This window comes from Cervus canadensis, chromosome 5, assembly GCF_019320065.1.
Source record: "Cervus canadensis isolate Bull #8, Minnesota chromosome 5, ASM1932006v1, whole genome shotgun sequence".
Lineage (NCBI taxonomy): Eukaryota > Metazoa > Chordata > Mammalia > Artiodactyla > Cervidae > Cervus > Cervus canadensis.
In genome coordinates, this window is record NC_057390.1 from 18,120,797 (window position 1) to 18,264,975 (window position 144,179).

A 144,179-nucleotide genomic window follows, 5' to 3' on the forward strand; every position below is an offset into this window, starting at 1 on the left:
CAGGCTGCATGTAAACCAGAGAGTCCATTGGGGTCTGAAGTTAAAAGGTCATATTGTGTGGAATGGTCCTCATAGTCATCTGGGAACAATAACTGAAACATATAAATTACAAAACTGGGATGGCTGGCTGCTGTATCCATGGAAACAGATGTTGGCTTGGCCAAAGTGTTTTATAATGATTATGATTAATCATCCTTGAAATCACTGTTATTTATTGGTGTATAACTGATGGAACCATGTTGGAAGGGCTATATCGTACAGTTTTACAAATTTCCTGTTGCCAGAGTTAGCACTCTGGCCATAAAATAGTAAAAAATGTTCTTTAAAATATTCTTATTAAATATCAGAACAGGAAAATATAATGGCCATAGCTCAGAATAATAGTCAATAAAAACATTGTGCCAACTCAAGTCACTAATGTTCAAATTATGTTTTCTTCCACACTTCATATACTTAGTGTTAAAAAGCACTTCAGTAAGTGACAACATTTCTTTTGTATGTCTTTCCTAAACATTGTTCACAACTCTGCTTTATCTGTGTTTAAGTCAGAACTATTTGTTGTTGTTGTTCAGTTACTGAGTCATGTCTGACTCTTTGCCATCCCAAGGACTGCAGCACGCCAGGCTTCCCTGTCCATCAGCAAATCCCGGAGCTTGCTCAAACTCATGTCCATTGAGTTGGTGATGCCATCCAACCATCTCGTCCTCTGTCATCCCCTTCTCCTTCTGCAATCTTTTCCAGCATTAGGGTCTTTTCTAATTAGTCAGATCTTCACATAAGGTGGTCAAAGTGTTGGAGGTTCAACTTCAACATCAGTTTCTGCAAAGAATATTCAGGATGGCAACCCACTCCAGTATTCTTGCCTGGAAAATCTCATGGGCAGAGGAGCCTTGCCGGCTACTGTCCATGGGAGCTCAAAAAAGTCAAACACGACTTAGCGACTAAACAAGAACAACATAGAGCTAAATGTTTATTTTAGTGGATTTTGATTATAATCCTGAGGATTCATTCAACAAATACCAATCAAACACTCACTATGTGTCACTAGATTATAAGCTCCTTTGGGCAAAGATTATGTTTAGTTCACTACTATATGCTCAGCATCTGGAACAGTGCTTGCCACATAGCAGATGCTCATAAATATTTTGGAGTGACATTTGCTTGCCACTCTTCTCAGCCCAAGGACACAGCAGTGAACAATGTAGATGACATCTCTGCATTTGGGGTGCTTACATGTTAGTGGAGAAGAGACAATAAATACACAAATAAATATATTACATCATGAAAAAAAAAAAAAGAATATTCAGGATGGATTTCCTTTAGGATTGACTGGTTTGATCTCCTTGCAGTCCAAGGGACTCTCAAGAGTCTTCTCCAACACCACAGTTCAAAAGCATCAGTTCTTTGGCACTCAGCCTTCTTCTCACATAAGTCTGGAAAAAGTTATGGTTCATTTATTGTTGCCCCTTCCATTAGCCAATCTTCCTTGTCACTAATATTTTTCCACCTTTATTTTGTGTTCAGATAAACTGAAGTTTGTACCTCCACCACTTAAGAGTGATTTATTGTAATCTGGTCACATGTATGATTGAAGCATGACTAGAGTATGGAAATGGTCTTCATGCAAACTCTTTTTCATGGCTCTTTTTCTTTCAGAGCCATCTTAGCTTCCTTCTGTCCTCCCATCACTGCCCATCCCCACCCTGATCTATAAGTCAACAGGCACCTAACAAAACATGCACAACCTTACTCTCCCTCATGTGAGACAGAGAAATACCAAGGGATGTGGCAACAACCCACCATGGGCTTGGGTGTATTCCTAATGCATGTTTTCCCAGAACAAATCCAACTCCTCAGATACATATGGCATTGTTTTCAGTGGAAACAGAAACAGAGGGCTGAGAGAGAGGCCAGAGCCTCAGGTGCTGTTGATACAAGTCTTTCCTAAGCACATCCACAAAGCTACTACCGTATCATTCTTGATCTAGTGCCACAAATGAACAGCAACCCCTGGGCCCCGGGCTATGTTCTCTGAACAGCACTGGGATTGTTCTGCACAATGCTCTGATTGTCCGTGGGGCAGGGCAGCTGGAGAGCGATGGCGTGGGTGCCGCGAGTCTGCTCCAGCTCATGCTAGGAGATGTCCCAAGCACCAGGTGTGTTAGCCACTGATGTGCAGAGAGGTTCTGAGATGTGAGTCAGTCACCTCCAACCTCCTGTCCTACTCTGTCCTATAGACCTAGACAATGACCCAGAATGCTTTGTGCACCTGGAAAAGACAAGGCAAATGTGGTAAACAGGAAATTAATGAAGAAACAATGCAAAGAATATTTGAAAGGAAGCAATATTTATAACTATTCTCCAGCAATTTTGACTGGAGAGTCTTTATATGATACATCACAGAAGGGCAAACATGAAGCTCATATACTTTTTAAATGGGCACAAGAACAGTGCTGTCCCAGAGGCTTGTGGAACTTCTGTATCTTCAATCCAGAGAACCAAGAGCTACATCAAAAGTTCCAACTCTCTGCACATTCCAGAATGGAGAATTACCATTCTTTATTTTTAAATTGCCTCTGGAATACTCCATGATCTTATTTTAAAATCTATTCCATAGATTATTATAAAATGTAATAAAGAGAAGCAATTATTTGTTATGACCTATCCCACTGTTCTTTACCTGGGGATTATTTTGCTCACTGGGACACTTGTTGCAATGTCCAGAAATAGGTTTTATTGTCATAACTGGTGAGGAAGGACTGATGTATAGTGGGGTAGAGGTCAGGGATGCTACTAAACCCCTCTACAATGCACAGGACACTGCCACATAACAAAAAACTATCCAGCCCAAAATGTCAATAGTGCAAAGTTTGAAAAACCCTTATCTAGACAAATAGCCAGTATGACTAAATTATTCCTCTCTGAAAGATTCATCATTTGAATAATTGGACTAATCATTAAAGACGTCTCTGTATACAATGCCTTGGTTTCAGACCACAGAATTAATTTCATTGAAGGATAATATTGGTAAGTATTCAAGTAAAATTAACAATTTCAAATTGCCTACCATGCAGGCACACTCTGCCTTTACAAGGGGGTACTATTTGAGAGATGAGTAGTGACAGGCCTGTAAAACAGTAAATAGGTGTTATAGAGAAAGAAGTAATCCATTCGACTTGGGCATCAGGGAAAATTTAATATAAGATGACTTTGAACTCTCAAGCAAATTGTGCCTTACTTTCTAATGCTATAACTTGGCCATAGTTTTGAATTCTTGATTTAAATTATACCAGGCACTCTTCTAAATACATTCATTATTTCATCATATTCTCAAAAAAAATCCTATGAAGTAGGAACTATTATTCTCATCTAACAGACGAGACAGCATTCTAGTAGGGACTTGGCCATCTCCAGAGTGAGTGTGCGTCACTGCAGAGCCCTGTAGTCTCTTAGGAATGGGGCTGAGTGATCTGGACCAGAGGTATCGCCTCCCAATCACAGTCCCTTGCCTCTACAGGGAGGGGTTCCTGGTCTTCAAGGTCCTCACAGCACCAGCATTCATTATTCTATCACTAACAGGACGATTATTTCACAGAACAATCATTTTGGGGTAGGCTCCAAACTGCGGAGGGAAAACAGGTCTTCAAGTAATCATAGAACGGTAACATTTGAATAGCTATCAGTATATTAACTCTAAAAGGAATTTTACCTTAGTCTATGTTCCCCAAATGGGTCAAAAGTTAAGTCCCTGTCATTGCCTCCCCAAGTTCAAATCAATTTTATCCTGATTGAGGCTCAAATCCACTGCTCTGTGACAACCTAGAGGAGTAGGATGGGGTGGGAGGGAGGATCAAGAGGGAGGGGACATGTTGGCCAATGGCCAATTCACGTTGATGTATAGCAGGAACCAACGCAATACTGTAAAGCAATTTTCTATCAATTATAAGTAAATACGTTTTTTTAAAAATCACCTATTAAAAATAATTTCATCCTGATTATACAAATATAGTCTAAACCTTGCATTTCATTTACTCACTCATTCAACAAATATGTACTGATCATCTATCACATTCTGGTAAATGGGCTGAATACCTGGGATATAGCAGTTATCAACTAGACACAAATTCCTTAACCTTGTGGAACTAATCAATGAAAATGAAGCTTTGATATTAGAAGATTCCTAGATAAAGAAAGTAGACATAAAGTTTCTTGTCTGTATTAAAATTATTGCCATCATTATTCAACTGAATTTCCAATTTACACTTAATCTTACCATAAAATGTTTAGTGTTTACCTACATTGTTTCTCAAATAGATGTAGGCAGGATTTCTGGAAGGGATAATTAATGAAGAATGTCATGACCTAACTCTTTCTGAAATATTTAAATAACAAAGGAAGATGTATTAAGCTAAAAGACACCAATACAATTTTCTTATCTCAATGTGCTTTATTTTCTGAATGCTTCTAGGTTTCTTTCCAGTGTATAGCAACTGAAATATTTCCACAACTTTATTCCTGAAATAAAACATATCAGGCTAAGAGATTTTAAAAGCAATTTCATTTTCATATCATGCATCTCTTTTCCATATTCTAGTTTAGAGAGCTCAGTTGAGCAGCTTTGCTACATCATTTTTACTGTAATAGTGAAGATTTTTATCAGATCCCTTGACAAGACCATTCACTTTACCTTTGTATGTCTGTTCATGTTGCTCCCTGCATCTGAAAACCCCCATTTTGTCTCCACTAACCAATCTGCAACCATCCTTCATAATCTTGTTTGAGATTATCTTGCTTATGTATATGTGTTTATTTTCATATTTTTCTCTATTCTTGAAAAGGTTTACAACAGCCTATAAAATGACACACAGGAGATGTAATAGCAATAGTTAAAAGTAAGGCAAGAGAAGAAAGTAAAACCAGAGAGGAGATGAAGCACAGCAAGAAATGAGTTTAAAAATGCATATCACCACAACTTGCACATGTGCAACAGGTGGACAAAAATCTAGCCCTAAATTTTCTGGCAGCCAACATGAAAAGAGAAACCTTATCAGTCACTCAATTCAGTGTCCATGCCAAATTTCCCAACAAAGTTTAATTGTTCTTGGTACTCAGAACAGTCAGAAATTTTCCCTGGGATCTTCAAAACAGGTAGTATAGTTGTCATTATAACTTTGTTACCATTCATACAACAAGATACACAGGACTGCTTATTAAAATGAGTCTTGACACAGGCTAGTGGTACATGCACAGACATAATACAGAGAAAAGGTGCCCTTCTGAGAGGTAGACAGAGAAGGCAGGGATGACTGACACAACAAAAGAGTGTCCCAGACTCACTGATCAGTTTTGACTCAGGAATTCAATTTAGAGTTTCAGGAGGTGGATGAACTTGGCAATCCTCTCTAAATATTGTTCCTCCCAGCTTTTGATTAATATTGTATGGTGGCAGCAAATGCATTGAGAGAAGCATTCTGTGTGCCATTGAGTTCATCCTCTGTATCCAAGCACAGCCCAGAGCTGGGGCTAGAGTTTGTATCCTTTACAGAAGGTGAGGACTCTGCAGACTTGCCATCAAGACAAATGTCTGACTTACAGCCAGGCCACCTGCCCCCCCGCCACCCCCACAAAAAGGTGAGCAGAGAAAGCATTAGCAAGACAGGCCAGGATGATTCCCAGAAAATTCTTCTGAACCCATTGTAGATCCAAATGAACAGGCAGATGAGGTCCCAGTTCTATTCCATTTAGCATGGACAAAACAGCATTAGTCTGAATTAGCTGAAGATAACCAGACTCCCATTTCAAGCAAAATAAAACATCCACAAAGCCCTGAAAGCATTTTTAGCTTTGAGTAGACTACTTCTCACTGTGTGTTCCATGACAAACCATTATAAAATGTACATCTAGGAAATAACAACAAGTTGTAGGGGATTGTTATTTATTTATAAGCCAGCTAAAATATAAGAATATCCAGCAAACACAATAACTTGTTTGGAAAGAGGAAAAAGAAGAAAAGGCCAAGTGGCCTTTCTTTTGGACAATAATTGGCCAGCAGGGTCAGAGGCCTGTTCAGGCCACTCCTTATTTGAAATAATAAAGCTTTAATATTCATGTAAGAGTGTTTGCTTGTTTTCTCTATAGCCAGGAGAGAGAGGGGTTGAAGTCAGCCTAACCAGATCATTAACAGCCAAGTTTTAAAGAAGGAAGAGCTATATACAATCCTTTATAATCCCAGAAGCTATCGTCTGCATGTTGAAAGACTGTTCTCATTGGCTCTGATCTGAGCAGAACCATAATAGGGGAAGTTTTATAAAATTGTTCTTGGTACTCAGAGCAGTCAGAAACTTTCCCTGGGATCTTCAAAACAGGTGGTGTAATTAGCAATCATTATAACTTTGTTACCATTCATACAACAAGATACACAAGACTGCTTATTAAAATGAGTCTTGACACAGGCTAGTGGTACATGCACAGACATAATACAGAGGGGCTCTGTCTACACTGAGCTATTCAAACAGCCAAATCTTATATACAAGGATAAAGATCAAGGAATTTTCAATAAGCACACCAACAATTCAATATGTCTAACATATCTATTTATCTAGGAGAGAATGAAGAGTTTAGCGGTGGTCTTCAAAGGAATAAACTTTGCTTAATGTTTACTGTCCCACATATAAAGCATTAGTCTATGAAAACTAAACTCTTAATTTGATAATAAAATACCTGGCATACAGTTTAGGGCTATTGTCCAATAAAGGATAGCTATAACTTATTAAGCAGTGACAGATTTTATTTTCTTGGGCTCCAAAATCACTGTAGATGGTGACAGCAGCCATGAAATTAAAAGATGCATGCTCCTGGGAAAGAAAGCTATGTCAAATCTAGAAAGCATATTAAAAAGCAGAGACATCACTTTGCCAGCAAAGGTCTATATACTCAAAACTATGGTTTTTCCAGTGGTCACATACGGATGTGAGAGTTGGACCATAAAGAAGGCTGAACACTGAAGAATTGACACTTTCGAATTGTTGTGCTAGAGAAGACCTTGAGAGTTCTTGAATTGCAAGATCAAACCAGTCAATCCTAAAGGAAATCAGCCCTGAATATTCATTTGAAGGATTGTTGCTGCAGCAGAAGCTCTAATACTTTGGCCACCTGATGTGAAGAGCCAACTCACTGGAAAATCCCCTGATGCTGGGAAAGATTAAAGGCCAAAGGAGGAGGAGACGGCAGAGGATGAAAAGGTTAGATACCATCACTGACTCAATGGACATGCATTTGAGCAAACTCTGGGAGATAGTGGAGGACAGAGGAGCCGTGTGTGCTCCAGTCCACGGGGTTGCAGAGAATCAGATACGACTTAGTAACCGAACAATAACAAAACGTAATTTAGGACAGGCAATACAATCCTCTTAGAATACAAAATAAATTATACTATTCATCCAATCAAGTGAAGCTGTACCTATAGCATAAATAATGGTGGAAAAGTTGAGGAGAAAGGTCCTTGAATAGCTTTGGAGGAAAAAAAATACTTCCCTAGAATCTAACTATACATTATTTAATACAGTAGCCTAACTCAGATTCTGATGTGAACTGTTTTTAAAGTAGTGATAAAATTTGAAATAAGTTTTCAACTGTATGAAGTTCTCAGCTGTCACGTGAGATTTTTAGTGCATGTGATATCTCATTTACCTCCCTGTGGAGGTTTTAGGTTGTTCTACTCTCTATATGCAGAAAGTGGATCCCCTCTTGAGAGTTTAAATAGTTCTCAACTAACAGGATGCCACATTAAATATCTGAAAACCACTTTCACCCTGTGTTTCCTAGACCGGCCATAACAAAGTAAATTCGTTACCTCTGCAATGTCCCTATCTACAAATAAGGTCATATTCTGAGATACTGGGGGTTACAACTTCAATACATCTTTTCAAAGGGACACAATTCAACCCACTATACAGTCCTAACTGAACTTATTCTACAGAAATGAAGGCTCTTGAGAACTGGTAGCTTTAAGCAGTAATGAGGATACCTTGCCCATCCAACTGTAAGTGACCTTGTACCTAAAGAAGTGACCTTTCTATTCCTCATCATGAGAAAGGGACAGCTCTTTTATTGTTTGAGGAGCCACAACTAGGCCATGGCGCATGTCTTTCTGTTCTCCACTGATGAGAGGCTGTACGGGTTGGTGGTTGATTGCACAGAACCCGGGGCCCCACTGCCTGGGTTCAAACTCCAGCACCACCACCTCTAGCTGTGGGACCTTAGACAAGTCTTTTACTGTCTCTGGTCTGCAGTTAACTAGCCATTTAACTGCAGTTAACTCCATTTTACAAAATGGAGATAATAATAGAACTTCCTCATGGAGATGTTTGGAGATTCAAATGAGCCAATATGTATGAAGCACTTAGAACAGGGCTGAGCACCCAGGAGCACTATTTTAATGTTAGATATTTTAAGCTGTTTCAAAGTTAAATATTTAAAATAAGTGTATTATTTCTCAATATGAGGAATAAAATGTTCACATCTCAATAGAAAACTATCAAGGAAGCTAGGTTTCCCACAAGAACCCCCTTTATGACCCTCATTCCATATTCTCTCTACTTAGTTGTAATTTCTTTTATTTTTAATGTCTTTCCTCCATTAATAATCATGTACCAAGAAGCCTCTCAGTCTAGTTTGGGCTTCACTTTGATCACTGTGTCATGTTGCTCAATTTCACCAACGTATCAATAATAGAAGGCAATTGCTTCTTGGATCACGTCTTCATCTCTGGACAACTGACCTCCTCCAGGTAACTATAGACAAGTTCCATGTTTTCCATTTCTTCTACATCCTATAAAACTCAGAACAATATAAAAAACATAAGCAGGTGCTGGATAAACCCCAAATGGTTGAAAGGTAAATACAAAGTAAACCAAGACACTAAGAAGATCCTTTATTGCAGACGAGTTTGCATATCTAAGGATCATTGCTGTGAACCATTTTTGTTCACAAATGCTCAGAAAACTCCAGCAAAGGCATAGAGTACAAAACCTAAGAAGAGATTACAGCTGGGAAGAATTGGCTTCAGGCCTAACATTGCTTTATCATGCTTCTGGCAGGTAATCAATAGGAAATTCTGTTGCATAGACATAAATCATAATTGAGTTTTCATCAGTCTTGTGCCAAGTCTGTGCCTGTATGAAATCCAAGATCTCAGTGCCAAGGTGCCTTATCAGTCCATATGCAAATATGCCTTTTGATGAAATCAAAGAATAGCAGAATTCAGAGGAGACTGCAGCCTTGTGCTGCCAAAGTCAGGTAGACATTTAACTCTTCATATTGGCCAGTGACTAAAAACTGCCTGCAAAGGGGGAGGCATTTAGATGCAAGGCTGCTCTTTAGATGCTCAAGGGTATTCAGAAATGAGAAAAAAAATCACCTCACAATGTTTACTCCCCCAAGACAGTAATCAAAAAAATCTCTTACCAAAATCCCTGAAAACGTTATCAAAATGTATTAAAAGACCATTAACTAAAACTAAAAATAAGTTTTATATACAGTTTTCTCAAGGCAAAATGGAAAAAAACAGTATTAGTGACTATCTCCTCTAAATGTCAAAAAGAGGACAAAATTTCCAGACTTTCATCCCTCTCTCAAAGATAACACACCTAAAACTCAAGATGGTTTAAATTGAAAAGGTTTAAATCTATGTTCATTTATTTTTAGAGTTGATGGCTAGATTAAATCAAGCTTATAGATTTATAACGATCTGAACTTTTAAAATTCTTTCGAACACCTTCAAAAATACCCTTTTTTTGTTAAGATCAACCACCGGAACTTTTTTTTAAAGACACTAAGGACTAACTATCTGAGAGATTATTTTACCTAGATATTTGCTCAACAATTCAAACTGCTTCCCATTGCTTACAACATACACACAGAGAAAGAGATTTTCTAGACCAGCACTTCAGTGCAGTAGCCACTATCCATATGTAGCTATAGAAATTTAAATCATTCAAACATAATTAAAATTAAAAATTCAGTTCTGCGCTCATACTGGCTACATTTCAAGAGCTGAATACACATGTGCCTAGCAGCTACAGTATCCTATAACATAGGTACAGAACATTTCTATCATCACAGAAAGTTCTATTGGACAGTGCTGCAAGTCTATACCATACTTCTTACATCCAGAAAGATCTATGCTTTGTTTCATGACAGAGAGAGAGAGGCCCCTTTTCTCTCTGCATTCTGCAGAGAATCCAGATCTCACTACAGCCACATCTGTTACAAAAGAGTATCCAAAGAAAGGGCCACTGTTTCCCACCCTGAGCCCACATGCATATGGGAAGAACTAAGAGGCCTCTCCTCCCAGCTTGTGAGAGGAGAAGCCTATCAAATTTGCTCTGGGGAAATACAGATGCAGGATGTCAGCAAGATGGCAGAGTAGGAGATTCAAGCCCTCATACTCCCAAAGAAACATCAATTTTAACAACCGTTCATGGACAGGAATACCCCTGTGGGAACCTGGAAGTCCAGTGGAGAATTTAGAGCACTTCCTTTGAGGATAAAATAAACAGACAAACAAGGAGAGACACACTGAGGAAGAGAAAAGTTTCACTTTCCCTAAGTCACCCTTCCTCCACAGTTGCACAGCTCAGTGCCAGGAGAGACCCCTCAACCCACGATTTTACCCACAAGGAAAAGTAAGAGCAGAATGAGCATCCAGCTTCCCCAGCCTAGGGGGACATGGGTCCCAAAGCCCACTTCTGCCTTACCCTTTCCTGAGCATTGAGGGGGTCAGCCTGGCCAAATGATCTTGGCGGGAGTAAGAGCAGGGCAAAAGGGCCTGGGTCACAGAAACCACTGTGCAAATCTCAAAAACTGACCACAGGCCCTAGAGGCCGGCCCCCAAATCCCATCAGATACCTCACTGGTAGCCACCCCCCCACCTGAATGGCATGTGGCCCAGCACTCTACTTGTATACCCCCAAGATGGCACATGTGAGCCTCCACAGACAGTGTATGGAAGTCTCCGCAGAGGGCATTACAAACCCCTGCAGATAGCACACGGATATCCCAGGCTGGCTTGATGTTACAGAACTGGGAGAAGGCGTACAACCCTGGATACTCTTCAGAGCACAGACCTGAGGTAAATAACAAACTAACCCACAGCATGAGAAAAAAATATTTGTTATATCATATGCAGTGTATGTGCTGGAGAAGACTCCTGGGATCAAAGAGATCAAACCAGTCAATCCTAAAGGAAGTCAAACCAGAATATTCACTGGAAGGACTGATGATGAGGCTGAAAATCCAATACCTTGGCCACCTGATATGAGGAGTCAACTCATTGGAGAAAATCCTGATGCTAGGAAAGATTGAGGACAAGAGAAGAAGAGGGTGACAGAGAATGAGATGGTTGGTGGCATCACCAAATCAATGGACATGAGTTTGAGCAAACTCTGGGAGAGGGTGAAGGACAGGGAAGCCTGGTGTGCTGTGGCCCATGAGACTGCAGAGTCTGACACAACTTAGCGACTGAACAACAACAATACAGTACATGATAAGGGATATATTCAGCATCTATAAAGAATTCTTAGAGCTCAACAATAAAGCGACTTATAACCTGAATGAAAATGGAGAGAATATTTGAACAGTCATTGCTCAAAAAAAAAAAGGTAACCAATAGCACATGAAAACATGCTCAATATCGTTATCCATAATGACATTCAATTGAAAAACCATGAGAAGCCACTTAACACTCACTAAAATGGCTTCATAAAAAAGACAGATCATCAGAAGTGTTGACAAGTTTTCCCCAAGAAGCAGGGTGTGTTGACCCATGGCAGAGCAACTTGCTTCTGAGTGAGAGGCATTCCCAGTACAGACCAAGGGGAAAGTGCAAGTCTGTACGAGGTTGCATTGTGGATGCCCACCTGAGTGTTCTCAACTTTGTCAACATAAAAAAGGGAAGAAAGGTGTTTCTGGACTCTTTGATAATTTTGTGCCTTGTCACCTGGGGCCCCAAAGAGTTACAGAATCCACAAACTTCTCAATCTCTCTAAAGAGGATGATGTCCACCAGTATGTTGTGAGAAAGCCCCTACACAAAGGAGAAACTTACAAAGACCCAACATTCACCATCTTGTTACATGTGTTCTGCAACACAAACATTGGCATATTGCTCTGAAGAAACAGCACACTAAGAAAAATAAGAAAGAGGCTGCAGAACATGCTAAACTTTTGGCCAAGAGAATGAAGGTGGCCAAAGAGAAACATGGGGAACGGATTGCCAAGAGATGGAGAATGTCTTCTCTGAGAACTTCTGAGTCCAGTCAAAAATGAGATGTTCTAAGAGTAATAAATTGTTGTTGTTTCTTCACTAAGTTGTGTCTGACTCTTTGCAACTCCATGGACTATAGCCCACCAGGCTCCTCTGTCCATGGCGTTTTCCAGGCAAGAAGATTGGAGTGGGTTGCCATGCCCTCCTCCAGGGGCTCTTCCCAACCCAGGGATTGAACATGGGTATCCTGCATTGGCAGGTGGATTCTTTACCAATGAACCACTCATTACAAGTAAGTAAAAAGGGAAGCCCATAACAAACAAACGAAATCAGATAAAAACCAAAAAAAGAGTGCATAATGAAAAAAAAACTCTAGATCATTTTCTGCTTCTTTAATTTACAGTGTAATATGGAGTGATTAATAAACTTGCTATATTCATGGAACATGGGAGTTATTAAATTAATGTCACATTAACAAACCAGATAAGAGGTAGCATACTTATTAACTTGGAAAGCCATTTCACTGTTACATAAATAACTACCTTATAGACACTTACAAATATGTTTTCCATGCAATGAAAAAAGGTGAAAGTATTAGTCACTCAGTCATTTCTGACTCTTTACGACCCCATTTACTGTAGCCCCACAGGCTCCTCTGTCCATGGAATTCTCCAGGCAAGAATACTGGAGTGGGTAGTCATTCCTTTTTCCAGAAGATCTTCCCTACCCAGAGGTTGAATCCAGGTCTCTTACATCGCAGGCAGATTCTTTACCATCTAAGCCTGTAATGTAGGAGACCAGGTTTGATCTCCTGGCAGGCTACAGTCCATGGGGTTGTGACATGACTGAGCAACTAACACTTTTCATGTAATTTCACCAAAGAAATCCTGTCTCACAGAGAAAAATCAGAATGTTTAAAATTGCCAAAAGCTTTGAAGTCCAGTGCCAGGTATAGCATAAATGTCTAATTAATATTTGTAGACTGATTAGGGGAAAAATATTTATGTATAAATAAGAATATTGACTATAGGAATACACAAATAATTCTTTCACTTGGTATTTCAATACCATGTTCAGTTTGGAGCCTGAAACTTAAGTGAATAGAGAACTTGGAATAGTTCCAGAGAAAAGCAATGAAAATGATTAAAGACTTGGAAAATGGGGCCTATAAATCATGAGTACAGGAACTGGGGCTTATTTAACCTGAAAGAAAAAGCTACATGACTGCACCAGATTCTTATATCTGAAAGTGAAAGATGGGTGAGATTTGCCATCACCCGTCCATACAGTGCTGCAAGCAGAAATCCAGAAGTGGCAAAGACATTTTCCAAGTATTAGTATTATTTCTGTTAACCTCTCTTTTTCTTGTGGTTTTTAAAACAACCAACAGTGGCCCTGGGACCAGCTGGGTGTGCACTGATTCAACCCACAAACATGTATCTGGTGCCACCACAGGCCAGGTGCCTTGCTGGGCATTATGGAGGGACAAGAGTAGGGTAATGTGTGACTCCTAACCTCGAGAGTGTGGAGGGTTAGTCCAGGAGACAACTGTGAAAAGATAGTCGCTGAATGTCAGGGAATCTCCTCTACAGATTGTATGCAGTGTCTCTAAGAAAGGCACAGGAAAGTTCACTTGGGAGGCTAGGGTCAAAAAAAAAAGAGTTTCTCAGACCACCAGCCCAGGTTGGATGCATGAGACAAGTGCTCGGGGCTGGTGCACTGGGAAGACCCAGAGGGATGGGGTGGGGAGGGAGGCAGGAGGGGGGATCGGGATGGGGAACACATGTAAATCCATGGCTGATTCATGTCAGTGTATGGCAAAAACCACTATAATATTGTAAAGTAATTAGCCTCCAACTAATAAAAATAAATGGTAAAAAAAAAAAAAAAAAAGTTTCTTTACCAGGGTCTTAATGCTGCAAATAAGTTTGTTGAGCAGAAGCAGGCAGAAGAGCACTTAGGACATTCTATGTGAACAGAGAGCAAGCACAGGAAAATCCAGGCATGATGGGACACATGAGGGCTTGAACCAGTCAGGAGGGCCGGAGCAGCTAAGAGAACTGTTATCACATCCAATTTGCAAATGAAGAAACTGAGGTTCAATGTCTTCCGTGATTTGGGCAAGGTTATCAGCAATCAAGATCAGAGTCGGGACTTGAACCCACAAATCCTGATCTCCAGTCTGTTTTAGGGCCCTTTACAAATCTTTGTTACTCCTTTAGCAATCCTAAGGTGCCATGGTGTGTCAGATAAATATTTCTTTCTGTTAGAGCTGAAATTGTCATCAACAAAAAATTCATCTTGTTGAGTAATTTGAGAGGGAGATGATGTCATCACGGTCACATGGTGCAAAGTCACTGGATTCCGTGTACCCACACACACACACACCCATGAGTTATTTATAAATAGAAAGTTTATTTTAGTCAAAATGTCATTTGCTAATGAATAAAGCATCTCATCTTTATTTGTTTAGTTATACTCCACATAGTAAAGATGAGCGATGTGAACTAGAATTAAATTATTTTCAATTTTTTATTTCAAATTGAAACAAAATGTACCGCATATCTGAGCTGCAGGAAGAGAGCTTTCTATTATCCCTCCTGCTGTTACATCACTCTATTATCACATCTTTTCTTTTCCTCGTGTTTTTAATGAAAATCTTCAGTCAATCTAACAATAATCAAAAATGATTCTGGATCAACATACACAAAATGTGGGGAAAGTAGCAGCTTGCTCGAGTCCAGGCAAATCACAAAATAAAACAGAAGTCATTGGCGAGTTAGCGATTTAGTTTATTTGATTTGTTTTCTCTATAACTGGAAGCTAGCAAAATTACTTCTGCAGTTTTGGATATTAAGAATCTAGAATTCCTGAATCTGAATGTTTCTGTCTCCATAATTGACTGATAATGAAGGAAAAGTCATTTCCTATTCTTTTTAGTTTTACTTTCTGCTCATGGCATCTCAAAAGCTTTTGGCTGGAACTGGATACAAAGACCTAACTGCAGAAGAAGGTTGCAGAAGAAGACCTGATAGTCCAAAAAAAAATTATCAAGACTCTTAAACATACAAAACATCATTACTTCATTCATTCTAATGTTCCTTTTTTTCACATAACCCCAAATTAATGACTTATTGTATTCATTTTCTATGTGCAAGGCAGAAATCCATCTTAAACCTATCCCTCTTCTAAAAATCTGCCGTTTCTTAGAAGGTTCCTAGGTAAACTCCCAGTTAAATAAGTTGCCCTAGAAAATCTCATACCAATATTCCTATGTGATCACAGTTTCAGAATGACCTTTTTCCTGCCCCATGACTGGAAATTACCTTAAAGTTCAATATCAGAGGATGAACTTTCCTGGTTCCATTTCCCAAGTGTCCTAATCGAAATTATATCCAGTGTGTTGGTAGTTATTCTCAAGAAGTGCTCAAGGACACGGAAGCTTGCCTCTCTATCTTGGTCTTCTAGTCCCCCTCTCCTTTCATGGAAATGCTGTATTAAGCGAGGAAGACGCAACTATGCTGGGTGGTCACAACGGCTGTGATTACCTCTATGCACTTGCCTTACAAAGGCACTGGAAAGTCACTGAGAAGCGCGGCAATTTCTTACATTAGTTTGCAAGAATCCTGGCTGCCCTAATATGGTGTAAAACATGAATATCATGACCTCAGTGTTCTCAGAAGGTGTTAGTCTTCTTCCTGCCTCTCTTTCAGGGAAGTCCTGAGTTATTTTCCTTAGAAAGAGTGGATGCATTTAAAAGCAAATTGTCCTGAGTATAGCTTGAGTACATGTCTGAACTCACGGCTTCAGGTCAAGCTAACCTACAAAAATGAGAAATGTAAGCTTGTCCTATCAGTGAGCCCTGATCGGCTCTGACACCACTGAGGAGAGTGACTTCAGAGACTGGCTCTAGCTAGTCCGCATGCACTGGCTGGGCGTCACGCACGCTGGTCGCCCAGGGTGATGGTTGGAGGCGGAAGCCCCTCTCACCTAAACCTGCTGGTGCAAAAGGCAGAGGAGTCATCTGAGTTCCTGTCCTAAATAATATGACTTGGGTTAAAACTAGAGAGATGCACCGGCATAGGTCTTTATATTGATGCAAAGAGACCCTGATGTAGGAGGGTATTTGAGGAAACTGCATAATGTATTGGGTGGATGGTGGGATTTATTTAAAAGTCCATAGATGGAGCTGACCTCACCACAGGAGACCCCTCCCCTAGCCAGGCTGGGTCTGCATTTGCCCAGGCTGGTTGGTACACTCCTAAATCAGAGGTACATTCTCAGGTGTGTTCTGCAGGCTCGACCCTTTACTGCTGATGCATAATATGAAGCCAATGGAGCTGAGGAAATCTTTCAAGCACATGTTGGCTGTCTTGGGAAAATCAGCACTAGTTATTAGGTTCTAGTGTAGTTGACAGAATTTCAGCAGAGAGCCCAGGACTGGTTTGCAGGCATGTGAGGAAGACTGATGGAGTTGATCGCCACAAGTGCATCCCGTTGTTCTCCATGGGTCAGAAGAAAGAGATTACAGGGTGAGCTGAAATTCTACCAACCATTAGAATAATAGTGGTACCAGGAGATACAGAAAGAACTGGACATGGTATTTCAGGTGGAGGAAAGCAGTGGAATTTTACATGTTTTATATCCACATTGGCTGCTGTGTGGATCAGTTGTGTAGTCTTTAAAAGATCCAGTTAAGAGTATTCTTCTTTCAGAACAGACTGATATGCTTGCTCTATTAGTCTATAAATTTTCGAAAGGTAAATGGAACTATAGATAAACAGCATCCTCCAAACTGGGATTTAAGTGGTTGTGCTATATCAGATCCTACCAGATTCCTTGATAAATAGGGAGGGTATCAGAGAATGGTGCCCTGGTGGGAAGGATCAGGACAGGGAGAAAGCCCTAATCTGTCTTCTTATGGAGGATGCCCATATCAGTCAGGGCAGGCTAACATCTGCAAACCCTCTTTCACTCCCTTAAGATCCTTGCCCAAATGTCACCTTATTGAAGAGACCTTTTATGGCCAGCCTACACAAGATAGAAGTCCCGTACCTACCCTAGTACTTCTTGTCCCTCTTATTTTTCTTCTACATCATGATCATTGTCTACAGCACTATATATTTTACTGAGTTATTTATTTTCTGTATCCCCTCACTAGCACTTAAGTTCCATGAGGCCAGGAACTTGACCTGTTTCATTCACTGTTGTACCCCTAGCACTAAGTCAGCACCTTTGCACTAGCCATTTAATAGTTATTTTTGCCATGACTAGTACATGGTGGGAGAGGTAAGTTAGGAAATTGGGACTGACAGACACATACTACAATATATAAAATAGATAACTAATAATAATGTACTGTACAGCATGGGGAACTCTACTCAATACTCTGTAATAACCCATATAGGAAAAGAATCTAAAAAGAGGGGATATATGTGTATTTATAGACTTCCCAGGTGACTCAGTGGTAAAGACTCTGCCTGCCAAAACAAGAGATGCAGGAGACGCAGGTTCGATCCCTGGGTCAGGAAGATCCCCTGGGATAGGAAATAGCAACTCACTCCAGTATTCTTGCCCGGGAAATCCCATGGACAGAGGAGCCTAGTGGGCTACAGTCCATAGGGTTACAAAGAGCCAGACATGACTGAGCAACTGAGCATACACACACACACACACATCTGCCAAATGTAGCAATTTAATAATGTACTTGAGGTGTCATCATTCTTTTGGGGGTTCCTGAAACCCAGCAAAACAAATTCATTTTTTAAGAAATTTTAAATTTAAATAAAATTATTTTCTATTTCTTGTATATATAATTACACAACCAGGAAACTTAACAATATTAAAAATATAGTCTAAACTAAAAATAAAAATAGTACATGGTAACAACTTCATTCATAATAACATATGCTCAGTAGCATTCCCTTTCCTATTTATCTAAGTCAAAATTCAATCATTCACTTCCCCTCTTCCCTATCCATAATTTGAGTTGTACTGCTCAAATGAAGAAAAGATCAGATGGTCAGCAAGTTCTATCTTAGAGCATTATATCACATTGATGTCTCTTGTATGAGGGGACAAATGCCAAGTAATTATCAGATGAGAGGTTGAGTGTGTTCACTAAGTTGATTTAACGTAAGTATGCTCTCCATATAGGTCTAGAAAACAAAGATAAAGACAGAAATTGGGCATGGCATGACACAAGGCACTTGACATGCATTATCACATTTAATCTGTACAGACATCTTGCAAAATAGAGAAAACTAAAGCTATTTCACCTAAGAGAAAACTACGTCTCAGTGATATTAAGTTAGTATCACAGTAGAATTCAAAACACTGTCTGACTCTAAAAGTCTATGGTCATTTTACCACATCACTGGAGTGAGACAATGAAATATGCTTAAAACAAGTGCAACTTTCTCAGAATTTAAGCATCATTTTAATGGTCACAGTTTATAAGAAAAACTCCTAGATTCATTTCCAAGAATATTTATTTCATACTCAGTTATGAAAATACTTGACAAATGGAGTCAACTTTTGCTATTTTTAGACAAACTGCAAGATTTTGGCTCACCCAAGGCAAATCTTTGTTTAAAGCCCGTTTATTAACCAATAGCACCTACTCTGCTTAATGAATTGTCTTGTTGATATTATTGGCAGTCTGTACCCTGCCTACTTAATTACTGTGCTCTAAAATAATCAATGTTTTTTGCCTCACCAAAGCCAAAGCCAAGGCAAATTATGAGACAGAAAGATGCTTCTGGCTCCTCCCATCCCTTCCTTGTTAGAACCTCGCTAGAGGAGAACAGAGAAGCAAAGGGAATATAGGCTGCAAGAATTGCTCACTTAACAGTAGGTCTGACATGTAAAGGTCAATAACCAGAATCCTAGTAGGCCATCCCAATAGCCAATGTTCAGCTGGCTTGGATGGTGTTCCTAATCTTAGAAGTCAACGAGGTAGTAATCACTTCTGTGTGCACGGTACTGTCTTCTAGATTATTATATAGGGCTCACAATATGAGAATTTACTGTTGGCTCTAATTCACAAATGAGATGTTGAGAACCTTCACTAAACTTAGATATAAAGGAACTAGAATCCACGCAGGTTTATCTGACTCCAGGGCCCATGTCCTTCTCCACCAAACTATGGTATAGAACAGGAGCATTCTAGGTCAGAGAAGGCATGGGCATCTCAAACCCCAGTGCCCATCCGTGGAAGCAGGACCTTTAGCTCATGGCTAGATAGAAAAGGGTCATGGGACCAGGCCTAGCTAAGCACACCAGGGCCTGATGCACATACTATTAATATATGTGACATAAGTCAATGAGTCTCACTTCAGTTAAGGCACTGCTCACGGCATCTCAAAAGGTTTTGGATGGAAGCATACACAAGGACCTAACTGCAGATAAAAGGTTTCGGAAGAAGACCTGATAGTCCAACAAAAATTATCAAGACTCTTAAATATACAAAACATCATCTACTTCATTCATTCTACTCATATTTTTTCATATAACCCCAAAATATGATGGCTACTGTATTCATTTTCTATATGCGATACAGATAATCACCTTAAACATATCCTTCTTCTAAAGCTATAACTCTGAACTACAGATGAATTAATCAAGGTACTTCCCAGTTATAATCAGCTTTCATCATCACCAGGTTTACTCCTGAACAGGGTACTTCTCTGGTTACTCTGCTTGGGTCCTCCCATTCCGGCCCTTGCCTCACAGGTACAGGTGAAACCAAGTGGATTTCAAGGAAAGCAAAGAAACACTGTGATCCAGATAGCCCTAAGAAGCAACCAAGTAGTTCTCCCATGGGGCGACCCGACCCTCAGTCTGAACACTGGATAACACAGCCCAGTCAGGCCACAGGTTTTTAAAAAATATTTTATTAAGGGTATTTACAGAGCAACATCCAAACTCCAGATCCAGCTGCCAAGGACACCCCGTTATGCTTGAGTACTGGCTGGGGCATGGTAGGGGGCTCCAACTTCCCACCCTTCTGTTCAGAGAAGGGGGTGGAAGGGGCTTCTTAGGCCAGTCTTACCACTTGGGTCCTCAAGCAGCAGGACTTCACCTTGATGCCCAGCACGTCCTGTCTGAGTAGCACATGGCACACAGCAGTGTCACCGTGGTATTTAACAGAGTCCTGGATTATCAGGCCATCCACCAACTTTGTACACTTAGCCCTATGTCCTCAGAATTTCCTAGTACTGTGACCTCACAGGCTTTGATGCCACCCTTCACAATATGCAGCACATCATAGCAGACCCTCCTCTTCACAGAGAGTCCTTCTAGAAGGCTGTAAGGGAGAGACTCTGCCTGAGCAATGGCACAAAGAACTCTTGTGGCCACATTTTCAGTTTAGAGCTCAACGCTGCCCCCAGGGAAGCCGAATCTCTTCTGAACCACAGCAGTCAATTTGCAGATCCGCTGGCCCTTCTCACCAAGAACATTCTGCATCCTGGTGGCCAGAATAATGATTTCTGCCCTGGTTGGTGTAACTCAGACCTTCCCATTCCACAGTAGGCATCTTCAGTCAGTTGCTGAATGTGAAACCCATGCGGTTCCGTTTGAAGATGCTATCAGCGACAAACCTCTCCGCCTTGGAAATCTGCACCGCCGTCTTGCTGCCGTGTGTCACCATAAGGAAAAGCTACTAACATTTCTTGAGCTCATACTATGCACCAGGTACTTTTTTGAGTTGAGACTTCTGAGGTCCAAATTTGAGTAGTCGAAATATGTAGTTTTGTTTTTCTCTCCATATTTGCACTTATTTTTAACTACTCTATCTCTGAGCTGTGTTTCCTAAAACTTGACTGCAGTAGAAGTTTTCCAAGTAAAGGAAGGAAATTCAGGCCAGGAAATAAGTGGCATGAATAAATGACTGGCAATGTGAAAGGTCTCTACCTGCTTTCAGAAAAGATGAGAAGTATAAGATGGGTGAAATACAAGGCGGTGGACATGGTGGGTGATGATGACAGTCACCATCTTTATTTTACTCTGTGGGGGAAATTTCAGGAGGGAGATTATAGAGAAATAATTGGAGGTGGATAAGAACCTTATAACATCCGGTCCTTTATAACACCTTTTATAACCTTATAACATCACACTCCTTTCATCTCAGTCACTTCAGCTCTCAGTCCATCTCATTCTCAGGAGGAATGTGTTTTAAAATCTAATCATTTTAACTTAGCATCTGTTCCAGGGAAAGCTTAATTTCTGCAAGAAAACTCAGGATGGATTCCCAGTTTCTCCTCAATCCAACCTTCTTTCACAGTGCTTTCCTCATTCTCTTTGATGTGAAATTTCAGAACATCATTGTGTATAATCAGTATTCAAACATAAGTTCAATAAGCCCATCAAAAATCAAGTTCAAATGTTTCCATGATACTTCTTACCAAAAAAAGAGTCCTTTCTTTCTGGCCATCAGAGTCACCACCACAAAGTATATGGGCTGGTCCTACAAAGAGTACCAGACTGAGTGGACAGTTAGAGGCAGAAATGTAGCACCAATATGCTTCCAAAGTTGAGGAGCTCAGTAGGAGGTGACATCACCCTCAAAATAAAGCACTTCGTTTTTCCCATACAAATAAATTACTAAGGCTATGAGCAGCCTTTTGTCCCAACAGAAAAAAACAGGCCTATATAACACATTACTATTTCAGTGAGAAAGAATAATGACAAAAGATAGATAATTTTGTCTAGAAGAAAATGAGTTGAACCCTAGAAGAAAAACGAAATGTGACTTTATATAAAATAATACAATACATGTAAATAAGTGCCTGTCATAGAGGAAGTAGAGCGATGATGTCTATTTGTTACTAATATCAGTAATAATATTTCATATTTATTATTTTTAGGGCATTGAGAGTGTTTATGTAATCAATTTTTAAAGAGTTACCAAAAAATTCATGGCTAATGTGCTATCATTTCAGTGTAAATTAAATGTAGTGGTTCTGATCCATAATAGAAGACAAACTATATTATGATATGTATTTTAAAAGCTGATGCAAATATGGCAATATTTTAAGTTTTGACAACTGCATGAGAAAGTACTCAAGAGTTATATTATTCTTGTTCATTTTCAAGATGTTTAAAATGTTTTAAAATTTTATATATTATACAATATATAATTATTCTAATCTCCCCAAATAGAAAACACAGCCTTGATACTGGAAGTGGAGGCAAAGAACCTCTAACACTAGATCAAGTGGCTGATATCTGGCTCTATTTACTTCTTATACAACCTTGAGCTGATCAATTTACTACCTCTCTAAGCAAGCATTTTCTCACATGTAAAATACAAGAACTAAACTAGATCTCTCAGGGTCTTTACTCAAATTTTATGACCAAGTCTACTCTTTGGCAGCTAAAAAAGATGGGGCTAATTTTAATGCATATTGTCTGTTCCCATATCTTGCAAATAACTGATTGCCTAGAAGGGTCAAAGAAGTACCATCTGCTTCTATTACCAATTACATTGTAAAGCTGCCTCAAGTTTGAATAAAAAAATTTAGTGAAAAACAGAAGTTGGTAGGAAATGTGTTATAAACAATATCACCCCCACATATTTGCTGAATAATTCATAACCACTACCTAGTAGAAGCATAATTTTAAAATGACATTTCCCCCAAATACCTGAATGTTCTGACATCAGTAACAAATGATTTAGTTGACATTACTTTTAAAATTACAGTGTTAAAGACTGACATCTCAGATTTAAATTTATTTTATTCTTATCAATTTCCTTTAAATCAACTTTGCTGTATTATATTGGAATGAAATATTTGCCATAGTTGACTATCCCTCCTTATTACTGTTCACATATCCTTTTTTAATATTCTTTAGCCAATGTTTTTTCTTTTGAAATATCCCATTTTTCCTCACCAATGAGACCTTTGTTTCATTCAAACTGCAAAAAATAATTTTGCAATCTGATAAATTAATATAAGAACATTCTATTTAATTCTGTAAGGACCAATATGTTGTGATTTCCAATCTGATACAATGAAAACATATTTGTTCCATCTTATTTGACTCACCATTATCTTTTATCCTCTCTCCCATTTTGCATTGGCCTCCTCAAACTGCAATTTGCTCCAATTTTTAACAAAACTGTATTTCTGTCCAAATTCTTTCTCAAGTAGGATAAAAAATACTTATGTCTTCTACTGCATCCAAATTACATCACAATACAGTAACATAAAGTGAGATTATATGAGAAATTTTGCATAGCAGTACTCTTCACCAGTTATAATTTACAAGGGACATTAGTAACAGCTGTGTCTCCGAACTTTAATCCCATGTCAGCCAAGCCTTCCAAGTGAGCCAATCACAGCCCTTCCAGACTTTAATCACAGTCTCATAACTGCCTCCCCTTGAGAATGCAAGGTGCTTCCCTGATAGTTCTCAAATCTCCCAGCACAACCTCCAACCCATTCAGGTAATATATACTTCTTAGAAGAATGCAAGGGCCCTCCAGATTTTCTGAATAGGAAGGGCTTCTGGGCAGCTCTCTGATTTGAAAAGGTAGTTGTACAACTTGAGGCCAGCATACACAGAAAGCTTGCTATTTTTCTTAGATTATATGAACATTCAGATTGTTTGGGGGTTCCCCTCCTCTTAAGCCATCCTTTGGTTCCTCAGCTGCAACAGTGACTTGACTTTTCATTTAACCAGGAAGTCCTATTACAATGAAAGTCCCAGAGGGTGGGAATTGACTCTACTTCTTTATACAGACTTTCAGACGTTAACTATGCTGTGGGATACCGTCTGACTATGACAAGTGACTGTGTGTGAAAACAAAGTCTGCCTTTTATTCAGCCTGAAAATTTTCTACCTACTGGACAACTGTCATGATTAGCCATCCTGGATAACTCTTTTTACTGAGTCAAAAGTATAATGTGTTGAATTTTTAAAAATTTTATTCATTCTTTCATTTATTCAACAAATATTTATTGAGAACTCACTACTATAGATAAAAAATAAAACCAAAATTAGTATTTTGGGTAGGGTTTTCTGTGCTTATTTCAACCTATGAATTACAATATTCTTCAAAACTATAGCTTAAGAGAAAATAAAGAAGGGCTAAGTGACAGACCTATGGATAATTAGAAAAGATATCTACCTAAAAGTCTTCATTTGAGCTCACCACCCACATGTGTTTATTCCCTCTCTCTCTCTCTTTCCCCATCACCTTCTAATGCTTCCGTTCATATTTCCCACTCTGTGCTTAACGACAGAAACCTCCTGTCAGTGAGTAATGTGTTACCACAGATGGGAAGCACACCAGTCTCCTTAAACTCATCTCTGCCTTGGATAGATCAGTTAGTTGTAGTGCCAGTGGGTCCCCTAGAAAGTGGGCACTGAAATGAAGTTAGGAGTGTAAGAGGTTTATTGAGTTGTGATTAGAGAAGGAGTAGAGTCATGTTTATGAGAAATAAAAAATGAGAGGGAGCAGGATGGGACAGGAAGAAAATCAGATCACCACACAGATCTGACAAAGTCTTGCCAACCCAGTGAGGAGCAGTGGAACATAACTTATCGGGTAGAAAAGGATGGGTTCTAGTACCTCTATGCTCAGTAGCTGGCTAGTCATTGCCCAGGAAGAGCATAGCTTCATCTAGAAAACTGAGGTGGATCCTAAAGTCATTAGCAGCTGGAGGCTATCACTGACCACAGTCCCTATAGCTGAACATCAAGTCCTACCTTGAAGGAAAATCCAAGCCCAGGCAACTGAAGTGTTTTCAAGCACAAAGCCCTAAGGAAATGGGGTAAGACTCTCCTCAAACTCAGTCTATGAACAGGAGCAGAGAAAGAGCTGCCTAAAAGGAATGTAGGAGGACTGGGAAGAGTAATCAAAGGAGATATCCAGGACATCTCTTAGGCACCTGAGTCACGGAGGACCCAAAAGACTGTGAGAACCCCAGGGTGTAAAGACACGAACCTAGTGCTTTAATCATCTGAATCCAGACCAGGAATCACTCCTAACTCTACCACTTAAGAGCCTGGTGATATTGGTTATTACCCAGTCTCTCCACATTGTAGCCTCCTAATCAGAACAAAGTATGAACATAAGAGGAGTATTGAAAGTTAAAGGTAATGATAAAATCACTATAACATATTAATGCTCAGTATTAATGAAGGTCTGACCTAAATAAAATCCTTTATGATTACACTGTAGAAGTGACAAACAGACTCAAAGGATTAGATCTGATAGAGTGCCTGAAGAGCTACGGAAGGAGGTTCATAACATTGTACAGGAAGCCAAGATCAAAACCATCCCTAAGAAAAAGAAATGAAAAAAGGCAAAATGGTTGTCTGAGGAGGCCTTACAAATAGCTGAGAAAATAAGAGAAGCAAAAGGCAAAGGAGAAAAGGAAAGAAATTATCCATCCAAATGCAGAGTTCCAAAGAGTAACAAGGAGAAATAAGAAAGCCTCCCTCAGTGATCAATGCAAAGAAATAGAGGAAAACAATAGAATGAGAAAGACTAAAGGTCTCTTCAAGAAAATTAGAGATACCAAGGAAACATTTCATGCAAATATGGACACAATAAAGGACAGAAACTGTACAAACCTAACAGAAGTAGAAGATATTAAGAAGAGGTGGCAAGAATACACAGAACAACTATACAAAAAAAGATCTTAATGACCCAGATAACCATGATGGTGTGATCACTCACCCAGAGCCAGATATCCTGGAATGTGAAGTCGTGGGCCTTAGGAAGCATCACTATGAACAAAGCTAGTGGAGGTGATGGTATTCCAGCTGAACTAGTACAAATCCTAAAATATGATACTGTGAAAGTGCTGCACTCAATATGCCAGCAAATCTGGAAAACTCAGCAGTGGCCACAGGACTGGGAAATTTCAGTTTTCATTCCAATCCAAAGAAAGGCAATGCCAAAGAAGGTTCAAACTACTGCAAATTGCACTCATCTCACCTTACATGCTAGCAAGTAATGCTCAAAATTCTACAAGCCAGGCTTCAATAGTATGTGAACCATGAACTTCCAGATGTTCAAGCTGGATTTAAAAAGGCAGATGAACCATAGATCAAATTGCCAACATCCATTGGATCACCAGGACTTCCCTGGTGGCTCTGGCAGTAAAGAGCCTGCCTACAGTGCGGGAGACCCAGGTTCAATCCCTGGGTCAGGAAGATCCCCTGGAGAAGGAAACGGTAATCCACTTCAGTATTCTTGCCTGGAAAATCCCATGGACAGAGGAGCCTGGCAGGCTACACTCCATGGGGTCGCAAAGAGTCAGACACAATTGAGAGACTTCACTTTCTTTCTTTCTTTCCTTCTTTCTTTCTTTCTTTCACTGGATCATAGAAAAAGCAAGATAATTCCAGAAAAACATCTACTTCTGCTTTATTGACGACGCTAAAGCCTTTGTCTGTGTGGATCACAACATACTATGGAAAATTCTTCAAGAGATGGGAATACCAGACCACCTGCCCTGCCTCCTGAGAAGTCTGTATGCAGGTTAAGAAGCAACAGCTAGAACTGGACATGGAACCACAGACTGGTTCCAAATTAGGAAACGAGTACCTCAAGGTTGTATATTGTAACCCTGGTTATTTAACTTATATGCAGAGCACCTCATGAGAAATGCTGGACTGGATGAAGCACAAGCTGGAATCAAGATTGCTGGGAGAAATATCAATAACCTCAGATATGCAGATAACACCACCTTTATGGCAGAAGGTAAAGAGGAACTAAAGAGCCTCTTGATAAAAGTGAAAGATGAGAGTGAAAAAGCTGGCTTAAAACTCAACATTCAAAAAACGAACATCATAGCATCCATCCCCATCACTTCATGGCAAATAGATGGGGAAACAATGGAAACAGTGACAGACTTTATTTTCTTAGGCTCCCATATCACTGCAGATGGTGACTGCAGCCATGAAATTAAACAACACTTGCTCCTTGGAAGAAAATCTATGACCAACCTAGACAGCATATTAAAAAGCAGAGACATTACTTTGCTGTCTAGTCAAGGCTCTGGTTTTTCCAGTGGTCATGTATGGATGTGAGAGCTGGACTGTGAAGAAGGCTGAGCACCAAAGAATTGATGCTTTTGAACTGTGGTGTTGGAGAAGACTCTTGAGAGTCCCTTGGACTGCAAAGAGATCAAACCAGTCAATCCTAAAGGAAATCAGTCCTGAATATTCATTGGAGGACAGATGCTGAAGCTGAAACTCCAATACTTTGGCCACCTGACCCAAAAAACGGACTCATTAGAAAACACCCTGATGCTGGGAAAGATTGAAGGAAGGAGGAAAAGGGGACAACAGAGGATGAGATGGCTGGATGGCATCACCAACTTCATGGACTTGAGTTTGAGTAAGCTCCGGGAGTTGGTGACAGAGAAGCCTGGCGTGCTGCAGACCATGGTGTCGCAAAGGTTTGGACACGACTGAGCGACTGAACTGAACTGATTAATTAAGCATTATTACTGTTGCTGTCAGTTGCTGTTCTATTGAAGACCTGTTAACTTACTTCATATTTGCCCCAGGACAGGGCTGCTAGAATAGAGAGCATCTGGTTGAGTGGATAAGGTTCTGCAAATGAACTGCCTGACTTCAAATCCCAACTCTACTATCTATAGGCTGTGAACACTTGAGTAATTATTGAACTTCTCAGTGCCTCAGCATTCTAATCTACAAAAGGAGGATAATAACAATACTTATTTCCTGGGTTTATTTCAGGAAAGGTATTTAGTGCAGAGCCAACCACTTAGCAAGTGCTCAATAAATCATACCTATTATCACTAAAAGTATTTTTGCTTTATTATAACATTACTAATTTTATTTTAAAACATTTCAAAAATAGGTATTTTTAAAAGTAGAATAAAACCAAAAAAAAATCCGTTTGTTTTATGTAAAAAGACAGTTTACACAATCCCAAATAATCTATACTACAGAGTCCCAAAATTCTCTATAGCTTTCCACTAGCACCTAGTATGTTTTCAACATATATCTAAATATTCCATACTCATTCTTCAATGATTATCTTGCAGGATACTGTCAGGAAAAACCTCCATCATCTCCACAAATTCTGAACTTCTTGTTTCAATTCAAGAAGCAAAAATACATGCAATGGACTCAAATGGAAAACTGTTGATGCACATTACTCCTTGGTCTACATTTTCAATTTTAATTCTAGATACATCCGTAGACTATATAACATCTGGTTGGAAATATTTTCAGTAATCTAGGCCTTTGGCATTATGTTGACAAAATTGGATGACTGATTGTTCCTGACATATTTTTTAATCCAGATGTTTGGATTTCCTGAAGGCCTGGCCCAAGTGTTGGTTTGTTCTTGGAAAGATATTACAGTGCAAGCATCTTAAAATTCAGAACTCTACTTTATAAACCTATTCAGCAATGTGCCCTATACACTTAATCCCATAAATGCTACTTGATTTGTTATTCAACCAAACTGTTAATTGAAAAGGCATTTTGGGGGGAGAATGGATACATGTGTTTGTACCGCTGAGTCCCTTTGCTATTCACCAAAAACTATCACAATGTTTTTAATCAGCTATACCTCAATACAAAATAAGTTTTTTTAAGGAAGAAAAAAGCATTGAGAGGATACTAGAGATGCAGTATTCAGGAAATATGTTAACAGCAGGGAACAAAAATGAAATAATGATCACTAAATGGTACTAACGCATTTTAGGTACAAACTCCAGACTTCCATAGACTGATCTCTTGGCCTGAAAATATGTGGTTAAGTTACTCTAACTTATGGGTGAATTTTCTGAATGCCCTGTTGGTAATCAGAATGAATTTACCCATTAACAAGAGGAAACTGAAAAGGCTGGCTTAAAACTCAACATTCCAAAAACTAAGATCATGGCATCTGGTCCCATCACTTCACAGCAAATAGATGGGGAAAAAATGGAACAGTGGCAGATTTTATTTTCTTGGGCTCCAAAATCATTGCAGATGGTGACTACAGCCATGAAATTAGAAGATGTTTGCTCCTTGGAAGAAAAGCTATGAGAAACCTAGACAGCATATTAAAAAGCAGAGACATCACTTTGCCAACAAAAGTCCATATAATCAAAGCTATGGTTTTTCCAGTAGTCATGTATGGATGTGAGAGTTGGACTATAAAGAAAGCTGATTACCAAAGAATTGATGCTTTCAAACTGTGGTGCTGGAAAAGACTCTTGAGAGTCACTGGGACTGCAAGGAGATCAAACCAGTCCATCCTAAAGGAAATCAACCCTGGATATTCATTGGAAGGACTGATGCTGAAGGTGAAGCTCCAGTACTTTGACCATCTGATGCAAAGAGCCAACTCATTGGAAAAGACCCTGATGCTGGGAAAGACTGAAGGCAGAAGAAGAAAGCGGCAGCACAGGATGAAATGGTTAGATAGCATCATCGATGGACATGCGTTTGAGCAAACTCCAGGAAACAGGGAAGGACAGGGAAACCTGGCACGCTGCAGTTCACGGGGTACGATACAACTTGGTGAATGAACAACAACCCATTAACAAAAATTACAAAGGATGGTAAAGCTCCAAGTTTAGTCCACAAAAGTCTATTTAACTGCATGTTATTAACTGACTCCCAGAGTTCTACCTTGAGTCTTCTGGGCTCTGCGTGTTCCAGGCCTTCAAAGCCATCAGTTATAAGTAATTCCTAACCTACTCTAAGCCAGGGTCCTCCTAAGCTGTAAACCCTGATCTCAACAAATCCAGTCTTAAAAGAAAAGATTAACCAGCTGTAGAGAGTGGGCCTAGTGGTGCCTCTGTTTCTAGACAGCTTCCACCTCAGGAAAGCAAGATTGAAAACATGTGGACACACGAGTAATATTTTCCCTCCACTTTATACTTCCCAGAGTCTCATTTCATAACACTTGGTATTTCCCACTTTTAATTCTTCCTAGTCTTATTTTTTCCTTCTTAGTCTTTCAGAGACCAATCTGAAGAATTACCACAATGGTCCATAAATTTGGTTCCTCCTTTCCTAACACCAACAAACTGGGCCCTGGAACCACCAATAATTGACCAAAAAATGAAAAATGATGGTGATTCAATGTGAATTTTAAAAATTAAAAAGTAAAGAAGACATATATATGAATGTGATATCATCTTGAAAATGTATGTGTCATATCTTTATTCATTATCTTCTGGCTCATTCTCAGCTCAGGCATTTATTCCCAGGGCCTTCCCTGATCATGTCTCCATCTCAAGCCTTGTTACATGTCTCTCCTCTGTGCTACTAACTTCCTTATGTCTCTCTCTGTGAGTGCCCTCACCACACTGCACTAAAAATGTCCACTTATATACCTGTCTCTCTGATTAGATTGTAACCTTCTTGAAACTTTGACTTACCTGTCCTCTCATCCCCAGCACTAACAAAATATCTGTATGTAATGTATGTGCTCAGGAAGTTTTTATGAATAAATTATCAGGCACCAAGCAATATGCAAGATATTTTATAATTATTTGGGTATATAATGTAACAGTATAAATATTTTTAAATTATAGGTATTATCACATGTAATTCTAGCAAAAACCTTATGAGATAGGGATAACTGTTGCCAGTTTAGAGGGGTTGAGTCATGCAATCAGACAGGATCAAACCTGGAACTGAAAGTCAGGGGAAAGGATTTCCAAAGCCCCGTATCCAGCACTCGTTCTCACTGCTCGTATGAGCTGTTGGCACTACAGAATGATGCATTATTCACTTTTTTCCCCAAAATAAACCATCTGCTTGTTCTCTCCCATTAATATGTAATCAAGAATTAGTAAGATTTGTTTGCAATAATTTTGTCTTAGACATTAGAGTCTAATCAAATACACATTTTTCTACTGATGTCCAAGTGACAGCATTAACATGCAGTGTCAATGTAATAACTGAAAGATAATGCCAGCGGAAATCTCACAGACCCTGGGTATGAGCTGCATGGATTGTATATGGAAAATACTATCTTCTTTGTTACTTAGAAGATCTGATCTTTGTCAGCTCTTAAAAGGGCTTGTAGATGATGTGGAGATTCCTCTGGCTTTGTAGGCACCATCATCATGAATCAATAGATGAAATACAGGCTGCACACACACTTGGAAAACACTGCTGGCTTTTATTTTGCAAAGTCTTACATTTTCCACTGACAGGTTCCAGGATCAGAGAGGAAGTCTGGAATCATTATAATCAACAGCTTAAAAAAAAAAAAAGGCAGAAAGACAGAGCTCACTCATTTCCTAATGGCAACAAAATGATTGAGAGAACAAGTTCAGGACCCCGTGCCTTGCTTCAAAAAGTGACAAGATTAAAAAGGATATGACTTTGCTGCCAAGACGCTGAGGAGCCATCTCAAAGAACTTGGAAGGTGACTCAAGACATATGGTCAGAGCATGGATTTCCAGTCAATCCATGAAATCAGATGTAAGATGAGGCCTGCCCTCGGGGATCAACATGAAGGCTCCAGATTGGCATATGAGTGTGGGACACCTGGAAAAAGTAGGGCAAAAATCAAAGCTCATCTCTTAAGTGAAGAGGAAATCTTGCATGATATCAGCTAGGGAAGGAAAGATACGCTGGATTACTGCCCAGGACAAACGATGCTCTCATGGTATCTGAGATCAAACTAAGCACTTATATCCCCAGAGACCTCGATTTATTCAGTATATTTGGATCATTGTTAAGAAGGGACTCACCCATTCTACCAATTTTAATCCCTATGAATTTTTGCCTCCAGCATTCTCTGTGGAATATTATGGCCTGTTCTCGGACTATATGGAAAATCCTACATTCCCAGGTGACCTGGAGACCTCATCCAAATAAAAGATTACCACCCTCCAACCCTGTAAAAAAAAAAAAAAATACCACCCTCCTTCTCAGATAATATAAACTCCATTGACAATTTCTCTGCTGGTCTTAGGTACATATTCAGAGCTCAGTTACGGAAGCTGTGCCTGTCTAGTTCCGACTGTAAACATAAAACCTTACCCTACCAAAGAATAACTGGGAAATGAACTCTCCAGACAAACAAAAATTCTTTGTCTAAAATCTGATTCTTTAATGAAAAGAAAATGTTTCCTTTAGACCAATAGTAAAACTCACTCTTTCCTTCTGCCCCATCCCTGTTAGTATTTTTGCTAAGTAATATAAGTGACAACAGGTTACAGGATACCATGCTTAGCATTATCAAATATCTACAGCTTCAGTCTGCATATATTCAAACAGTAAAAGAGGTTTTGTGACCACTAAGAAGAAATAGTTAAAAGACCTAAAAAATGCAACAAGATGTAGATTTTACTCAAATTTTTTGAATGCTTAGTATATTATTCAAAGTGCTGACATGCTCTGATAGTCTGAGTTTCAAATCATGGCAACTAATTTGAACTAATACATGCAATGCTAGGACTTCCCTGGTAGCTCAGATGGTAAAGAATCTGCTTGCAATGCAAGAGACTTCAGTTCAACCCCTGGGTCAGGAAGATCCTCTAGAGAAGGGAATGGCAACTCACTCCAGTATTCTTGCTTGGAGAATTCCATGGACAGAGGAGCCTGGCAGGCTAAAGTCCATGAGGTTCCAGAGAGTTAGACACAACTAAGCAATTAACACTTTCACTTTCATGCAACTCTAAGGGAATTCATTAGAAGATTTCTGGAGGGTTGCACCAAACCCAGAGTGAAGATCAACCTAGATTCAGGAATGGAGCTGGGACTGGGTGTCCTACCCTAGACTGAGACAAAGGCTGAACCAAAGAGTCCTTTGGTCCTGTATGGAATGACAACAGATGCCATCTAATTTAACTGATTTCAGGAAGATACACGACCAAATTTCCATGAGGTCATTAAGCACAATATAGTGAAAGAAAACAAATATTACAATAAAACCACAGGGCTTGTATCATTGAAAAGCACAAAGATTTGCAAACCCATGACTGGAGTAATAAAGAATTATGAAAAATAAGGACAGTGCAAAAACAAATAAAATGTTATTAAATATATATGCCATGCATGAGTGAGCTGAGCACTCTGGGATGCAGACAGACAAAATGAGGAGCTCAACACGTTTTGAGGATGAATGCAGATAAAAGATTAAAGAAGGAAGCAGCATGATTGGGCAAAGTAAAGCTCAGATCACCATGTAGATTTGACCAAGTCTGAGACAAACAAAAAGCAGCTGCAAAGTAAAGATACCCTATGAGAGGAGGTCAGTGTTGGACAGAAATGGCCACACCCTAGGACCCCCTGCCACATCACTCATTGGCGAGAAGCTGCCCAGAAAGAATAGAGCCATAGTTTGAAAGCTGAACTGAATCCTGAAGCCAACAACAGCAGGAAATGGTCTGCTAACTGCACTCCTTGCAGCTGAATAGCAAATTTTTTCTTGAAGAGAGATTTAAGTGGCACAACTCCACTTCAGCAGCGTATAAAAGCAGAATGATAGCCAGGTGGATAAAAGCCTGCATTCCCACCAGCAGAGAGAACATGCTCATTTTCTTGTACCTTTACCAACACTGAATATTACATGTGGTTGATTCCTTTTTTAGATTTTCAAGTCTTCTGTACATAGTATTTTCTTGTAATTAAAAAAAAATTAACTTCCATAACTACGGTTACCAAAAAAAAAGTAGAAAGACATTTATCATTTTTTGCTGCCTTGAATCCTCTTTGTAGAATGCCCCATTTTTATTCTGGGAGAGTCACTTCTGCATGCTGGACTGTCAGTAGCAGGGCAATGCCAGTGTTACAGGCTACATTGTGCCTCCCCCACCACACACACACACACACAAATCATACATTGATCTCTTAAACTCCTAGTACTTTAGAAGGTAACTATATTTGGAGATAGGGTCTTTAAAGATATGAATTAAAATACAGTCATTAGAGTCAGCTCTAATCCAATATGATGTTGGCTTTTTTAAGAAGAGGACATTCAGACACAGACATGTACAGAGCAGAGACTATGTGAAGACATGGGGAGAAACTTTGTTGTTCAGTCACTCAGTCATTTCCGACACACTGCAATCCCATAGACTGCAGCACGCCAGGCTTCCCTGTCCCTCCCTATCTCCCAGAGTTTGCTCAAACCCATGTCCATTGAGTCAATGATGCCATCCAACCATCTCATCTTCTGCCGTCCTCTTCCCCTCTTGCCCTCAATCTTTCCCAGCATCAGAGTCTTTTCCAGCGAGTCGGCTCTTCGCATCAAGTGGCTTAAGTACTGGAGCTTCAGCTTCAACATCAGGCCTTCCAATAGATATTCAAGGTTGATTTCCTTCAGGATTGACTGGTTTGCTCTCCTTGCTGTCCAGGGGACTCTCAAGAGTCTTCTCCAGCATCACAGTCTGAAAGCATCAATTCTTAAGCACTCAGTTACCTGGTCATCTACAAACCAAGGAAAGTGGCCTGGAAAAGATTCTTCTATCACAGCCATCAGAAGGAAATCAACTCTGCTGAAACCTTGATGTTGGATTTCTAGCCTCAAAAACTTCAAGAAAAATTAATTTCTGTTGCTTAAGCCCCTACCCGAGGCTATAATATTTTATTACTACAGCCCTGGAAAATTCATATAATCAGGTTTCTACTTCCTACTATGAAAGAAAAGAAGACCGAATCCTTCTTCGGGATATAGCTGGGAGAAAGCTCATGATATAAGCTGCAGGGCTGGCAGGAGAAGCAGTGCTCTGGCCACTCTGCTGTGGACAGTATTCTATGCTCCTTGACTCTTTAGAGAGCTCCCCTACCTAACACTCGCCCCTTTTTCTCATGAGTATTTCCCTCCCCCCCAGTAGCCTTCCAATAATTTCACAGTCAGGTCTGATCGCTCAACCAGGATTTCTAACTGACAGAGAAAGTTTTTCTATCACTACTAAATAAATCAGTTTGGCAGCAAAACCCAGTGTGGAGAAACCGTTCATTGTTCAGGAAACAAACATGTAAATATATCATTTACATCCATCCAGAAGGTAGGTATAAAATCATCTTCCTCAATGGTTCAAGAAGCAAATTTTGAGGCATCACTGTTAAGAGAGATATTTTTCCCACAGCTGTCATGATAGAGAGAATATGCCTGCTTTTTCAAATTTTTGAGCATTTCTTATAAACTAAAATTTTACTACATTTGCCCTTGCCTTCTCCCTACTTTGACTTTGGCAAGTCACAGGTAAAGATTTGTGAAACTAAACTACACTTTTCACAACTTGCTGTGGCATTTAAGTGGTTGAGTTTTGGGGGTCCAGGTCTTCTAGTCCTATTTTGAGAAAGAATGACACAAACAGATCTCTTTCTGCACTAGCTCACAGGGCAAGGGCCAGAAATGGAAAACTACATTATCTCAAAACCTTGAACTCATATAACTACCTGCATAGTACCTAGATTTGATACTATTTAAATAACTGTGTGTTAATAATATTGATTAAGGATGGAGTTATACCTGAAGTAAATCTCTAACAGTGGAACTACCCTTAATCTAATTCTGGTCAATATTTCTCTTCAGTGACCTCTGCAAAGGGTAGGAAGTATGCTTTTCAAATTTAACAAGTACAAAACTGAAGGAGATAATCAATACGTTAGACACAGAAGTTAACATTTTAAATGATACTGATTGCCCCAACCAATGCTGTCATTTCATCTTCACTGACAAAATGAAAACATAAAAAGATAGCATTTTACAATGTCTTGAATTTAGTATCAAAATTTTTACTCTAGTACCAAAATTTCAATAGCAATATATGTGACTTTAAAGTGTTCCAGCAAACCATTTAGCTCAGAAAAGTATAAGGGAATTAATTGAGATGTAGAAAAAAACACCCAAAGCAATATCCTATTTTTATAAGACTACAGATGTGTATATATTAATACATACATACACAAACAAGTACGTGTGTGTGCATACTTAAATACATAAAATAAGGATCTAAATTGTTGAATGTTTACCTCTTGGGAAGAGTATTTAGGAGGGGGGAGTGGGAAGAAGGGTCTCTCTTATTTTATTCTACATATTTATCTATGGTATGGAACTTTTACCAAAATAAGTTACTCATGTATTAATTGTATAATAAAAGATTAATTAACCAAGTATATAAGGCACAGGTTTAAAACTTTGAATTTCACCTTAAGCTTCAAGATAAAACTTTTATGCCTAAATTATAGGAAGAATTAGTTCTAGACCTCACTAGTCCAGTCAAACAGCATCACAAAAAATACATTTGATCCGCAAAAGCATGTGTAACATGAACACAGCGGAGGAAAAACATAATAGCTAGTAGTTTAGATTCCATTTCATATACTGGAAGAGACTGAACTGATTAACCAAAAAAATAAAAGCAAAGTAAGAGGCAATTGAAGACTTTTTAAAATATTTCAAAAGACATCAAAAAAAGAGGTCAGGACATATTAAAAGTGAAAGAAAGTGAAAGTGTTAGTCACTTTCAACTTCAGCTGTGTCCAACTCTTTGTGACCCCATGGACTGTAGCCCACAAGCCTCCTCTGTCCACGGAATTCTCCAGGCAGGAACATTGGAGTGGATGGTCATTCTCTTCTCCAGGGGAACTTCCTGACCCAGGAATCAAATCCAGGTCTCCCGCACTGCGGGCAGATTCTTTACCTTCTGAGCCACCTGGGGAGCCCAGACGTGTTTTTGTTGTTGTTCACTCACTCGGTCATGTCCACCTCTTTGCAACCCCATGGACTGCAGCACGCCACTTTTCCCTGTCCTTCACCATCTCCAGGAGCTTGCTCAAAGTCATGTCTATTGAGTCAGTGATGCCATCCAACCATCTCATCCCCTGTTGTCCCTTTCTCCTCCTGCCTTTAATCTTTCCCAGCATCAGGGTCTTTTCTAATAAGTCGGCTCTTCGCATCAGGTGGCCATAGTATTGGAGCTTCAGCTTCAGTGTTAGTCCTTCCAGTACAGAGTTGATTCCCTTTAGGATTGACTGGTTTGATCTCCATGCAGCCCAAGGGACTCTCAAGCACCACAGTGCAAAGGCATCAACTCTTCAGTGCTCAGTTTTCTTTATGGTCCAACTCTCACATCCATACATGACCACTGGAAAAACTGTAACTTTGACTATACAGATCCTTGTCGGCAAGGAGATCTCTGCTTTTTAATATGCTTTTTTAAGGTAACCTTAAAAATGCATTCCAATAAATATTAGTGTGCTAGTGTTAGTCACTTAGTTGTGTCCGACTCTTTGCGACTCCACAGGCTGTGGCCCATCAGACCCCTCTGTCCATGGAATTCTCCAGGCAAGAACACTGGAGTGGGCTGACATTCCCTTCTCCAGGCCAATAAACATTAGGTACAGACTTACTGATTCCGCTTATACAAGGTACCTAGAATATTCAAATTCAAAGAGTCAGAAAGTACACTGGTAGATGCCAAGGGTCGGAGGGGTGAGGGTGTGGGGAGAAGGATGAGGAGCTAGTGTTTAACAGGGACAGAGTTTCAGTTTAAGAAGGTTGTTGTTTGAGTTTACCTTATTTTGGTTAACATTCTTTTGAAGATCAAATACATTTTCTGTGATGCAGTTTGACTAGACCAGTGAAGTCTGGAGCTAATTCTTCCCATAACTTGGGCATAAAATTTTTTTTTTCTTGAAGCCTAAGGTGAGATTTAAAGTTTTTAACCCTGCACCTTGTAATCTTGGTTAACTAATCTTTTGTTATACACCCATCAGGAGATAGATGATGGTGAGGATTGCACAACAATATGAATATACACTGAATTATATACACTGAAGGACAGGGAAGCGTGGCGTGCTGCAGTCCATGGGGTCACAAAGAGTTGGACATGACTTAGTGACTAAATAACAACAACAAAAACACTGAACTATACACTGATCTGTATAGTTAGGTATGGTTAAAATAGTACATTTTATGTTATGTGAATTATACCACACACGAAATTTTTTTTAAAAAGGGGGTCAAGAGTTTTAACTAGAGGGAACAACTAGAATCAGTAGAAGTATAGGAAAGCAGATATTAGGTCACTAATTCTAACAATTAGAATTTCACCCAAATGTAATCCTTCACTCCTGGGTGGGACTAGGTGACCATGTATTTAAAAGTTGTAAAAAGAATGCTTCTACTTCAGTTTGATACTAATTATATTTTGTTTATGCTCATCTCTCTAATAAATTTTATCTTTATTAAGAAAGTACTTTCTTAATAAGTTCAAATTATCATGCTCATGTATTCGTTTCCTAGGTGTCCCATATGAAACTACCACAAACTGAGTGGCTTAAAACAGAAATTTATTGTCACAGTTCTAGAGGCTGGAATTCTGAAATCAAGGCATCACCAGGACCATCTCCCTCCAAAGGCTTGAGGGAAGATTGTTTCTTGTAGTTGCTATCCATCCTTTATATTCCTTGCCTTGTTGATCCACCATTAAGATCTCTGCCTCAGTCTTCACATTGCCATCTCTCCAGGGTGGCTCTGTCTCTTTTTACTCTCCTTACAAAGACCCCAGTCACTGAACTTACCCTAATCCAGTATGATTGCATCTTAATTTAACCAATTACAGCTGTAACAACTTTATTTCCAAATAAGGTTACAATCTGAGGTTCCAGGTAGACAGTTGGAGGTTGGGGACACTATTCAACCCTGTACATGTTTAAATTATCATGAATTCTGAAACACACTAAATAGGTTTGCTCTATACTTGCAGCCCAAGTCTGTGCTCATAATTCTGAAGGTAATGGACGAACCATACAGATTAGAAATGAAAGGGAAAGTGGAACTGCATATAGGCAAAACAGAAGAGCCTGAGGTCTGGATAGGAATAAATTAATATAAAGGAAGCAAAGTACAAAAACAATGATCTTCTATAAAATTAGAATGATTTTTTTATATTTGTGTTTATGTTCTTAGATGTCCTGGCAGCATGTACATGGTATGTGCATGATATATCTCTGCAAATATACATAATAGCAGTAGTTCACTTTCTTTATATCAAAGATAGCGCTACCAAGAAAGCAGCCAACTTGTGTGTATAGACATGGACTTTGGGCCATCTTTCTGTGAACAGCCACTTCCTAGCCTCCCACTGTAACAGATTATTGAGAGCTGGAATGACTCCCAAGAAAGTATATTGAAATTTACTTTATTTTCTCATTAAAGTCAGGCAATTGCAGTGTATAGTATAAATTACACCTCAGCTTAAATTACATGTTTTCCTTTAGCCAAGGGAGAATTCTTTTCAATTGCAATCTTCACAAATATATCTATAAGTCCATAAATGAAAGGGGAAACTTTTCTTTATATTCCCAAATAAATATCAGCATGAGGTTTTGCAATATGCTAACATTTAATCTTGCCTCACTGAGAAATGTAAGTGATTTTTCTAGTTAATTGTCAGAAACTCCTGATAGAGATGTTTTTCTCTGAAATTTTAACTATATTAATGAGACTACCTCATAAATGTATTACACTTGCCTGCACTGGTGAATAGAGCATAGCAGATTATATTTAGCTTTCCCTTATGATTTCTATTGAAAGTTACACATTTGTAATGGACTGAATGGTGGACCCAAAAATATATGTTCATGTATAGTATGGGCCGAATTGGGCCCCCACATTCACATGTTGAAGCCCAAATTCCCAGTATGTCAGAATGTGACTATATGTGGGGATAAGGTCTTTAAGGAGTAAAAGAAGTTAAAATGAGGCCTTTAGGGTAAGCCAATCAGACTAGCATCCTTACAAGAAAAGGAAATTTAGACACACAAAGAGACACCAGGGGCACATCTGCAAAGAGGAAAGAACACAGGAGGATACGATGAGAAGGGGGCTGTCTGAAGGCCAAAGAGGGAGGCCTTGGAAGGCACTGAATCTGCCAACAGCAACTTCCCTGGTGGTCCAATGGTTATATTCAGACCTCCCAGTGCAAGGGTTGTGGATTCCATCCCTGGTCAGGGAACTAAGATGCCACATGCTGCAACTAAAAGATACTGAGTGCCGAACCTAATACCTGGCAAAGCCAAAATAAAAACAAACAAACAAACAAAAGAAAAAATCTGCCAACACCTTAACCTTAGGCTGCTAGCCTCCAGGACTATAAAACAATAAAATTCTGTTGGTTATGTTGTGTCATCTGCAGTATTTTTGATATGGCAACCCTAGATGTAAACCAATACAATATCCTAACCCCTAGAATCTGTGAATAGCACCTTACATGGCAAAAGAATGAATATTACTTAATATGGCAAAAGATGTGATCACATTAAGACTCTTGAGGGATGAGAAAAGGAGTTTATCGTGGATTATCTGAGTAAACACCAAGTGCCATCACCAAGATCCTTACGAGAGAGGCAGATGGAGTTTAGAGACACACAGAAAAAATGATGTGAAATGACGCAGCCACAAGCCAAGGAATGCCAACACCACTAGAAGCTGAGAGAGACAAGGAACGTCTCTCCTAGAGGCGCCAGAGGAACTTCAGCCCTGCCAACTTCTGGCCTCCAGACCATTATGGCAGTCTCAGAAAACAAATATGCTAACATACTTGGTTTTAATAGAGTGATGTTCTCATGGCTCTTGGTATATGGAGTTTCTAATTGACTACTCTGTGATTATACTGGAAGTACTTGCTCTTTTTCTGATAGTAACAAAATAAACATGCTATTTGCATTGATTCATTCATTTAACATAACCTCATGCAACACAAATTATTTTTGAGAGTCAAAGGGTATTATGAACTTCCCTATGCCCCACTACCTTTGTTTCCTCAATTCTTTTAATTTATTTTTTCTAAAATTTATTAAATAACCGTCCATATGTTCAACGTTAAAATTAAATTTGCCTTAAAATAATATTAGATCATTAAGAGCAACTCTATGTACAAGGGCTTCCCTGGTGGCTCAGTGGTAAAGAATCTGCCTGCCAGTGAAGGAGATGCCAGAGATGTGGGTTCAAACCCTGGCAGGAAGATCCCCTGGAGAAGGGCATGGCAACCCACTCAAGTACTCTTGCTGGGGAAATCCCACGGACAGAGAAGCCTGGTGGGCCACAGTCCATGGGGTTGCAAAGAGTCAGACACAACTGAGCAACTATGTGCAAAGTTCACGGCTTCACAATTATCATTTTCTTTTTCTGACATTAGTTCCTTTAACTTTCAGATAAATATTACATTGTTTACCATATTTTTGAGGTTTTCAGAACATTTCCACAAGTTTGGTCACCAACTGTGAATACGTTAGTGTAAAATTATCAAATGACTTCCTTAAAAATATATTTTTATTTTATGTTTTCCCAAAAGGAAAGTTTTATCCTATAACTCTGCTATTTTGTATTAATATCTTTATTGAATCTTTCAGACCTTGTTTAAGATCTTGAAATTCTCATATAATCCTTTTGATTCATTTGAAGCTAAAGAATGAAGTTTGGATTACCAATATAAAAGTACATGTTCATGCAAATAAATTTGCTTCAGTATAATTTTAACTAAACACAGTATTACAGTGCTTAACAAAGAAAAACTCATTTGGAAAAACATTATATTAGCTGAAAATTTTACTATGATGTTAGTAACCAAGTTCATAACATAGTCAATCAACCTCAATATTATAAGTATTTAATATATGGCTGATGCCATACATTCTGCTAGAAGCTAAGTGCTAGAGATTCATATATATATATATATATATGCAAATTCATATATATATATGCAAATTTTTATATATTATATAAATATTGGGTTGACCAAAAAGTTCATTCAGGTTCTTCCCTAAGATCTTACAGAAAAACCCAAATTAACTTTTCAGCCAACCCAATATATAATATATGAAAGAATTTCTGTTGCTTCGGAGTTCAGGAGTAGAAGTTAGCAGAAGTAGCCCAATGTCTTCAATTCTAGTAAAAGAGCAGAAGTGTCTCATGAATGATAGACCAAACTAAGTCTCACTGCTTAAAGCTGAGACTGGAATGAAGGTCCAATAAATATGAGAGGGGGTCTGGAAAAAACCTATGAGTGAAACAGCCTGGGGCTATAATTTAAGTAAACTTGTGATCTAAAGGAGACAGACTGACCTCAAAGTCATGAGCAGGAGCAAACTATACTCTAAAATAAACTCACAGATATAAAGAATAAACTAGTGATTATCAGTGGGGAAAGGGTAGGAAAGAGGGCAAGATAGGGCTAGGGAACAAAGAGGTACAAACTACAATGCATAAAATATATAAGCTATGAGTGTATATTGTACCACACAGGGAATATACTGAAATATTTTATAATAACTTTAAATGGAGTAAATCTATAAAAATTTGAATCACTATGTTGATTCAAACCTAAAACTAATCTAATATTGTAAATCAACTATGCTTCAATAAAAATAAACAAAGAATACATTAACTTAAAAATAAATTCATTTGATATTTTTATAACCTTTATATAGACATTTCCTACATTTTAGCATCTATGATATGGCTTAAACAAGTAAAAATTCAAATATGTCCTTCCCATTCTTTATTCCATTCCTCAACATTATCCATATGTTGGTATTTCATTAATTAAAATAGAAACTGGATATTTAAAGCCTGCTGCCAAGTCTGATATCAATTCCATTAGACCAATCATTTTCTAATCTCATGAAATCTTTTTCAAATTTATGCCTTAAAAATAGGTAATTATCCAAATTCTAGATGGTACCCAGAGACAAAAGCATTGACCAAAATGAAATAAGCCCACCATATAAAGTTCTTTTGTACTCTTATGAAAATTTTGAGTTAACATAACACTTTTGAAAAGCACAGATAACATGGTAAAATTAGACTAAGAGGGTATCATCACAGAAGTTGTAATTTCATCCTTAGTTCTGCTATTTTGACTTCCCGCCCTCTTATGAGTAAGTTTTATGACTTAAAAGCTCATCATAAGATTTCAATCCCAATTTTCTTGACTTTAACATGCCCCAGAAGCATGAAGTTCTTTCTTTTTTATTCCTACTGGTTGAGTGTAATAACTCACTAGTTATTCCTAGTGAGTTTTCCCAATATTAGCATTCAATCTGAGTCAATTCAGATAAATCTTTGTGCTACATTTACACTCAAACTAGACATTTAATTTTCAGGATACCATATTTTAATCAGTCATCGGGGACTCTTATCTGTTTTCAGTCTGGCTGTTTCAGAGGTAATTGGCATTACCAGAGTACTGAGGTTATTCCTGCTCTAATCTCAAAGGTAGAAAATTAATGTATCTGAAATTGCAGATATAAAATGACCCTGAATGTCTAACCTGAGAGGTGGTAGAGCCAAGATCCAGCTTGCATAACTTATGAAGGGAACCCTTCATAAGGACAGAAAGAAACACAATGCTTCTACTTTTCATAGGAAAAATAACAAAAAGCCATTCATATCCTCTAGATAATCGCTAATTCCAAAATTCCACCTGTGATGAAAATACTTATATCATGGTAAATTTCAAGCTTCTAACACAGAGTTGGGAAGAGATGCTAACAAACATCTCTTAGGCCTATGAGAGCTGACCTGGTTGCAGTACTCAAACTGTGACCAGAACACACAAAAAAGAAGATAGTCAAAATACATAAGTGCCCCGTGAGGTGCCAGACTATAGCTTGGCCAAACTAATACAGGGACAAAGACATGTCTCATTCACTTCCATATTTTCCCAGAATGTCAACCCTAGTGTGGCTTACACAGTAGATGCTCAAAACACACGTGTGAACAGCACTAGCAAATTCACTCAGAGTTTGTGCTCAGCGTCTACTGGGCATGATTATTTCAAGATTCACCCCAGAGTTCACCTAAACCTCAGCCTACATTTTTCAACATACTAATGTTGATGCCCAACCAAAATTTCTGTCTTCTTCTGGTCCTGCCAGACTATTACTAAATTCATTTCCTCTTGTTTTTCAATCTGGAGTCCTTTTCTGGCTACTTTTTTACCTCTCTCCCAGGTTCCTGGCCCTGTGTGGCTTCCGGGTCCTTCTGTCCTCTCTGCTACCCTAGGTAGCTCCCTAGGTCATTAACACACGCAGGAACCAGAGCCTTAGAACATTCTTTTAATATTTATACTTATTTATTTGGCTGTGCCGGGTCTTAGTTGCAGCATGCCAGATCTTCAATCTTCATTATAGCCACGTAGAATCTTTTAGCTACAGCACTTAGGATCTGTAGTTCTAGCTGAGTTGTGGTATGTGGGATCTAGTTCCCAGGTATTGAACCTGGGGCCCCTGCATTGGGAGCCTGGAATCTTAGCCACTGGACCACCAGGGAAGTCCATGGAATACTCAATATATCTTTTTCTGATTCTTCTTGATATTTGATTCTATCTTCTTTGAGTATTATCCTTTGGACTGGTAAAATTCATCCAACTTTTCTTGATTCTAATCTCTGACCTTGAGTCTCGTTCCCCAAGGCTCTTGCTGGTACTAACCACAACCTCTCCCTGAATTCCCTTAGCGCTCCTAGCTCCTCCAGTGCATTTGCCCTTTAACTTGGCATTATGCTGAGTTACTCTTGGAAATTCCTTTTAATTAGTTATATTTGAATCTGACTTTATGTGAATATTCCCTTAGGTATCATACTGACTGACTCTTTTTTATGAGCCAAATTAATGAAAAAGTCCATTGATTTGATTTGCCTCTATTACTTAGTGAGCCACCCAGTATCAAATGAGGTCCCAGTCAAAGCCACATAGTTTCAAATCACTGGGCTTCTTCCCAAAGATTCTTTTTTTTCCTTCATTCAACCACTATATTCCATTCTTTCCCCCAAATTTAAAGAGTACGGATGTCACTCTATCCTGTCAGTTAAAACCTTAAAAGAAAATTAGGAAAGAAGCTGCAATTTAAGTAAACCCAGTAACAAATATTTAAACTAAAGACTAAGAAAATGTGTAGGTGTTATTGACTATACCAAAATTTTCACTCTCAGAGTTCTCTGGATCCTCCCTCCTCTACTTTCCATAGCTTACTTTTTTAATTGCTGGATTGTGACCATAAAGGGTTTAGAGTTCTGTGTTCATGGGGTTTTAGTGAAACTAGGACACAAAGCATAGCCAACTCCAAGCCTAGTCAAGTCAAGCAGTGAAAAAAAAAAAAAAACAGAATTCAGGTCCAGCCACATGTTGACCTGGGAAATCTTGTCTTTGGGATCTGAGGCAGAGCTGATGTAGCAGCTTCAAGATGAGTATAGGAATCCTATCCTAGAAGTCTGGCTCATTCACCAAGTCTAAGTCACAAGTACAGGATGAAATCAAGGAATTAAGGGAAAACTCCAGGTCCAGCATCAGAAAGAAATTAAAATTGGGGAATCAAACCGACTACAGACAGGGCACCTGAGGGTCTCAAAATTTATTGTGCTTCTGGTGGGTGTCTTTTCAGCCATATACTTGGAATCAGGCTAAAACCTATTACCCTTGGAGTCCTTGCAAAAACAAGAATTTCCTGAGGCTGACTGATTAATATTTAGCTTTACAAATAAGGGTTTATATTTTTGTATGTGAATTTACATGAAACATTTATGAATCAGTTCCCTATTTTTGTGTGGGGGAGGCTTACATGAAATGATAAAGATCTGATGGAAACTGGCACTCAAAATAAATTTTCACAAGAAATAGTGGGAAATAATGTCAGTAAAATGATAAGAGATTAGAGATCTCCTAAATAGGGTTTTTAGGTAGGCATTTTTGTTAAACAGTTTAAGTTTTAGAAAAAGCCATAACATTTCAGATAATGTTTTAAATCAAATAATTTTTAAAACACTGTATTTTTTACTGAATGATATTTTATAATCAAAATTTGGAACTTATAATCACATTCCAAAGTCAGGAGTACCCAGTTTTTCTAAATTTACATTAATATTTAAGCTAAAGAGCCAAGCTTTGTCAAATGCCTAAAATGTCCCACACAGATGTACCAGCAAACCAAAGCACCCAAGAGGGCCTGATGTTATAGGGTTCCTAAACCATCATGTATATCCCCATTTATGAAGTCACAAAGTTCTTGGTTACTTCATTGTTCCTTCAAGTTACTATAATGATAGGGTCTTTAAGACTCTAGTTAGAAAATATATGAATTCTGGTTTTTACATGTCTGTTGGCATTAAAATAATACTTTCCAAGAAACCTGTATGCAGGTCAGGAAGCATCAGTTAGAACTGGACATGGAACAACAGACTGGTTCCAAATAGGAAAAGGAGTATGTCAAGGCTGTATATTGTCACCCTGCTTATTTAACTTGTATGCAGAGTACGTCATGAGAAACGCTGGGCTGGATGAAGCACAAGCTGGAATCCAGATTGCCGGGAGAAATATCAATAACCTCAGATATGCAGATGACACCACCCTTATGGCAGAAAGTGAAGAAGAACAAAAGAGCCTCTTGATGAAAGTGAAAGAGGAGAGTGAAAAAGTTGGTTTAAAGCTCAACAGTCAGAAAACTATGATCATGGCATCCGGTCCCATCACTTCATGGCAAATAGATGGGGAAACAATGGTTGACTTTATTTTTCTGGGCTCCAAAATCACTGCAGATGGTGACTGCAGCCAAGAAATTAAAAGATGCTTACTCCTTGGAAGGAAAGTTATGACCAACCTAGATAACATATTAAAAAGCAGAGACATTGCTTTACCAACAAGTTCCATCTAGTCAAGGCTATGGTTTTTCCAGTAATGTATGGATGTGAGAGTTGGACTGTAAAGAAAGCTGAGCACAGAAGAACTGATGCTTTGAACTGTGGTGTTGGAGAAGACTCTTGAGAGTCCCTTGGACTGCAAGGAGATCCAACCAGTCCATCCTAAGGGAGATCAGTCTTGGGTGTTCATTGGAAGGACTGATGTTGAAGGTGAGACTCCAATACTTTGGCCACCTGATACAAAGAGCTGACTCATTTGAAAAGACCCTGATGTTGGGAAAGATTGAGGTCAGGAGGAGAAGGGGACGACAGAGGATGAGATGGTTGGATGGCATCACCGACTCAATGGACATGGGTTTGGGTAAACTTAGGGAGTTGGTGATAGACAGGGAGGCCTGGCGTGCTGTGGTTCATGGGGTCGCAAGGAGTCGGACACAACTGAGTGACTGAACTGAACTGAAAGGGTATTTTATAAGCAGATACAGAACATCAATGAATTAAAACTTAGAGGAAAAATACACCAAATCTTTCAAGTTATGGAAATTACAAAAAAAAACTTTCCCACTCTAGAGATGACATTGCCAGCCTGTATTTTTAGCCATAAACAAGTCTTATTTTAGCTTTTCACACAAATCTCCATTGTTGTTGTTCAGTCACCCAGCTGTGTCCAACTCTTTGTGACCCCATGGATTGCAGCACACCAGGCCTCCCTGTCCCTCAAAATCTCCCAAAATTTGCCCAAGTTCATGTCCATTGCATTGGTGATGCCATCCTGCCATTTCATCCTCTGACGCCCTCTTCTCCTTCTGCCCTCAATCTTTCCCAGCATCAGGGACTTTTCCAATGAGTCAGCTGTTTGTATCAGATGACCAAAATACTGGCACTTCAGCTTCAGCATCAGTCCTTCCAATGAGAATTCAGGGTTGATTTCCCTTAAGATAGACTGGTTTGATCTCCTGGCTGTCCAAGGGACTTTCAGGAGTCTTCTCCAGCACTGCAGTTTGAAGGCATCTATTCTTTAGTATTCTGCCTTCTTTACGGTCCAACTCTCACAACTGTACCTGATCACTGGGAAGACTATAATCACCCTTTTTTTCATAGAAGGACAGAATTGGTCTGCCTTCCCTTTCACGGGAATGTCCCTAAGAGGTCTACCGTGGTTAGGTACTTGTCAGGAAAACAAGTACCCCATGTGTCAGTCATGAGCAAAGCATCAGAAGAGGTGGAACCAAGGATCACATGTCAAAGACACTGCCATTTTCTACCAAGCCCACCGAAACACACAAGTCAGCACATCCCTTGTTCACTCCATGACTAAGACCACAACTGCTTCAAGGAAATTCTACCAGGTGATCAGGTTTGTCCCAGACTACCTTAGAGAAACTGAAGAAGAGCAAAATAAATAGACCACGTGGACAAGAGAAATTACCATTTCCATGACCATTCCTGGCCCAAAGGGTTGAATTTTTCTTGGTAAGTAGGGATATAATATATTTAGTAATGAGATACTGTGTTCATTTAAAAATACTTGGTCTACCTCTTTTCCCACAGCCTCTTGCTTATCAACACTCTTTAGCCACCAAGTGATAACATTAACAGTGGTAGGACTGCAGAAATATTCTCAGATCTCAGTATCAAAGTATGTTTCTTGGGCATGTACATGGCAGACTGTCAGTTTTACTTATCTGCACCTCCAGCTTTGGTTAGGAAGTTGTTCATTCTTAAAACAGACCCTGAATGGCCCCACGCTACCTTGCAGCAGACATCAGCTCTGTCTCAGGAATTTTTCTTGTTTTCAGTGTAACTTCAATGAGACATTATTTTTAAGTAATTCACATATTTTGAAGCATTTTTCACTTCACCACTGTGTGAAAATTTAATGGGCTTCTATTACTAAAAGTAACTTGAAGTCATGAGGTATCAAAAAAGGGTATGGCCCATTTATCCTAACCTGACTCTGTCTGTTTCTCACTGGCCTTTCTTCTTATACACATTTGCTTTACTATCTATGGAGCAGACATAATGAACAAGTTCCCATGAGCCAGTTTCAGGCAACCTGATGTTATGCAGGCAATGAGAAACAGAAAGTCTCTCTAAATTCCATTCAGCAAGAATTCACTGAGAACTTAATTTCCCTACTCTATGCTAAGTATCTTGAGGCAAATAAATTCCTTAAAAAAAAGATTCTTCGACTTCAAGTTGCTTATAATCTTGTTTCCGTAATTCATACATCAATCGGCAAACAACAGAGGTAGAATATGATTGATATAACTAAGACGTCCCCCTACACACACATGCTCCAGCTTCTGGAATGTGAAAGAATGCCAACACTGTGAATTCCATCTTCCCTCTCTTCTTCCAAAAATGGCCCTATGCTTTCAAAATATACTGGTCCTTCAAAGTCTTAAGGAAAAAATGCTTAACATTCCAAAGAATTACCCCCACTTTTCCCTCACATCATTGGGCAGTTGGCATTCTTCTTCATATATGGAGGAATCAGGAGGAGACTAGAAATGGGGTCAGTGTCATGGAGTTCAAGTGAAAGGACTTTGAGAAGCATGAATTCTATGAAAGTACTGTAAGAAACTGTTGGAGAACTGACTGAGGCAAAAACATGAGAAAACCAGAAGGCTCATTTTCCTGCTCAGAAAAAAATCAAAAGAGCCCGTATCTGATGAGACCGCACTGGAGAATTGGCCCATGGAGCTATAAGGTTGGTAAAACAACAATTATGAAAAAAAATCTCACCTCACCTATCAACCATTCTACTTGAGCTGTACCCAGCATAGCTAATTGTGTAAAAGGATTAAACATAATTATCATTTAATCTGTAATAGTGCTTTTCATTTTACTTAGTGGATAACCATAGTACACACGAACACATTATCAACTTAAATTATTACATACATAAATGCAGTAGAGAACATATCTAACGTCATGATTTTTAATTAAAAAAAATAGTATCCATACGGAACCCTCTCCATAAGCTACATCACACAGTAACTGCAACCATTACGAACTTTCATTGAGGGGAATTAATCAACATCTAGCATCTTTAAATCGCCAGAACCAGAATTTGGTTAATTGAGATGTTATGTTCAGGCTAACCTTCCAAATAACATGTACTATGAATCTATCACATAGATAATAGCTATGTGGGTAACTTAAGTATTTCATGGCAGCCTTAAAACCTGATTCAGTAGAGAAGGGATATAGACGGGACAGTGGAAGAGAGGACTACTAACCTATAGGTTTATATATAGTAAGAGGTTTCTAAAACTTAACTTCCTTGTACTCATCCAGGGCCCGGAATCCATCCACACACATCACAAGACATGCAGCGTCCACACAGAGAGCAGTAGATTCCTGGGCTTCCCCAGTGGCTCAGACAGTAAGGAATCTGCCCTCAATGCAGGAGATCCAATTTAATCCCTGGGTCGGGAAGATCCCCTGGAGAAGGGGACGGCAACCCACTCCAGTATTCTTGCCTGGAGAGTTCCATGGACAGAGGAGCCTGGCGGGCTACAATCCATGGGGTCGGACACATCTGAGCCACTAACACTTTCACTTTCTTTCAGCAATAGATTCATTTTCCAAAATGTCAGCAACTACCAGGAACTGAACACACTGTAGGCTTAGTTTACAAACACTAAGCCGAATCTCAAAGCCTATAATAGGCTATGTTGTTGTATTCATTTTATAAATAGTAGAGACTGAGAAGAGTTAAATGAGCCGCCCAAGGTCACACAGCTAGTAAATGATCAAGACAGGCCTGGGATGTAGACCCAAGCATAAAGGATATGCGCTCCGTCCATGAACACAAGCTATACGGCAGGTTGTATTGTTGTTTAGTCTCTAAGTCGTGTCCAACACTTTGCGACCCTGTGGACTATAACCCTCCAGGCTCCTCTGTCCATGGATTTTTCCAGGTAAGAATATTGGGAGTGGGTTGCCATTTCCTTCTCCAGGGGATCTTCCTGACTCAGGGATTATATTCATGTCTCCTGCATTGGCAGGCAGATTGTTTACCACTGAGCCACCAGGGAAGCCCAATACAGCAGGTAACAGAGAACAAAAGGATACAGAAGTAAGATTCATCTCTAGGCCAATCTGTCCTGGATGACAAACTCCTAGAGGGCAGGGAAGCACCTGTTCTCACCAGCTTCTCCTTACACAGCTGTGAGCTGTGTCAGTAGGTCCTATGGGAATTCACTTTGCTAATGAAAACAAAGAGGCAGCAAGAATGCAGATGACAGCAGAGCCTAATTCTCTGTTTTGCCTCTGAATCTATAAATGGTCTTATGAATGATTTGCAGGGAACAGAAATATATAATCTCTGAGCCTTAGGGACAACATACAACATTCCATGCATCTATCTGTCTACACTGCTCCATTAAAGGACAGATGTCTAAACAAAGGAGGCATCAAATCATTCCAAGAGACCACTTGTCGCACATTTCACTGTATTGTAGGAAGAGAAAGGGTAAACTTCTAAGTGTCCCACCTTCCTCAAACCCAGTGCTCCTCTGCAGTTCAGACATTATTAATCTTGGCATTTTCTGTGGAGCAAAAACCAAAGGTAAAATAAATGCCAAACAGCTATTGCTGTCACTGCCTTCCCTGTAGTCACTTCGCTATCAGCTGTTGGCAGAGCAGACCGTGTAGGATGACGCGATCTCAGGAAGGATGAGGGATGAGGTGTCAAGTCAGGGAACGAGGCTGCCCATACCAAGTGGCTCTGACACATGCAACAGACAGTGCCCATCAGCGCACTGCATTAGAGACAGATAGCCAACGAACAAACCTAACTGCAGCAGCAGAAAGGAAGAGAAAGCGGAGTTCAAGAAATGATCAGCACACCTCCTTCCAAGCCTCCCCTCCCTCTCTAGCCCCAGACACACATCCCTCAGTATTAACAGCACCAGAAATTGCAGCAGTGATCAAGTTGTCAGGCCAAATATTCCTTTCCAAAGAAGATCCTGGTCGGCTAGCAGCCCCCTAGGCACTCCCCTCACTGTCTACCAGGTCAGAAAATTCTCCAAGGTCAGCAGCCTTGCAGCAATGTCTTACCCTTAAGAAGTGGGAGTGGCATTTCCAGTTTCCCAGGAAAGCAACAGCACATCGTGGGACTTTTCAAAGTATGAATACACACACACACACACACACACACACACACACACATTCAAAAGAGATAACTAGGCCTAGTCTATGATGTAGGGGACATTCTCTTATTCCTCTTGCTTAAAGCCCTATGCCTGCTACCTCAGCCTTGTTTACCATGACCGTCTACACAAGCACTTAATCGCACCATCATATCCTTGACATGGTTAACATCAGTTTTGAGGTCAGAGAAATATGTGTCCAGGCTATATTGAAAGAGCTTGAATTCCTAACCTATTCTCAATGAGTTGTTTGTTTGTTTGCTGCATAAGGAGTCATTTATCCCATCCTTGGAGAAATATGACTACCACCCACTCCCACCAGTCCACTTCCCAGGTTAGGACTGAAACATTTCCCCAGGAGTCAGAGACAAAGAGTTCCTTCTGAAGATTGATCCATCCTAACCCTAAGGCGAAGAAAAATAAATATTATCATATTAAAATGTGAACCCCAATCTACTGTCTATTGAAATTCTTCCTGATGAGTCTCCAGGGCTGCCATGGACAAAAGGAAAGAACAATATTTTCAAGCTAGTGGACAAGTGTAGGTAGGACTGGAGGACAATAAATGAAAAATACTTGCTCAGATTCTAAGATCATTAATATCACTGGATCATGATCAGAAGAGCTATTTAGCCCCAGAGATTTGCAGTTCTGGGTCCAGGAGTGCCAGGGTCAGGGCCCAAGGACTGAGAGAAGATTGCTGCCAGCGGTACCACGTGATGGTCCAGGACGAACCAGGGGTCTGGGCAGCCATTCAAGGCTGTTAAGTCTAACTGTCAGTACCCAATACTTCTGCACTGAGAGCCCTGGGGATGGCAAACCTCCCCTATGACCGCAGATTCAAACAAGGCACCAGAGGCAGGCATTTTTGATAGAGAAAGAGGGCTGGAAACGATTCGGAGCCTTGAACACATTCTTCTCTATTTCCTACTCTACTAAAAATAAGAGGAGACTCATGTTTCCACAGCAGTGGGCTTTGTTAACAGGGAAAAACATGTAATTCTCAGAAATTTTGGCTGGAAGTAGCCTTATACATTTTCTATTCCAGGGGCTTTCAAATTTAACCTGCAATAGAATCACCTGGATGCTTGTTAAACCACAGATTGCAGGGCTTCCATAGGTCTAGGGTGGGACTGAGTAATTTGCATTTGTAACAAGTTCTTTCAGCTTGTGTTCAGTTGACTCTTTGTGACCCCATGGACTGTAGCCCTCCAGGCAAGTTTCCAGGTGATGGTAATTATTATAGTCTAAGAGATTCCACTGTACATTTTTTTTAAGGAGACAACTAAATTTAACAAATATTTATTAAGTACCTACTACGAGTGAGATTTTAGACCAAATATTAGAGACAAAAAGAATTTTACTTACTAATTCCAGATTGATTAAAGATTTAAATGTTTTTAAAAGTTTATGAAACTGCAAGAATATAATTCCAGAATTACTTTTAGGAAATGACAGCAAAGGTAGACACAATAAAAGAGTATTATAAAATAAACCTAAAAGGGAATTTTCTCTATATAAAATTATTAAATGTCTTGTTGTTGTTCAGTCGCCCAGTCACGTCTGACTCTGCAACCCCATGGACTGCAGCACACCAGGCCTCCCTGTCCTTCACCATCTCCTGGAGTTTGCCCAAGTTCATGTTCATTGCAATGGTGGTTAAAAGTCTAAGCACCAAAAAACTTAAAATTATGATAAAATTTTAAATTGTGAAAAAGAATTTGCAATTCATATGACAGATAAAATTCTATATTCTTAAAATGCAAAGAATCATCAGGAAATACAAACCTCTTCAGAGACATATTAACAGAGAATCAATTGGGCAATTTACAAAAAATAAATACAAATGGCAAATTAGTACATAAATATATCACTATTTACTACAGTAAAAAAAAAAATCAAACATTGCTTTTCAGTAGTGAACTGACACATAAAAATATTAAATGCTGGCATAGTGGTGGGGTTCTAAGCTGACTGGTGGGTGGCAAGGCCTGAGAAGTCAGAAATGTCCCAAACAAGGTGCACTGCAAGAGAAAAATCCTAATACCAGTTATGAATTCATCCATGAATCAAGAACGGAGTAACCATATCAGAGGTTAGAGAGAAATCAACATTATCAGGAACACTGGACCACTAGGTTCTCACTCTAGGTATATGAAATACCTGGGTTAGGACGTAAGACTAGTATGGGGGCTTCTAATAATTATTCATGCATTAAGCTATTATTGTGTGCCTACAGCATGCTGGGTTCTGTGATCATTACTGGCAATGCAAAGATGAATAGGGTACAACCTTTAAGTAATTTACCATGTCTATTGGGACACACATTGAAGAGCCAATGCACTAGGAATTCAGTAAGGAATTCTTCTTAAAAGGAATGAGAGTCTTAACTAAATTTTGGAGGGCCAGGGTGCCTACAGTCAGCAGAAACTGACAACAACTTCTTTTCAAATCTTCCTAAAGTCTACCCTACTCTGAATATAATTCTCTATTTTTAAAAAATTGGGAAACTTTAAAGGAAATGTGAATGAGTAATTGTATTACACAAGTCAACCCCACAAACAGCAATATAAACATAAAAATATATCATAAATAACCAAGCCCATCTGCATTTATTTTGTTTCCTCCAATAGCACATCACAACTCTATTCCATGGCTCAAAAACGGCAAGTCAATTTGGTCAAGTCAGTCAAATAAAAGTCAAATAAGTTTTGAAAAAAGACACAGTTGGAATATTTGATATTTTCATCCTATTATAGGCATAGCCTAAAAACTTGATATTTTTTCTGTTCATTAGCTGTTTGTTTTAATACTGATTCCCAAATCCCTTTCCACCACTATTTTATAAAATGCACAACTTTGCCTGAGTTAAATTGTGTACAGTATCTTACTACATCATCTTCCAATCATTAATTTTCATCAGAGAATGTCAGCAGGGAATTATGTCAGATTACTTGGACCTGATATCTTCTCATAAATCCATTCTAACCTCTATATACCCTTTCATTCTATCAGACATTTTCCATCGCTCTTGGAAGCTTCTTAAATTTTTTTTCTTGAAATTAAAGCTGGCCTTATCCAAACTGTTCCCATCTTTATTTTTAACAAAGGCTTACTAAGTTCCAAGTATTTGAAAAACACTGAATAAAATGTTAAGAGTTAGGGACAAATATTGTCTCTAATTTATAGGTAAAGTGGGATTTTCTGTGTTATTCTGGACAAAAGGCAAAAGTTATCCCCTGCTGACAAGGAGCTGTCCTCAGCTGGAGCTGGAGCCAGCTATCTCACTGCAGGACTTATTAAGAGGCACAGTGCAAAGTTTTCACCAAGTGGTCAATCTCCCACTCACTAATCCTCGTATCCTGAAAGAAGAGAGGGGAGCCATATGAGATGGGTGTTGCAGTATTTGTGAAGAAAAGATAGTGGAATCAGGGATGTTCCTCTCTGAAAAGCCAAGGTTATCATTCATGAAGACTGGAGTTTCCAGAAAAAGTTAAAGACATCTAGTTCTCTGGTTGGAGGGTAGCTGAGCCAGAGTCCTCAGGCCCTTGCTGGTGATGTCCTGAGAAGGAGCATCATGCTAAGGGATTCTTGAAGGAGAGTTCTTTGGAGAACTCTAAAGGTTTGCTGTATTACCACTTTTGGTTTGCTTTCCCTACTGTGGAGAGGAGGAGGTAGGTACCTCACCGATTTAAAGTTTAGAGCTTAACCTTGAACATCAAGAATGATGCCTCCTCCTGGTTTAGAGATCCGAATGATGGAGACCTCTGGAGCAGCCCATGCCATGAGAGTTTAAGGGTTTGGTGTTTTTAGACACCTTGTCCCAGCTCCCTACAACCCTCAGAGAAGGAAGATAAACATCTCAGCTCCACAGAAAAGGGCAGAGATGGGCTGAGAATGCCCAGGCAGTTGCTGAACCAATAGATGGGATGTCCAATCCAAAGAAGTGGTTGAGGTAGCTACAGCTGGAGAAGAAAAGATGAGACACATCGGCTTCTCTAGGGGATCCTTCAGTGACAGAGAGAGCGGGGATAAAGGTAAATGCCACTCAAAGAAAACCAAGCACATCATCTGGATGGAAATATTTATGCCACCAGGTACGACCAGTATCAGCTAGAACCTGACTAAGCCTACGGGAGGACACTGATCCACCTCCAATCTGACACATGGGCACAACAAAAGATTTATGCCTGCCACAGGCTTCCTTCTTGTCCGCAACACCAGAGAAATCGGACTGGTGGGAAGAGAAGCCTCAGAGCTGGGTGTCAACCTGCGCCTCCTCCACATCCACCTGCCAAAGCCACAACTGGGGAGAAGATGAGATCCCATCAAGAGTAAGAGAAAAACTTTAAAGTAAATATGTAAGTCTGCAACTGGAAGCCATTATTCAATAAAATAAAATGATTTATTTTATAGGTCAGTGAGGCAATACACACAGAAACTTTAACATTTGCATCAAATATCTAGTTACTTCTACACATTTACAGAGTTGGCATTTCCTACCCCCTCATTAAATTGTTCATCACCATCCCCATTAACCAGTGAATACAACTTGTAACTCAGAAAAGAGCATATAGCATATTTTGCAATTTTTGTTGCTGTTTAGTCGCTAAGTCTTGTCCAACTCTTGTGACCACATGGACTGTAGCCTGCCAGGCTCCTTTGTCCATGGAATTTCCCAGGCAAGAATACTGGAGTGGGCTGCCATTTGCTTCTCCAAGGGGTCTTCCCAGCCCAGGGAGTGGACCTATATCTGCTGCATTGGCAGGGAGATTCTTTACCACTGAGCCACCAGGGAAGCCCATATTGGAATTACTAAAAATAAAAACTGATCTTAGAAAATTGATATGGATCAAAGTATTCAAATGTATTTTGCCTGCAGTTTTCCAAAATTTTATGTCTCTAATGTATCCTTTAAAATTATTCACACTAATAATAAATGTTGTATATCAGGAAAAATGTATTTGCTGTAGAAGTAAAATGAAGCAATGAAATAAAAAATGTGAAAAATATTGCTTCTTGAATGCATCCCTGCAAAAATTATTTGTGTTTAAGTAAAACAGATTACTCTAGTATGGCTTAGTTTGGCTGCAAAAAGAAGAAACAAAATTGCAAGTAAAGTGAAATGTACTTTAAAAATACAGTAAGTATCTTGAATCTCAGGACTGATGGTGTATTTTCAAGAGGTTTCCAGATACTAAAAGCGGAGAAGACCTACAGTCTCTCCCTTAGGGCATCTCATCTTCTCTGTGGATGCTCACTCCATTCCCAGCTCTTCACTAAAGAGAAGCCTCATGGTTTGTACTGATTCATACATTTGCTCCAACTCTCAGGAGCCTCACTCTTGACCTCAGGTTTCACCAGTAACTGGAAACTTCCCTTTATATTTCTCAATTCAAATAAACAAGTGAGAAAACGCTATTGGTTAGTGTTTTTGTCCCAAACCTTGTGATAATAGCCAAAGCATACATGGGCTATCTTTGGGTCCCCATCCACCAGTCTTTTCCAGCAAGAGGGGGAGATGTAGTACTTAAAGAAACTAAGTTTCCAGTGACATCTGGGTTCCCGTGAGATATCCGACATAAAGGATTCTGATTCTTTTAGTATATGATGCGTGGTTTTATTTTTCACTGAATTTTTTACAGGTAAATCAGCCTTTTAAAAATCTTATAAGCTCACTTTGAGACAGAAATTGAAGTCTTTTTTTTTTTAAGAAAACATTTTCATTCATATATTGGGCCATGGCATCATTCTCATTAAAGATCTCAAAGACCCCACAGACCCCATCTGTTCTCACTTGCTAGTTCCCCCAATTTTACCATGGTTCTAAATTTTTTAAATTACAAGTAAATCAGTTATCCAGGCTGTGCTCTGCTCAGTTGCTCAGTCCTGTCTCTTTCAGACCCCATGGACTATAGCCCCCGCCAGGCCCCTGTGTCCATGGAATTCCCCAGGCAAGGATACTGGAGTGGGTTGCCACTTCCTCCTCCAGGGGATCTTCCTGACCCAGGGATCAGACCCATGTCTCCTAATTGGCAGGCAGATTCTTTACCGCTGAGCCAGCTGGGAAACTCATGTATCCACAGTAGAACCCAGATTACAGACACTATCATATATTACTGATAAAACAGCACTTAGGTCACCTGAAGAAAGTGCTTGTGGCTCTACATGCTGAAAACCACTTCCCTCATGGAAAAGAGAGCTCAAAAACCACAAAAGAAATCCCAGTCAGAAGGAAACTTTCTGTCATCTAACCTAACCACATCCCCTCATTCTTTACTCAGAGAGAAATAATCTTTCTTGAATGCGTAAAAAAAGCAACATCCCCTTTCTTACATAGCCATCAGTTACTGAGTGCATACTGAGGTCAAATGTCTTTTGTTAAATATTGCTGGATTTGACTCAAATTGTAGAGGTCCTCTTGAGCTCAATTCTTCCCTATCTTAAACAGTGCTCAAGATCAACTACTAGATTCCCATTAGGCGAATCCAAAAAGCCCGTCCTTTTGGATATAACACTTTTGTTTCATGTAGCATTGTTGACTTAACCTCATGAAACAACTCTTAATAGGAAGGCAAGAATCAGTGGCCTCCAAACTTAAATGTAAGTTTGGGGTTTTTTTGTTGTTTTTTCCATATGATTAACCTGATTGTAACAGATCAACCAAAATAGAAGAATGTGTTTTTATTCCTTCTAACTTTTGAGGGGGAAATGACCAAACTATGAACTATATTTAATTAACAATGCCATATTTATTTCATAATGGTATTTACCAACTGACACACAAAATGAATACACGTCAAGAGAATATTAAAGATGATTTACTTGCAATCTGTTTTTAGTAATAAGGCTCAGCAGCAAAAAGACTGAGGGAATGAATAACACACATTATAGAATTTCTCTACCAATAGGTAGTGGTCTCCAAGGGAAGAAAAGACTGATGGAGAGGACCACATTAAAGAGTTGGGTAGGTTCTAGAGAAAGACCAGAAGCCAATAACCTACCTGAAGGTCACTGACTCAGTTTTAATCAATTGTAAATGAGATAAACCTAAAGGACAGATCAATCCAAGGAAAAAGTTGATTTAAAAAAGTGAGAAAGATCCTGTATTCTTCACATTTATAAGAGAGATACATTACTTTTCATGACTAAAATAAATGTTTTTAAAGAAAATTATCTTCATTCTTGTTTTCCCTGGGGATACCGTTTAATTCCAAAAGAGTATTCAGACTGTACACCAGAAAGCATTTCTGAGACATTTCCTTCCAAGTTTAAACATCTGTGACTTTTGTGGCCTTTCACCTGGAGAAATCATATAGCTGATTCAGCATTTCCACTTCCTATGACACCTGGCCATGTCTCAGATTTAAGCCAAGCTTGGGCTTCAACTCTTCTGAGTGATTTCTGGTCTTATATCAATGTTACCCCTTATCCAGCCATTCTTAAGTCAAAGGTAAAGTTCTATAAATATGAGAATCAGGCCAGCATTTCAGAAAATCAAAGACAAGAAAGCCCAGGTGGGCACATTCCTTCCCTGTGTAACCAACTGTGCTCTCCTGTTAATATTCCCTGCTATCACCTTCTCCAACTCTGCTTCACCTCCCTTCTTAGGTCTAATACACCCTCTCAGTATTGTTTGGATTAAGCAATCACTCATAAAAAGAAGAATATGATCTCTTCTCTGAATAAGAAAAAATATTACTATATATAGCTCTCATTTAAAAAAAAAAACAAAAATATTGCTCTACATTTTTTAGATGTGCCTACTTTTTTATTGAGAAAAATTGCAGCTAGGAAAACATAGAGGTCAGAAAGTTAGACTGCTACCAGGTTGCCAAACATTGCTCTATAATCTCAGGATAAACTGTATTCATGCACAGAGGCCCAGCCTACTACATCTACGGCAGTGGCTAGTCCAGGAAGCAAACAGGAAACACTTTATGTATCAGTCTCCTTGACCTCCATCTGAAAAAACAGAGAACCTAAGCAAAAACCAAACCCTTTCTGCACAAACACATCTTCAGCAGAGTATTCTAGGCCCTCATTCAAACCATACTGCTGCTGCACCTAAACTCTATCCCCATAAAAATCACGGAGCACTTGTGGCTTGTCCATCCCAAGGGCATGAGAATGTCTTTCTTCAGAGCTAAAGGATCAAAAGACCATAAGAAAACAAAAGGGGTAGGATGAACCAGAGCCAGTAATCTAGACAATCAGGTCACCCAAAGAAGCAGAGTCTGAGGCAGTCCTGAAAAATGAGACCATAGTTTCAAGTGATACAACAGCCAAGGAAATAAAAAGATGATGGCAAGTCTAGTGAGTAATCTGAAGCCAGTCTAGGTGACTAAAAACCACAGGATCTTATCCAATACATGGTTTTGATCTGCTCTCAAGGGCAGGATGCCCAGGTGAGGGACTTCTCTGGTGGTCCAGTGGTTAAGAATCCACCTTGCAATGCAGAAGATGCGAGTTCAATCCCTGCTTGGGGAACTATGATCCCACATGCCACAGAGCAACTAAGGTCACACACGGCAACCACTGAGCCCCCAGCCACGAGTCCCTGTGCTGCAACAGAAGATCTCGTGCCCTGCAACTAAGACCCAACACAGCCAAAAAAATAAATAATCAAAAAACAAAGAGAGCCAAGTGATCCAATTGCATTTGGAGGACTGTGGTTGATGCAGATATTATCTGATTTATCTCACTATTAATTTATAGACACAGTTGTTGTTGCTTAGTTGCTAAGTCGTGTCCAACTCTTTTGCAATTCCATGGACTGCAGCCTGCTAGGCTCCCCTGTCCCAGGATTTTCCCAGGAAGAATACTGGAATGGGTTGCCATTTCCTTCTCCAGGGGACCTTCCTGACCCAGGGATCGAAACCTCATCTCCTGCTTGGCAGGTGGATTCTTTACCACTGAGCCACCTGGAAAGCCCAGTAATTGGTCTAATTCTTAAATATTAAGAATGCATCTACTCCTGCATTTATCCATAAGCTTTTGTGTGACACTGGTAGCTGTCTATCCAAATCCTTTCCACCATCTAACCTGACAAAATGCCAACATAAAAATACTCCCTTTCTTGTACTTGCCTGCAATTCTAAATGGCTGCATGACATAGTTACAGTGACTGATATTCAAACTGAGGATTTCTATTATTGGAAAGAAATGATTCCCAGCTCCATACAAGCCACACAACACTGTTTCCTCTTCATACTGCCTGGAATGCTGGAGAGTCACTTAGAGACCATACATCCGAAAGCATGGTAGTAAAGCCTATACACCAAAGACATGCAGAAGGAAAAGAACCAGGACTCTGCTGGCATCATGAGGGACCATCCCTGGACTTCTTGGTACCAGAGGCAAATAAATCATGTGTTTAATCCAGTTTCGAGGGGATCTCTGTTGCTTGGAGCAGAACACATTTCTCACTGGTTGTAATTAGATACCACTGTTTCAGTAATGGCTATGATCTTTGAAGTTGCAGAAAGTTCCATACTCAGCCTTTACCATTCTACCTGTGTCCTGTGAATGGCTAAGAAAACACATTTCACTCAACCAAAGCACAGGAGTGCAAATATGATCCTAGAGATACATAGATCCCTAGTACAAGAAAAAAATCTGGAAGTTGTAGTTTAAAAATGTCCCAGAATCTCATCTGACTGAGGCTGCCAACAGTGCTTTCAAGAAACAAACTGCCCACCTGTGGAACTGTCTTTGTCCAATATCAAGTGTTTATTAGATCCTGTGAGAGTAAAATATGTTTCTTAATCATAATACCAAAAGGAAAAAGAAGATATAAAAAATAGCATTAAGTCAAGAGCAAAATTCAGACAACTAAAGCAACCTGCTCTTGCCTGGCTGAATTCTTCCAGGACTTTGGCCCATCTTGCCTCATTCCATTTCACTTCCAATATCTCTGCCAGCTCTCATCCCCCTATGTTAGCTATCTTTGCTCCTTGAATTCCTTTCTGCATTGACATTTCTGTCTCCTGCTTTTGATCCCTCATTGCTACTGAGGCCTCAATTTTGGAATCTTCCTTCTCTTCATATTCAGTTTCTAGTTCTTAGAGTTTCTCTGCCCTCATTCTTAGAGGTCACCTCAGATTCTGGGTGATTTTTTGGGCCCAGAGGCCAAAATGAGGGTTCTACTTCAGGCGCTGTCTCCCTGCAAGCCCTCCAGCCTGAAGCTTGCAATTCTGTTTACACACAATCCCATCAAGGGAATTAAAATCCGTTGCAAGCCCCTAACCCAGCTTCTCTTCACCTGCCCAACCACTGGCTACATAGCAGGCTCTGACTTTACTTTTTGCTAAATAAAGAAAACAAATGCATTACAAAATTTAGACAGAAGTTACAGTGTAATTACAACTATGCAGAGTAAAAAAAAGGGGGGAGTCAAGTCACAGTCTGTATCCCCCCTGTTCAGAATTAAGCTTTTAATTTTTTATTGCATTATTAAAGGCAGATTTAGAGTTCCACAGAAGCTCTCACATAGTTGAGTAATATATCTGCAAGGTATTTCTTTGAAAAATTTGTAGAATTTTTTGGCGACTTAAAGGCCTCCCACTCTATATCCACTGCTGAATTAATCCAAAAGGCAAGTGGTCAAAAATTTGGTGTCTTCCACTTAGTTCCTTGTGGTCAGTCACACCTGACTTTTTATGACCCCGTGGACTGACTGTAGCCTCCTAGGCTCCTCTGTCCATGGGATTTCCCAGACAAGAATGCTGCAGAAGGTTACCATTGCCTACTGCAGGGGATCTCCCTGACCCAGGGTTCAAATCTGTGTTTCTTAAGTCTCCTGTGTTGGCAGGCAGATTCTTTATCACTGCACCACTCAGTAAATCCAATTAGTTCCCTGCCTGTCTCTAAAAATGAGGGCCTACAATCTTGCAGCAGTTTCTGGAGTGGTAGCAAAATTTATATTGGATTATTCTTTCTTGCAAGAGTGATTTTTTTAAAAGCCACCAAGTGAAGAATCAGCATCATTTAAGAGTCCCCTGTGTGGAAGAATTTGTCCTAGTTTATGTCTGTTGATTTGAAAGGGTGCTTGAGAAAGAATGGGAAAATGAGAACAGGAGATCAATATTCTGAACAATTAACCTACAAACAAATAAATAACACAGTATATGGGCTACTTAATGTCACATCTCTATAGACGGACAACAATAAGTTTGTAGGTGAGGTTGACATGATGGATATCACTAGTTTAGCAACACACTTGGCCAAATGCAGAAACAAAAGCACATGCATTCTTGTTCATTGTCCCAATTGTAATCGATGCCCTCTGCCTTCCCCACTCTTTAATCCCCTGACACTGATCTTCATCAATAATCTGGACATTTATATATTTATTCTCAAAGGAACAGCATACAATAACCATGTGAATGAAAAGGCAAGGACAAACTTAACCATTGTGGCATCAGAGTTCAAGTCATCTCCTAGCACTCCAGGGGATACATCAAAAAATTTAAAAAATGATGTCAAAAAGTTGAGGTTTGCCTGGTGCCATGAAGATGTTTTCACACCTGTGTGTATATCCACAGTTTATCAATCTGATGAAAAATCAATGGTTCACAGTTCCAACTGCATGTTAGAGTCAACTTAGAAATTTTCTAAAATACTCACTCCTTGCCACCTCCCCCAAAGCTAACCAAAATTAAATTTCTGAGAGTTAAGCTCTGGCATCTCATTTTCTGATGTGCTCATGGGGGAAGGTGAGCTCAGGGTCCTCCTACACCACCATCCTGATCCTCCCTCCTGGCATCTGTAGTTTTTATTTAACTCTCCAGATGGTTCTGAGGCACGGGGACAGTTGACAGCAACTACTCTAAATAAATCATTTTTTTTGTTATTTTGGTCCACACACTACATCAACAAGGTCAAAATATTACAAGTCATTAATAGTACCCTTTCCTGTCTGCTGCAAAAGTCTTAACAAAAGTAATATAATTTGGTTGGATCCTAGAAAGGTACAAAGTCAACAAGATACCCAATTATGCCACAAACAAAAGCTATCATTAAAACTAGAATAGAAAACCTCACTGACCAAAAATTGCAGATAACACATTGAGCTGATGTCTCCTAGAGATAACTCCATTGCTATTTTAAAAATAGATATTTTTTATATTTTAGGAAATATAGTCTAATATTATTACCACCTAAATACTTAGGGCTAAGAATCATATCAATATAGATCTAAGGCATTTATATAAAATTTGAAATCTTACACAATTGTCTTGAATAAAAAGAGAAGAAATACAATAGGTGAAATGGTGTTTTCTTCCTCGCTTATGATCTTTCTCCATTCCTTATGATATTTTCCTTTCCTACGGGTGGTAGGAATTCACAAAATTGAATTCATTGTTTTCAACAAAAAACAAATCTTAGAAGAGGGTGACATTGCTTTTTAAATAACAAAGACTAGATTAATTATTAAAGAGAAATCTAAAGAAATTTACAAGAGATATTTCAAGCAAAATAGCTATCTGTTCTTTGAAGGAAAGAAAAGGTGGAGCATATTCTTTATACACTAGTTTCTCCTCTGGGGTAAAACAGAGGTGAGTGCTTTGACAATATTTACACGAGCAGGATGAAATAAAGGAGACAATGCCAGCTGCCGACAAGATCAAATTCAAGGAAAAGAAAAATACAAGTAGTAGGTTTGGGGGAAAAAAGAAAGACATTAAAAATTAAAAGCCAGATATTAAATGCAGGAGAGAATTTTACATCCGAAAAGACTTTTGAACTACAAATAGTACTAACAGTGGAAGATGCATCTAGGGAAAGTAAAGTAAGAGAAAGCCATCTAAAAGTAGAATGAAGAGTGAAAAAGAAAAGAAAATAGCAGAATAAAAATTACCTCATCCAGTTTTATCATTTTAATGAACATAAGCCAAAGAGTAAGGTCACAGACAAAAGTTTTTTTCATCTCTGTTCTTTCATCAATTCTCAAGTCAACCATTATTTGGGAAGACAATAAGAAAACCTTTAAACCTAGAAATAGAAATGAGAAGAAAACTAAATGCATATGTTGTTGCCAACATTTTTAACCTTTACTTTCAGATCTACTTCTAAATATTTGCTTCTGGCACCTAGTGTCCTAAGCTATAATATATTTTGACTCTACAATCAATGGACCACATTTTTATCCAGGCTTATCCTCAACTTCTTCAGTTCCTTGAGGCAAGGGGACCATTTGGAGTATCCTTCCTTGTGAAGGAAAGTCCAACCCAGCAAACCTTGCTCTTGCTTTCCAGGCTGCCTTGGGAAGGGGAAGATGGTGGGGGAGTGGGAGATGGGGGGAAGATGGTGGGGGAGTAGTGGGGGAGCCTGTTAATGAAAAGAATAGAATCATCAGTGGGGACCTCCATATTCTGCAAATCAATATTATAGTAGAATTCTGCCTCTAGATAAAGTTGTTGCTAAAATAAAATGATGCTAATAAATAATATTAGCATCATATGGGAATTTTTCAGAAATGTAAATTCATGCATCCTATCCTAGACTTATTCAGTTAGCAATCTGGTGGTAGAACCGACCAATCTGTAGTTTAATAATCCCTACAGATGAGTCTAACAGAGGCCAAATTTGAGAACCACTGCATTAACCCAAGCACTATGACACAACCAGCATACTATGGATAACTACTGATGTGTTCTTAACTCCCTAGGAGCTAGTTCCTGGTGAAGAAAAGTGCTCTAGTGCTCCTGAAGAGGCAATTTTTGAGATGTGAAAGGTAAGGCAGGTGAAATGGAGGTTCCAGGAAAAAGCAACAGCATAAAGATCTATAAAAATTGTTTTGCACAGACGTTTTAAATGTTAGATACTATTTAAACATTTTTTTTAAACTACATCCTTAAATCAGTTAATTTTTCAACTCCAAGGCCTAAAACAACTTATACTAGGTCTGTAGTTGTTGCTCAAGGGATATATCCTATATGGCAGAAGGGCAAAATTCCACTAAGTTGCCTCCATGCCTTTTGCTCAGTGGACAGCTTATCTGGGGCTGAGAACACTTCTAACTAATGAAAAGTTTGTCATGATCTACATGCCACCGATATGCAAGCATTATACCTCTGTTATTCTCATATTTGGCTTCTGTCTTCAGAAAAAAAATAATCGATGGTAAAGGACCTCAGAATATCTGTTTTTATAGCATACTAAGTGCTCAAGTGTTAAAAGCAGTATTCAGCCAAAGCCAAGGTTGATGCCAGATATCTTATCATAGCCCTTGGATTTGAGGATAAATCTTGAACTCAATAAAAAAAAAATTACTAGTACAACTTTATTATTAACAGCTTAGGAATCAAAACACTTGATACAGTGCATGAATAATCATTTTTAAGCCTTGTCAACTGCTGAATGTATTTGTGGTCATAGTATTGGGAATTTATGATACCGATACTTAATTTGAACTGAGATAAGTAGAAGAACAAGGGATCTCTTTTTTCGCTAGCACTTTCTTCTTTTATTCACACTCTTTATATTCTTTACTATTCTGGATCAAAGATGATTTATTATAGATGTTGCATCAGATTTTGAAGATTTCTTCCTTCATAAAATATTGAGATGGCAAAGTTGACATTCTGCTTTAATTCAATCTCAGATGATGTGAAAAACAATCAAATAGAACTTTTTCTTAGAAGATTCAAGACTACTTTACACAGTGACAAAGCAACAAGAAAGCAGAAGTTGGCTGCCCTCAATGATGTTCCCTCCCACCTCCCAGGTGGTGCAGTGGTAAGAGAATCTGCCTGCCAATGCAGGAGACTCAGGTTTGAGCCCTGGGTGGGGAAGAGCCCCTGGAGAAGGAAATGACAACCCACTCCTGTATTCTTGTCTGGGAAATCCCATGGACAGAGGAGATTGGTGGGCTACAGTCCATGGGGTCACAAAGAGTCAGACATGACTGAGCACAAACAGATGTGCGAAAGTATGTAGAAAGTGACTTGAGCACAGAGTAAGTGCTCAAGGAATATTAATAGAATAAAAAGATGATTAAATAGATTTTAATAACTATAAACTAAAAATAATTCTTAAAGATTATTTTGCTCAATGTCATAATTACAAGTATACCGAATGTTTCTACAAGCATTCAAATCATGGTATACAGCCATGAGAACTCTGAAAGAGAAGAGGATGAAAACAGACCTCATTTCAAGCATAATCTAGAGCCACAATAATTAAAACCATGAAATAGTACAAGATTATGTGGACAGACCAATATAACAGACTAGAAAAGCTAAGATTAGCTCCAAACATATGGGATTTTGATGTCTAATAAAGATTGAATCTCAATCAATGGAAGTAAAGATGGACTTTTTAATAAGCAGAGTTAGAGCCTCTAGGTACCTATCTGGCCATTCACATACCAGGCCAAACCCCAATGGATCAAAAATATACTTGAAGAAAACATCAAATCCCTTATGATCTTGGAATGGAGAAGACATTTTAACTGACTTAAAATCTATAAGCTATAAATAAATTATAAATTCAAATGCATAGATGATTTAAAAGAAAAACCTCTAAATGGCAAAAAAAATTGAAGCTGGAAAATGAATAAGAAAATACATATATTTAAGATATATTTAAAGTACATATCACAGTCAAGAGTTCATCTTCCCAATATATAAAAAGTTCCTAAAAATCTAAAAGAAAGCTATCAAAAATCTAATAGAAAAATGGGTAAAGATAGGCTCAGAAACCTCACAGAGTAAAAAAAAAAAAAACAACACAAATCAGTCTCAACCATAAGAGATATCATTTTTCATCCACTACATTGGCAAAAACTCAAAAATTTGGCAACACATTCTGTTGATAAGGCTTTAGGGTAACAGGAACTCACATGTCCACATATCTTGGCCAGTGGGAATGCAGCATTGTACAATCTCTAGAGAGGGAAATTTGACAGTGCACATAAAATTTACAAAAACTTTGACCAGGCAATCAGTTCAGGGAATTTATCCTGTAGGTATTCCTGAACATATATGAAACATATAAGCTCATAGCATTATCTACTTTTGAAAGTTAGGTAAAAGTTCAAGTGTCTATCAAAAGAAAACTGTTTAAATAAGCAATGAAACACCATCCAACCATAAATAATGAGAAAGCTCTCTTTAAACTGATGTGGAAAGACTTCTAAGTTATATTGTTTAGCAAAAAAAGTAAGTATGAAAAAGTCTTTACAGTATGCTACCATCTGAGTAACAAATTTAGGGAAGTTAGGTATATATTTGCATTTGCTAATATCTGCAATAATAAATACTGACAGTATATGCAAAAAAAATATAAGGATAGGGAATAAACTAAACAAGCACAAAAGTAATGACATCACAAATTTGAATCATGAACTTATTCTTTTTTCCTTTTTTTTTATTGAACTATATAGTTGACAAACCTAGATACTGTGTTGAAAAACAGAGACATTGCTCTGCCAACAAATAGTCCATACAGTCAAGGCTATGTTCTTCCCAGTGGTCACACAGGATTGTGAGACTAGGACCTTAAAGAAGGCAGAATGCCAAAGAATTGATGCCTTCGAATTGTGGTGCTGGAGAAGATTCCTGAAAGTCCCTTGGAAAGCAAGGAGATCAAACCAGTCAATCTCAAGGGAGATCAACCCTGAATATTCACTAGAAGGACTGATGCTGAAGCTGAAGCTTCAGTATTTTGGTCATCTGATGTGAACAGACGACTTTTTGGAAAAGCCACTGTTACTGGGAAAGATCAAGGGCAGAAGAAGAGGGCATCAGAGAATGAGATGGCTGGACAGTGTCACCAATGCAATGGACATTAATTTGGGCAAACTCCAGGGAGGCCTGCTGTGCGGCAGTCCATGGGATCGCAGAGAGTCAGACAGGACTGGGCGACTGAACGACAATAGTTGATTTACAATGTATATAGCAAGGTGATTTGGTTATGTGCTTAGTCACTCAGTCATGTCTGAGTCTTTGCAACCCCATGGACTATAGCCTGCCAGGATCCTCTGTCCATGGGGATTCTCCAGGCAAGAATATTGGAGTAGGTTGCCATCCCCTCCTCCAAGGGATCTTCCCAACCCAGGGATCAAACCCAGGTCTTCCACATTGTAGGAGGATTCTTTACTGTCTGAGCCACCAGGAAACCCTGATTTGGTTATACATAAATATATGTACATAAATATATATCTATATGTATGTATATAAAATATATACATGTGTATATTCTGGAAGTCAAGTAGTCCTTAGCTTACTTGACTTCTCAATAGCATTTGGCAGAATTGATCTCTCCTTCCTCCTTGAAACTTTTTTCATTAGGTTTCAGAATACACTCCCTTCCAAAATATATATATATATATTGTTCAGATTCTTTTCCATTATAGGTTATTATAAGATATTGAATATAGTTCCCTGTACTATACAGTAGGTCCTTGTTGTTGATACAAATTTATTCTTTGTACATAAAGAACTATAAACAATAAAAAGAATTATGATCTAATCTATATAATTCTGCTTTGTACTATTACTTAATACAGATGTTTGTTTTCAAACATCTGTTGGCTCAAAATGACAACTTTTCTTAAAGTTATCCTGCTAATACACTACCTTTAATATGTCTTAACCATGATTTCCTCGATTTCAACTCTAAAACAAAAATCCTTTCATAGTCTTTATTAAGACTGTAGTGTTTATACTACAATGACCACTATGTCAATGACCCCTATGACCCGCCTTTAGTCCTTAGCTTACTTTACTTCTCAATAACCTTTGGCAGAATTGATCTCTCCTTTCTCCTTGAAACTCTTTTTTCATTAGGTTTCCAGAATATACTCCTTTTGTTTTCTTCTTACTTCACTAGTGGTTCCTCATATTCTTTCTTTTACTTAATTGGAGTATAAGTGCTTTACAATATTGTGTTAATTTCTGCTGTACAATGTAAGTCATCCATATGTATACATATATCCTCTCCCTCTTGAGTCTCCGTCCCACTCTCCCCACCCCTCTAGAAAAATGGTACTGATGAACCTATTTGCAGGGTGGTAATAAAGACACAGAAGTAGAGAATGGACTTGTGGACACAACAGGAGGAGAGTGGGACATATTGAGGGAGCAGCATTGACATACATATACACTGCTGCTGCTGCTGCTAAGTCACTTCAGTCGTGTCCGACTCTGCGACCCCATAGACAGCAGCCCACCAGGCTCCCCCGTCCCTGGGATTCTCCAGGCAAGAACACTGGAGTGGGTTGCCATGTCCTTCTCCAATGCAGAAAAGTGAAAGTGAAAGTGAAGTCGCCCAGTCGTGTTCGACTCTTCGCGACCCCATGGACTGCAGCCTACCAGGCTCCTCCATCCATGGGATTTTCCAGGCAAGAGTACTGGAGTGGGGTGCCATTGCCTTCTCTGACATATAAACTACCATGTGTGAAATAGCTAGCTAGTGGGAAGCTGCCGTATAGCACAGGTTCCCCATATTCTTTGCTGATTCCACCTCTTCTGCCCAACCTCACAATGCTGGGACATCTATCCTCACTCCTTTTGTGATTTCACCAGGTCTTATGGCTTTAAATACTCATTATATGCCAATGGCTCCCAAATTTAAAACTGTGGCCCTAACCCCTTCTAAACTATAGATTTGTATTCCTCACTGCCTAGTTGAAGTCTCCAGTTAGTTATCTGACATCTCAAATTTAAGCTCTCCAAAACTGACCACCTAATCCTCCTTCGCAAACTGATCGCCCACAGCTTTTATCATTTTAATTGATGAGGAAATATCTTTGACGCCTGTCTTTCAAATTCCATCAAGTATTGTTGGGAAATTCAGACAACTCCACTCTAAATTTCAGCTGCTGGTCACCACCTTCACAATGACACTCATTCAAGCCACCACCATCTCTGAACTGCATGATAATAATCTCACTCAGAAGCCACAGTCCAAATGTTCTACAAGGCCCTGTATGATGTGGCTTTCCATTATTCACCTAACTTCATCTCCTATTATTCTTCTCTCATTCCTCAATCCAACTACACTGACCTTAAACACTCCAGATGTCTGCTTGGCTAACTCCCTCTTCTCCTTTAAATATGTTCCCAGAAGTCACCTTCTCAATGAAATCCATCCTAATGATCCTATATAAAACTGTAGCACTCCTCATCTCCAGTGGTCCAAACACTGTTTGCCTTGCTCATTTTTTCTAAACCACTTATTGTCTTCCATATAATTTGTTTACTATATTTATTGTAAATTTTCTGTCTCCCTTCTCTATAACATAAGATCCTTGAGGGAAGGAATATTGTATGCCAGCACCTTAAGCACTGCCTACCATGTGGTAAGTTCACAGTATAACACGTTAAATGAATATATAAATTCATTTTAAGAATAGAGCAGACAGGTATGCTGTTTGGAAAGGGGAGAGTTAATTATCATATAGAAGAAGTTATTATTTGTTGTTAAATTTAATTAACTCACAAAACTAATACCAAAGGGGTAAATCTGGGAAAAATTTAAATTGAGTTTTAAAATAGTATTATTAGGAAATATTTATTAGCAGGCTTCTATTGGTAGACATTTATGTTCAGTCAGTTCAGTCGCTCAGTCATGTCCGACTCTTTGCGACCCCAAGAATGGCAGCATACCAGGCCTCCCTGTTCATCACCAATTCCCAGAGTTTACTCAAACTCATGTCCATCTAGTCGGTGGTGCCATCCAGCCATCTCATCCTCTGTCGTCCCCTTCTCCTCCTGCCCTCAATCTTTCCCAGCATCAGGGTCTTTTCCAATGAGTCAGCTCTTCACATCAGGTGGCCAAAGTATTGGAGTTTCAGCTTCAGCATCAGTCCTTCCAATGAACACCCAGGACTGATCTCCTTTAGGATGGACTGGTTGGATCTCCTTGCAGTCCAAGGGACTCTCAAGAGTCTTCTCCAACACCACAGATCAAAAGCATCAATTTTTTGGCGCTCAGCTTTCTTCACAGTCCAACTCTCACATCCATACATGACCACTGGAAAAACCATAGCCTTGACTAGACGGACCTTTGTTGACAATAATACCCTCTAATTCCAACAATAAAATAAATACCTGCACATAGAAACCATGTCATTTTAATTACTGGTACTTTTACAAAATATTTCAATAAAGTATAAACACAGTGTCCAAAAAGGAAGTGAAAATTGAATGATGAATGATGACTGATTTAATTAATTAAAAATTAATTAATAGCTAGATGGATTAACGGATGAATGGATGGATGCATTGGACAGATGAATGAATGGATGGATGGATGGATACTGAGTGAGTAGATATCTGGCAAGAAATGTTTAAGAGAAGCAAATGAGAAAACAAGGTTAGTGGTTCTATAGAATGATCAAGGCACCAACAGGAAAGTAACTCAGCTTTGACAGTAAAAAAAAAAAAAAAAATTCAGGGAGACAATTGGAAATCATATTTTGTTTCTCTTCTAATTAATTTGATGAGAATAAAAATAAAAAGTTTTCTTCCTGCAAAACAAAACACTCATGATGGCTTCAATAAAATAAGCATCTGTGTGAGGCTGGCTGGGAATAAGATGGTATGTTTCTGAAATTAAATTGTAAACTATATTCGAACTTCCCACCTCCAAGCATAGTTAGGACAGAGTAACTTGGAAGATCTGAGCATGAAAAGTAATTTCTAATCTTCAGCATACTGAACTCTAATAAGAGTGGGAATGTGTCCATAGACATCAAGGATGATGTTTCGAGTCCATAACTCACTCTAGAACACAGCAGAATCCTCCCACACTAACTGGTCACTCACCCCTGGCACATCTCAGAGTCCTTCTCCTTCCCAGAAAATCTGATTCCTGGTCTAGGGTATTCTGACCATGTACTAACTTCTTAAGGGTATATGACAATATAAAGTCCTTTTTGTTTCTGTAAAAGCCCCAGTTCTTTCTTTTCTTAATCAGCATCAGTAATCTGAAGTAATTAAGAAGGACTTTCGTGAGTCACTTGAACAGTATATATCTTAAGAGAATTATAAGAGGATATTTCCTATGCATTTGTTAGAAAATTTTCATGGAATTACACATGGCTGGTAGGGTGCTTGCATGCTCAGTCACTTCAGTCTTGTCTGACTCTTGGTGACCCTATGGACGGTAGCCTGTCAGGTTCCTCTGTCCATCGTATTCTCCAGGCAAGAATACTGGACTGGGTTGCCATTTCCTTCTCCAAGCTGGTAGGGTAGGTAGGGATAAAATGAACATTCGTTTTGAAGTCACAGAGATTTGAGTTTGAATATTGACTCTGCTCTTTCTAGCTTAATGACCTTAGCATCTCTAGCCCTCTGGTTCTTCCTCTTTAAATGGAAATAATAATACTTATATTGATGGGTTATAGATTAAGCTAGTCTGTAGAAGCACCAATTACCATGCATTATAGCCAACACTTTTTGAATAATGGTCTTCAAAATAAAACATAAAGGGAAAGATAAACAGGCCTGTGCAATCTGCCATTGTATATTGATTATTGATTTAAGGAGTTGAATAATTTGTAATTTACTCAAAGAAATTTAATGGTCAAGGAAGCAAAGTACTTATATCAGTTGTTGCATATGCCGAGAGCATTTAGGTGTTCTTTCACTGATAGGGAAGTGCAGGGTATCTTCTAAATTTATGAAACATCTGTTAAAGCAGCTGGTTCTTCATTAAATAAAAATAAAAATGTACACTTTTCCTTGGCAATGCTGATAAATGAGAACAGGTGGTGAACCAAGATGAGATTATGATTATAAATGAACCTATTGAAATTCTTTGGTATTTGTATAGAGGCAACAAAATAAAAATATATGAGAAATGAAAATAGACTTCATGGAGCCCCTGAAATACACTGGGGACCACAGGAGAAGAATGGCTTTCTCATGCCCTAGTCAACTTATATTCCACATTCTAAACGGAAATTCAATAGGATCAAAACTGATACTTTCTGCTGGACTCCCTAAATCTACTACCTGAAATTTCCCAGTTAATAACAATAGAATAATGTCTAAGATTCAAATTCTGATCACAACTATACAAAAAGAAAAGGCAATGTTCCCTGAAAGCTATGTTGAATAGTCTGCCTTTAACCAGTGGGCACCAAGCAATAATTTAGGATACCTTATCCTCATAACTCCTCTGTGAGATAGGAAGGATTACGCTAATTTAATAGATGAGAAAACAGATTGATTAACCTGTAATTCTACTCGTGCTTGTGCTAGGTCATGTCCGACTCTTTGCCACCCCGTGGACTGTAACCCATCCTCTGTCCATGGGATTTTTCAGGCAAGAATACTGGAGTTGGTTGCCATTTCCTCCTCCAGGGGATCTTCCTGACCAGGGATCAAACCTGTATCTCCTTCACTGCAGGTAGATTCTTCACCACTGAGCCACCTGGGAAGCCTGTAGCTCTACTAAGCATTTATTTAAAAAATTATCATATTTAGCTAAAGACTCACGATTCAACCTCCAGCTTTCCATCAGTCAATGCTTTTTTATTAAAAGATACATTAGAAATAAGAAAACAGGTAAAGTCATCTGAAGTTGGCAGTGAAACAGCTGGGAGATGCTTTTGACTTTGTTCCCTATTCTTCTCCTTACCCAAATGACCAACACACTTTTCCAAAGCACACCACTTTCTGAGCAGGTTCCCACCATAATCACAAAACTCAAAAATCCCAAAGCCCCAGAGGGTAAAGCAAGGTCAAGAAAAGTGACAACACTCTCATTGTGAGCCTGGCTCAACAGAGTTGCTTTTAGAATTTAGGAGGGAGACATGCTCAACTTGTTATGAGTTGCTGTGATGATGCATAATTAGCTGGTGATTTAACACAGAGCTAAGAAAAAAAAAATGACAGTAATCATGGGGGGAAGGAAGAAAAGCAGTTAAACGAGCCGAAGTGCCTGGCATTTTTGTGATGTGTATCGGTTAGTAATTTGTCAGATGGTAACAATAGAGGTAATTTCACAAATAACAGGGGTTCATCAATTCACAACAGCAGTCCCTGGTATTTAAGATGGAAGAAAAGGAACTGTATTTGGCTTATCAACTTTAAAGAAATAGTTATCAGATTTAGACATAGCATAGCCATTACAAAGTGAAATGGAGAACTGGTTGTTGATCAGGAAGATTCAAAGCTGCACAAGTCTGACTTTTGATGACTTCTAAGGTAGACAATTGCTTGGGAGAGATTTCACAAAATTAAAAAAAGGTTAATAATGGTTTTTAATGGATAGAACAGAAAGACATAAGAGACATGGGTTTTATCCCTGGGTCAGGAAGATCTCCTGAAGGAGGAAATGGCAACCTACTCCAGTATTCTTGCCTGGAAAATCCCCATGGATAGAGGAGCCTGGTGGGCTACAGTCCACAGAATCACCAAGAGTCAGACACGACTGAAGTGACTTAGCACACACGCACATTGCTTCCCATCACCTTTGAACTTTCTTTGGCTGCTATATTTCTCTCTGGTTTTACCTGCCACCCCTCAGAGGCATCTGAAGTTTTAGCCAGGGGAAGCCCACACATTATCCCCAAGGAGCTTATCTCTTCCGCACCTGTGCACGATTCTTCCTAACTGAAATACCCTATCTCTTTGTTCCACGCTTCCCACAGGACACTCACCTGACTTGTCTCCTCAAACCCTGCAAGGCTCACACACTGTTGCCCGGTATTCCATTCCACGCCAATATACTAATCACTCTCTATTGTAATAACTGGTTTGCATACAAGGTTTTGCTTGGTTTTGCTACAAGGGCAAGGTTTGCATTTCTTTGCTCTTTACCCCTTCCTATAAACATCACAGATATTCAACAAATGTTGATAAATGAATAACTGAATGAACAGTAGATGTAAAGCATGATCTGTAAGAAAGATATATACTGAATCTCCTTTCCTCAGTACCTATGAAATGCACAACATAGGAGAGTTTATAAATTTCTCCTAGTCCAAGCACTGCTTATAACTCAAGGAATAATTTTAAAAAACTAAGAGAATATTGATTCAAAATATCCCTGCAACAACAATGAATGAAAAATAGGAGAGTGAGAGAAACATATGAAATATGACTTATTTAAATCTGGCATTTGAAAATATTCAGATGGTACCCCAAGATAAAATGAGAGTAGCAAAGTAATCCTAGCTAGTGTTTTCCTTTTTTCTTTGTTATTCAGCTGTATGACAATATATCATATGTGTCCAATTAAGAGTTGCTATAATTTAGGGGAAAAAAATCTCAAATGGCTTAAAACACATAAATGAGACTTTCACTGTTCTATTTTTCTAAACCTCAAGACATTTTTTATCTCTTTGTTGATTCACAAACCTGGACAGTCTTGCAGGTGAAATCTGAAACTAGCCCCCATACAAGGAGGGCAAGGAGAGATGAAAAAGACAGAGCACTTCAGATTGGTAGATGGCAGTATTAATAAACAAGGGAATTTACATAGGAGGCTTGTCTTGGGAGACAGCAAGATGAGTAGATCATTGAACCTGCCCACCAGAATCTCAAAGGTTAGAGGCCTTAACTGGGCTCAGTCACATATACTGTTCAGACAATCTCAACAATACAGTACTCTCAAGGCTGCATCCTTGAAAACAATTCCCACTGCAGGAAAAAAGTGGATTCTAAGGATAGGAGGTAGAGAGCTCCCAGTTACCTGGGTCCAGATCAAGAATCAATGGGTACTCACATCTTCTCGATGATAATTTCAATATTCCTGTAAACCAACACCACCTTGAGTTTCTCGAGGAAAATATAATGAGATGGAAACATAAGAACATATGTAAATAAAAATCAAAATACAAAATAATATAAGTAATCTTCTTACCTTTTAAAAAGTCATAAACGAGTATGTTTACTTGAAGAGGAAAGGATATCTTATGGTGCCACTATCCTTCCTTCACTATAGGAAGTACAACTTACAATTTATCCATATGGGCCATACAGAAAGATAAACAATCCTACACTGATGCAAAAAGATTATGCAAATAGATAAACTTTTATATTATTGACTAAAATCTTTCAACATAAGATAATTGGCTTTTCCCCTCTGCCTAAGTCATCTACACTTAAGTAATTGTGTTTCAGTTTTTCCGTCTTAGTCATAACCTGTTTATCATTTCAGGTTCCTTTTTAAGTATCACCATACTCTTTATACTCATTAACCCCAGTGGAGTGATGGGATGATTACCCAGGTAAATCAGTTTTGGATCAAAGAAATAATTTAACACTTCTTACAGTAAAGTGAGCAAGATTTTAGAGGATGGGGTGAGAGAGAATACAGATTACTCAAATAAGAAGCTGAAACTCCGGGGGATCGTTATACACACAATGGGAAGTACATAAAATTCATAGTCTCATAGAATAAACTGAGTTTCCTGGTGCAGTAAAATGGCATTATACCACATTTACTATAACCAAATTTCTTTTTTTTTAATAAGGACAGAAAACTACAGAAGGGAAATTATAATGTAGAAAGATAAAATGTTTTATGTGTCATTTAGTTCTAAAAGGTCTTATAGGTCTTCATAGACCCGTACAACTTCAGCTTCTTCAGCGTTACTGGTTGGGGCATAGACTTGGATTACTGTGATATTGAATGACTTGCCTTGGAAATGAACAGAGATCATTCTGTTATTTTTGAGATTGCATCCAAGGACCGCATTTCAAACTCTTTTGTTGACCATGATGGCTACTCCATTTCTTCTAAGGGATTCCTGCCCTCAGTAGTAGATATAATGGTCATCTGATTTAAATTCACCCATTCCTGCCATTTTAGTTTGCTGATTCCTAGAATGCCGACATTCACTCTTGCCTTCTCCTGTTTGACCACTTCCAGTTTGCTAATTGATTCATGGACCTAACATTCCAGGTTCCTATGCAATATTGCTCTTTACAGCATCGGACCTTGCTTCTATCACCAGTCACATCCACAACTGGGTATTGTTTTTGCTTTGGGTCCATCCCTTCACTCTTTCTGGAGTTATTTCTCCACTGATCTCCAGTAGCATATTGGGCACCTTCCAACCTGGGGAGGTCCTCTTTCAGTATCCTATCATTTTGCCTTTTCATACTGTTCATGAAACAACATGAGACAACATAAAACAACATGCTCAAGAGGAGCAAGCCACGTCCAAAGAGCGGCAGCTGCGCGGGCACAGGAAGGCCGAGATGAACTACTCCACGTTCAAGGTCAGGAGGGGCGGCCATGGGGAGATACCCCTCATCCAAGGTAAGGAGCAATGGCTACGCTTTGCTGGAGCAGCCGTGAAGAGATACCCCGTGTCCAAGGTAAGAGAAACTCAAGTAAGACGGTAGTTGTTGCGAGAGGGCATCAGAGGGCAGACACACTGAAACCGTAATCACAGAAAACTAGCCAATCTGATCACAGGACCACAGTCTTGTCTAACTCAGTGAGACTAAGTCATGCGTGTGGGGCCACCCAAGACGGACGGGTCATGGTGGAGAGCTCTGACAGACTGTGGTCCGCTGGAGAAGGAATGGCAAACCACTCCAGTATTCTTGCCTTGAGAACCCCATGAACAGTATGAACAGTATGAAATGGTACAGCCACTATTAAAAAAGAGTATGGAGGTTCCTCAAAAAGTTAAAAAGAGAACTAACACATGAGTCAGAAATTCCACCTCTGGGTGTATATTCACAAGAACTGAAATAAGTACTTTCAAAAGATAACCTGCACTCTCATGTTTATGGTAGCGTATTCACAACAGCCAAGATAGTTCAGTTCAGTTCAGTCACTCAGTCGTGTCCGACTCGTTACGACCCCATGAACTGTAGCACACCAAGCCTCCCTGTCCATCTCCAAATCCCGGAGTTTACCCAAAGTCATGTTCATTGAGTCGGTGATGCCATCCAACCATCTCATCCTCTGTCATCCCCTTCTCCTCCTGCCCTCAATCTTTCCCAGCATCAGAGTCTTTTCAAATGAGTCAGCTCTTCACATCAGGTGGCCAGAGTATTGGAGTTTCAGCTTCAACATCAGTCCTTCCAATGAACACCCAGGACTGATCTCCTTTAGGATGGACTGGTTGGATCTCCTTGCAGTCCAAGGGACTCTCAAGAGTCTTCTCCAACACCACAGTTCAAAAGCATCAATTCTTCTGCACTCAGCTTTCTTTATAGTCCAACTCTCACATCCATACATGACCACTGGAAAAACCATAGCCTTAACTAGATGGACCTTTGTTGACAAAGTAATGTCTCTGCTTTTTAATATGCTGTCTATGTTGGTTATAACTTTCCTTCCAAGGAGTAAACATCTTTTAATTTCTTGGCTGCAGTCACCATCTGCAGTGATTTTGGAGCCCAAAAAAATAAAGTCTGTCACTGTTTCCACTGTTTCCCCATCTATTTGCCATGAAGTGATGGGACCAGATGCCATGATCTTAGTTTTCTGAATGTTGAGCTTTAAGCCAACTTTTCCACTCTGCTCTTTCGCTTTCATCAAGAGCCTCTTTAGTTCTTCTTCACTTTCTGCCATAAGGGTGGTGTCATCTGCATATCTGAGCTGATTGATATTTCTCCCAGCAATCTTGAGTCCAGCTTGTGCTTCCTCCAGCCCAGCATTTCTCATGATCTACTCTGCATATAAGTTAAATAATCAGGGTGAAATATACAGCCTTGACGTACTCCTTTTCCTATTTGGAACCAGTCTGTTGTTCCATGTCCAGTTCTAACTGTTGCTTCCTGACCTGCATACAGGTTTCTCAAGAGGCAGGTCAGGTGGTCTGGTATTCCCATCTCTTTCAGAATTATCCACAGTTTATTGTGATCCACACAGTCAAAGGCTTTGGCATAGTCAATAAAGCAGATAGGAAATATCCTAAATGTCTGACAATTGGTAAGAGGAGAAAGAAACTGTGGTATATTTATACAATGGAATATTATTCAGCCTTTAAAAGGAGGAAATTCTTCCACACAGAACAACTTAGCTAACCCTGGAAGACATTATAGTGAAAAAAATGAAAAAAGCCAATCATATAAGGATAAATACTACATGATTTCACTTAACAAAGAGTCAGATTCTCGGAAGCAGAGAATAGAATGGTGAGTTGCCACGGAAAGGGGTGGGGGGATGGGAAACAGCTGTTCAACAGGTATAAAGTTTCACTTGTGCAAGATGAATCAGTTCTAGCAAGCTGCTCCACAATAGAGGGCCTATAACCAACAATAACATACTGTAAACTTTAAAACTTAAGAGGATACGTTTCATGCTCAATGTTCTGAACCCCACTTTAAAAAAAAAGAAAGAAAAGAAAGAAATTTAAGGATAAGTTCAAGAACTGGGAGGGAAAAAATAAGATAAAGCCAATTTAATCTCAACGGGCATTTACTGAATACAGGCGCACTTGAGTTTTTTTGTTTTTTTTTTTTTTTTCAAGGACTTTAAGAGAGCTGAGACTGAAGTTCACCAAAAGATGGAGAGACACTTGTATAAAGAAGAGCCTTCAGACCTCAGAAAAAGAGTGAAGTAGAAATGTCTGTCTGTTCCCACTCATGGCTCCAAACAATAGCAAGTTAAATCACCCATCGTGAACCTTGGCATTGGGTGAAGAAGAACAAAGAAAAATTTCCTGGAAAATTCTCAACCAAAATCAGCCTTTGTATGAGTTCCTAGCCTAAATCCATTCTTCCTGGATAATCCAAAACTCCTCAAGCCAAGAATTTAAATTCAAGTGGTATCAGACTTGAGGCTTTTAAACAGCATAGAATATAAAGTAATTGTGCTTAATATATCTAAGGAAATTTTTTGTTTTGAAAGTACGAACAAAAAGCAAAAGAAATAAACAACGAGATTTTAAAATAAATAAATTTCAATAAAAGAAAAATTCAGTAACTGAAATCTAAAGCAATGGATAATGGATAGGTTTTAATAACATATTTGACATAGCTGGAGAGATAGTTACTGCTTTGGGAGATGAGTAATAATACACAAATAATGTTTAAATACTTGCTTACTATTCCAAATACTTTAAAAATCTTAATTCATTTAATCCTCAAAACAATCCTACAAGATGGGCACCATTAATTTTCACATTTTCAGATAAAAAAGAGGCATAGGTTAAATAAAGTAGCTGATATCACAAAATTAATGTCTAGAAGAGCCACCACTCAAACAAGTGTAAAAGATTCCAGATAAATCATTTAACCTACCTTCAAAATTATTACCTTAAACCCTTAGATTAATTGATAAGAATTAGCTTGTAAGTTTGTTTTATATTTTAAATCATATTCTAAAAGAATAGCTTGGGTATAATTATTCATTGTTTTTAAATTTACAATTATCAATTAGGTTATTTTTCTAGACAAGGAAAAACTTGAATGGCATTAGAGAGATCTGATCATTGAGACCTTAAGGCTATAATCCATTCATCATCATATCTTATGCATATACATGTTAAAATTTATTCATAAAAAAGATATGAAATAAAATCAAAATATTAACATATCAATAAAAATGTCAAGACCAAGAAAATCTAAATTAGAGTAAAAGTTCAAGCCTCGAGAGAGGTAGAAGCTTCTAGGAGGAGTCACTTTGAACAGATTCTTGGAGAATTCATGGACCAATGTAGCCACATTACCAGAACGAACAGAGTAAACACTGTAAAACCCCCTCTTAATCATATATGCCAGTGTGTTATGGGGGTTGTTTTTAGTCTTATTTAGAGATTTTTTTCCAAACTTTTTGATGCCATTTTTAAGTTGTTTCTCATTGACCCCTGATAGCTGGTTTCCCCATTTTAAGCTTCAGACTGGTTACATCAAGTTTGCTTTTCTGGGAGTCTTTATGCAATCAATTATGACAATATCATTTCTCTGATTTAATATGCTTCTCAAAAATATGTTTTTCTGTATTTTTAGTACATTTCACCATTGTTTATTATCCAGGGGAAAACCAATTCTAAAGTTATTTTATACAAAATTGTCTGGTTTTTGGAACTCAATACATTTTATAGTGCTTGAAACATTTCATTGTCCATCATGGTCATTTTGCTTTCCTCAAAAATAAATTTATATTGATTCATGATGTACCACACTTTCCCATTATTCTAGCTAGACACATTTTTAGATTATTTCTCCAAAGTTTACTCTTTACAAAAGTATTAAATATAGCATAAGATGGGGTTTTATGATTTCATCAAAAAAAAAGTTTTCATCTAAAGATGTAGTTTTGGGTTTTATTACAGTTAACATTCTAAATATTATATTTGTAGATTTATGTCAAATTTCCCTATGGATTTTCTTTTAGAAATATGTTACACACAAATGTTGTCAACTTGAAATTCTAAAATTGTAAAAAATGTTTTTGAAGAAAAGAGGTATGTGTCACCTTACATCATCCTTAAATGGGGACTTGATAAAAATATACCCATTGGTGAATTAAGCTTTAAACCTAAAGATGAAGAACAAAGTGACAAGAATAAGAAAGAAACTATTTTTTTTCCCAGGAAATTAAATAATTTGACTTTAGGTCAGCCTTTTGGAACAGTCAGGAAAACCAGAATAAGAAATGAGATGCAACTGGCAGGAAGACAAAAAAGACAGTTAAAAAAATGGCTCAGTGACTCCAGAGTAAGAAGAGGATAAAGGAACACATTGCCCCTTTATTACATGGAGAGAAAAGTAATAACAGAGGATACCAAAAAGCCACAGGTTTAAAATTGTTTTGTTGAGGATATTATTTTTTTCCAAATTGAGTCAAAACTTCACAGCTGAGGAGATTAGAATGGCTAGCACATTGAAGAAACTCTCAAAATGCTTTCAATACTGTGACTTTCTATCATATTTGTCATCTAAACACCATATTTTAAAGCACAACCATATACTATGCTATATTTATCTGATTGTCTCATGTACAAACACACATACACACAAACACCTATTTATTAAGATATTCTAATTAGACTGCAAACTCCTTGAGTGGAGAAACTCTTATACTTACTTCATAAGGCCAGTTTCTAGCTTAGAATAAAGCAAATAATAGATAGTCTAAAAATATTTGTTACATTGAATTAGGATTAGTAAAATATCTGAGGAAATTTATCAGAAGTGTCTTTCAAGGGGAATTGACTTTCAGAAAAGTAAAATAAAAGTAAAATACACGGTGGCAGCGTGAATTTAATCTTGATTATTTAGATGATGCCTGAGGTATTTATTTTCATTATGCTATGTGCTTCAGGTTTTAATTTTTATCAATGTTAGGAAAAATGCAGAAATAGTAACAGAAATATCTTTAATCAAAACATTATAGACAATCCAGTTTGGATGGTCTGCATTGTTTTAAAATCTACATTCATTGTGTAGCTCACACAATTCGTGGACATTAAATGAATGAAAAGCATGTATGTTAGTCACTCAGTTGTGTCCAACTCTTTCCGACCCCAAGGACTGTAGCCCATCAGGCGCTTCTGTCCATGGGGCTTTCACAATCCATGAACATAAAATGATTGAAGCACAGAAACAAAAGTTGCTATATGCAAACAAAGATTTTAGCTGCATTCCACAAGTGTTGTGATGGCAACCATTTATTTTCAGCTTTGGTCCAACCTAGGAGATCCTCTCCCCTCATCACATCCTCCCCAACCCCACCCCAGGCAGGCACAATGTTGACCAGAAGGAACTCGAGGACAGCCACCAGGGAGCTCAGATACAGAGAGAGATCTTTAGGATCTTGAAACCCAAAAAGAAGTCACTAGCAGAGTGATAAGTGCTGGAGGCCAGGAGATAACAGGAAGAAAGCATAGGAAAGGAAAAACGGCATCCCTTCAACAGGTTAGTAAGCAGTATATTTACATTGTGAAATTTCAAGATATTCCAGACCTAGAGAGTGGTCATTTGTTTGCAGTTAGAAATGAGGGCCCTGATATAGGGAAAGGAGAGCCCCATGAAATAAGACAATGAAGACAATCCTTAAGGTTACCTAAAACAAAGACACAAATTTGAACCCAAATTTGAACCTCAAAAGAGATGAAAATATAATTGCAACAATATCATTTGTACATCATACATATAAAGTGAAGCGGGGGTAGAATAAACTGAGCAAATACTTGTCTCAGATCCTGGTATTTTCTGCATATTTGATCCTGGAAACAGGAAACTAACCACTCTGAATCTCAGTTGTACTTACTTGACACGTTGTGAAAATGGCCACACCAAGCAACTCACAGGATCTTTTGTTCCCGGACCAGGGATTGAACCCAGGCCCTCAGCAACAAAAGTGGGTAGTCCTAACCACTGGACCACCAGGGAATTCCTGAGATTATTTTAAAAGTCCATGCTCTGGCAGTTCAAGTAGCATCTATTTTTACTATTTCTTTCTTTTGTTGTTCTAGTTCTTCTCTAAAAAAAAAAAAAATGAATATAGGACACTTTCATGATTCTCACTCTGTAGAGTCATTTCAATTATTTTCAAATAATGCTATGTTTATGTGTCCAGAGTTAAAGAAACTCCTTCAGTCAAGGTCATGAATCAAAATGGATAAATAATGTCAGCTCTAGAAAGGAGGCCTTAAAAAGTCAGTGTTTGGTTGGTTTTCTCAGGGAACAGGGCTGTAAAAAATAGTGACAGGGGCTTTCACTATTTTTTAAACTTGTATTTTGATAATTATGAGTTCAGGAGGCAAGAGATGGTTGTGTTGCAAGGTAGCAAAAGTACTATTCTTTCACCACAATTTTTAGATCTGAGGGCACTGGGCATCAAAAGATCTTTAACATTTACCCGGAGGGTTCAACATAAAGTATGTAGACACGCTGTGTATGGAGTACATGCTATTTTGTCTTTAAAAGCAAAGGGAAAATACCATAGCTTTACCAATTTCACATAATCGCATGTTAATTATTAAATGAAATCAGGTACTTGTTCTTCTTCAGATGCTACTGAGTGAAGCTAAACCTGGACTCTAAGGAAAACAGTATAATATGAATTACAGCAAAGCATTTAGGATCAGGATTTGACACTTTTAAGTCTCTCCCTGACATACCATCATCTAATACATGAAATTGCTGAATTGTTACTTTCCTTGACAACCAGTGCTACTTCAGAAGACATGATTACCAGGAACCCAGTGTCTCTATCACCAAGTATGAATGATTCACTTCTTAGAAAAAGGAGAGTTGGAGGATCTGGAGTAGCAATGACAATCAGCATCGCTGAACTCCTTCCCCACCTCCACTCTATCCTCACCTGCTTCAACCTCATCCTCTGCCAGGAAGGAGTGATGTTGCTGCAATGAGTCATTGGGTTCAGGGCAGCAGCAACCCTAAATTCCAGGAAGAGGCTTTGTCCTCTTGATTCATTTGGACCAATATGTCTATCAAAAACAAAACCAAAAAATAAATTAACATAAGTTCCACGAATTAAGACTAGACCACAGCTATATTAAAGAAGAGTTCTGTTTTCCACTGTGTGTGCATGGACGTGTTTCTTATTGGTGGTTTCACTGCTCTATCTCTGAGTACTATTCATTCAGACTAGCACAAGGCATTCTACTCTGAGTTCAAATTTGTTTATACACAAAACACATATGTTCAGATTTATTTGTGATGTACTTCAATAAGCTTCATCAAAATGATCAGCTAAGTGCCAGTTGTGTGATCACTTACAGCCTAGTTACTCATAAGTCCAGCTATCTTTATGTTCCTCAAAATAGAGTTGGCTACATTTTTATAATGTACCTACTTACAAAAACAAAGAGTGTTTCTTCACCATACCAAGTGTGATTTATTAGAAAAAATAACCCTTGGTTTCAGAATTTCTCAAATCTAGCAACAGTATCCATGAAACCCTCCTAATGACTGGATTAAGAGCAAAACTTCATGCAAAAACAGAACTAAAATAACTAATGTCCACACTTTCCACAGGTTTTTTGCAGAATTTTGAACCAAGATTTTCCCTGAAAATTATTCACTTGAGAAAGTTTAAACAATTGAGTGGACACAACAATTGACAGAATGTTTTCTTCAAAATAAGTAAGTGCCACCTGTAGCTCAGTGTCATTCACATGGAAAGGCTTCAATAAATGCCCACTGATGGGTGTGTAGGTTTCATGTACACACTTCATTAGCATTACTGACCCACATTCTTTGTACTATGACACTTTAGTTAAATATAAAGTGCCAGTGTTTATAATTGTGGTTTAAGTTTCAGTCAGTCAGCAAGTCAACAAACATTTATTAAGTTCCTGCTATTCATTCATTTATTTATTCATTCATTTAACAGACTGTACTCAATGCTGACAATATGCCACATACGGGGCCTTATCTTGGGATATTCAACAGTGAATCCAGTTGATAATTTCCTTTTCTTCCAGACAGTTGCAGACCACTGACGAGAGAGGGAAAATAAACAAGGAAGCAAATAAATATGTAAGTAAGTAAGACTGGTGCTAAGCGCTTAAAATGGGGTAATGGGATGGACAGAGTTTGACTTAAAGGAGAGAGAAGACTTATTTAGCAAACCAAAGAAAGACTGGCTACTGAAATAAATGTAGCCATTCAAATACCCAAAGAAAGAAATATCCAGGCAAACAGAAGAGTTAAAGCACAGAAATGGGAGTGAATTTAGTCATTTTGAGGAACAAAAACTGATGTGATTGAAACAAGAATAAATATTTTGATTTTATCTTAATTGTAATGAGAAGACATTTGGGCAGTTTTTAAAATCAGATGTATTGAAGAATAATTAATTCAAACAATTTGTGTGAAAAAATTTGCTCATTTTAAGGATGTAATTCAATAAATTTGTCAGAAGTGTATAATCATATAGCCATCACCCTACCAACATCATTAAGATATAAAAGAGTTCCATCACTCCATAAGGTTACCTTGTAGTCAACCCCATTCCCCACCACAAGCCCCTGGGAATCATCATAATTCTGTCATATAAATGAAATCACACAGTATACAGTGTGCAGCCTTTTGCTTCTGACATCTTCCACTTAGCACAATGCTTTTGAGATCCATTCACAACGTTGCATGCTGATTTGAAATCCCAAATATCTGAGAAGCAATGTTGACTCCACAGTTAGATATACAAGCCTAGACTCAGGGAAAAGATCAGATCTAGTGTCTTACAATCTAGATGATATTTAAAAGCATGAGATTAGATGTATCACCCAATAGGAGGATGAGGGAGTGACACCTGGGGCCCCGCAATGTGGAAAAGTGGCAAGGAAGCCAATAAATTACAAAGAGAGATCTAGTGAAATAGGAAGAAAATAAGTGATTATCCCAGAAGCCAAACAAAGGTATTTCAAGAAGAGAATGGTCAATTGTGTCAAATGTTAAGTAAGAGGAGGTCTTATCATGGATTTGCAATTGTTGATTACCTTGATAAGAGCTCTGTTAGTGGCTCTGTGCCAGACGTTGAAAATGCTTGGTATGACACAGTGAACAAAGCAGAAGTGATGTTCTCTCTTAGAATTTACTGACTATTATGTGTGCGTTCAGTTTGGTTCTTTTATATAGCTTGCTGTTAATATTTAGCTAGGTTTTTAACAGAAGAGTTTAGAACTTAGAAGAAAATTGGAATTCTTTGATTCTTATTATTTGTTCTCTCAACAAAATTTTGATACAACTACACTAAAGAAGAATAAAACAGTATAATGTTAAAGCTAATCATGAGGGAAGGATATCATTTCTTTATCTTATATAAAGGAAGAGATTTACTCCTTTGTAAATTAATAATTCAGGAAATGTTTGAAGACACAACAATTAGCTGCAGTAATTTGCATTTTATGCGCTTTCATTAGTTTCCTAAGTCCTTTTCTGCTGTTTCCGTAATGAAAATGCCATCTTTCAAAGGTGAATGACTTTTTTTTTTTGTATTTGCTTGGTAATGAGCTTTCTTTAATTAGCGATTGACTAATTTCATAGATTTCAAAGTAAACATAGCTGTTGCTGTTGAAAGACTAGCAAACTCATATAATATTAAGCTTGTTTCTTTAACTTGGTGCACAAATTATTTCTCAACTACTGTTGCAGAAACCAGTAATCAAGCAACCAAACACCACACTCAGAGAACTGGAGAACTCAGGTTTATTATGCTGGCAGGCCCAGAGAAGTTAACACACCAAACTCTGAGCCCAAAACAAAGGGGTTACAGTTTTTATACATGGACAGGCATGATTAAGCGGGTTTGCGGGTTTTCAGGGGCTGGGCAAATAAAAAGAGCATCCTTGCATTTGCACCCTTGGGAGTGCAGACCCGCTCTCAGGGTGAGTGAGATAAGCTCCAGTTCCCAGTATTGTAAGTCTCCACTTTCTGAGACTATGTAACCTACACGATCCAGACTTTGCAAGGAGCAAGCTGAGTTACAGAGGCAGAAGGAGGAGGAGGTTATGTAAAATTTTAATTTTTCCTCTTCATCGCCCCCTGTTGATGCTTCTATCACGCATTGTAGAAAACATCATCTCATGTTTTGGTAGGACAGTCAGAGCTCCCCATCGTTTAGGGGGCTATAATGAGCTATTACCATTTGTAACTTTATGGATTCAATCTGAGAGGTTATGAACTGGGTAATTGCATTGAGGATACAAAGGCCAAACAAGAGTGCCATGAAGACCATGAAGAGAGGACCTGCTAAAGGGAGAAACCACGATGCCCAGATCCAGATATTGTTCCAATTATCCCAGGAATTAGCTAGTTCTTCTCTCCTTTTTATGATTTGTTCCCCTACCTGTTGGGCCATGTCCCTGACTATTTCTGATTGGTTTACATAAAAGCAGCATTCTTCATTCAAGAAGAGGCAGAGTCCTCTCTTTTCAGCTGTCAGTAAGTCTAGCCCTCTCCTATTCTGTAAAACCACCTCAGCTAGGGAATCTAGTTGGTCCTGTAAGGCCGCTAAAGATTTGGCTACTCTCTCAATGTCGTCTGTGAAGTCCTTGGATAATGTATGGTAGAAGGTGGTTGATGAAGCAATTCCTTCTATTCCCATACCTATCTCAGCCATAATTCCCAGACCAGCTAGTTGAGGTATAAACTGGATGGCTCTTTTTGACTGTGTATGTGTTGTCAGCGGTACAGTGAGAGTCTGGCTGTTAGGGACAGTATTCATCAGGGAGTGAGGAAAACTAAGGTGTGGATACCCATCCCATTGACTGGTAGACATAAGTAAGCATCTGTCCCACAGACAAAGAAAAGGCCTTGATGCGGACAGCACCATATTGTGTTTGTGGGAGGATGAGTGGGCCACTCACCATTTAAAGTTTGATTACATTCATCCCTGGCTAAATTGCCTAAGGTTCAGTTCCTCCATCATTTGTAAAGCATTCTGGAGCCTTTTGAGTTAACTCAAAATATCCTTAAGACTGGCCCTTGTAAGGGTGGATCTATAGGAGTTCCCATGGCTGTTGCATTATTTAATGGTACTGGTGTAGCTAAGAAGCATGGAGCTCCCAAGGATAAGCAGAGCCAGCAATCCCTGGCCAGCTGGGGGTTGGTGTCTTTAACAAGGGGATGAGTTGTGTTGAGAGCCTGGTACAGATGAGGGTCTAAGGGGGAGTTAACTCTATAACCTGGGTCACACTGCCAACAGGCAGAGCCTGATTTTTTAGGGCAAAGTTGGTCCTTGATTTCATTTGTCTGCATTACCGTCCCTGTCCAGTAGGTTTTTCCATTTATTTGGCAGACAGACACCTATTCTGGCTGTAACATCTCCGTGGCATTTGGGGTAGACGGAGGCACAGGGGCACGATGGCAATGCCATGGTGTCGGGATACCACCCGGGGTTTGGATCCTCTGGTGGGGAAGGGTGGCAGCAGCAGGGGGCATGACTGGAAGACATTTTTGGCTCCCAGGCCCCTGGATATACATCGCATGCTTATGAAGGCAGTAGGTGATTGGCCTATAGGATTGGCTGTCTACACATTGTTCTAGCTGATGGTTAAGTAAGCGATTTTAAGGGTTGACTGTAATGTTGACAGGGGCTTGATGGATAAGGAACAGCACCATCTGTTACAGCAAGGGCACCATCTGTTACAGCAAGGGCACCAAAAGGCTGCAAAGCCGCCTGCACATAACAGGTAACTGAACTCGAGCAAAAGGTTTTCTCCCCGTCTTTGGGTCGTCACGGCTACAGCAACTGAGACCATCATGAAGAAGGGTCAGCTATATGGGGAGTGATTTAGTTAGCAGGGAGAATCGATCATAAGAGACATCTAATAAGAATGAGGCTTCCCACTACAGTGAGATAACACAGCTAACCGCAGCTTCTGACCCAAATCCCAGTCCCGGGGTGTGACCGAAGCTCGTTCTGTAGCGAACAGCATAGGAATAATACCAATCAGGGCCAGAGGCCAGGGCTGACAGTGAAAGTCCGTTGATGTTTTGATAGCCGGATCCTCAAGCTTCCGCCGTGTGTTGACCAGCCAGCTGCTGGAGTGTGGCTGGAGCAAGGCTGAAGAATCCTCTAGCTTCTGCCGTGTGTGGACGAGTCAGCTTCCAGAGTGGCTCGAGCAGGGCTCAGCGTCCTTCGTGGGTGAGGGCTGTTGTTTTTGGAACCAGACCTTGAGGGGATTTTGGGGGTCCCAAACTGCTTTCCAGGTGTCCTCATTACAGGAAGCCACTGCCTTCGTGACTCTGGTGTGGTGGATCCAAGGGATGACGCCTGTAACTTTAACAGCAGTAGGGGTTGCCAGGACGACCATGTGAGGACATGTCCAAACTGGCTGAAGTGGTTCTTTTTTCCAGTCTTTAACCCATACTTTGTCTCCTGGCTGATAGGGATGAACCCAACTGCCCAAAGGAATGGGTGTCCTTTCTAAGGTTTCTCAGGCAATATGGGAAAAGACTTTTCCAGGGCCTGGAGGTGTCAGGACATCTCTAGGTCAGTTAGTTGCTGGTGGTCTCCCTTGAGCCTTTTTTATCACTGGGGTGGTCTCCCATGAAAGATCTCAAAGGGAGAATAGCCCGAGGACCTCAGGATGCATTTACGGAGGGAGATGAGAGTCCACAGGATGAAAGGCAGCTTGTTCTAGTGTTGTCTGGGTGTTGGCCAGGGCTATTCTTGTTGTACTACTACTTGGAGAAACAAACAAGAAAGTTAAAGGTATATGGCCCAAAGATTAATAGACATAGGAAAGCTGCTGAGGGGCTAGCCAGGAAAACATTGATTCGGGACATTAGTGTTTCTCTAAGTATGAGAAGATGCAAGAATTTGGATGCATAAAAATCTTTACCTGAAAACATCTGACTATCTGAAGGCCTGTGTTTTGTTTGTTTATTTTTTTTTCCCAGAGCACAGAGTGCCTTATTTTTTGTATCCATCCTGAACTCCTTTCAAGGGGGTGTTGAAGGCCAGCATCTTGTAGTGGTCATGATTTAATCTTTGTAGAGGCAGCTGGCAAGGGCCAACTTTCAGTCAGCAGGGCCCCTTCATAGCCACATATTTGACCATGTTTTGGGGGCATTACATGGTCATTGTGTCCCACTGGGCTGAGAAGGCTCATTCCCGGGTCTAACAAAGATTCCACTGATAGGCCACTCAATGTGTTGTCACTAGACCAGGCCTTGTAAGAAGCAAAAGTCTCTGGACCATACCTGTCTTACTAGCCTCTTGGTCCAGGAAAATATTTCCTCTTGTTGCTTCTTTCCATACCTAGAGTTACATTATTACAATTATTGATCTCATATGGAACTGCATATCAGCATTTTATCACAGGCTCAGTCACACATTTGGTAATGTAAGAAATAATATTCTGAAACAAGATACATAGAAAATAATATAGCTAGCAATTATTAGTAAGGTCACAAGCAAGGATTTAAGTCAAGAGTGTTCATTGGGTATAGCCCGGTATAACCCAGGTCATCTGATTCAGTTAAATGATTATAGCCAAGTGGTCATCTCCTGGTTGTACATCATGGAACATCTGACCTTTATCCAAAGATTGGTTAATGAGATAAGCTTGAGAAACAATCTTACGGTGTCCTTTTTAATAACTTAATTAAAACTTTTAGCAATATAACATTACAAGGAACTATCAGAAGTGAGTCTTAGTAAACACAGACTTTAATTAACAAAACTAGAACTTAATATTCAGTGAAACCTAATTTTTTTTTCTTTTTGGAGAACTCATTGTGAGTGCATTAACACTGTAGCCAGGGAAGGCTTTAACCCATCAAATAAAAATGAGGTCTAACAGGGAGCTGGGAAAAGCCAAGTGGCCATCTTGGATTTCCCATAGCCCTGGCTCTTTGATTTTCAGCTGTTGCTTATCCATTTTTAATTTCCTAATTTAGGAGCAGACTAATGCCATGTTTTCAGTTTATCGGGATAGCAAAAGTCTAACCGTGAGGGGTTATTTTTTTGTTGTTGAAGCAGAATGAACTTGTCTACATGTACCACAATCTTAAATAATGTTTATTACTTTACCAAAGTAACAAAAAGATTTTAAAAACCAATTCAAATCACTTAAAGGCAAAGAAATTCATAATCTGTTATCAAAAGCTGCATTCTAAGAAAATTTTGTTCTCTAAACAGGGAAAAGACCAAATTCCAGTCTGGTACCAACTTACTGTTAATAACAAAAGTTGCTTATCTGCTTAATCTTAGAAAGTCTTTTCCATAAATTCTGAAGAACTAAATTTTGAAGAAATTTAGAAGAATTAGTATTCTTCTAAAAGCATGAAAGTAAAACCATAGAAGGCATGTTTAAAATCTGATTCTATTGTAACTGACAAAGAAACCTGGTCATAACACTTTAATACAACTAAAATTATAATTGACCATATTTTATCAGGGAATATCAAATCTATATGAATTTTACATAATTCTAGGATATCTATATTAGTAACATCAACCCTACAGTATAACCTGAAAAGATTTATCACCCCTTCAACATTACTTCTAATGTAACTTAACATGTCCAATGAACCCAGGTAGCTTAATAGCTTTTGGGGATGCCTCAGGGGCCTTCTGAAGCATCCCAAAGTTAGCTAGATGTCAAGTTATTTAGGAAGTTTTGTCAATAAATGTCAAAGGGTTTAGAACACTCAGTCAGGTAGGATCATATAAGTTACTGTGAAATAATAATTATCCACTTAGCCAAAGTTAACAAAAGATTTCAAAGGTAAATATAGAACAGATTAATTAAGAGGTAAAGAAACTTAAATCTATTATTAAAAGCAGTTCAGCATCTGAAGAAAGTATGTCCTCTTAATAGAGAGAAAGGCCAAATTGCACCAGCTTACTTTAAACTCATCTAGGTAAACTTAACTAAGTTTATTTTAAATTTAGTCAGTCCTAACCATGCACAAGTCTTTTTCAGGGTCCACTTTCCACAAACTTCTTAATCCCTTTCTATAACAGCCACCTGTAATTCAGACCTACTTTCTTTTTCCTTTATAAGATGTAACTTTATTTTTTATATCTTTATTAAAAACATACATCCTACTTCCTTACTAGATTAGCAAACAAACATTAGTACTAGATATTTAATATTGAATGTTTCCCAGTTTACATGAACCTGAAATTTATTTAGGTTAATTTTTCTTGTATTTAGAATTGTTTAATTTGTAAGTCTTTACTTTTTTAGGCCAATTAAATTAGAATTAATTTAAAACTTAAACAATATTATCAGAAAAAAATAAAAAGACATACACTGAGACAGACATAAATCCAGACAGACAGAGATCATACAGTTTGAACCCCCCCCCCCTTTTTTTTTTTTTTTGCTTGAAATTCTAATTTGCCCAAGGCTGAGGTCTCAGGTAAAGTTGGCTGTGTATTTCAAGGACATGGAAAGGGTTAACTTCAAGCTTTTTCCTTGACAAGCCTTTTAACAAGCTAGTTGTTTTTAATTGCATATGCAAAAAAGAATTGGTTTTACAGTTTTTAAAAAGAAAAAATTTTTTTTCACTCTGTTCAATCAGCAATCATACACTCATAATCATTCAGAGGCTATCACAATGCCTCCCTTCTCCTGAGTCCCCAGTTTCCTTAACTGTTGCTCCCTTCCTGGGAGCTCCAACGAGGTTATCAGTCACAATGCCTTGCTTCTCCCAAGTCCCCAGTTCTCCCTATCTGATGCTCCCTTCCTGGGAGCCCAAGGAGGTGATCTTGGTGACCTCTTCTACCCGCTGGGGTAGGTCCTGACTGGGGACCAGCCTCAGGGCCTTACGGTATCCTGTGGCCATTCCTGGTGAATTGGCCCATCCCTCCATTGAGTCTGGTCGGGGCTTGGCTGTCCGGAGAGTCAGAACACGGGTCGGAAAGAGAACCCGGAATACAGGCAGGTGGCACTTCTCCTTGTTCATCCCGGGGTTCCTTCACTCCAGCCTGGCCGAGCCACCAGTCTGGTGGCTCAAGGGGCTGGCATGGTTGGAATCTCACTGGGGCCTCCAGAAATGTTGCAGAAACCAGTACTCGAGAAACCAAACACCACACTCGGAGAGTTGGAGAACTCAGGTTTATTATGCTGGTGAGCGCAGAGGAGTTAACACTCCAAGTTCTGAGCCCCAGACAAAGGGGTTACAGAATTTTTATACACGGACAGGCATGATTAAGCAGGTCTGCAGGTTTGCAGGGGCTAGGGCAAATGCAAAGAGCAGGACAAGGGTGAGTGAGATAAGCTCCAGTTCCTAGTATTGTGAGTCCCCACTTTCTGAGACTATGTGACCTACAAGATCCAGACTTTGCAAGGCGCAAGCTGAGTTACAGAGGCAGAAGGAACAGGAGATTATATAAATTTTAACTTTTCCTCTTCACTACAAATGTATTGGGTAACTTTTTGTTTCTATAGTTTGTTGTTATTTATTTTACTGTTTTTGCAAAATACTTTATATGAATTTGATTCAGACCAATATTCACCAAACATAAAACTCCACAAAGTACTGTATATTTGACTTGTTTAATCTAAATCTCAGTGGTATATGCCCCCCACAACATTATAGGAAGACAAATAACAAATGAACATAAGACACCACACAAGTTAAAAATTATAAATTATTTCTTCCTCCAAACACATACAAATTTTTATTCTCAGGCCTAACCCACCAAGGGCAAAAAGGACTGAGACAGATGTGTCCGGTATATTTTAAATCTAACTGACAAGCTTTAAAAACATAAATCCAATATTATCATTAAGTCATCATAAAGTCCACTTTATTTAGTGGACTACCAAGCACAATATCCAAAGTTGTGTCCTCTCCATCGTCTTTCAGGGCTACCTTCGAATGGGGTTGTAGCATACCGACAGCAGACGTAGACATTCACAGCAGTCACAAGTGACATTCACAGATAGGCCAGACCAACCCATACATGAACAATGCTTGGATTTTCTTTCTTCCTCTGCTATATAGTTATAAGAAACCCCAGCCCACCCCATAAGACATAGGTGTGAGCAAAACTCAGGGTACTGGCACAACTACCATGGGTGATACGGGAACTGGAGCATCTGCTCCTATAGTTTACCTGTGTCCTCTATACCTGCTCAAGCCCACTCCCAGATATACTACTTCAAGACCCACCAAGTTAGATTACCGATGGATCCAATTAGGTGGATATGACAGCATCTAGTTTATGATGGGCAGTGAGCAACCATCACATTAAGTCTGTTGGGGTAGTATCATGGCAGGATCTGATGTTCAAATACTATCTAGCTCTTTGCTGTCGATGGCATATACTTACTCCAGGAATTTATTCCCAGGCTCTCCTATTGTGACTTAGCACACCCTCCATGGCAACATTCTTTTTTTTTTTTTTATGCTTAACAATTTTATTTTATTTATTTTTTTTTTATTTTATTTTTTTTATGTCTGGAATACTTTTTTTTTTTTTTTTTAGTTGGAGGCTAATTACTTCACAACATTTCAGTGGGTTTTGTCATACATTGATATGAATCAGCCATAGATTTACACTTATTCCCCATCCCGATCCCCCCTCCCACCTCTCTCTCCACCCGATTCCTCTGGGTCTTCCCAGTGTACCAGGCCCGAGCACTTGTCTCATGCATCCCACCTGGGCTGGCAATCTGTTTCACCATAGATAGTATACATGCTGTTCTTTTGAAACATCCCACCCTCACCTTCATGGCAACATTCTTCTCTCCCACTGATAATCTCTAGTCCTATGGGATTTACCAATATCATCAGGTCCAAGCCACAAGACTGCTTGTATAAGTCTAGATATGCTACAGAGTACTTTCTGAGTCTCTCTCAAAATTAACAGTATTTTAAACACAACATTACTCAGCAAATGATTGGAGCACTATTTCCAAGTGCAAAGTGTGCTGCCCCTCAAACCTTAAGGAGGTTTACCAAGAATCTATAAGGGTTTATCTCCTAAATCCAGGACCTCACACCTCTTAGGAAAGCTTTCAGAGTACTTGCCACTTGGAGCTCCTCACATGGGATTTATCAAAATAAAATGACGTTGACATAAAATATTGATGTTGATATGGAAAAAAATATTGATGTAATCAATTTAAAAGAGCACTGTGATATTAACACATATATATGGGATTTAGAAAGATGGTAACAATGACCCTATATGCAAGACAGCAAAAGAGGCACAGATATAAAGAACAAACTTTTGGACTCTGTGGGAGGTGAGGGTGGGATGATTTGAGAGAATAGCATTGAAACATGTATATTACCATATACATGATGACCAGTCCAGTGAAACAGCTGACCAGTCCAAGTTCAATGCATGAGTCAGGACACTCAGGGCTGGTGCACTGGGATGACCCTGAGGGATGGGATGGGGAGGGAAGTGGGAGGGGCTTCAGGATGGGGGACACATGTATACCCATGACTGATTCATGTCAGTGTATGGCAAAAACCATTACAATATTGTAATTAGCCTCCAATTAAAATAAATGAATTATTTTTTAATTTAATAAATAAATAAAAGAGCACTGTGATGTCTCACAGAATAGGTAAATGTTCTGGGTCCTTTTGGACCATATTATGACAGAGAGGAGAATTCATAGCCCCAGGGCAATATCCTGATGGTATAATGTTATTATACATGGGAACTGCTTCTAGTAATTCTTCCTGATTAATAGGAAAACACATTTGACGGGTCAGTAATCAGATGCCACATACCCATGGTTGTGTTAATTTGCTCCATCAAAGAGACCACCTGCAGGCACTTCCCTGGCAGTCCAGTGGTTAAGAATCCGCCCTGCAATGCAGGAGTCACAGGTTTGACCCCTGGTCCGGGAACTAAGATCCCACACGCCACGGAGCAGCTAAGCTCGCCTGCCACAGCTCGCCTCCACTAGCTCCAAAGCCCACGCGCCACAACTAGTGAGCCCACGAGCTGCAATGAAAGATCCCAGGTGACGCCAAAACCCAGCATGCTGCAACTAAGACCCAACGCAGCCAGATAAAAAGTCAGTCAGGATAGCAACACAAGATGGCGGAGGAGAAAGGACCCTGAGTTCATCTCCTCTCAGGAGCACACCAGAACCACAACTCTCTGCAGAACAATCACCTGTGAAAAAGACCGAAACCCAGCAGAAAAGATCTTCTACCAACGATCTACTGGAGACAGAAAGACGGGTGGGTGGGGCAGACTCGTGGTACAGTGGAATCCAAACCCCCCCGGATGGGCAACCCACTGCCTGGAGAATAACTATGTGCAGGGCTTCTCCCACCGGACCAGCGTTCTGAGCCCCACATAGGCTCCCCAGGTGAGCGTCCAGCACCCGGGAAACCAGCCCCGCAGTGTTTGGCTTTGCAGGCCGTGGGGCTTAATTTCCGGAGTCCCCAACAGACTGCGGGAAATAGACTTTACTCTTAAAGGCACACCCAGTCTTCAAGCGCACTGAGACACACGGAAAAGTCGTCCTTTGATAAGATCCTGGGCCAGACCTACCTGCCGGCCTTGGAGAGTCCCCTGGAGTGGCGGGGAGGGGGCTGCAGCTCCTGTGGGGCCACAGTATTCAGGAGCTCATGCTATCTCAGGAAGCCGCACGAAGCCGGTACCCGCGGGCGCTGCGTGGGGGCTCCTCCTGCTCACTCTTTACGCCCAGACCCGCCCCGCCCAAAACTGCAGCAGCTGGGGCTGGGGCCGCAGGCCAAAGAGCTAAGGAGCAGGGCCGCAGGCCCACTCAGTTCAGTTCAGTTACTCAGTTGTGTCCGACTCTTTGGGGCTTCATGGACTTCATCACGCCAGGCTTCCCTGTCCATCACCACCTCCCGGAGCTTGCTCAAACTCATGTCCATTCAGTTGGTGATGCCATCCAACCATCTCATCCTCTGTCAGCCCCTTCTCCTCCTGCCTTCCATCTTTCCCAGCATCAGGGTCTTTTCTAATGAGTCAGTTCTTTGAATCAGGTGGCCCAAGTATTGGAGCTTCAGCTTTCAGCATCAGTCCTCCAGTGAATATTCAGGACTGATTTCCTTTAAGATTGACTGGTTTGATTTCCTTGCGGTCCAAGGGACTCTCAAGAGTCTTCTTCAACACCACAGTCCAAAAGCATCGATTCTTCCGTGCTCAGCTTTCTTTATACTCCAACTCTCACATCCATACATGACTACTGGAAAAACCATAGCTTTGACTAGATGGACCTTTGTTGGCAAAGTAACATCTCTGCTTTTTAATATGCTGTCTAGGTTGGTCATAGCTTTTCTTCCAAGGAGCAAGCATCTTTTAGTTTCATGGCTGCAGTCACCATCTGAAATGATATGGGAGCCCAAGAAAATAAAGTTTGTCACTGTTTCCATTGGTTCCCATCTATTTGCCATGAAGTTATGGGACCAGATGCCATGATCTTCATTTTTTGAATGTTGAGTTTTAAGCCCGCTTTTTCATTCTCCTTTTTCACTTTCATCAAGAGGCTGGCTCTTAGCTCCTCTTCAATTTCTTCCATAAGGGTCATGTCATCTGCATATCTGAGGTTATTGATATTTCTCCTGGAAATCTTGACTCCACCTTGTGCTTCTTCCAGCCCAGCATTTTGCATGATGTTCTCTGCCTATCAGTTAAATAATTAGGGTGACAATATACAGCCTTGACGTACTCCTTTCCCAATTTGGAATCAGTCCATTGTTCCATGTCCTGTTCTAACTGTTGCCTCTTGACCTGCCTACAGAGTTCTCAGGAGGCAGGTAAGGTTGTCTGGTATTCCCATCGCTTTAAGAATTTTCCACAGTTTGTTGTGGGCCACACAGTCAAAGCCTTCAACGTAGTCAATAAAACAGAAGTAGATGTTTTTCTGGAACTCTCAGTCCCACTCAGGAGGCCTAAAGACTTCCTGAGCCCACAGCCTCCGGATCCTAGGGTTGCCCCTAGATGAACCACTGTGCACAGCCCTGCCTACCTCACCAGAGGCCCAGGACCCAGCTCTAGCCACCAGAGGGCAGACAACAGACCCAAGAAGACCACAGTTCCACAGCAGGCCAGACCCTGCCCACCAGCAGGCCAACACAAGCTTTGGATTACCCCAAACCCCATACCCAACTGTGTTGGAAACTCACACATACACACCAGCAATCTGACACCAGCTCTCGGATGCATGGGCACTGTGGATTCCAGGACCCAGCCCTGTCTACCGGTAGTCCAGCACTAGCCCCATGACCTGGCTGCAGTCAGCAGTGCAGAGGTAATAGCCCCAGAGTCTTCTGAACCCCGACTCCACCCACCAGTGAGCAAGTATTACCCCGCAGTCCTTTGAGTTCTGCAGACAGCCACCTAGGCACCACCAACCAGCAACTAGCCCATTTACACAAGACAGGGCCTGGCAGCCAACCAAACTAGCCAACCAAGCCTATGAGATCGCCCACTCAGTCAGCCAGTCACAACAGAAGGACCACGCAGCCTTCTTAGGGGAAACCCCTAGAATATTATAGCTTGAGTGACAAAAGATGAGTGCGCTGCTGTGATGCATAGGACATGAACTACAGAAGGCCACTTCTCCGGCGTCAAGAAACATAACTAATCTGTCACATACATAAAAATTCACATAGCAACTTGGATAAATTGAGGCAGCAGAACATGTTCTAGATGAAGGAACAAGATAAAACCCCAGAAGAAGAACTAAGTGAAGTGGAGTTAGGCAATCTACCGTGAAAGAGTTAAGAGTAATGATCTTAAAGATGATGAAAGAACTTGGAAGCAGAATGGATACACAGAGAGAGAAGTTAGAAGTCTGCAAAGAGTTCGAAAACATAAAGAACAACCAAGTAGAGATGAAACTTGTGTTTTTTCAGATGAAACTTTTTATCAACCTTTCTGTCCAAGAATTATCCAACAGAAAATTCTATCTGCATGACTATATGTACAAAATTAACTTCATTTTCTACTCAAACTTCACTTCCCTGAAGGTCCAGAGCTGTGTGGATAACACCTCTGCCCTTGCAATAACCCACACTCAAATCTCAAGCATCTCTTTTGACTCCTCAAGAAGTAAAATTCTATCCTGCAATTTTACACTTCCATGACTGCCATTCTTAATTCCTCACTTTCGATTTTGCAATTCCTCATTGTCATCCTCACTTTAATCACCCCATCACTCTAAGCTATGTTCCCTGTTACGGATTTTAACCTCCTAACTGCTCTCCCTGCCTCTCAACAACCTTTATATCCATCTTGTACATGGCTATCAGATTAGCTTCCCTGCAGCCCACCTATGTCATACGCTGAGGCATTTCAAAAACTGTTAATCATAAAAAGTAAAGTACCATCCCTTTAAATATCTTCTCAGTGTTCTCCACAGCCTGACTCTTGCCTAACATAACATAGCCTTCCCTTTTACTGTTTGTGATTACTTCTCTTCATGTGCCAGCCACCCTGTGCCCTCCTTGTCCTTTCCTGAGGCTGTCTCTCTGCTTGTTCTTCTAGCTCCATGTAAGGAACCACTCCCATCCATCCTTCCTGGCCCAGGCTGGTAAATAGAGCTGTGGTTAAATGATTAGCCTCTAAAGTCAAACTTCAGGCCACTTGCTAGCAGGTCATTTAATCTCTATGACTTGGTTTCTTTTCCTGGAAAATACGGGGTTGGACTATGGGGGCAGTTTGCATCTACCTCATAAAGCTGTTATGAGCATTAAATAAGTTAATATATGCTTAAGGCCTGGTACCTGGTTGGCGATTAAAAGAGGTTTGCTATTAGTAGTTATCGGGCTTCCCTGGTGGCTCAGTGGTAAAGAATCCGCCTGCCAGTGCAGGAGATGCAGGTTCCGTCCCTGGGTTGGGAAGATCCCCTGGAGAAGGAAATGGCAACCCACTTCAGTATTCTTGCCTGGGAATCCCATGGGCAGAAGGGCCTGTTGGGCTCTAGTCCATGGGGTTGCAAAGAGTCAGACATGACTTAGCAACTAAAATAACAACATTAATAGTTATTATCACCTTCTTCAGACTCCCCTGATTCCTCCAGTGAAAATAACCTGTTTCTCCTCTCAAATGTCATGATGTTATCTTTGTCCTTCCCTAATGACTTCTATCATTTCCCACCACAGGATATTTATTTGTATAGATATCTTATATTCTCTACAGATTATAAGCTTCAGTTGATCATTATTTATCCCAACTCAATATGTTTTATATATTTAACATTACATTTAATTAGTGAATGCTTGGTTGTCAGACTGACTATAGTTATAGTGAGAGCAGTAAGGTTTTTTTTCACTCCTTTTTAGAGATTATCATCACTGTCACAACCTGGAGAAAATATCAATAAAATCATGGAGTATCTGCATGCCCCACCTCTGCCTACATCCTCATTTTTGCATTGATTATTATTTCTCACCAAAAATGAGCTGTTTGTACCAAATGGCAGTGATAATGAACCATTGAAATGTGACTGACAAACTCTCTCTCTGGTTCCACCTCCCCATAAACCACAGCAGAAAAAAAAAGGCAAATCTCAACCAGGATCCAAAGAGGAGAGGCTTCTGTGGTTGTCTTCTCCTTTTTATAAATTCTTGTCATGGATTATAATCTCAATAATGTTACTTTTATTCTGCCTCATATTGGAGACATTTTCATGCAGTTTTTATCATGCTCATTCCTTTGCCATTAAATGGAACCTCATAAGATTAGAGGCCTTGGCTCATGTAATTTTGTATCCTCTACAGTACCTTATACTGTGCCACAAGTAGGATGGTCAATATTTTATATTTAGAATACAGAAAAAGGAATCTTGATTTGTGCAGAGACTGAACAATGCTGAAATTTCCTGAGAGTGTAGGAAGAATAGTATTGTCTGGCAAGACAGCCAGATAATATAAAAACAATATTGGCTTCTACATGAAATAATCCTGCACTCAGTAGGCAAAGTTCTTAGTCACCATAGCCTACTGAAGGAGCATGGAATTTATAGTTGAACTGAATTAGTTGCAAGTTTGGGTGTGTACCACTCAGTAGATGTTTAACTTTGACAACAGCATTTAAATTTTTTGAGTTTCAGAATCTCCAATTGTAAAAGGAAGTAATATCTACCTTATGGGCTTGAGACAAGAATTAAATGAAGTAACATATGTGAGGTTTGCTGAACAGCGCTCAGTATACAGAGCATATATGGTAAATGCTTGATAATGGCAGTTCCGTTGAGTATGACTTGATATGTCCTAGAAGGTCAAAAAGTGAAAGGAAAGGCTAACCATACTTTCAGGAATAGCCAAAAGAGATGACATCAGCTATTAATTGAACAAAAGAAGACAAGATAAATGGTATAAGTCGTAATAAGCCTGTGCCTTTGTGACTTGTGTGTGTTAGATATGATACAATGTTTTTTAGCCTATTCTTCTAGGCTGTACAAAACATTTGAGATATAAAATGGAAATAAATTTTATCAGATCAGTTTGCAGAATACATGAGCCAGCAAATACCCATTTTACTTTTGCAGAGATATTTTTTGTAATGTTCATAGCTGAAATCACTGCAGAAGGTGATTGCAGCCATGAAATTAAAAGACGCTTGCTCCTTGGAAGGAAAGTTATGACCAAACTAGACAGCATATTAAAAAGCAGAGGCATAACTTTGTCAACAAAGATCTGTCTAGTCAAGGCTATGGTTTTTCCAGTGGTCATGTATGGATGTGAGAGTTGGACTATAAAGAAAGCTGAGTGCAGAAGAATTGATGTTTTTGAACTGTGGTGTTGGAGAAGACTCTTGAGAGTTCCTTAGACTGCAAGGAGATCCAATCAGTCCATCCTAAAGGAGATCAGTCCTGGGTGTTCATTGGAGGAACTGATGCTAAAGCTGAAACTCCAATACTTTGGCCACCTGATGTGAAGAGCTGATTCATTTGAAAAGACCCTGATGCTGGGAAAGATTGAGGGCAGGAGGAGAAGGGGACGACAGAGGATGAGACGGTTGGATGGCATCACTGACTCAATGGACATGGGCTTGGGTGGACTCTGGGAGTTGGTGATGGACAGGGAGGCCTGGCATGCTGAAGTTCATGGGGTCACAGAGTCGGATACGACTGAGCAACTGAACTGAACTGAACTGAATTTGAACAATGTAAATTTCTATTATGGATTATAATCCTAATAATGGTACTTTTATTCTGCCTCGTATTCTCTTCCATGAGAGTTCCTCATGGAAAGAATAACCACCAACATAAAATTTTTATCTATAACCACAGAAGGGGAGATTGTAAGAGGAGTGAGTACCCATTCAAGTTAGTAATATCAAGGCAGTTATTAAAAAAAAAAAGAATTCCTGGAACTTTAGTCTTCCAATGCAGGGGGGTGGGTTTGAGTCCTAGTAGGGGAATTAAGATCCTACATGCCTCATGTCAAGGCCAAAAACTAAAAAAAAATTCCAAAGTGACTCCAGCACAGTAGGAGAGCAAATAGAACATAGGGAAGACTCACATTTCTATGTATTCCCTTAGCTTACCCCCTTCCTGCCTTACATCCCTATCTTTTAATTCTTGGACTGCTCTGGTCATGAAAACTGGGGGCTTCATCCAAAAAAGTGTTTGTTGTCAGGAAATCACAGACACTACATTTTCGCAGTTTGAGTGGTCTAAACACCCAGATTCCACTGACACACCTCACTTACATTGCCTGACTTCATCCCATGCCTACTCTCCCGCCCACCCAGATGTGACTGCTACAGCAGAGAGACCCAGACCTCAAAAATCACATCCTTGAATATAGCGCTGTTTCCATTCACTGGTTTTCCAATTGCTTGTTGGTGCTACTGCCAAAGTCCAAAAATCATAGACCAAGAGATTTTTTTTTTCAATGAAAGCCTATCAGTTCAGTTCAGTCAGTTGTGTCCAACTCTTTGCAAACCCATGGACTGCAGCACACCAGGCTTCCCTGTTCCATCACCAGTTCCTGGATCCTACTCAAACTCATGTCCATCCAGGCAGCGATGCCATCCAACCATCTCCTCCTCTGTCATCCCCTTCTCCTCCTGCCTTCAGTCTTACCCAGCATCAGGATCTTTTCCAATGAGTCACTTCTTCACATCAGATGGCCAAAGTATTGGAGTTTCAGTTTCAGCATCAGTCCTTCCAATGAATATTCAGGATTGATTTCCTTCAGGATGGCCTGGTTAGATCTTCTTGTAGTCCAAGGGACTGTCAGGAGTCTTCTCCAACACCACAGTTCAAAAGCATCAATTCTTCGGCACTCAGCTTTCTTCACAGACCAACTCTCACATCCATATGTGACCACTGGAAAAACCATAGTTTTGACTAGACAGACCTTCCTTCTCCGGCAAAGTAAGGTCTCTGCTTTTTAATATGCTGCCTAGGTTGGTCATAGCTTTTCTTCCAAGGAGCAAGTGTGTTTTAATTTCTTGGCTGCAGTCACCATCTGCAGTGATTTTGGAGCCCAAAAAAATAAAGTCTATCACTGTTTCCACAGTTTCCCCATCTATTTGCCATGAAGTGATGGGATCTGAAGCCATGATCTTAGTTTTCTGAATGTTGAGCTTTAAGCCAGCTTTTTCATTCTACTCTTTCACTTTCATCAAGAGGCTCTTTAGTTCTTCTTTGCTTTCTGCCATAAGGGTGGTGTCATCTGCATATCGGAGGTTATTGGTATTTCTCCTGGCAATCTTGATTCCAGCCTGTGCTTCATCCAGCCCTGAATTTCGCATGATGTGCTCTGTGTGTAAGTTAAATAAGCAGGGTGACATACAGAGTTCTCAAGAGGCAGGTCAGGAGGTCTGGTATTCCCATCTCTTTAGGAATTTTCCACAGTTTTTTGTGATCCACACAGTCAAAGGCTTTGGCATATTCAATAAAGCAAATTAGGTGTTCTTCTGGAATGCTCTTCCTTTTTCTATGATCCAGCGAATATTGGCAATTTGATCTCTAGTTCCTCTGCCTTTTCTAAATCCAGTTTGAACATCTGGAAGTTCATGGTTCACGTACTGTTGAAGCCTGGCTTGTAGAATTTTGAGCATTAATTTGCTAGTGTGTGAAATGAGTACAATTGTGCAGTAGTTTGAGCATTCTTTGGCATTGCCTTTCTTTGGGATTGGGATGAAAGCTGACCTTTTCCAGTCCTGTGGCCACTGCTGAGTTTTCCAGATTTGCTGTCATATTGAGTGCAGCACTTTCACAGCATCATCTTTTAGGATTTGACATAGCTCAACTGGCTTCCATTACCTCCACTAGCTTTGTTCATAGTGATGCTTCCTAAAGCCCACTTGACTTCGCATTTCAGAATGTCTGACTCTAGGTGAGTAATCACACCATTGTGGTTATCTGGGTCATGAAGATCTTTTTTGTGTAGTTCTTCTGTGTATTCTTGCCACCTCTTCTTAATATCTTCTGCTTCTGTTAGGTCAATACCATTTCTGAAAGCCTATAAATAAATATAAAAAATACTAGAAACACTATTTAAACGATGCCAAATGAAACTTGTTATCTTGTGCTATTCTCTTTATTGCTTTAGACAATATTTATTCTAGTAGGATGACTTAAAATATAAGGGGGTGTCTTTGATTTTATTAAACATGTCCTTCATACATTTACTTTTAATATCCAGTAAATCCCTAATCAGTGTATAAGATATGCTTATTCCAAAATTCAAATATTTGTTGGTTAAATTTATTAGGTAGGCAACATAATCTTTACTTCATGCAATAATTACAACATGTAGTAAGAGATTTATTCAGGTATAGTTCAGAACTTTAGTTTTGAACTTTAGTTCAGAAAATAGTTTCAATTTTGTTTGATTTTATTCTATTTTTAGTTAATATTTACTGGATGCTTACTCTGTGGTAGGCACTTCATATGCCTTATCCCACTTATTGTTGGAGATCTCTCTCAGGGGTTGGTAATAAAATTACCTCCATTTGACTAATGAGGAAACTGAGGCACTTAGGTAGCTTGCCCAAAGTCATGCACTAGTAAATGGCAGAGTCAGGACCGAAGTAAAGACAGTCTGACTCTAGAGACCCCCCCAGTCCCGCCAATGCTCCCTCTGCTGGATTGAGTCAGAAAGGCTGGGCTATCCTCAAGTAACACTATCTCAGTTAAGTGTTTCCCCTACATCAGAGCATTATTTCTGTATATTAAACTGTTAAATGAGTTGTATAATATTCAAGAACATTTATGAAATCCAAACAGTTTCATCTCTTAGTGCCTGGCTAATGGCTTGTAATTAAAGCACAATCTGTTAAGCCAAACAAACAAAAAATTAGCTTATTGGTTTGGAATGTAAATAGAGAATTCATTAACTGACTACAGTCTTTTCCTGCTGCTATATTTGGTCTTTTGTTAACACATGGAGTGTATAGCAGGAGGAGGGTAGATTGGTTTTCCTGATAGGAAAACGTACCATACTTTCGACTGTGACCATTATTAAATCCTCCAAATCTCTGATATCCGTGTCAGGTTGAGAAAATGGGTTCATTCCTTCTTAGGAGCAGAAACCTGGCTCTTTTCCTTGACCACAAAAATACCAGAAGATCTTGGCTATCTTCTTTTGTAAATGTCTGCTACTGATTATTAGTAAAATGAGAAAAGAAGCTATGAGTGACATTGCCCAAATACATCAAGACTAATGGAAAAACACTCAGAATGCATGTCAAGCCTAATGGTGGGTTAGTAATAACATTTTGCACACAAATAGCAGAGAGTTATTGTTTGACTTTTCGTTCATTGATGACATTATAGGAAGCCACTAGATATGTGTGAAAATAAATATTTGCTCTCATCTACAGTCATTTCTTCTCCCTTTTGACTGCATTCTCTTCTAACATCTGTTTCTCAAACAAGGGTAGGTTTTAGAATTATAATACAAATGCTTAACAGAAATCCATTCCTCAGAGAAAAACAAAAATAAAGCCTGAGGGTTCCGATTAGCATTATTAAAATATCTGGAAATAGGACTGCATTACTGGAAAAACACTTTGAGTTACTGCTCTTTGAAACAGAATTATTAGTATTTGAAAGAAGAGAACCATGCTGTCCTTTTAAATATGCACTACAGAAATTTGCAGAAAATTGTAAGACCCAAACTCTGCTGTCTTCACTGTGATGCAAGGTTGTGAGTTCAAATATAGTGCTCAATTTGGAAATGAACAACAATGGTGGACAAACTCTTGGACATTAAACTCCAGCTAGACATAAGTCTCATAAGATTGATCTCCATTCAGTAATTTCCTTATCTATCTCGTCATTATCATCTTTATGGTCAGTGGCAAAGATATCCCCCTCCTGCTTTTAGGAACAATATCCTAACGTTGACACATCCTAGCCAGGAAGCTTGTCAAACTTCAGAAATGCCTCTACAGGAGCAGTAACGGGATTTAAAAATTAAACACAAATTGCAATCCTTAACTTGCCTAAAACAGCACTAACACACTGTGTTTTATGAACATTTATTCCTCATGGCAACACCACCAGGCTCACTTGCTTGGATAGACAAACTGCCCCTCTCTGAGTTTGCTAAGACATCCTCTCTGGTGCACCAACTGGACCAGTCTTGGCATCAGCAAAGGAGGGAGCTGACTGCATGTTTTGTGGGCTCCACTTTCTCTCCTGCCTTGTCCTGAAATCTCCACTATTAAAGTAAATTGAAAGACTCATACAGAAGAGGAATGGCAACAATAAGCTCCAAGGGACTCTAGTGCAATCAACCTGGGATACATTAAGTTAGCACTAGGTCCTAGAGGGGTGTCTCAGGGGAAGGTTGGGACAAGGACCCTTTTCAGAGTCGGGAAATCCATTTCAGGAACCTGAGAGCTGGGTGTTAGAAGGAAAAGATCTAGGAAAATAGTTTAATTCACAGAGTAGCTTTCATGCTATCAGGAAATTCGCAAACATGATGCCCTTGAAATGGAATTGCCAGACATAACAACTTAAAATGCAGTATACACAGGCACTCCAGTTAATTTAAATTTCAGATAAGCAATAAATAATTTTTAATTTAAGTCTGTCCCATGCAATATTTGGGATGTACATTAAAAAAATTATTTGTTTATCTGAAATTCATATTTAACTGAGAAATTTTACTTTATCTGGTGATCCCTCCCCCCTTTACATGACCTATGTTTCAGCCTGAATTATATCATTAAGCCTGAGAGCTTTAAGTTACCAGAAAACAGTTCACAAAGTGTGATCCCTGCATCAGCAGCCTCAGCTGCACCTGGGAAGTTGTTCAAAATGCAAATTCTCCTCCCTCCCCTGCAGACCTCTGCTTCCATGGTGGCTCATTGGTAAGCAATTGGCCTGCAGTGCAGGAGACCAGGGTTCAATCCCGAGGTCAGGAAGATCCCCTGGAGAAGGAAATGGCAACCCCCGCCAGTACTCTTGCCTGGAAATCCCAGGGACAGAGGAGCCTGGCCTGCTACAGTCCCTGAGGTTGCAGAGTCGGATACAACTTAGCTACTAAACAGCAACAACATCTACAGACCTGCTCCATCCCAGAAATCATTAACTGAGACAGCCAGGAGATTCTGCCACATACTCAAGGTAGAAAACCAATTCCCAGAGCATCTGAAGGCTGAGGGACAGTCGAGGTTTGGTGAGATAATGGATAAAGGAGGAGAACTTGATGTGGGGAATCGATGAGAAAGAGACAGAAACAATTCCAGGTACATCAACTGGATTGAAGACCCTGAGATTCTTGACCCCTTTGCATTGTGACTGGCTCGTGAGATCTAGTCACTACCATTTCCTAGTCCTGTTACAGAAAGTGGGGTCTGGCTGCTCATGGCTCAAAAGCCAATAAAGAGGCCAAGTTGGTGAAAGGAAAATTTGCTTTATTTTGGATGCTGGCAACTGGGAAATATGGGTGGGGGCAGGTGAGAAGGGAGAAAAGCTTACCCAAAGGCCAACTCCACCCCTACCCCCACCCCCAACAATCAGTTGGCAAGGGCTTTTACAGGCTGATGGGAGGGGCTACATGTAGAACAAACATAACTCTGACAGTCATCTTGTAATTTGTCATGCACTGGTCTGACCAGCGTCATCTTGATTGTTTTAAAAACAAACTTCAGTTCCACGGTCAATTTGTTCCCATTTCCCTGGGACCAGTACTCGGAAATGTGGCAGCTTATGTCATGGCTATCGTCTGCTCATCATGTAGTTAACTTCTTCTCCCTGGTGGGGGTTTCAATATCTATAAGATGGCTCACAGGATATGGCTCAGAATATTATCTATAGCCCTTGAAAAGGACTAAAGGTCCTTGACTTTGCACATTGACTAAACTATTATTATTTGATCTCATTTGTCTGTTTTCCTTTGTTTCTGCATTTTCTCACTTCTCTGATTAAACTTATTCATTGGCTAAAGTTTTTCCCCAGAAAAAAGGCAGGTTGAGGACATGGGAGGGGGGAGGACCATAGGGTGCTGCTCCGTTTCTGCTCCTTTTATTGATTATCAATAACAAGGGGTATAATGAAAGCAGTTGGTGTGTTTCAGGAACACTGAAGCTGGAAACACCCACCATTTTTTAAATTGAAGTGTAGTTGATTTACAATATTATATTCATTTCAGATGTACAACATAGTGATTCAATATTTTTATAGATTTAGATTGTGCTTCATTTAAAGTTATTGCAAAATAATGGATATATTTCTCTGTGCTATATAATGTATTCGTAATGTCCATCATTTTTGAAGGGAAAGTCATGTAATAGGGGGGAAAAGGGAGTTTTCGGCCCTGAGGCTTCCAAGAAATGGCCCCCAAAGCAAGAGAAATGAGCTGTGGGGGAATTCCAAACAGGAAATTCCTTGTGCTTCCTGACAGGAGTATAGTGCTGAGCCTGGAAGACTAGTTTCCCTCAGCTCACAGTCATGCTCTTAGGAGCTAACCACAGCACAGATCTGCTTTCCCCAGGATTCCCACAGCACGCCAGCATGTTACATTGTGATTGGAGAGGGCCTCCGACCACCGTCCAGTACAAACGACCTAATGACACTGTTCCGGGACCATGTGCTGTTTGCCGGGCCTCTCTCCGTCCTCAGCACTCATCTTCCCAGAGGCCAGCCCGGCTCCAGACCTGCCCTTTCATCCCAATTAGCAGGAGGCTCACTTGAGCCTCATTTTAGTTGAAGTGGTAAAGCCATCTTGCTTCAGCTCCTCTTTGTACTCAATGGTGGTGCCAAAGTGTTCTCCCTGTAAAATCTAGATAATTATAATGGCTATCTGTGAGTATTGCTCTGGGGATTAAAGAGTTAATGTATTTAACGTTTAGAACAAGTCCTGGCTCACAGAAAGGGCTCAGTAAACATTGTTATTAATACTGTTAGTAGTGGTACTACCTCTACGACTGTTGCTACTAGAAATCATAATTCCAGAGCTCAGTGTTTGGGTTGGAAGGAAGAAAGGAGTAATATAACATCAGGACATCAGTTGTGTCCTGCAAGCAGTGCTTTCCCAAAGTTGGTCTATGAACAAATGCTTCCCTGGCCTCCTAAAAATCAACTCAGGAGCGTATTGTATGTTCTGATTCTTCACCCCCAAGGTCTGATCTGGCAAGCAGAGAAAGGAGCTCTTGAATCAACCTGAATAACAAGCACCCTGAGAGCTTCTGGTGGTTTCTGAGGTTTAGGGAACCACTGCTCAGGGAAACTGCACCCTTCAAGCCACCACTGCCCCACAGCTTTAAGAAAGGCCTTTCTGAAGTGACTCATCCATTCAATCAATTGCTTCCTTCTACTTCATGTAACTCCTTCAAAGTTAATTGATGGCAAGTGTTAAATGATTTATAGTGAGACTCAGTTCTCTTGGCGTCAGGTGAAGCTATTTCTTCACGGCGATGCATGAGTAATAATAGCAACTATTACAATTTGTTTACAATTTGCCAGGACTACAATAGGTGGTTTTTATACATGACGTCTAATCTTTCCAGGAAAATACTATTATTCTTGTTTTACAGATGAGGAAGCCAGAACACCAAGAAGTTAAGCATCTGCCTAAGGTCATACTGTTACAAAACAATAGCATCAAGGTTCAGGTCTGACAGACGGTGAAATTTAGGCCTTTTTCTCTACTCCAGTGGCTCTCAAATATTTGTGAGGGAGGGAAGTGGAAACAGCAGCAACAGAAACAACAAAGAAAACAACTTTAAAAAATCAATTTTAAAATTTTCTAAACATTTCGACTTCTGGGCCCCAGAAATACAAAGACAAATTTTTAAGGCAGTTTCAGGTTCATAGCAAAATTGAGAGGAAGGTACTGAGATTTCCTATATCCCCTGCCAACCCCTCACACACAGGTGTAGCCTCCAGCATCAACATCTCCCACCAGAGGGATATATTTATTATAACTGGTGAACCTGCCTTGACACATCGTTATCCCCCAAAGTCCATAGTTTATTTTAGGGTTTATTCTTGGTGTTGTACATTCTAAGGATTGTACACAAAGGTACAATGACATATTTGTTATTGTTGTTTAGTCGCTAAGTCATGTCTAACTCTTTGTGACCCCATGGATTGCAGCACACCAGGCTCCCCTGTCCTCCACTATCTCCTGGAGTGTGCTCACATTCACACCCATTGAGTCAGTGATGCTATCTAACCATCTCATCCTCTGCCACCCCCTTCTCTTTTTGCCTTCAGTATTTCCCAGCATCAGGGTCTTGTCCAATAGTGACATATATCTCCCATTATAGTACCACACAGAGTATTTTCACTCCCCTAAAATTTCTCTGTGCTCTTAACACCTTGATTTTAAAATCTCTTCAGCCCCACTGAATATTAAGAGGTTTGAATATGTCCCAAATATTTTCTAAAAGGATAGCTTTGTGTTGATTTTTAAACATCTGAATAAAGGTTGTGTGATTAGCACTTGCTGCAAGGAAATCTTAACCCTAGTTGTCACCTCAGATGGCAGCAGATAAACAGCCAAAGTTTCTTTGGATTATGTCTCCAATAGAGACACTCTTCCAAAGAAGATTGTTTTTTAAAAGTGCTAACCCTAACCCTGCACCTCGTTTCCTAACCCTGCACCTAGATGGAATATACTTCCTTTTACGTCATCTGAAAAGTGAAAATTATGTTCCGGTTCCTGAATAGAAGACAGACTTTCCCTTTTTTTTTTTTTTATAAATTCTAAAATAACTAGCTAAATCCTTTAACTATTTGCAGTGCAGACAAATAGAAAATTATTATATGTATGACACAGCATACAATGATATCAATAAAGAAATGCATGTATGGAACCAGAAAAACAATGACTTTTGTTTAACCTCATAGTTCAGACCTGATCTTGACACAACTCCCTTGTACATGGTGATAGTGGGTAGGAGCTCCAGGGCACTAAACATGAATTCTCTTTCTAGAAATCACAGGCCATGGGTCTGACCCATATCCTGAGGAAGGAAGAGGAGGTCCTGGCCACAAATCTGCTGAGTGAGGAAAGAACTTGAGGTGTGACCAATGGTCAAATAGAGGAATGTCAAAATATCTCTGAAGGTGAATGCCAAGAGATAGTCCTCTTCTGTATGCTGTTACTACTGTATAATTGCAAAAGCACCAAACTGGGCAGGCTGGCCAGACAGACAGAAAGAGGAAAGACCTAAGTCAAATCTCTCCATCTTTCTCAGCCTCAGTTTCTTCATAAGTAAATTTGGGCAGGGAATTTCCTTCCTCATAGAGTTGTTAAAAGAATTCAATGAGATCATTTTTATGGAGTCCTTAGCACACCACCTGGGACAATGGGGTGGAAAAATACTTTAAAATTTTGCCATTATTATCCCTCCAACAATAAATTTAAAAAAACACTGAAAAGGCTACCGGGCACAGTAAAAAGGAAAGGGAAATTGTTAACTAGTGTTCTCTGGAAACCTTTTAACAGCCACTACATGGCCCACATTATCAAAGTGCCTGCCTTTAAAATCAATAGGTGCACAATATGATCGGATAGAAGTACTAAGGTCATTTATACAGGAAGCAGTCTGATGAGTGCACCTTTCATTAATGTTTCAGGCAACAAATTTTACCTAAATACAGATGAGTTCACATCAAGCTCATCCAAACTGCCAACATTCTCTGCTACAGGAAAGCTAAGAAAATCTGTTTATGTTTTTGTGTTGTTGTTGTTTTTAATAACAAACACCCGGCAATCAAAAGTAAAAGACTCTTCATGGCCCTGCTTCCCAGGTACAAAGCACTATTGCTGTGATTAATGACCCAGGTATCTGCAAGAACCGCAGTGTCAACATTCTCTGGTTCTAACAGTCAGCTACCTCTGCCCAGGTGTTAAACCTATGCCCTCATCCTGGGGGGCATTTGGTAATTAGCAGTGCCAGCGGGTGTTGCATTTGCCACTGTTTCTGGTAGTTGAGCATATGTGTCAGGTCCCTGTTGGAGGGAAGAAAGAGGGTGAAATAAAGGCTTCACCCCAGTTCCGGCAAGGTCAACTTCTTAAAGGGAGAAAAACCTAACTTTCTGTCTCAGTATCAAGCTCTATCCTTGTTCATCTGCTGAAACCTCAGCTAATTTGAAGTCACTTTGGCACTTTCTCCTGCTCCCATTTAACAATACTTCCTCATGTTGGCGGTCTCCAAATACCTCCTAGGAATTCTCTGTACTCTGGGTCTTTATGACCTGATTTTCTGCAGCTGAAACGTCCCTGTCCTGAATCCCACCACATTTTCTCTGACTTTACTTCCTGACTTTCAAGGGAATGCTTAGCTAGGCTGATAAAGTCACTGCTGAAGTATAATGAGTGTCCAAGTGGTGGCTTAAAAGAAGAAGAGAATGACCCGGCAGCTCAAAAGAAAGACGGAATATTTCCAGCTTGAGGGAAGAATTGGGCTGCCAAGGCTGCCAGATAAAGCATAGGAGCCCCAGTTAAATTTAAATCCCAGTTAACCCAAACATACTTTTCTTGGCCTAAGTTATAAACATGACCACTGAAGGGGCTGGGTTTTATAGAGCACGTAGGGTCTAAATCACTCTGGAGCCTGGGGACAATGCATTCCAGGCAGAATGGGAAATACAGTTCATTTTTTAGTTTAAATATCACCTTTCCAGAAAGGTGTTTCTTACTGTTTTGTTTAAAATTGCAACTGACCATTCCTAAAGGATTTTTCTCCATAGCACTTATCACCATATGGCATATCGTACGTTTATTTGTTTTTCTCCCCCTTCTAGAATGCTACGTCGGGAAATTTTGTGCTCACTACTATATCCCTATGTCTACAACAATGGATGGCATGAAATAGATGCTTAATGCATACATGTTGACTGAACTAAAGACAAATTAACTTTAAAATGGATAACCAACAAAGACCTACTGTATAGCACAGAGAACTCTGCTCAATACTATATGCCAACAGAAATGGGAAAAGAATTTGAAAAAGAATAGATACCTGTATATGTATACCTGAATCATCTGCTACACACCTGGAACTAATGTGTGTGATCAACACGTTGTTAATCAACTATGTGTGCCAAGTTGCTTCAATCATGTCCAACTCTCTGCAACCCAGTGGACTGTAGCCAGCCAGGCTCTTCCATCCATGGGATTCTCCAGGCAAGAATACTGGAGTGGGTTGCCTTTTCTTCTCCAGGGGATCTTCCCGACCCAGGGATTGAACCCAGGTCTCCCTCATTGCAGGCAGACGCTTTAACCTCTGAGCTACCTGGGAAGCACCTGGGTAATCAGGGATTATTGGTTGTCTTCTCAGAATCAATCAGTGCTGCAAATCATGTCCATGTCCCGTCCCCCCCGCCATCCCCGACCCACCTCAGGAGAGGCTATACAATAGCAACATCACCCACAATTAAAGTCAGACCTGGTCCCTGTCAATCCATCTCCCCATATTACATGTTTTCTGTGAAGAAAGATGCATGTGTCTGTAGATGCTAATTGACAGCCTGGTACCTCAGTGGTAAAGAATCCACCGGCCAATGCTGGAGATAAGGGTTCCACCACTGGTCTGGGAAGATCCCACATACCACAGAGCAACTAAGCCTGTGCACTGCAACGATTGAGCCTGTGCTCTGGAGCCCAGGAGCCATAACTTCAGAGCCCACCCACCAAAACTGCTAAAGCCCACATGCCCTAGAGCCCGGCTCCACAACAAGAGAAGCCACCACAATGAGTAACTCACATACACTGGAACTACAGAGAAACCCCCGCTTGCCTCAAGTAGAGAAAAAGCCTGCACAGCAATGAAGACCCAGCACAGCCATAAATAAATAAATCTTTAAAACAAACAAACAGGAAAGATTCCGAAACTGTGCATTGTAGGAATCTGTTGAGACCCTCACTTGCTTTTCCTTTCTCTTTGTCGATGAAAATAATAACTTTTATCTGAACATTCAACTTTCATGTACTCCACCTTTCAGGGTTATAAAGTTAAAATAAAATACTGTTCATGAAATATTTCCTGAGTGTCTCCTCTGTGCCCGATGTGGGGCAAGGCCCTGAGGACTCAGAAATGAATAAGATACAAACCTTCCCCTCTGGGACTTCCCAGCGAGAACAGGAATTCACACCCACGATCTACAGACTAGTTGAACATGAATCCAGGGCTATCACTTCTCCTTTCGGAACATTCCACATGACAAATTAGGAAGGGATTTTCTGTAATTTATGGAATCTCCAACCCAGAAGCTTAGTTTTGGACAAGGAGCTCAAAAGACAACTAGATAAACTTAAACATATCAGTTGGCCATATTACCTAAGGGTTGCCAGTCAATGGGCTAGAGAAGTATAAAAAAATTTCCTGGTAGAAATGTAAGCTTTTCCAGGCCTCTTAAATCTATGGGTGCAGATGGCGTCACCAATGCAGCAATAATGCACATCTCATTGGAAAGGGATAAATCCTCCTGTGCTTGTATCTGGAAATGCCCAAGTGTCTCTTGGGATTAGGAACCTGTCAGTGAAGTACATACCTTGCCACATTCTTCTTATCTTCTGCCCTCCACTTGATGTCCACTTCATCAAACGTGTCTCTTCTATCAGTGGTACTGGTCCTCTCATGTGAATACCCATGTTCGTGACACCTGTGCCCTCCCAAAGATGCCAGCCCTTGAGACTCCAGAATGACCTTGGGAGCAATGAGATGATCATCTCTCATCCACTTATGTCATAGACCATATGTGTCCACGTAACTCACAGAGTCCTCATGGAAAGTAATCCTTCACTTTCTGTCTACCTTTCATCATAGTGCTCCACACAGGAGGTGTGGAGACCATATTTTCATTCCTCTTCCTCCCATGCACATTAACTCAGTAAAATAAATGTAGATTCCAGTGTACTTTCCACCCTCCAAAAAAAGAAGTCCAGATGTGTCTGAACCTGGCAACTGACATAACTCGGGTTTAAAATGGAGGCCTTGATGAAGGTGAATTCTGGACTTCCGTGAGTCACTGAATTTAAATTTGGTTCATTTATTCTTTGAATAATACAGAACACATTAGGTATTGGATACTGGGAATACATTAACAAAATTTTTCTGAAGATATACTTAGGGACTTCCCTGGTGGCAAAGTGGATAAGAATCCACCTGCCAATGCAGGAGACAAGAATTCGTTGCCTGGTCCAGAAAGGTTCCACGTGCCACAGAACAAGTAATTCCACATGCTGTGGAACAAGTAAGCCTCAAACAACTACTGAGCCAGCACTCTAGAGCCCATGCTCCACAATAAGAGAAGCCACTGCAATGAGAAGCCCACACACCCCACAAGGAGTAGCCCCCACGAGCCACAGCTATAGGAAGCCCATTCAAAGCAACAAAGACCCAGCACAGTTAAAAATTAAATAAATAAATAACAACTGGCATTAAAATTATTAATAAAAAAGATATCCTTGGTCCTGTGCTTATAGAACAAGTAAATCAACAAATAAATTTATAATTGTTAAGGCAAAGTGTTATGAAGGAAGTGAACTCTAAGGGAGAGGAGATTTTCATAGCCTTCTAAAACACAGCCAACACCCTGGAGCCAGTTTGAGAGATAACGCTTTATGGTCTATTGTGTGTCAGCTAACGCAAAGCTGTTGAGTTGCAACAAAATGTCAACCAGGTAACTTACAGTTCAACAGGTTCTACAGAATGCAGCACCCTGTACTTTCTGCAATGACAAGCCACAGACTACTGCTATATCGTTGAAGAGGATTTGGAACTGCTCTCAAGCTCCTTGGCTCAAAAGATTACACTGTGTTCTTAATGTGTGAGTTTTGAGGTGTTAAGCCCTTCTATCCTGATGCTGTCTGCAAACTTGATGATGCTCATAATTGCATTATCCAGGTTGGAGATTAAAAAAAAAACATACTAATTTAGTGTCATCTACTGACAGTGTCAACCCAGGTGGCTAGATAGTGAGTACTACTTAAAAAAAAAACACAAAACACTTCTTGTTGATGTTAATGCCATGAGGAATGGAAATGAAACCGTTCAAGATCCAACTATGCTGTCTGTATTGCCTTCTTCCTAGGTACACTCCCCAAGGGAAACTGAAGCCTTCTCACACGATCAACAATTCCCAGAATGATTGGGATGGCCATGAAGTATTTTCAGGCCTTACCCATACTTACCAATTCAAGTATTTCCTCATTTATGATCCCTCATGACAGGCACATAGTTTTACTTCTGCCTTTTTGTGTCAAACTCTGTATGAATCAGTTTACTGCAGGCTGTTTTCACATTTAACAACACTGTAGCCTTGGTTCTGCATTATATTGCATTCAATATTTTGCTGAGACTTTATGTAAATCAATTCCTTTAAAAACTAATAACATATCCCAATGACTCAATTATAATTTCCAAGAATGTTTCCCAGTGGGACTATGCTGGCCACAACACATATAACCTTCACATTTAGAAAGCAGCCTGTCTTTACCAGTGTATGATCTATATGCATTTAGTGGCCTGCTCTATAATATGTTAGGCAAATGGACAAATCAACTTATATGGTCATTAGTCATCAATTGATAGTTCATTTGTTATAATGTGTCACATTGAATCAGTACTGCATTAGATGCTCTCACTGATCTGGAAAACCTGAGTGTTTAAGAAATCACAAAGTTCAGGCTATTCTAGATATTTTATACTACCCAAAACTTTCTTGGCTGAATAAATGTTCTTTTAAGCAATGCTCAGAGTATGCAACAAGATGTTACTGAGCATTTTAGTGCAATTATGCAGTTATTTTTAAATTGTTAAATATTAATTGACCATTTATTTACTGATTGATGAACTTCATGATCAAATTAAATTTCTAATAAAGTGTACTGATGAGTATGTTTCCATCTGGAAACAGCAACTGTTTAACCAAAAAAAAAAAAAAACCACATTTAAAGGAGCACACAGTGGATATGGAAGTTAAACATGTAAACAAAATATAAGTATTGCACATATAATGTGAAACTTACTGATGAAATATTGATTAATCATGGTGAGAAAAAAATATAACCAGAAATAAAATTAGCACTTTATCAGATTATATATTGTCACAGGGGTTGCTGTACTCCCTTCTCCAGGGGCAGATGGAAGAAAAGCCCACGAAGATGAATACACAAACACATACACACACACACCTGCATGCAGAAGAGCTACATGTTGTAAGTTCAGGACAGGAAACTCTCTAGCAGCAGATTTTGAATAAGCACTTTTCAATGCTGTTCAGATCCCTCCTTTAGTACAAGTTTATTCCAAGAAGAGAAAAAAAGGATTTACAAGCTGATAAAGGAACTGGCTCTGAAAATTCTGCTCCGTGTATTCTTGAAATGAACAAAGTAGGCAGTGATTTTTTGCAGGCTAACAATACCCCGTTGTTCACCTAAAAAATTCTTACTCATCCTCAACACTCCAGCCCCTCACTACCTCTTCTGTGATACATTCAGTGCAGCCCCAGCAAAAATGAACATTTTATACACATTTTACTTAAATTCCTATTACTCCTTGTAAAATATCCTACCTCCCTCACTGCTCTTAAGAGACTGCATTGGGCTTGCTTATAAATCTGTCTCCCCACTGCTTCAAGAGCCCATTAGGACTATGAATTGTATCCATGTATATCCAACTTCTGTCTCCAGCATCTCTCACAATACCTGGCATGGAATAGACAAGCGTTCAATAAGTATTTGTTGAATTTGTTAAATAGATAAATTAAATTAAAATTGATGAGAGCCTCATTTCTCACCTCTGCCAGAGAGAATCGAATGGAATTGATCAAATACTTCCACCCTTGACTTCCCTAAGTTGTTCTATATTTCTGTTATAGTTCTCAATTATTTTTGAATACTTCCCTTGCCATTACCATGACATAATCATGCATATTTTTATGAAAGGGTATTCTCTCTCATCTGTATGGATGAAGTGGAATGAAATGAAGAGTTGGGGATAGTATCACTACACGGCAATAGGAATGCAAAATGCAGGCCAAAGGACATCTTTCAAACCTTGGTATCTGAATATTCACAGGCAGGTCATTTAAGTTCTGTGATCCTCAGTTTCCTGATTTGTAAACTGAGGATGAGAATACTTCCCTTTGGGTGTGGTTGTGGGAATCAGCGCCATTATATAAAAAGCCGTGACAGAGCCCCTGATATATAAAAGGTGCTCCATAAATCACAGAACTATAATGTACATAAAAGTACTTTGTAAGGTGTAGAGCTTAGTTAGTTACTAAGTTAGTTACTAAGATGTTAGTTACAGTGTTACCCCTCATCCTGGTACTTCAGTGTTCTCCAGCCTCATCACATTGTAAGATAGAGAAAAGTATCCAGGAAGCAGCCATAGTAATGCTCCGTCCCACTGTCATAGTAACCAAAGAAGGGAAGACAGAAAAGAGCACAATGCATTTCGATTGCCTTTTGTTATGTTCATGTCCTTTGTGGATGATCAAAAGCCTCCTCCCCTTTACCACCTAAATGAGTCCTGCTTTAACGCTTTAACAAGTCTTTATATCACTAGAAGTCCCAAGTAATTGTCTCATTCTGCTTTTGCAATGGCCATCACTTTGAAGCAGAGACTCTTCTGCATTTTATCTCCATACACACGATCACCCTGGCTGGCATCAGTCAGTCCTTTCCGCTCCTCAGTCCTCCTCCATCAGCCAGAATTGGAGCTTCACTTAGGACACTTTGGGTGCAAACTACCAAACCCAACTCCAGCTAGTGTCTCAGGAAAGCAGTCAAGCCTCCAGACAGAAGTGGAACCAGAAACTGGAAATTCTTCGGGAATCTGAAGAGGTATCGTCTTTATCAACTCTGCTTGCCTTTCTTGCCTGATTTGTTCATTCTTCCTTCTCCATGACCTGCTTTCTCTGTGTCTCAATTCAGTTGCCAACCTCCCTTCCCACCCTATACCTCTTTGTCTTACCAGTGCTCAATTTTCTCAAGTCTCTTCGTTCTCGCCAGAGAGAAATTAACCAGCTTAACTGAATCGGGCATACACTCTGTTCTCATCAAAGTGGAGGAAGGATGGAAGAGTTTCACATGCTATGAACATGGCAGTCAGCCCAGCCCCTGCGGATGGCAGCTCTCACAATTCTCACAAGTCATGATGATAACACAGGAAATTCATGTGTACCCAGAGAGTGTGGTTCACACAGAACAGCACATCTGCGGGTCCAGAGCATAGGCAACTAAGTGATATCAGAATCATTCAATTTAAGTTATGTAAATTTTAGTATCTTTAACTACCACTCCATTTCCCTGACCAATGGCAGCTCAGTAAGTTGTAGGACAGGCACCCTCTGGCTTTATTCTTTTTAGACACTATATGTGTGCTGCTAAGTCACACAGATAGACCTGCTTCTGATCTATGGAGGAAGACTGTACAGTAGAAAGTCCAAGCCTGCATCTGAGTTCTGATTCCACGACCTGAGTAAGTCTCACTGCTCCTCAAAGCTTCAAGGTACACACTAGTTTGAAGGGATGATAACATCTGCCCTGCCTATGCTTAGAATTGTTAGGGTAGTGTCTACAAATAGGTGTTAAGAAAACTACTATATATAAAATTGATAACTAGTAAGGACCTACTGTACACACAGGGAACTCTACCCTGTACCCTGTAATGGCCTATATGGGAAAAGAATTTAAAAAGAGTGGATATATGTGTATATACAACTGACTCACTTTGCCATACACCCGAAATTAACACAACATTGTAAGTCCACTATACTCCAATAAAAACTATTTTAAGATACAATCTCTTTCTTTTTTAGTTTTATGTATTATTTTTTGCTGCGCTGGGTCTTCGTTGCTGCGTGCAGACTTTCTCTAATTGTGGTGAGTGGAGGCTACTCTCTTGTTGCAGAGCACAGTCTCTAGAGCATGGACTCATTAGCTGTGGTGCATGATGGCTTAGTTGCTTGATGGCACGTGGGATCTTTCCAGACCAGGTATCAAATCCTTGTCTCCTGCATTGGCAGGCAGATTCTTAACCACTGGACCACTAGTGAAGTCCCAATAAAAATTAAAAAGCAAGAACAAAACTTTGAAAAGTACGAAGCATTTTTTGAATGTCAGGAAGCACTGAGGCTAGAATACTGCCTCTGGGGTCCCTCTGACCTGAATTTAAATCCTGGCTCTACCATTTTTTAATGTGTCACTTTGAACAAGCTATCATAGCCCTCGGAGCCTCAGTTTCTTTATCCACAAAATTGGTATTAAAAAAATACTGTCTCATAGGTTTATTATGAGTTAAATGTGATGATGTGAATAAAGCACTTTCAAGCCAAGAGGATGCTTGCAGACAGGAGGGCGGGGTCATCATCTGTTGCAAGCACTAGAGAGTCAAGTAACACATGAGATCTTTCCATTGTACAGAGCCTGTGATCATCTAAAGGAAAACCTTGATCAGACCCCTTCCAACAACCTACAAAGATAAGCCCTCTCTTGTTTCCATACACACATATCAGAGTCGAAGTGAGATCCTGGAAATACAGAGAGTGGTTGAGGTGTCGGGGGGAAGAGTGTCTGTGGCCTGTCTTGGTGAGATTTTTGCTCACGACAAAACAGTGATTAAAACATACCCCTCTTACATGGACATTAACTTAATAATCCTGCTAATATACAATTACAAACTGAGATAAGTGCTCTGAAGAAAAGAAATTTTGAGAGCACTTAAGATATGTGACCTAAAGTGGAAGGTCAGGAATGGGTTCCCCTGAGGAAATGACATTTAAGCTTAATTTTCAATCAGAAGTGGCAGTTAATTAGATGAAGAGAGTGGGGAAAATGCATGGCAATGGCCCATGATGTGTTCTAAAACCTGGATAAAGGTCAGTGTGTGTGCAGAGGACAAGGGATACTGACATAGAGTGAAGCTGGGAGGATAATTCAAACCATGCATGAACTAGTAAGAATGTTGGTCATTGGCCCAGGAAAGATGGGAAGTCACTGAAAGAATCTGAGTGGTAGAAAGATCACTCTGGTTGTAACATGGAAAATGAATGAAGAGGCACCACAGTGAAAGCAAGGAGGCTATTGCAGAAATCCAATCAAGAGATAACAGGCAGAATAGCTATAATCCCCACTTTCTATAGATAGTTTCGTTATTATTGTTCATGTAATTAATATTTTTGGGACCTTAGCATTTTATTTTAAGTATATGTTTATTTGGCTGCACCAGGTCTTAGTTGTGTGGGATCTTCGATCTTCATTGTGACATACGGTATCTTTAGGTGCGGCAATTGAACTCTTAGCTGCAGCATGTGGGGTCTGGTTCCCCGACTAGGGCTCCAGCCCGGGCCCCCCTGAACTGGAAGTGCAGATTCTTAAGCCACTGGACCACCAGGGAAGTCCCAGGACCTTTTCATTTTAATTTTGCCCAATATTACTCTCTTTTAAAAAAAAAAAAATCTCAGAATTTCTGGGTTGGTGAGCATGTGGAGGTTCTAGGAGGGCAGTAAGCCTGCAGATAGCATCAGAGCCTCCCAGCCCTTCCCCCATACCTTGCCCTATGCATTTTTTCCACTTAACTGTTCCTGAGTCGTATCCTTTTACAATAAACCAATAATCTGGTTTCAGAGTGACGTTTAATAGGTATTAAAATATCAAAGGGTTTCCCAGGTGGCGCTAGCGGTAAAGAACCCACCTGCCGGTGCAGGAGACATAAGAGATGCGGGTTCAACCCCTGGGTGGGGAAGACCCCCTGGAGAAGGAAATAGCAATCTGCTGCAATATTCTGGCCTGGAAAATACCAAAGCTATTTTCAGAAACATAAAGGTTTAAGTTGAATTGTAGATTTCCTCAAGATCTATCCTGAGGGCTTCTGTCATTCCAGATGCAGTAGTAGCTGAACTGGGAGGAGCTAGTACCAACAAAGGGAAGCGTGGAAGGGCAGTTTAATTAACTTTGCTTCTTAGATTTGCCATGATACAAACCAACCAGCACAGAATCAGCTGCCCAAGAATGGGCCACACCAGCCCTCTGGTACCCAAGTACCTTTCCTGCCCGCCGAGAAAATCAGTTGTTCCCCAGCATCCAAAACTATTATTGTCAATGGCAGCTAAATGTGACTATTAATACTTTTCAAATCTCATTCTATCTCTGTATTTGTAACAACCATCTTGGATTTTGAAATACATACTAAAAGTATATGACACCCAAGGATTACTTACCAACATGTCTGACCCCATCTTATTCTAGGTGATTTCACCTTCTTCTCAATCTCTTATTCTTTGAGGATTATGCTTGGTTTTGAGTACTAAGCTTTGAGGATTATTAGAAAACAAGGTGGCAGAGGATAATGACCAAGACAGGTTCAAACTATGACACAGAAGATTCTGAAAACTGGAAATGGTTTTTCCTTACAAAGGGAAACTTTTGGAATTGACATAACAGAAGCCTTTCAAATGGTATCACTGTAAATAAGCAGTAATTTTTCCCCTGTGTCACCCAAAAAGTCAGAAATAGGGCTGGTAGGAGGATTCCAAATAGGTGCAGATATCTGCATAAATAGAGCAAAAATTAAATCTTTATACTGTATTACCTATGGGTAGAAGAGGCAATATTTAATCCTTGGAAATGTTGAAACAATCTGGACGGACAAAGTTGGGGAGAATAAAGCACCAAATGGAGGCTGGAGCTCGATGATCTTCTAGGTCCATATTGAACTTTCCCCTCTAGCCTACCTATTGCCCCAGCAGCAACACGAATGTAGGAGAGGGTAAAGGTGGGCATGATTCCCAGGCTCAAATGGCAGAGAGGAGATCACACCCCTGAGAGAGGCAGGCTGGTGTTTGCATACTGTGAGTCTGCATTTCAAAAATATGTCTACTTTTTTTTTAACCATTGGTTTGTTATCTAAATCTTAGTCCCTTCCACTATCATGGATTGTCATTTAACTATAAGGCATATTCCCTGCTGCTGATTTGTATAAGAAGCTACACTTAAATCAATTCTTCGGCGCTCAGCCTTCTTTGTGGGCCGAAGAATTGATGCTTTGGTGGTGCTAGAGGAGACTCTTGAGAGTCCTTTGGACTGCACAGAGATTAAACCAGTCAATCCTAAAGGAAATCAACCCTGAATATTCACTGGGAAGACTGATGCTGAAGCTGAAGCTCCAATACTTTGGCCACTTGATGCAAAGAACTGACTCATTGGGAAAAACCCTGATGCTGGGAAAGATTGAGGGTGGAAGGAAAATAGGGCAACAGAGGATGAGATAGTTGGATGGCATCACCAACTCAATGGACATGACTTGAGCAAACTCCAGGACACAGTGAAGGACAGGGAAGCCTGGTGTGCTGCAGTTCATGAGGTCACAAAGAGTTGGACGTGACTTAGTGACTGGACAACAAGAACAACACTTAAATCAGTCATAATTCGTAAAAGTGAAATTGCTATTTTTCCATTCATTTTTCAAACAAAATTTGTCAGGAAAAACCCATAGAGACCTTAATTTCTTTTAAAAACCTATGTTTTATGTGCTTCAGATAAGCAGATTTGGTAATAGCTATTTAAACCTGGCATGCTTAGCAATTAAAACATAATATTTGATGATGAGGAGATTCTGGTTACAAGTTTCTTTTCCAACATCCGGACCATTTAGTTTAAAGGAAAAAAGCAAAGAAGAACTTGGTCATGTTGACATGTTGACATGACCCAAGTCATTGACATGACTAATGCTTAATTCAGTCATTGTATTCTACCTTTTCCTCACCTCCCCAAGCACGAAAGAATAGTACTAATTATTGCTCTTTAGATATGGTAAATCTCCAATGCTGCTTCTATATATGGAAATGGCCTTAGCAACCGGATGAAGCAGAAGTTGGTCAGTCGTCCTACCTCCCTTATCACTCCACACATACATGCAAGCTCATATTAAGAATCTCTTTCCTCATCTCCTAGCCTTACTTTCTTCACTTCCAATCAGCATTTTAAGAAAAAAAGAAATCTCCCTCTGTTATTGCATGTCATTTTTGTTCTCTTTTCACTTTCATCTCTTAGCCTCTCTTCCTTCCCTCTTTGTGTGTGTGTGCGTGTGTAAGATGTGTACACACACATACATACACAAGCCTGTTTCCTTGATACTTGAGTGCAATACTTCAAATGTCTCTTCTCACAGTGCTATTTTTCTTTCACAATCAGAGGAGAAGCAAGTAGAGAACAACAAACAAAAATGGACCCAAAGATATCCAAATAATAACCTAGCTTTTAAATTTGGGTAAAGTAATGTCTGGAACTTTGGAGTATTTGTATTTTTCATCTTTAAAAACATTATCTTTGAATGTCTTCAAAACTTGGATGACTAAGATATCATTTAAACATAATAAGAACATGAACTTTGGAGATAATAAATGGGTTTTAGAGTAATATGACAATTATACAGTCAGATAAAAAGAACTGGGAAGAACCATCCTGCACTGTTTTGAACATGCTATGTGATATAGCCATTCCAGAATCAATCGGGCAGTACCTAGTGAAAATAATTACGATATTACACATAGCCCAGCAAGCCCACTCCTGCGCATATACCCCACATGCCCACATTCCATGTTGTGATATTTGCACAGATATTCACCAAGACATCCTTGCATTTAGCAGAGAAGTGGAGGCAACTTGGGTGTCCATTACTGGTGAAAGATTATGTAAAGTACAGTGCACTCATGTCATAGAATACCAGTCAGCAGAAAGAAACTGAACTCATATACAACAACACGAATAGATATTATAAACCTTACCTCCTAGAAGTCCTTAACTTAGACACCTACTTCATCAAGATACAAGAAGTATCTCTAGTTCCAGTTTGCTAACAAAGTTATATTTAATGTATCTTAATCAAATATAATCATGAGAATGACATCCCATCACATTTGCCATAGACTACTGGTTAAAACCCAGTCACAGGTCCTGTCTACAATTGAGGGGAAAGAGATTACACAAAGATGTGAATGCTAGAAGAAGAAGAATTAGGGGGTCACCTTGGGGTCTGTCACCACACCAGGATGTTCCAGATAATGAGATTACATCAGTGAACAAAAGAGAAAAAAGTCTGTCTTCATAGAGAGTACAACTGTGTGTGTGCACCCTCTTTTTAAAACCAGTAGGAGATTGTATATAATCCTTTGTGTCTTGCCTTTTATTTTATAACCTAGCTTGGAAATTTTTTCTTCAAGTACTTATAAGATCAGGTTATTCCTTATAACAGGTACATAATGTATTCAACCGTCTTCCTACTCATGGACTCTGAGGTTGTTTATAGTTTTTCCATTTAACAATGCTACCAAAAATGCCCTCATACATGTATCACTAGATTCTGATGCAGCTTTATCCAGTTTATTTCCTCAAGGTCAGATAAAGTTTCTACTATGTTCTAGCCTTGGCTCTGCTTCATCTAGCTATGGGAACTTGGGAAAATTACTTAAGACTTTGTATTTAATTTTCTTACTCTTTTGTGGAAGGATAACTGAAATGCACTTGTGTTCAAAATGCACAAAACAGGCACCCAGAGCATGGTAGACAATTTATATATTATTCTGCTTTTTTTGATTACTATGTCAACTACTTTATGAAATATAGCCCAAATCTTTTGTATCTTCCAAATTAGACAAGAGAAAATGGGTGTTCATAGAATGGGTGATAAAGAGAAAAATTGACCAGGGTGATGGAGTGTCTTTTGTATAACAAGGTGACTGGGAGCCTCTAGATAGCTTCAAGAAGGGGGTTGTTTCCCCAAAAGACCAAAATGTGATTAGACAATTGAAACTTTCAGTCTCCCTTGACCCTGGACCTCAGGGGAAGGGGGAAGGGCTGGAAATTGAGTTAATCAACTGTGGCCAATGATGTAATCAATCACAACTGTGTAATGTGAAAGTCACTCAGTCAGGTCCAACTCTTTGCAACCCCATGGACTATACAGCCCATGGAATTCTCCAGGCCAGAATACTGGAGTAGCCGTTCCCTTCTCCAAGGGATCTTCCAAACCCAGGAACTGAACCAGAGTCTCCTGCTTTTTGCAGGTGGATTATTTACCAACTGAGCTATCAAGGAAGCCCCAAATGAAGATTCCATAAAAACTCTAAATGACAGGGTTCAGAGAGCTCACAGGCTGGCGGGCATGTCGAAGTGCTAGGAGAGCGGTGCTCCTGGAAAGGGCACGGAAGTTCTGCATGCCACCGCCATATGTTGCTCTGTGTGTCTCTCCCATCTGGCAGTCCCTGAGTTGTATCTTAAATGTAGTTTTTATTTTATTTATTTATTTTTGTCCTCACCACATGAAGTAGGGATCTTAGCTCCCCAACCAGGAGTCAAACCTGCACATCCTACTGGAAGCATGGAGTCTTAACCGCAGGACTACAAGGAAGAATCCCTGAGTTGTGAAAAGGTGAGGGGGAAAAAAAGAGAGGGAGAAAGAGAGAAGTAACTTTGAAACAAGGATAGATAATGTCCCTCTATGCTCCCTGATCAACTTGGCCTTGATGTTTGCTATGGTCCAGGCCTGTCCAATTTAATTGTCTTAATCAAGATCTATCCCTCCTCCCTTTTTCTTTATTATTTGAAACATATACCTTCAACTATATACTCTCTGTGCCTTTCCAAAGGACATGTAGAGTTTAACTTTAACAATATACTTACATAATTTAAAGCTAGTATGCTTGAGAGGGCACCATAAAATGCATATACATATAAATAACAGTGTTCTTTACTTATTGCAATGTGCCCAGCCCAGGGGTAAGATTTCACTGGTGCAGACTTCACTCCAGATAGGAAGGACTCACCAATGAAGTGAATATTTGAGGAAGGGGAAATGCTTGCTGTCATAGCTTCAAATCACACCACAAGAGTGGTCACTTCTCTTAAATCTTGCTCTGTCCATGAGGGCTGATGCATCTGAGGAAATGTTTCACTATATGACCCTCCAAAGGAAGACCTTCACAATGCTCATATAACGTGTGATTCTTTAGCCTTCAACACGTGTTTCTTCATTTTTTTTTGTCTTAAAGGCTTTTCCTTAGCTTTAAACTCAAGAGGGGGAAAAAAAAAGATTGACTTGAGGGCACAGGACTCAAGAAAGTTTTCCTTCAAGATCCAAATAAAAGATAAAGACTTCCCTTGATTAGAAAGGGGGAATTGACTCATCGTGCCCAGAATCTTTTCTCTGTCTCCTAAAGAAAAGGAGAGTTTCACCAATGAATCAAGTTCTTTCTTACCTTTGCATCTACAAGTGTAGGGATCTGTACAGAGTGACACCTAGTGGCCTCCAGATTGCCTTTAGCAGCAAGAGTCATGAAGACTATAAATGTGTGTGGATTGAGCCTTAGCAGAAGAGCCTTTTCCCTCCCCTCGCATCCATAAACTGAACAGACTGAGTTGTTCATTGGTTTTGATTCTAATACCACTACTTTCTGACCACATATCCACTTATTGTTAAATCATAGGGAAAATTAATATTTAATATTTGAGGATTAGGTAGAAGTCACAGGGTAGAAAGGAATAGTGATTCCAACGTGCAAAAGAAAAAAAAAAATGACTTGTCTACATCTCAAATCTGCAAGGCAGCAATGAAGCACAGTATCCAAACCAATAGATGTCAAAGGAACAATGGCTTTTGCAGTTATATTCTTCTGAGTTCATGCCAGAGTTTATTCCCACATGGTTCCCACTCTGCCATTAAAATCTCACCTGGGTGGACCTCTCCAATTGCCATCTGTATTCCAGATTGGACTGGGGGATTTAGGGAATGAAGACATTTCAGCTTATCCTGATGATATGTTGCTATTCAGGAAACATTTAAAACTCCTCCTTGGTGCTGTGAGAAAGGAATTTCTACTTTCTCCTCTTATCAATAGATTATCTCTCAAGCAGGCTGCAGAAAATTTTGGATTTGGATTCCTATGGCTTGAATTGATAAGGACTTCTTTTTATGGAACCTGCCAAATAAAAATTGAGGGAAGCCATTTAGAACTTATCAAATTTAAATCTTCTTAAAACTCCATTTTTACATATATATGTATGACTGAGTCCCTTTGCTGTTCACTTGAAACTATCACAACACTGTTAGTTCATCGGTTATACGCCAATACAAAATAAAATTTTTTTTAAAAAAACAAAACAAAAAAAAACCTTCCATTTTGAGAATTTTAAAAGGTGATATATAATAAATATGACTTAATTTGACCACCAAAACAGATGATAGAACACTCTGGGAAATAATAACTGAGGGAAAGAATTTAGTGGGAGAATTTTGAGTAGCTCAAACTCTAGTAAAACCTTAGATAACTGGTTTTCCCAACTTGTAAACAAAGGTTAATTGGCCCCAAAATTTGCAGATCCCAGGCTACTTTTTTATCTGGGACAAGGGAGCATTTCATTATACTTTCTCATTGATTTTTAAAAACTATTTCCAAAGAGGATCCACAGAATATTTTCAACCACAAAACAGGATGATGGACCCTATTGATTTGCAAATGTGTTTCCCTTTGTAATTTCCACAGGTATGCCTCTACCTAATTGGACTTGAACTATACCTCCCCTAACCCATTACTTTACAAGTTGTCCAACCCCAGTTACATTAGTTTCCTTCTTGATGAGTGTCAAACTCAAGAGAACAAGCAAGCTTTAGGCACATTTCTTCCTCTACTATCTACATTTTGTGTTTTCTGACACCTTAAAGTAAAATCTCTTTAAAACAGCCTACAATTTTGTCTGTAGAGCACTTCTGACTCTAAAATCAGCCAATTATGGCCTATGCTGCATTACCTCAATAGAGAGTCCCCATTTTAGAAACTAACCCAGGCACTACGGCAGTCCTGTGGTTAAGACTTCACCTTCCAATGTAGGGAGTGCAGGTTCCACTCCTGGTAAGGGAGCCAAGATCCCACATGACTCATGACCAAAAAAGCCAAAACATAAAACAGAAACAATATTATAACAAATTCAATAAAGACTTTAAAAAAAAATCATTCAAAAAACTAATATGGACCCTGTATTTGATCACGTGGTTAGGGATATAGCTGCTGGCAAAATCTTTTTAAAGAAATAACAGTTTCAAATAGGGTAAAATAAGAACATATCTGAACTTCCTCATTTTTAATCAGTAAGTTAACAAGGTTTTTTTAAGTGACCTGGGTGCATACATTCTTTCACCCCCATTCTCAAGTTAATTAATTAAATAATAAAGACAAGCATTTTCACATAGTAGATGGCTTCATTTTATTGTCATGCATTCAGTGGTCTTAAGAAACAGTTGGCCTTACTTTCTACACCAAAAGTTTACAGTCCAACACAAGCCTAGTCATCATTTTTGAAAGAGGTCCACAGCACCAACTTTCACTGGCTTAAGGTTATAAACCTAAAACATCGTCATCCATTCAAGTATGTAGGTATACACTTTGTAGGTAATACTTAGATTGCCAACACAATACATTCTTTGGTGTTCCACTGAATTCTTTTGTGTCCCATATGGGGCATTTGATTACACCTCCTATAAAATATTTCTAGACCATTGTGGCTGTAATTAGAGACCAAAGTTTTAGGGTCTTGAATATCCTTCTTTAATAACTAGAAGGAACCCAAAATTGCTTCTTGGGGGGAGTTCTGGCCTTGCCAAGGGACACTGTCTCTCCTTATCTTGATGCCTAGCGAAGGCACCTAGGAAGGAATGGTCTTTTACTCTGGCCTTTCTCAGGTTCTTCTACTTTCCTCGGAGGGCATAAACCCTACACCCAACTCTGCCCAGTATAAGAGTACACAATTCCCTTCTCCAGCAATATATACTGGAGAAGGCAACGGCACCCCATTCCGGTACTCTTCCCTGGAAAATCCCATGGGCGGAGGAGTCTGGTGGGCTGCAGTCCATGGGGTCGCGACTTCACTTTCACTCTTCAGTTTCATGCATTGGAGAAGGAAATGGCAACCCATTCCAGTGTTCTTGCCTCGAAAATCCCAGGGACGGGGAGCATGGTGGGCTGCCGTCTATGGGGTCGCACAGAGTCGGACGCCACTGAGGCGACTTAGCAGCCGCAGCAGCAGCAATATATACAAAAAAAGAAACTGAAGAATGTGGTTAGAATGAGGATTAAATATTACATTAAACTACATTTGAAAATGTTGCAAAAAAACCTAAATCTTCTACCTTTTCACATTAAAGATAAACAATTTGATCTCAAAGCTACTCAATATTTATCAAAAGTTTGGTTGAGGACAATAATACTAACAGGAAAATCCTTAGTAAACTTATGGTCCACTTCTTGAATCAAGAAAGTAAGTTAGAAAAAATGAAACTGAATGAATATAGTAAGTACAATTTTATAAAGGGGATTGAAAATATAAATCAATATAAGAAAAGTTTAAATATATTCCTAAAATTTTTAACAGAAATTTTGGGGATACATCTCTAATATTCTGAGAAATAAAATCATAAAAGATACACATAAGTACATATCCATGAGAAAAATCATATCTTTCATAGGCCATATTCATCTGCCATTGACAGGTAAAGAATCTTAGTGTGCCTGGAAAATATCAGATCCTGGAAGACAAGTGTCCTAATTTCCCATACTGACATGCACTGGCCTCTTTAGGAATATTAAGCTCAAGGTTCCAAGGTAACTGAACACACATAAGTTCAAACAGCCTTACAGCTTTGTGCACTATAGCTTCCTTCATTTATCCATGGATGTTACAATACTGTGTTCCATATATTTTAATAGAGAGTATAATTCTGTGTTCCACTCCACCCACCTCCCTGATTCTTTCCTCCAACCTGTCTAATTCAAACAGAGAATTGATTGGTGTTTACCTGGAAACTTGTCTAATTGTTGACTAACACTTTCCTAAATGTTCCTTAGGGAGAAACAGAACAGAAAAACAGGCTGTTTAAAGGACGATGGGGGGTGTGTGTGAGTGCTCACACATATGGTCATGAATATTTGTGTGTCTGGGGAATGGGCATTTCCTGATGTTGTTTAACTCTTAAGATTCCTAAATCACCAGGCCCCCAAATACATGCATGAACAAAACCTGACAGAATTGAACAGAAAATACACAATTTATTAAGAATAGTTAGAGACTTTAATACCTTACTTCTAATTGAGGAAAGAACAAGACAAAAGATGGACAAGGAAGCAGAAGACTTGGAGAATTCAGTAAACCAACTAGAACTAGCAGGCATCTTAGAACACTCCATCCAGCAATAGTAGAATCTATTTTCTTCTTAAATGTACATGGGACATCCTTCAGGGTAAACCATATGTTAGACCATAACACAACCTCAATAAATCCAAAAGGAGAGAAACATTACAAAGTACAGCCTTCAACCATGATGGAATGAAACTAGAAATCAAAGAAAACTGGGAAATTAGCAAACATGTGGAAATTAAATAACATAATACAAATGTGCATACATAATAAATACATACACTAATGATAATGTGAGCCAAAAAGAATTCACAATAACAATTAGAAAATACAGTATATTGAAATGATTAAAATGGAAATACCAGCATTCTAAAATTATGGGAAGCAGTGAAAGTAGCATTTAGATGGTTATTTATAATTCCACTGTCCATGGAACTCTCCAGGCAAGAATACTGGAGTGGGTTGCCATTCCCCTCTCCAGGGGATTTTCCCAACCCAGGGATCAAACCTGGGTCTCCTGCATTACAGGCAGATTCTTTACTGTCTTATTTATAGGTATGAAGTTCTATATTTTAAAAGAATGTCAATAACTTAGTCTTCCATCATGAGAAAGTAGAAAAGGACAGCAAATTAAAACAAAAGAAGGGAGGAAATAATAGAGATTGAACTGAAAATTAATGAAATAAATAACAGAAAAATAACAGAGAAAATAGAATTAAAATTCAGCTCCTTGAAAAGAGTAACACAATTAACAAATGTTTATCTAGACTGGACCAAGAAAAAAGCAAGAAGACTCAAATTACTAAAATCATAAATGACATAGGGAGTGGTACTATCAACCTTACAGAAATAAAAAACAGTGGTTATACAAAAATATTTATATGCCAGCAAATTAGATAGCCAGATAAAATGGACAAAGTCCTAGAAAGACATGAAGCACCAAACTGATTCAAGAAGAATTAGAATATCTGAATAGACCTGTAAGAAGTAAAGAGATTGACTCAGTAATAATATATACATATCTACATACACCTTCCTCCAAAGGAATCCCAAGACGAGGTGTCTTCATTGGTGAATTCTACCAAATGTTGAAAGAAGATTGAACACAGGTCCTTCACAAATGCTTCCACAAAATAGAAGAAGAGGGAATATTGCCTACCTTGCTCTATGAGGCCAGCATTACTGACACAAAACTAGACAAAGACATCACAGGAAAGGAAACAACAGACCAATATTTCTTAGGAATATAAGTGCAAAAATCCTCAACAGAACAAAGGCAAAGTGAATCCAGTAACATATAAAAAGTACACCACAACCAAGGGAGATTTATCCTAGGAATGTAAGGTTGGTTCAGTACATAATAATCAACCATGTAATGTACCATATCAATAGAAAGAATATTGAATAAAACCCACATGATCATCTCAATAGACATAAAAAAGGTACTTGGCAAAATCAATCACCATTTCATGAATGAACAGTGTCAACAAGTTAGGAATAGCAGCGAACTTTCTCAACCTGATAAGGATCATTTATGAAAAATCCATGGTTAACATTATACTCAATGAAAAAAGAAGGAAAGCTTCCCACCTAAATCAAGAAAGAGGGAATTCCCTCACAGTCCCGTGGTTAGGACTCCAAGCTTTCACTGCTGAGGGCCAGAGGTCAAACCCTGGTTGGGGAGCTAAGATCCTGCAAGCTGCTCAGCATGACCAAAAATTTTTAAAAATAAAATAAGATAAAGATATCTATTCTCTACACTTATATTGAACATTCTGCTGGAGGTCCTAGCCAGGACAAGTAAACAAGAAAGGAAATAACAGGCATACAGAAAAGAAAAACATAAAACTATCTTTATTTGCAGATGTCATCATTTTGTACATAGAAAATCCTAAGGAATCCATATTAAAAAAAAATTAGAACTAATAAATTCAGCATTTGTAAAATACAAGAGAAATACATAAAAGTCAGTTGTATTTTTATACACTAGCAATAAATACTCTGAAAATGAAATTAAGGAAACAGTTTCACTTACAACAGTATCAAAAACAATAAAATACCTAGAAATAAATTTAGTTTTAAAAAAAAGTGCAAAATACTGTTGAAAGATATTGAGAATATCTAAGCAAACAGAAAGAAATCCCATGATCATGAATTGGAAAGCTTAAAATTATTAAAATTATTCTCCAAATTGACCTACAGATTAAATGAAATCCCAGCTGACTATTTTGCAGAAATTGACAAGCTGATCCTAAAATTTACGTATAAATGGGAGAGATCCAAAATAGGAAAGAATAACTTGAGAAAGAGCAACATAACTGAAGAATTCAAATCAAATTTCCTGATTTCAAAACTTATTATAAGTCTTCAGTAATCAAGACAATGTGGTACTGGCATAAAGTGGACAAACATCATGGAATACATTTCAGAGTCCAGAAATAAACCTTACATTATGGTCAGTTTATTCTGAGAATTCAGCTGAGAATAGGGAACTCCATAGAGACAGAAAAGAGACTAGTGGTTGTCAGGTGCTAGAGAAATGGAGCGGGGGAAGAGGGTAAGAGCAAATGGTCTTCATGGCTCTTTTCTTTTTCTCTTTAGTTGCTGAGTCGTGTCCAACTGTTGCAACACCATGGATTGTAGCTTGCCAGGCTCCTCTGTCCCTGGGATTCTCCAGGCAAGAATACTGGAATGGATTGCCATTTCCTTCTCTAGGGGATCTTCCCGACCCAGGAGTCGAATCCAGGTCTCCTGCATTGTAGGCAGACTCTTTTTTTTTTTTTTTCCCATTTATTTTTATTAGTTGGAGGCTAGTTACTTTACAATATTGTAGTGGTTTTTGCCATACATTGACATGAATCAGCCATGGATTTACATATATTCCCCATTCCAACCCCCCCTCCCACCTCCCTCCCCACCCCATCCCTCTGGGTCTTCCCAGTGCACCAGGCCCAAGCACTTGTCTCATGCATCCAACCTGGGCTGGTGATCTGTTTCACCATAGATAATATACATGTTTCGATGCTGTTCTCTCTAAACATCCCACCCTTGCCTTCTCCCACAGAGTCCAAAAGTCTGTTCTGTACATCTGTGTCTCTTTTTCTGTTTTGCATATAGGGTTATCGTTACCATCTTTCTAAATTCCATATATATGTGTTAGTATACTGTATTGGTCGTTATCTTTCTGACTTCCTTCACTCTGTATAATGGGCTCCAGTTTCATCCATCTCATTAGAACTGGTTCAAATGAATTCTTTTTAACGGCTGAGTAACATTCCATGGTGTATATGTACCACAGCTTCCTTATCCATTCGTCTGCTGATGGGCATCTAGGTTGCTTCCATGTGTAGGCAGATTCTTTACTGACTGAGCTATAAGGGAACTGGGCTCCTTTTTGAGTGCTAAAAATGTTCTGGAAATACATAGTGGTGATGGTTGCACTGTTATAAAAATATACTAAAATTCACTAAACTGCACACTAAGAAATGAATGGAATGGATGGATTAAAACTTTAAATCATTCTTATATTTCTGGACTTTTAAAAAAAATGTGTCCTATTAGATAATTATTCCTGAACATACATATTCTCCCCATACAGACTGTGTGATTCTTCAGAACAGGAATTTCATAGTATTCACTTCTGTACCAAGCAAAACATTTGTACATATTAGGAAATCAATAAACTCTTTTTAAATAAATTGTCCTCAACACTTCAAGCTTTGCAACTCTTCCCTCGGAGCTTGGGAAGGAGCTATCTCCTTGGAGCTATCTATTTGGAGCAAGATAGACTCCAAAACTTCCAATGCAGCTTCTCCCACTCACCTTTGAGATTTGCAGCTATTGTTTGTCCAATAGTTAGAACCAAGCGCTTCTTTATATCAATGCTGATAGTATTCTGTTTCTCATCTGAAGAGCTACTTTGCTAGAATGTTTTTCATCAGAAGTTCAGTCATTCAAATCTCTGTTGTGTTGACCTTCCTGGCCTCCCACGCCTTCCTGACAAGTATATACAGTCTTTCCTGTTCGCCTTGCCTTCCTGCCCCGTCTACCTCTCCTACCCTTCTGCCTCTCCTGCTTCCTAAACTGGGAGCTCTGCAGGCAGACAATGGACACTTCCTAGTGCCAGACTGCCAGTTACCTCCACTTTCTGCCTTGGCCATCATTCATGCTCATATTTGTTCAATAAATACATGTGAGAGAAGGAAATAGCAGTCCACTCTGGTATTCTTGCCAGGGAAGTCCCATGGACAGAGGAGCCTGGCGGGCTATAGTCCATGGGGTCTCGAAAGAGTTGGACACAACTAAGCGACTAAGCAACAACCACCTAGTACATACCCTGGATAGTTCTAGTTGCTGTCGCTCCGATTATTTTTTTGTATTTATTTATTTTGGCTGTGCCAGGTCTAAATTGTGGCATGTGGGCTCTAGTTCCCTAACCAGGAATTGAACTCAGGCCCCCTGCCTTGGGAGTGTGGAGTCTTAGCCACTGGACCACCAGGGAAGTCCCACTTTGATTATTTTTCGTCTATTCAACCACACAGAAGTAAGGTGTTTGCTTACACAACTAAAGGAATTTATGCTGCATAGGTAGGAATGTTAGAGGGATTTGTGTTTATAGTGCTAATACCTAGAGATAAACTAGCTGACTCACTGAGTAATAATTTCCATATTTGAAGGATCTTGGGAAATGAATCAACTCCTTTTCATCTACTATAGGCGCTAGTATTTTCATCAGTTCCAATTTCAAATCCATCTTGCAATTTAAGCAAATTACCATCTGCTGCTTGGGCTGTACTGGATATGGCTTCAGTGCTACTGTTACCTTCACAGCTTAAGTCAGGAGAGAAAGAAAATTCTTGAGCATTAACATCTTGCTTATATATGTATTCATGCCGTGTGATTACTGGCAACTCTCCAGAAAATTTGGCCTAGTTTCTGAAAGCCTCTTCAGTCTGTCATATTAAAAGATGCACCATAATTTAATCAAGTCAAGAATATGATTATCTGCATCTAATATTTTTTCTTCTTAATAGTGCAACAAAATCCTTCATTCCTGTTTTAAGAATTCCTCAGGGAAGTCAGGGGAAGGACTTCAGAATAAGGTGAGTTCGATCAGCCCAGAAGGGCCCATGTGTTCCCAGTGTGGGACTGCTGGAGTAGAGGATTAGAAAAGCAGGAGCCCCAGCTCCCAGACTGACAGATTCAGTTTCCAAAGAGACAGCCTCTGTGTAGTGCTTGCGTTGGCCTGCCTTTTTCTCTCATTTTTCTTAAACCACCATTAGTCCCATTTAATAGCAACTGCCTACAGAGAGAAGGCAATGGCACCCCACTCCAGTACTCTTGCCTGGAAAATCCCATGGATGGAGGAGCCTGGTAGGCTGCAGTCCATGTGGTCGCTAAGAGTCGGACACGACTGAGCGACTTCACTTTCACTTTTCACTTTCATGCATTGGAGAAGGAAATGGCAACCCACTCCAGTATTCTTGCCTGGAGAATCCCAGGGACGGCGGGGCCTGGTGGGCTGCCGTCTGTGGGGTCACACAGATTCGGACACGACTGAAGTGACTTAGCAGCAGCAGCAGCAACCTACATAGAAGAGGAACTGAAAAAAAAATTTTTTTTTAATCTAGTCTCATTTGCTCTTGATGCACAGCTGCCAGCTTTGCTGTGGTGACTCTCAAGTTGAATGTTTGGTCTGTCAGGAAGTGGACTGTGTCCACCTACTCAGACTTCTCTCCAGTCTGGTAGCTGAATGTCTTCCTCTGAAGGTTCAAAGGTTTTTAAAATCCCGAAAACACTTCAGGTAATCTTAAAACTGGAAGTCCCCTTAGAGTCTTGTTCCTCAAAATTTAGTCCATGGACCAGGAGTAACAGCATCTCATGGGTACTAGTAGAGATGGCAGATTATTGGATCCTACTGCAGATGTTTATAGAATCAGAACTCCTTGGCGTGGGGCCCGGGAGTCTGGACTGTAACAAGCTGTCTGGGTGATTCTGATGCACACTAAATTTTCTGAAGCCCTGGCATTTTATTATCTGGTGCCATTTTAAAAATCAGACCTCTTGCCTAAACCCTGTTCATTCCTCTTCAAGACCCTCTGGTTTGGATGCCTGTTCCATTATTTCTTGTCTCTCTCATTTTTCTTTTCTCCTAGGTTAGGTTCTTGACTCTACTCTCCATTGACCTCTCTGGACCAGACTCCATTCCTGCATACTGCTTTCTGTCTTTACTCACTTGGCTGGGCTTAATCGCTGGCCTGTTTACTTATGATAGCCACCATCATATTTCCTTTCTAACCTACCTTCCTGCCTACAGTGACTCCCGACCTGACTGCAGAGGGCAAAATCTACACATGAAACCTTTAGGCGTGGTGCCCGTTAGCGCAGGTCTCCACCCTGTTTTCTGTGTCATCTGTCTTTCCCTCTTGCTGCCTGTCTTCCACACAGCAGCCACTTATTTTCCTAAAGAACAAAGCTGATATTATCTTCTGCTTGATAACTCTGGGAGACTTCCAGTTTTCTACAGGATAAAGTCTAAACTTCTGAGCCTGACATTCAAAGTCCACCATGGGCTGAAATAATCTATATCCTGAATTTCATCAATGCTGTCCCCCTCAACCCTAGTCTTACTCTTCTGCCAATTTGCTTGTTGACCTTGCACCTGCTATTTCCTCTGCCTGAATCACTCCTCTCCCTACTTCTCCAGCAGGTAAATGTCAATTAGTCTTTTAAGACTCAATCCAACTACTTCCATGCCTCAATAAGGCTCTTTCTACCTCCTTCTGCCTGAGTTATCTGTACTCTCCTTTAGGTACTTCTTCACAACTCTTATTTCACCACTTGTGATGTTGTATTAGACTTGTCAGTTTATGCATCTTCTTCACAAACCAGTAACTGTTTGTGGGCAGAGATGGTGTCTCATCTTAAAAGAAACACCCAAATCCTAACATAGTGAGGGGCACATTGTAGAAATGAAATAAATATTGTCAAATTATTGTCAATGAATATTCAGATGCTCAAGAAGTATGCCCCAAATAATATTACAGACCAAGCCCTTTTATCACTGTATTAAGGTATAAAATAAATCCTTTTGTAAGAGTCTAATTTTCTATTGTAAAGAATTGTTTCGTCTTAGCAGCTTGGGCTTGCACCAAAGACAATGTGGCTTAGACAACAGACGTTTTTTTTCTGGAGCCTGGGAAGTCTAGAATCCAGGTGACTGCAGATCTCATTCTTGGTGAGGTCTCTCTCCCTAGCTTGCAGAGAGCAACCTTCTCACTGTGACTTCACATGGCAAAGAGAGAGCTCTGGTCTCTCTTCCTCTTTACAAAGGCACCAATTCCATAATAAGGGCCCCACCCTCATGACCTCATTTAAGCCTAATTACCTCCCAAAGGCCTCATCTCCAAACACTATCACATTGGGAATTAGGGCTTCAGCATATGAACTGGTGGGGGTAGGGGGAGTCAAACATTCATCTACCACACTTTGTAATATCAAATGATCAACCCCTTTTTTCCCCTCTATGAAATGTTTTCATATATCTAATTTTCCTAATAAGGTAATTTGCACATTATTTTTTAAAGAATATCTGAATTTTTGTTGTCCTTCTAATTCAGGAAGTTCTTTCCCAAAATCTTCTGAGTACCACAGGATTGTTTTATTATGACTTTTGATAGAATAGGGTGTCTTAGAAAAAATCAAGAGGTGATATGTGGTTGTGAGTTTGTAGGTATGTGGAATTTTTAACTTTTTAAAAAAATCTTTAATAAATGTAATAAATAATATATGAAATAAAACTTTGTAGGCTTTTGTAAAGAAAAATATCTTCTAAATATTTTAAAGTACTACCCAATTAAAATTATTTAAAGAAAAACACCATGTTGCCTAAAATATATTTATATCTTCACATGTGATTTTACTTGAGGCAGCCAGCAAGGTTGTGGTTTCTAGGGAATGGCTGAAGAGTACCTCAGAGTCTTTGTGACCATGTGCTGTCTAGGGCTGTGCAATGCACAACCTGTGCAACCATTCTTGATGGTCTTGTTGCAAAATAAAGGGTCTATCCTTTTGCACAGACAGACCCTTCCTACTTAGGTTTCCTCCATACTGATGATTTAATCCTGGCTGCACATTAGATCAATTAAGCAGACTCTTTGAGGTGGGACTCAAATACCAGTTTTTCAAAATTTATGGGTATCATTTTTGTGGCTATAATGATTATAAGAATGTGTTGCTCTTGGCATTCAGTAGGCTGGGCCTAGGGATGATATGTCTCCTATACTTCATGTACCAATCCCTTAAACAAGCAATTGTCTTGTGTCTTGCATTATTTTTTAATATCTGATTGGATTTTTCACGTTGCTAAAAAGAGTTGTTTATTAAAGATCTCATCCTGGAAACTAAATCTGTATTACATATGCTGCTGCTGGGGCTGCTAAGTCGCTTCAGTCATGTCTGACTCTGTGCAACCCCATAGACGGCAGCCCACCAGGCTCTGCCGTCCCTGGGATTCTCCAGGCAAGAACACTAGAGTGGGTTGCCATTTCCTTCTCCAATGCATGAAAGTGAAGAGTGAAAGTGAAGTCGCTCAGTCGTGTCCGACTCTTCACGACCTGATGGACTGCAGCCTACCGGACTCCTCCTTCCATGGGATTTTCCAGGCAAGTGTACTGGAATGGGATGCCATTGCCTTCTCCGGTATTATATATAAACATATGTAAATATACGTAAAAATATAAAAGCATTTTCATAGTTTTAATATATATTGAGTTTTTTAGGAAGCAGCCATTCATTAATTAGAAGACTTCTCTTTTAAGTTCAGAACTTTACCAAGAGCTCTTAGACATTTTAGGAAAAAAAATTAATTTACTCAAAACAATGCTATTCCTGGAATTTAAGTCACCAAAATAGAACACCTGTATCAACCTGCATTTGTATCTAAATTCACAAAGGATCTTATGTATATGTCTATTTTACTGTCTTCTAATGTAATTGTGTCTGTACATGTGTGTTAGTCACTCAGTCATATCTGACTCTTTGCAACTCCATGGACTATAACCAACCAGGCTCCTCTGTCCATGGAATTCTCTAGGCAAGAATACCTGACTGGGTTGCCATGCCCTTCTCCAGGGTATCTTCCTGACCCAGGGATCAAACCCAGGTCTCCTGCATTGCAGGCAGATTCTTTGGGCTTCCTGGGTAGCTCAGATTGAGCCCCAGAGAGCTCAAATTGTGTCTAAGCCCTAAGTGAAATACATAATATCATATTGTTTTCTTCTAATTACTCCTTGTATTTTAGTTAGAGAATTTACTGAGTTTTTAAATTATGTGTATATGCACTTTATAATTTACCCACGAAGAAAATAAATAGAGCCTTACAAATTATTTGTTATTAAGAGGGGCACTGGGATCTGAAATGTTTGACAATGATTGCCATTGGTTGCACTTTCTCTCTTCAAATTGTTGTCTCATAAGAAATGATTTTTAAAAAGCCCCACCTTCACTGGTTCAAACTCATACCCTTTTCAACTTTTGAATTGAAATTAAACCCCAAACATTATTCCTAATTCTTTTTTGATGCTAAACTACAAAGATCCTGAAGACAGTAGCTACAAATTTGAATGAGGGTTTGTTTTCTACCTATCACTACAGAGTATATCACTGTGTCACTTTAAAATACCTTTTAGAAGTTCCTAGTTGACTGTTCTAAATGAGGTTTTTGTTCATCTTTCTAAATTTTTTCTTAATAGATATTGGGCAACCAATTCAGTTTTAATAACTTCTTTGAAGTAAATGATCTATTTCTCCAGCCCCTCTTCAGCCACTCACTGTCATGTCATCCCCTTGACCTTGTCATCACTACAGCTCCTATGAAATCTTAAGTTTAAGAATTCTATTCTCTGCTCACAACCTTCTATCCTTATAGTCACCTGCTCTAGAACACCCATCCCAACAGTTCATTGAGACCTCTAATCCATTAAACTTGTTCTGGCCTCACTATATTCGATTTTCCCATTTTTTCCTGCATTCATCTACCCATCCCCCCACAATGCCCTCGAGTCTTCAAGATTACTCTCAGCTTAGGAACTGACAGTAGCTGTTTCTTCTGCCAGAAATACTTTTATGTCTCATACTTGAATGACTCACTTGGAGTCATTCATAGTTCAGCCTAAAGATCACCTGTTCAAAGAGATCTTCTCTAACTATCCCATCTAAAGCAGCCACTTGGTCTAACTGAGATGACCATCATATCATCTGTTTTAAGTCTCTGTAAAGCACTTACTACCAATAAGAACTTTTCTTGTTGATTTATGATTTGTTTCCATTCATTTCAGTATATACTACATAAAAGCAGAGAGCATGTCTGTCTTATTCACTGAGAAATTGTGCTTGACAACAAAGTAGGTATTCTATAGATGTATAAAGATGTAGGAAGGAAGGATGGAAGGAAGTGCAAAATGAAAGGAGGGAGGTTAGAAGGAAAGAGAGGGAGATAGGAAAAATAAAACAAGGTTAATAAAGAATTATTCCCTTTTTAAAAGGTGAACACAAGAGGACTACATGAAAAAAAACAACAACAAAAAAAAAAAAAAACCATAAAAGTAATAATGATGATGGTAAGACAAGCTTTGACTTCCCTCATCCCCGTTCAGGAAAGCTGATCATCTCGCCTTTGCACCATGACAGTGCTTTTTTTTGCAAGTCCATATAATAGCACTTCTCATCTTGTGTTATAATTATTTATTGACGTTGCTGTCTCCCCCAATAAAATGTGATCTCCTTGTGGGCAAAGAATGTGTCTGATTCATATTTGTAGCCTTACTGGCTGACACAGGAAAATAGTAGAAGCTTAATAAATACTGAGAGAACAAATGGGTGAAGGAAAGAGAGAGAAGAAAACACTAGAATTATAATGTAAAGGATAGAAATTATAACAAATTTCTCCCTTTTGAATGCCATATCTCCTCTAAGTCATTGAAAATGAATGCAGGAAAGCATACTCTTAAAAGATGCACACTTGTAGGACAGCATGGCATGGAGGTTAAGAGAATGGATTCTAGATCCAGTCTAGGATTCAGATCCCAGTGCAACTACTTCTCAGCTAAGTGAGTTTGGACAAAGTATTTAACCTTCCTAGACCTCAATTTCCTCATCTACAGAATAAAGATAAAGATGAAATCCACCTCACAGTATTGTATGAGAAGTAAAGATGTTATATATATATATGTATTGGTTAGCTCTTGATGCATTAAAACTGACCCAAAACATAAAATTTTATAA

General features: G+C 39.4%; 1 long non-coding RNA gene and 1 pseudogene across 1 annotated transcript; both read right to left on the minus strand.

Moving 5' to 3' along the window:
• Positions 1-20,161: 20,161 nt before the first annotated feature.
• Positions 20,162-20,917, minus strand: LOC122441595 (annotated as a pseudogene).
• Positions 20,918-31,538: 10,621 nt separating this feature from the next.
• On the minus strand, positions 31,539-97,948 carry LOC122441273. The gene is made up of 3 exons (XR_006269311.1): positions 97,861-97,948; positions 85,228-85,354; positions 31,539-31,758 (listed from the first exon to the last, which is right to left on the minus strand). It is a non-coding gene; the product is annotated as an uncharacterized LOC122441273 (long non-coding RNA).
• Between the last annotated feature and the right edge of the window lie 46,231 nt (positions 97,949-144,179).